This window comes from Salmo salar, chromosome 05 (assembly GCF_965601325.2).
Source record: "Salmo salar chromosome 05, fSalSal1, whole genome shotgun sequence".
In the NCBI taxonomy this organism is placed as follows: Eukaryota; Metazoa; Chordata; class Actinopteri; order Salmoniformes; family Salmonidae; genus Salmo; species Salmo salar.
The window spans coordinates 81,321,601-81,463,254 of record NC_138295.1 but is presented as its reverse complement, the minus strand read 5'-3'; the positions used below and the strand labels follow the sequence as shown (position 1 = coordinate 81,463,254).

The 141,654-nt window shown below is 46.0% G+C and overlaps 8 protein-coding genes across 14 annotated transcripts; 6 read left to right on the top strand and 2 right to left on the bottom strand.

Moving 5' to 3' along the window:
• Positions 1-23,472: 23,472 nt before the first annotated feature.
• LOC106593045 (retinol dehydrogenase 12) lies at positions 23,473-29,979 on the bottom strand. The gene is made up of 7 exons (XM_014184388.3): positions 29,682-29,979; positions 28,612-28,746; positions 28,173-28,364; positions 27,681-27,842; positions 27,473-27,592; positions 27,106-27,310; positions 23,473-26,967 (listed from the first exon to the last, which is right to left on the bottom strand). Exons 1-7 carry the CDS (start codon positions 29,746-29,748, stop codon positions 26,811-26,813), a joined length of 1,038 nt encoding a protein of 345 aa, XP_014039863.1. The 5' UTR covers positions 29,749-29,979; the 3' UTR covers positions 23,473-26,810.
• Positions 29,980-32,086: 2,107 nt separating this feature from the next.
• Positions 32,087-48,974, top strand: LOC106606069 (pogo transposable element with ZNF domain). Of its 2 annotated transcripts, XM_082975667.1 has the most exons (20): positions 32,087-32,179; positions 34,826-34,941; positions 36,980-37,129; positions 37,589-37,791; positions 37,905-38,004; positions 38,180-38,425; positions 38,527-38,640; positions 38,765-38,841; positions 38,959-39,200; positions 39,434-39,579; positions 39,718-39,818; positions 39,926-40,072; positions 40,606-40,740; positions 41,228-41,445; positions 41,909-42,049; positions 42,161-42,220; positions 42,318-42,430; positions 44,187-45,836; positions 46,151-46,187; positions 46,330-48,974. In XM_082975667.1, the coding sequence occupies exons 2-20, from the start codon at positions 34,830-34,832 to the stop codon at positions 48,065-48,067; spliced, it is 5,730 nt and encodes a 1,909-aa protein (XP_082831793.1). In that variant the 5' UTR covers positions 32,087-32,179; positions 34,826-34,829; the 3' UTR covers positions 48,068-48,974. The 2 variants fall into 2 exon arrangements, with proteins under 2 accessions (XP_082831793.1, XP_082831794.1); XM_082975668.1 differs by lacking the exons at positions 32,087-32,179; positions 34,826-34,941; positions 36,980-37,129; positions 37,589-37,791; positions 37,905-38,004 and having other exon boundaries at positions 38,272-38,425; positions 38,765-38,837.
• A 919-nt stretch (positions 48,975-49,893) lies between these two features.
• Positions 49,894-56,975, top strand: sbp1 (Selenium-binding protein 1). 2 transcript variants are annotated; one of them, XM_014202156.3, is made up of 12 exons: positions 49,894-50,043; positions 51,952-52,008; positions 52,490-52,602; positions 52,766-52,951; positions 53,290-53,410; positions 53,990-54,172; positions 54,252-54,433; positions 54,537-54,615; positions 54,806-54,927; positions 55,274-55,366; positions 55,507-55,625; positions 56,023-56,390. In XM_014202156.3, the coding sequence occupies exons 1-12, from the start codon at positions 50,040-50,042 to the stop codon at positions 56,183-56,185; spliced, it is 1,422 nt and encodes a 473-aa protein (XP_014057631.1). In that variant the 5' UTR covers positions 49,894-50,039; the 3' UTR covers positions 56,186-56,390.
• A 1,329-nt stretch (positions 56,976-58,304) lies between these two features.
• LOC106574548 (phosphatidylinositol 4-kinase beta) lies at positions 58,305-72,410 on the top strand. 3 transcript variants are annotated; one of them, XM_082975664.1, is made up of 13 exons: positions 58,305-58,438; positions 60,853-61,589; positions 61,699-62,067; positions 66,938-67,165; positions 67,274-67,501; positions 67,602-67,711; positions 67,834-67,938; positions 68,066-68,189; positions 68,342-68,455; positions 69,207-69,358; positions 69,496-69,628; positions 70,449-70,569; positions 70,784-72,410. In XM_082975664.1, the coding sequence occupies exons 2-13, from the start codon at positions 60,876-60,878 to the stop codon at positions 70,963-70,965; spliced, it is 2,580 nt and encodes an 859-aa protein (XP_082831790.1). In that variant the 5' UTR covers positions 58,305-58,438; positions 60,853-60,875; the 3' UTR covers positions 70,966-72,410. The 3 variants fall into 3 exon arrangements, with proteins under 3 accessions (XP_082831790.1, XP_082831792.1, XP_082831791.1); XM_082975665.1 differs by having other exon boundaries at positions 58,316-58,509; XM_082975666.1 differs by lacking the exons at positions 70,449-70,569; positions 70,784-72,410 and adding an exon at positions 69,779-69,832.
• A 145-nt stretch (positions 72,411-72,555) lies between these two features.
• LOC106593286 (unconventional myosin-Ie) lies at positions 72,556-92,225 on the top strand. Its single transcript, XM_045698257.2, has 27 exons — positions 72,556-72,816; positions 76,112-76,249; positions 76,649-76,738; positions 77,557-77,651; positions 77,801-77,888; positions 77,995-78,084; positions 78,319-78,450; positions 78,533-78,667; positions 78,754-78,886; positions 79,003-79,199; positions 79,614-79,694; positions 80,371-80,457; positions 80,558-80,644; positions 80,773-80,940; positions 81,157-81,242; positions 81,343-81,424; positions 81,975-82,180; positions 82,409-82,553; positions 82,666-82,780; positions 87,731-87,900; positions 88,131-88,276; positions 88,383-88,529; positions 89,751-89,908; positions 90,021-90,095; positions 90,182-90,398; positions 90,566-90,741; positions 91,022-92,225. The coding sequence occupies exons 1-27, from the start codon at positions 72,814-72,816 to the stop codon at positions 91,096-91,098; spliced, it is 3,324 nt and encodes a 1,107-aa protein (XP_045554213.2). The 5' UTR covers positions 72,556-72,813; the 3' UTR covers positions 91,099-92,225.
• A 746-nt stretch (positions 92,226-92,971) lies between these two features.
• Positions 92,972-101,825, top strand: LOC106574077 (exopolyphosphatase PRUNE1). The gene is made up of 8 exons (XM_045698280.2): positions 92,972-93,201; positions 95,499-95,603; positions 95,707-95,909; positions 96,081-96,265; positions 96,378-96,536; positions 96,696-96,790; positions 99,280-99,438; positions 99,602-101,825. Exons 1-8 carry the CDS (start codon positions 93,163-93,165, stop codon positions 99,986-99,988), a joined length of 1,332 nt encoding a protein of 443 aa, XP_045554236.2. The 5' UTR covers positions 92,972-93,162; the 3' UTR covers positions 99,989-101,825.
• A 643-nt stretch (positions 101,826-102,468) lies between these two features.
• Positions 102,469-118,367, top strand: LOC106606055 (BCL2/adenovirus E1B 19 kDa protein-interacting protein 2). Of its 3 annotated transcripts, none has more exons than XM_082975660.1 (10): positions 102,469-102,642; positions 110,545-110,625; positions 110,801-110,859; positions 110,952-111,209; positions 112,037-112,234; positions 113,011-113,113; positions 113,216-113,347; positions 116,065-116,151; positions 116,337-116,435; positions 116,546-118,367. In XM_082975660.1, exons 1-10 carry the CDS (start codon positions 102,599-102,601, stop codon positions 116,568-116,570), a joined length of 1,086 nt encoding a protein of 361 aa, XP_082831786.1. In that variant the 5' UTR covers positions 102,469-102,598; the 3' UTR covers positions 116,571-118,367. The 3 variants fall into 3 exon arrangements, with proteins under 3 accessions (XP_082831786.1, XP_082831787.1, XP_082831788.1); XM_082975661.1 differs by lacking the exon at positions 102,469-102,642 and adding an exon at positions 108,484-108,839; XM_082975662.1 differs by lacking the exon at positions 102,469-102,642 and adding an exon at positions 108,815-108,869.
• Positions 118,368-123,284: 4,917 nt separating this feature from the next.
• Positions 123,285-137,450, bottom strand: LOC106606047 (CDC42 small effector protein 1). Its single transcript, XM_045698324.2, has 5 exons — positions 137,284-137,450; positions 135,261-135,605; positions 128,647-128,751; positions 126,331-126,413; positions 123,285-126,206 (listed from the first exon to the last, which is right to left on the bottom strand). Exons 2-4 carry the CDS (start codon positions 135,312-135,314, stop codon positions 126,345-126,347), a joined length of 228 nt encoding a protein of 75 aa, XP_045554280.1. The 5' UTR covers positions 135,315-135,605; positions 137,284-137,450; the 3' UTR covers positions 123,285-126,206; positions 126,331-126,344.
• Between the last annotated feature and the right edge of the window lie 4,204 nt (positions 137,451-141,654).

Here is a 141,654-nt window from a genome sequence, read left to right as displayed (position 1 = left end):
TCAAATGCTATATCTAGGGGGTTTAGGGTTAAGGTTAGAATAAGTGTTAGGGGGGGGATCACGTGACCTTTGAACGAGAATGGCCGCATGAACTAAGAGCTCCGTACAAGTAGTTTCCAATTCCTAATCTTACCTCCACTTCAAGTTTAAACTCTTTTTCCCCACTGTATATGTAGGCTGGGCTATTGATTTTATTTTCTCCCTCTTTTAATGTGGTCTGGACGGGGGCTACGTTGTCATTTACTCAATGCGGGGCGGAGAGGAGCGGATGAGGCATTTATTTGGTGGGGAGGGGGAGACGTTCTGTGTTGCTAACTGTTCCCGTTTTTTTTTTTTTTTCGGAACACAGAATTGAGACTGAGCGGGGGGGTAATAGATCCAACGGGATATGTCCAGTTGTTTGGGAACCAGGCTGGGGTGTTCAGCGATTGTTATTTTATGTACACCATTTATTTTCCTTTTATGTGAACACAACTGTAACTATTATCCACCTTTACCCAGAGATGACTTGCACTAAAGTTCGATTACTGTTTGATGACGATGACTAGTACCTTAAATCTATTGACATGGAACTGCCATGGTCTAGGTCATGCTGCAATAAAATGGAAAAAGATACTATTTGCTCTAAAAAAGGAAAAAGCAGATATTGCGCTATTACAAGAGACACACCTCTATGATCCCGAACATGCCAAACTCCGCAGAGCTTGGGTGGGACAGGTGTATTTCTCATCTTTCAAATCAAACAGTAGAGGTACAACCATACTTATCCATAAGAATGTTCCATTCATAAATGACAAAAACATATCTGATCCGGAGGGGAGATTTACTTTGATAACTGGGTCACTGTATGGACAACCAATTACTATCTTAAACATATACGCCCCTAACACAGATACTCCTTCATGTTGATAATGATAACCCTGTTTAATGAGCATTGTGTTTCCTTTGGCGTGATGGCCGGAGATTTTAATTGTACCCTTAACCCAACCCTAGACAAATCATCTCAAGTCCCCACCACAAATCCTAGATCTGCAAAGATGTTGAACTCTCTTACTAAAGAGATGGGACTGATAGATATCTGGAGAGAGACTAATAGCTCATCTATGGACACTATACATACTACTCTAATGTTCATAACACCTACTCCCGTATAGATTACATTTTTATCCCAAAGAGTTTCATAAATTCAGCCACGTATACAATCGGACCCATAGCACTTTCAGATCACGCCTTTGTCCACCTCCGCTTTGACCTCTGCAAAAACATCCCGAGGTCAAAGAGCTGGAAATTCAACACCTCCATGTTATCAAACGAAGCGTTCCATACATTGGTAACTACATGGATAGACAACTACACACAAGACAACAAAGACTCTCCTGTTTCTCCGACCACAATGTGGGACACTGCCAAAGCCACACTAAGAGGTCATCTAATTGCATATTCTTCCTCTAAGAAAAAAGCAATGGAAGCACACAGGCTAGATCTTGAGAGGGAGCTGGAACGCTGTGAAAAAGTACATAAACAATCCCCAGACAGCACCTCCTGGAGTCAACTTAATGCAGCCAAAGCCAAACTGAATTTGGACTATACTTGGGAGATAAAAAAAAGTTTTCTTTACTAAACAGCAGAAATACCATGAGTATAGCAATAGGCCGAGTAGATTGCTTGCTTACCAATTAAAAAAGAGCAGTCAGAGCGTACAGTCATGGCTATCCGAACAGCAGAGGACCAGGTCACATATGACCCAAAAAATATCAATTTAACTTTTCATGACTTTTACTGCAAACTATATACCTCTGAGAGAAAACACATGGAGGCAGAACTCCACTCCTTCCTAGAGGGAATCTCGCTACCTAAATGATCAAAGACCGACCAAGAAGATCTCAACTCCCCCTTCACTCCTGAGGAGATCCTGGAGGCAATTACCTCCATGCCACCTAATAAGTCCCCAGGCCCAGATGGATTCCCCAGAGTTCTATAAAGCTTTTTGGCCCCAGCTTAGCCCTATTTTCATGCCAATGCTGGAGGATTTTTGCAAAAACTGAGTTCTCCCAGACTCAATGCACACAGCTCGCATTACAGAGTTGCTCAAAAAAGACAAGGACCCTCTATCTTGCTCGTCCTTCCAGCCCATAAGCTTGGTGGTGGATTTCGACTACAAAATAATTACCAAATTGCTCGCCAAAAGACTAAACACTCTTCTTCCCAAAATAATAAAAGCGGACCAAACTGGATTTATTAGAGACAGATACTCTTCTGATAACATTCGCCCTCTTTTTGATATTATTGATCAAGTAAACGCACAGAAAACCCCTGTCCTGTTGGCTTCACTGGATGCTGAGAAGGCGTTCGACAGGATGGAGTGGAGCTTTCTGTTCTCAGTCTTAGAGAAGTTCAATATGGGCCCAAACTTTATTAAATGGATCAAATCACTATACTCTCATCCAAATGCCATGGTGACTACTAACGGACTGAACTCTGACAGATTCCCTTTGGGATGGGGCACAAGACAAGGGTCCCCCCCTGCATTACTTGTTGGGGGCGGAGTTGATAAGGAGCAATCCAAGTATTATGGGTGTTTCTTCAGGCGGACTGCAGCACAAGATTTCGCTCTCCGCGGATGATGTCTTGCTCTACATATCCAACCCTGAGAAATCCCCCCTCCCTCCCATTTTAGACACAATTGCTCAGTATGGCAAGTTTTCAGGTTATAAGATAAATTTTAACAAATCCACTGTCTGCCCTCTCAATATTGCACTCACCAGCTCTATGAAGACACTATGTCCATTCCAATGGAAGACACAGGGGTTTCAATACCTTGGGATCTTCATAACACCAGATCTGAATAGCCTTTTCAAGGAAAATGATCTTCCACTCCTGGATCGAATCAAGAACGATCTCCAAACTTGGATCTCCCTCCCAATTAGCTTAGTAGGAAAAATTCATGTCATCTGTATGAACATCCTCCCTAGACTGAACTATTTATTTCAGATGCTCCCATGCTATCTCCAAGTTCTCCACTCTATCGAAACCTGAATCTAAGGGTGGTCTTGCCCTTCCCTCCCTTCAATTGTACTACTGGTCTGCCCAAATCCGCAACATGCTAACATGGATCACAAACAGACAAGAGTCAACGTAGATTCAGATAGAAGCCCAATCATTAATAACTTTAGTGAATGAAGTGGGCAACATAGCCAAAACCTTTGTGATTTACAGCACCCTACTAGCGTGGAGGGACTGTAAGAAATACCTGGGCATTTCCTCCCAAATATGTTCTCACTCACCTATAGTAGGCAACCCAGACTTGCCAAAAGCCCTGAGGGATGCCAACTTTAATCTTTGGCATACTCTAGGAATCAGGACCTTTTCAGACCTATTTCATCAGAAAACCAGTACACTGAAATCCTTTCAAGAGCTCTGCAGTGAATTCAATGTGCCAAGATCCCATTTTTTTTTTAAATATCTTCAAATTAGACATGTAATTTCCTAATTTACTTCCAAGAGGAGGTTTAGAACTCAGTTGAATGATGTTGAAACCCTTCTTGTCACAGCACAATCCATTAAAGGCAAAATCTCCTATATCTATAGACTCCTTTCTGAGAAAGGAGGCTCCTGCTTTACTCCTTTGAAAATAATCTGGGAAAAGGACCTTGATCTGACTATCAGTGATGAGTTATGGGCGGAGGTTTGCGAGACAGGGTATACTGCTCCTCTACTAATGTAAAAATTTAAAGAATCTAATTACACATTTTTGTACAAATTTTATTACACTAGTTTGAGACTCCATAGAATGAAAACAGACATTTCTCCTAACTGTAAAAGATGTACCTCTGAAAGTGGAACCTATATGCATGTATTTTGGAGCTGTAGAGAGATTACCAGATTTTGGCAATCTATACATACTGCTGCACAGAAAATACTAGATGTACAGTTTGATATGACCCCGTGTCTCTATCTTCTTAATGCCCAACAGGACTTTGTTCTTGATCCTGACAGAGAACATTTTCTTATGACTGTTACATATTTTGCTAAGAAATGTATTCTTCTATTGTGGGCCTCTAATACTTCTCCTACATTTAAAATGTGGATTGACCAGATTGTTGACTTTCTCCCTCTTGAAAAGCTCACTTATGACCTCAGCAAGAGACAGCCCAAGTTTGATAGACTCTGGTCTCCACTACTCAACTATATTTCAAATTGGACAGAGTGTGAATGGGGTGATTAGGGAAATGAGCAGATACATATTGTGTAAGGTGCTGTAAAATCTAAAAATTAATTATTTGCTCGTCGTCTCAGCTAAGGCTGGAAATACAGTGGATTTAAAAAGTCTACACACCCCTGTTAAAATGCCAGGTTTTTGTGATGTAAAATAATGAGACAAAGATAAATCATGTCAGAACTTTTTCCACCTTTAATGTGACCTATAACGTGAACAATTCAATTGAAAAACAAACTGAAATCTTTGAGGGGGAAACATTTTAATAAAAAACTCACAATAACCGGGGCACATAAGTGTGCACACCCTTAAACTAATACTTTGTAGAAGCACCTTTTGATTTTATTACAGCACTCAGTCTTTTTGGGTAGGAGTCTATTAGCATGGCACATCTTGATGTGGTAATATTTGCCCACTCTTCTTTACAAAAGCGCTCCAAATCTGTCAGATTGCGAGGACATCTCCTGTGCACAGCCCTCTTCAGATCATCCCAGAGATGTTCAATTGGATTCAGGTCTGGGCTCTGGCTGGGCCATTCCAAAACGTTAATCTTCTTCTGGTGAAGCCATGCTTTCGTGGATTTGGATGTGTGCTCTGGGTCGTTGTCGTGCTGAAAGGTGAACTTCCTCTTCATCTTCAGCTTTCTAACGGACGCCTGAAGGTTTTGTGCCAAAATTGCCTGGTATTTGGAACTGTTCATAATTCCCTCCACCCTGACTAAGACCCCGGTTCCAGCTGAAGAAAAACAGCCCCAAAGCATGATGCTGCCACCGCCATGCTTCACTGTGGGTATGGTGTTTTTGGGTGATGTGCAGTGTTGTTTTTGCACCAAACATACCTTTTGGAATTATGGCCAAAAAGTTCAACCTTGGTTTCATCAGACCATAACACATTTTCCCACGTGCTTTTGGGGGACTTGATGTTTGTTTTTGCAAACTTCAGCCGGGCTTGGATGTTTTTCATTGTAAGAAAAGGCTTCCGTCTTGCCACCCTACCCCATAGCCCATTCATATGAAGAATACGGGAGATTGTTGTCACATGTAGCACACAGCCAGTACTTGCCAGAAATTCCTGCAGTTCCTTTAATGTTGCTGTAGGCCTCTTGGAAGCCTCCCTAACTAGTTTTCTTCTCGTCTTTTCATACATTTTGGAGGGATGTCCAGTTCTTGGTAATGTCTCTGTGGTGCCATATTTTCTCCACTTGATGATGACTGTCTTCACTGTGTTCCATGGTGTATGTAATGCATGGGAAATTCTTTTGTACCCTTCTCCTGACTGATATCTTTCAACAATGAGATTCCTCTGATGCTTTGGAAGCTCTCTGCGGACCATGGCTTTTGCTCTGAGATGCAACTAAGAAAATGTCAGGAAAATCCTCCTAGAACAGCTGAACTTTATTTGTGATTAATCAGAGTCACTTTAAATGATGGCAGGTGTGTAATGACTTCTATTTAACATGAGTTTGAATGTAATTGGTTAATTCTGAACACAGCCACATCCCCAGTTATAAGAGGGTGTGCACACTTATGCAACCAAGGTTATTGTAAGGTTTTTATTTTTCATTTTTCCCCCTCAAAGATTTCAGTTTGTTTTTCAATTGAATTGTTCACATTATAGGTCACATTAACAGTAGAAAAAGTTCTGACATGATTTATCTTTGTCTCATTCTTTTACATCACAAAAACCTGGCATTTTAACAGGGGTGTGTAGACTTTTTATATCCACTGTAGCTAATAAGAACCTTGATAGTGCTGCTGCAAGTTTTATATATATATTTATTTTTTATTTTTTTATAATTATTCTTTGTGTGTATGTATATGTGTGTGTATATATATATATACATATATATATATGTGTGTATATATATTTATTTTAATTTTATTATTATAATTTTTATATATATATATATATATATATATATTATTTATTTATTTTTTAAGTCTGTCACATCTGTGAATGTGGAATGTGTTTTGTTGGTTGATTGAAAAACAAGAAAACTTAATAAAACTTTAAATTGAAAAAAAAGAATAAGTGTTAGGGTTAGAATCACGTTAAGGTTTAGGGTTAGGAGCTAGGGTTAGTTTTAGGGTTAAGAGCGTTAGGGTTAAGGGTAGGTTTTGGGGTTAGGGGTAAGGAGTAAGGTCTTTTCACAGTCCCCAAATCCAGAACAAATTCAAGAAAGCGTACAGTATTATATAGAGTCATTATTGCATGGAACTCTGTTCCATCTCATATTGCTCAAATAAACAGCAAACCTGGTTTCAAAAAACAGATAAAGCAACACCTCACGGCACAACGCCTCTCCCCTATTTGACCTAGACAGTTTGTGTGTATGTATTGATATGTAGGCTACGTGTGCCTTTTGTACTTCTGTCCTTGAGCTGTTCTTGTCTATTAATGTTCTGTATTATGTCATGTTTCATGTTCTGTGTGGACCCCAGGAAGAAGAGTTGCTGCTTTTGCAACAGCTAATAGGGATCCTAATAAAATACCAAATAGCAGAAGGTTAGGGTTAGGGTAAGAGTACGGGTTAGGGTAAGAGTACGGGTTAGGGTTAGGATTAGGTTTAGGCTTAGGGTTAGGGGTTAGGGTAAGAGTATGGGTTATGGTAAGAGTATGGGTTAGCGTTAGGATTCGGGTTAGGGTTAGGATTAGGTTTAGGGTTAGGGGTTAGGGGTTAGGGTAAGAGTACGGGTTAGGGTTAGGATTAGGGTTAGGGGTTAGGGTAAGAGTACGGGTTAGGATTAGGGGTTAGGGGTTAGGGTAAGAGTACGGGTTAGGGTTAGGATTGGGGTAAGAGTACGGGTTAAGTTTAGGGTTAGGGTTAGGGTTAGGGGTTAGGGAAAATAGGATTTTGAATGGGACTGAATTGTGTGTCCCCATAACATTAGCTGTACAAGACTGTGTGTGTGTGTGTGTGTGTGTGTGTGTGTGTGTGTGTGTGTGTGTGTGTGTGTGTGTGTGTGTGTGTGTGTGTGTGTGTGTGTGTGTGTGTGTGTGTGTGTGTGTGTGTGTGTGTGTGTGTGTTCTCCCCTGAATTAAACATTCAGTGTAACAGTATATTGTCTTCTAGGCCTAAAGCTACTTGACAGGAGCAGTGGTGAATATGGAGTAGTAGACAGTCAATCTGTTACATATAGGGAGTAGTAGACTGCAGACAGTCAATCTGTTACATATAGGGAGTAGTAGACTGCAGACAGTCAATCTGTTACATATAGGGAGTAGTAGACTGCAGACAGTCAATCTGTTACATATAGGGAGTAGTAGACTGTAGACAGTCAATCTGTTACATATAGGGAGTAGTAGACTGCAGACAGTCAATCTGTTACATATAGGGAGTAGTAGACTGTAGACAGTCAATCTGTTACATATAGGGAGTAGTAGACTGCAGACAGTCAATCTGTTACATATAGGGAGTAGTAGACTGTAGACAGTCAATCTGTTACATATAGGGAGTAGTAGACTGCAGACAGTCAATCTGTTACATATAGGGAGTAGTAGACTGTAGACAGTCAATCTGTTACATATAGGGAGTAGTAGACTGCAGACAGTCAATCTGTTACATATAGGGAGTAGTAGACTGCAGACAGTCAATCTGTTACATATAGGGAGTAGTAGACTGCAGACAGTCAATCTGTTACATATAGGGAGTAGTAGACTGCAGACAGTCAATCTGTTACATATAGGGAGTAGTAGACTGCAGACAGTCAATTCCCTGTCTCATCCCACAGCCCTGTGGAAATAAATTGGAGTGCTTCTTGGTCAATTTTAAGCGCACACTTGTTGTTTGTGTACATGGATTTTATAATGTCATATGTTTTCCCCCCAACACTGCTTTCCATCAATTTGTATAACATACCCTCATGTCAAATTGAGTCAAAAGTTTTTTTTAAATCAACAAAGCATGAGAAGACTGCCTTTGTTTTAGTTTGTTTCTTTGTCAATTAGGGTGTGTAGGGTGAATACGTTGTCTGTTGTACGGTAATTTGGTAAAAAGCCAATTTGACATTTGCTCAGTACATTGTTTTCACTGAGGAAATGTTAGAGTCTGCTGTTAATGATAATGCAGAGGATTTTTCCAAGGTTGCTGTTGACGCATATCCCACGGTAGTTATTGGGTTAAAATTTGTCTCCACTTTTGTGGATCGGGGTGATCAGTCCTTGGTTCCAAATATTGGGGAAAATGCCAGAGCTAAGGATAATGTTAAAGATTTTAAGCATAGCCAATTGGTATTTGTGGTCTGTATATTTTATCATTTCATTTAGGATACCATCAACACCACAGGCCTTTTTGGGTTGGAGGGTTTGTATGTTGTCCTGTAGTTCATTCAATGTAATTGGAGAATCCAGTGAGTTCTGGTAGTCTTTAATAGTTGATTCTAAGATTTGTATTTGATCATGTATATGTTTTTGCTGTTTGTTCTTTGTTATAGAGCCACAAAGATTGGAGAAGTGGTTTATCCATACATCTCCATTTTGGATGAATAACTCTTCGTGTTGTTGTTTGCTTAGTGTTCCAATTTTCCCAGAAGTGGTTAGATTCTATGGATTCTTCAATTACATTGAGCTGATTTCTGATGTGCTGTTCCTTCTTTTTCCATAGTGTATTTCTGTTTTGTATTAGTGATTCACCATAGTGAAGGCGTAGTCTCAGGTTTTCTAGGTCTCTATGTTTTTGGTTGGATAGGTTTCTCAATTTCTTTCTTAGGTTTTTTGCATTCTTCATCAAACTGTTTTTTATATTGTGGTTAATTTTCTTAGGTTGTCTGCTTGACATGTTTTTATTTGATAGGGAAGCTGAGAGGTCAAATATATTCTCTCTCTCTCGTCCATTCTCGCTCTTAATTTTTAAAAACAAAACAATGTTAATGTTGAGAGTTAGAATAGTAGAAACACAAGGCGCAATTTCGAAATATGGATGTGTATCAGCAGTTTTTCTCTTGTTATGTCATTGTATCAATTAGTCCATGTCAGCTAAACATTTCTAGATTGGTAAGTTAGTCGAGCCAGCTAATCATGGTCGAATTACAGACCGGGGGTCCCCCATTGATTTTGTAAGTCAGATATTATATTAACATGGTATGAGTCAGGGCAAAATGTGTAGAATTACAGGAAATTAGCTTAAAAATTTTGCTGCACCCTATGACAAAATGTGTAACATTGCAGGAAATTAGCTGTAAAACTACCAATCTTTCTCTCTGCCCCATGGCAAAATGAGTAGAATTGCATGAAATTTGGTAGACAATTTCACAAATTCTTTCTCTGCCCGTAGCAAAATGTGTACTATTGCTTTAAAACTGCAAAATGTTCTCTACACCACATGGAAACATTTGTAGAATTGCAAGAAATTAACTCAGATTTTTTTCTCTACACAGTCAAGAGGGGAGCTGCTAAAATCTTTTGCTCGTAAGGTGGGTGGGGCCCCAAAAAAGCTAGAGCTGGCTCTGACAGCATGTCTGGGTTTGGATGTGGGTATGCAGACCTGTGAGCCACTGCGGCCCCTCATGATGTATTCAGAATTTTTGTGGCCCCCACCCCAATCAAAGATGCCCATCCTTGGTGTATACTGATGTGTGTAATGTGTATTTATGTGTATATCCTCTGAAAAATAAACCTTGGTCTCACATGACTCCCTGTCAAAATAAATAAAATACACACTGATCAAATTATAAAAGTTGCCCTAAAGGGTCATCTATACTTTGACTATTGTTGCATAACACAAGAGTACATTGTTGTTGACCAGCCGCTCAAAAATAATTACATAACTTTCTACATTACTATCAACACACTATGCACAAAGAGCAAAAAGCTGCTTCCTGCTAGTCCAGACCATAGAGACATACAGTAGATGTTTCATCACCTGTTCCATCCCTGAGTGGCTGGGTAGCGCAATGTGTGTGTGTGTGTGTGTGTGTGTGGTGTGTGTGTGTGTGTGTGTGTGTGTGTGTGTGTGTGTGTGTGTGTGTGTGTGTCTGTGCATGCATGCGTGTGTGTGTGTGTGTCTGTGGTTGGACATGCGCCTGTGCCCTTTATCCGGGCACCAGACGGACACACTGATCTAGCATTGTTTCATCTAGGGAACATTGTTTGCCTCTGGAAATGTCTGCCAGGTTAGGTAACGTAATCACTGTCTGTTAAATCAATACAGTGGCCATGACTCTCCCTGTCTCCCTGTCTCTCCCTGACTCTCCCTGTCTCTCCCTGACTCTCCCTGTCTCTCTGTCTCTCCCTGACTCTCCCTGTCTCTCCCTGACTCTCCCTGCCTCTCTGTCTCTCCCTGACTCTGTCTCTCTGTCTCTCCCTGACTCTCCCTGTCTCTCCCTGACTCTCCCTGTCTCTCTGTCTCTCCCTGACTCTCCCTGTCTCTCTGTCTCTCCCTGACTCTGTCTCTCTGTCTCTCCCTGACTCTCCCTGTCTCTCCCTGACTCTCCCTGTCTCTCTGTCTCTCCCTGACTCTCCCTGTCTCTCCCTGTCTCTCTCTCTCTCTCTCTCTCTCTCTCTCTCTCTCTCTCTCTCTCTCTCTCTCTCTCTCTCTCTCTCTCTCTCCCTGTCTCTCACACGCTTTCTCTCTCTCTCTCTCTCTCTCTCTCTCTCTCTCTCTCTCACACGCTTTCTCTCGCTCTCTCAATTCAATTAAATTCAAGGGGCTTTATTGGCATGGGAAACATATGTTTACATTGCCAAAGCAAGTGAAAAAGGTAATATACAAAAGTGAAATAAACAATAAAAATGAACAGTTAACATTACACTCATTACAGAGGTTCCAAAAGAATAAAGACATTACACATGTCATATTATGTATATATACAGTGTTGTAACGATGTGCAAATGGTTAAGTACAAAAGGGAAAATAAATAAACATAAATATGGGTTGTATTTAAAATGGTGTTTGTTCTTCACTGGTTGCCCTTTTCTTGTGGCAACAGGTCACAAATCTTGCTGCTGTGATGGCACACTGTGGTATTTCACCCAGTAGATATGGGAGTTTATCAAAATCGGGTTTGTTTTCAAATTCTTTGTGGATCTGTGTAATCTGAGGGAAATATGTGTCTCTAATATGGTCATACATTTGGCAGTAGGTTAGGAAGTGCAGCTCAGTTTCCACCTCATTTTGTGGGCAGTGTGCACATAGCCTGTCTTCTCTTGAGAGCCAGGTCTGCCTACGGCGGCCTTTCTCTCTCACTCTCTTTCTCTCTCTTCTCTCTCTTTCTTCTGCCTTTCTGTGCTCCCTCTGTCATGGAACAATGGCAAACCGTCTTAACTTCTCTAATGCAAAAGCTTTTTAGATCCCTCCCTGAACACAATTAGGAACCCAGTTGGAGTTAGGAATAGGCTAACTAAAAACCTACTGCAATCATTCCTCCCCTTTAACTCCCAGGACACATAGAGAAAAGCTCCTGAAGAAATCCTTTCCTCCAAAGACCCCTGATAGATAGATAGATAGATAGATAGATAGATAGATAGATAGATAGATAGATAGATAGATAGATAGATAGATAGATAGATAGATAGATAGATAGATAGATAGATAGATAGATAGATAGATAGATAGATAGATAGATAGATAGATAGATAGATAGATAGATAGATAGATAGATAGATAGATAGATAGATAGATAGATAGATAGATAGATAGATAGATAGATAGATAGATAGATAGATGATAGATAGTTTATTTTTCATAACAACATAATGATGCCTAGCAGGTTCTTCTCATAATTAGGAAGTCACAGAGGCCCTGGCCTGGACATCGGTGCAGAGGAAGGCTCCTGCCATGGAGCATGACTGGACGCCGTATCTGGACTGAGCACCGGTGCAGAAGAAGACTCTGGCCATGGAGCACGACTGGACACCGTGTTTGGACTGGACACCGGTGCAGAGGATGGCTCCGGCCATGGAGCTGGACTGGACGATGTGCCTGGACTGGGCACTGGCGCTGAGGAAGGCTCCCACCATAGAGCGGGACTGGATGCCGTGTCTAGAAGCTCTGAACCGTCGACCGTCGCAGGAGGTACCGGACCGTGGACTGTTGTAGGAGGTTCCGGACCGTTGACCGTTGCTGGAGGTTCCGGACAGTTGACCGTCTCAGGAGGTTCCGGACTGTGGACCGTCTCAGGAGGTTCCGGACTGTGGACCGTCTCTGGAGGTTCCGGACTGTGGACCGTGGTTGGAGGTTCCGGCCTGTGGAACATCGCCGGAAGCTCTGGACTGGGAACTGTTGCCGGAAGCTCTGGACTGGGAACTGTCGCCGGAAGCTCTGGACTGGGAACTGTTGCCGGAAGCTCTGGACTGGAGACCTGGTGCGTAGAACCGGCATCAATGGTACCGGTTCGATGACACACCTCGCACGGCAAGTGCGAAGAGCTGGCACAAGACATACTGGGCTGTGGAGGCGCACTGGAGACCTTGTGCGTAGAGCCGGCACACATGGTACCGGACTGGTGACACACACTTCAGGGCGAGTGCGAGGTGCAGGCACAGGACGTACCGGATTGGGAACACGCACTTCAGGGAGAGTGTGAGGAGGGGACACAGGACGTACCGGACTGGGGAGGCGCACTGGAGGCCTGATGCGTGGGACCAGCACAAGTTGCACCGGACTGGTGACACGCTCCTCCAAACGCCTGCGTTGCTGCATACTCCTAACCAACTCCATTCTCCGGTATCCCTCCTCGCATTGTTCCATTGACTCCCAGGCGGGCTCTGGTACTCTCCTTGGGTCGACCGACCACCTCTCTATCTCCTCCCAGGTTGTCACTGACTCACTCCCCGGCTCCGCTGACCACCCGTGTGCCCCTCCCCCCAAAATACATTTGGGCTGTCTTTTGGGCTTTCTACGTGGCCGCGAACCCTGGCATCATCGCTGACCTCCCTTCTCTCCGGTCGTCTGCTTCCAAGGAAGGCTTTCGTCTCCAGCCATAATTTCCTCCCAAGTCCAGAACGTTTTCTCCTCCTTTGTCTCCTCCCAAGCCCAGGATACCTTCTCCTCCTGGGCATGCTGCTTGGTCCTGGTGTGGTGGGATATTCTTGGTTGATAATGATTATACAGGTTACAGGACAGTGATGGTTGATAATGACTATACAGGTTACAGGACAGTGATGGTTGATAATGATTGTACAGGTTACAGGACAGTGATGGTTGATAATGACTATACAGGTTACAGGACAGTGATGGTTGATAATGATTATACAGGTTACAGGACAGTGATGGTTGATAATGATTATACAGGTTACAGGACAGTGATGGTTGATAATGATTATACAGGTTACAGGACAGTGATGGTTGATAATGATTATACAGGTTACAGGACAGTGATGGTTGATAATGATTATACAGGTTACAGGACAGTGATGGTGGATAATGATTATACAGGTTACAGGACAGTGATGGTTGATGATGATTATACAGGTTACAGGACAGTGATGGTTGATAATGACTATACAGGTTACAGGACAGTGATGGTTGATAATGATTATACAGGTTACAGGACAGTGATGGTTGATATGACTATACAGGTTACAGGACAGTGATGGTTGATAATGATTATACAGGTTACAGGACAGTGATGGTTGATGATGATTATACAGGTTACAGGACAGTGATGGTTGATAATGATTATACAGGTTACAGGACAGTGATGGTTGATAATGACTATACAGGTTACAGGACAGTGATGGTTGATAATGATTATACAGGTTACAGGACAGTGATGGTTGATAATGATATACAGGTTACAGGACAGTGATGGTTGATAATGATTATACAGGTTACAGGACAGTGATGGTTGATATGATTATACAGGTTACAGGACAGTGATGGTTGATAATGATTATACAGGTTACAGGACAGTGATGGTTGATAATGATTATACAGGTTACAGGACAGTGATGGTTGATAATGACTATACAGGTTACAGGACAGTGATGGTTGATAATGATTATACAGGTTACAGGACAGTGATGGTTGATAATGATTATACAGGTTACAGGACAGTGATGGTTGATAATGATTATACAGGTTACAGGAATCGGGAGGGGAGGGGTAGACATGGAGAGGGGAGGGGTAGACATGGAGAGGGGAGGGGTAGACATCGGGAGGGGAGGGGTAGACATGGAGAGGGGAGGGGTAGACATCGGGAGGGGAGGGGTAGACATGGAGAGGGGAGGGGTAGACATCGGGAGGGGAGGGGTAGACATGGGGAGGGGTAGACATGGGGAGGGGTAGACATAGGGAGGGGAGGGGTAGACATGGGGAGGGGAGGGGTAGACATGGGGAGGGGTAGACATCGGGAGGGGAGGGATAGACATGGGGAGGGGTAGACATGGGGAGGGGTAGACATGGGGTGGGAGGGGTAGACATGGGGAGGGAGGGGTAGACATGGGGAGGGAGGGGTAGACATGGGGAGGGAGGGGTAGACATGGGGAGGGAGGGGTAGACATGGGGAGGGGAGGGGTAGACATGGGGAGGGGAGGGGTAGACATGGGGAGGGGAGAGGTTAGGCAGTAGTTAGAGAAAGAGAAGCAGGCTAATGTCTCAATTAAGGTGATCTGAGGAACAGAAAAGGGAGAGTGCGAGAGCGAAGTGGGAAGTGAGTGAGACAGACAGATGGGGAAGAGAAGAAGGACAGAAGGGGGATTCATTGGAGAACCAGAGAGGTCTCTGTGGGTCAGGGGGAATAGAAAGGGAGAAGGAGACAGTGGAGGAACCAGAGAGGTCTCTGTGGGTCAGGGGGAATAGAAAGGGAGAAGGAGACAGTGGAGGAACCAGAGAGGTCTCTGTGGGTCAGGGGGAATAGAAAGGGAGAAGGAGACAGTGGAGGAACGTGACAGATTTCTTGACTTATCTTAGATGAATTCTGACTATTTTGAGGAAGTGTATATTGCCTACGGCGTCTCAAAATGGACAAAACAGTACTATTGCCGCTTTTACCTCAATTTTCGATCGCACACTCATTCACCTTCAAGAGGTTGACCTGGTGACCTGCTCTAGGACTGAATAGCAGCGCTGCGACATCGATCAGTCACCTAAATCACACCTCTCTGGACACCATTTCAAACACAGACCCTGTTGTTCTTTCCCATTGCTGTCTTGAAACTCTCCACTGAGATGAAAGGATTTCCCCCTCTACCCAGGAGGCCCCACCCCTTTTTCTCTCCTGCTCTCCTGTTTTGCTTTCTTTTTCCTCCTCTTTCTTTCTTTCTTTCTTTCTTTCTTTCTTTCTTTCTTTCTTTCTTTTTTCTTTCTTTCTTTCTTTCTTTCTTTCCCTCTGCTTCAAATTCAAAGTGCTTTATTTGCATGACAAGTGCACTTGTGTTGTCAAAGCACCATACATACATAGACACACTGTTCCTCTTACCGTCTCTCTGTCCCCTGGCTAGTTTTACTAGCCTTCTAGCCCTCTGTTTTGCATGGCTTGGGGGTTAGAGGGGGTGGATGGGAGGGGAGCTTGTAAATGACTTAGCCAGAAAGATGACCACTTCAGTGGGTAGAGACTGCATATCAGCCAGCCCCTGCCTGGGGGATGAGCTATGGGGTAGTAGACAATGGTGCTTCCAGGCCATGCTACTTCAGAGACATGAAAGCCTCTGCCGTGTAGCACCATTGTTGAACATACCAGCATTCCAGCCATGAGTCAGTGTTGCCCAGATAGCCAGGCTATTTAGCACAGCCCAGGCCCCTCTGAGGGCCAGTGAAGACTGGGGTTGAATAAGACTCCCACGGCCAGGCCAACAGTGAAGACTGGGGTTGAATAAGACTCCCACGGCCAGGCCGACAGTGAAGACTGGGGTTGAATAAGACTCCCACGGCCAGGCCAACAGTGAAGACTGGGGTTGAATAAGACTCCCACGGCCAGGCGACAGTGAAGACTGGGGTTGAATAAGACTCCCACGGCCAGACCAACAGTGAAGACTGGGGTTGAATAAGACTGGCCCACGGCAGACCCACGGCCAGCCAACAGTGAAGACTGGGGTTGAATAAGACTCCCACGGCCAGGCCAACAGTGAAGACTGGGGTTGAATAAGACTCCCACGGCCAGGCCAACAGTGAAGACTGGGTTGAATAAGACTCCACGGCCAGGCCAACAGTGAAGACTGGGGTTGAATAAGACTCCCACGGCCAGACCAACAGTGAAGACTGGGGTTGAATAAGACTCCCACGGCCAGGCCGACAGTGAAGACTGGGGTTGAATAAGACTCCCACGGCCAGGCCAACAGTGAAGACTGGGGTTGAATAAGACTCCCACGGCCAGGCCAACAGTGAAGACTGGGGTTGAATAAGACTCCCACGGCCAGGTCAACAGTGAAGACTGGGGTTGAATAAGACTCCCACGGCCAGGCCAACAGTGAAGACTGGGGTTGAATAAGACTCCCACAGCCAGACCAACAGTGAAGACTGGGGTTGAATAAGACTCCCCCGGCCAGACCAACAGTGAAGACTGGGGTTGAATAAGACTCCCACGGCCAGGCCAACAGTGAAGACTGGGGTTGAATAAGACTCCCACGGCCAGGCCAACAGTGAAGACTGGGGTTGAATAAGACTCCCCCGGCCAGACCAACAGTGAAGACTGGGGTTGAATAAGACTCCCACGGCCAGGCCAACAGTGAAGACTGGGGTTGAATAAGACTCCCACGGCCAGGCCAACAGTGAAGACTGGGGTTGAATAAGACTCCCACGGCCAGACCAACAGTGAAGACTGGGGTTGAATAAGACTCCCACGGCCAGACCAACAGTGAAGACTGGGGTTGAATAAGACTCCCACGGCCAGGCCAACAGTGAAGACTGGGGTTGAATAAGACTCCCACGGCCAGGCCAACAGTGAAGACTGGGGTTGAATAAGACTCCCCCGGCCAGACCAACAGTGAAGACTGGCCCTTCCTAAAGTGCTACACACACCATTTCCCTGCGAGGAAAATGGTGTGTGTGTGTGTGTGTGTGTGTGTGTGTGTGTGTGTGTGTGTGTGTGTGTGTGTGTGTGTGTGTGTGTGTGTGTGTGTGTGTGTGTGTGTGTGTGTGTGTGGAGAACAACAGGGACCCCCGGGTCAGCATAACAAGGGACGTGTCCTATTCACTAGTCCCTGTCTGAGTAGCCCAGTGCTCCTTTCACCGTGCCGGGTAAAGTGCGTCACTAGCCATCATTAGCATCGAGTTCAGTCATAATCACACATTCCTCTGCCCATACCCTCTCTGGTGAAACACTCAGTCACTGTGTTTAGTAGTCACCCTTGCCCCCTCGTCTTTTCTCTTGACAAAGTGCACCACACTGATGCCTGTGGTTATCATCCATTCACTCAGCAATAGAGTTGAAAAGTCTCCTGAAATGTTTCACACATCGTGGAACATAACCACAGAGCATGTTTGACAACAGTTCTCGGCGTTTTTATCCCATACTGGTGGGAAAAGGCATTAACAGTAAATAAATAAACGTTGCTTTATTTTTGCCAAATTGATGACATGTGTCATTTCCATGTGGATATAGATATAATGTTATGAAGGGAATAACATGGTTTTAAACCAGTAGAACCATTTAAACCATTAAACCAAAAATATAGGCACAGTTTCACGAGAGGAGGCGCCCTGTGCTGTCAACCTTTGTCATCTTCAACACAGCTGTGCTAGCGCTGCTAATTAGACTAACACGTGTTTTACTGCCACAGCTGGTAGCCGGGCTCTGGGCTCCTCCTGATGTTGTTGGCTTCTCTCCCTGGAGAGATGGAACTGTTGAGGGGATGCCTGCAGACAGACAGACAGACAGACAGACAGACAGACAGACAGACAGACAGACAGACAGACAGACAGACAGACAGACAGACAGACAGACAGACAGACAGACAGACAGACAGACAGACAGACAGACAGACTGGGGCATACACCTTCTTGCCTGAATGAAAGGTGATTGTAGATGAGGGTAGAAAGTGCTCAACTATATTTTCTTCCAAGGACAATGGGGAAGCAAGCCTATATGAAAAACAAAAAAGGAGGCCATCACTCCGTTGACAGGGGGGAGACAGGAGTATGATAGGGGGGAGACAGGGGTATGATAGGGGGGAGACAGGGGTATGATAGGGGGGAGACAGGGGTATGATAGGGGGGAGACAGGAGTATGATAGGGGGGAGACGGGTATGATAGGGGGGAGACAGGGGTATGATGGGGGGAGACAGGAGTATGATAGGGGGGAGACAGGGGTATGATAGGGGGGAGACAGGAGTATGATAGGGGGGAGACAGGAGTATGATAGGGGGGAGACGGGTATGATAGGGGGGAGACGGGGGTATGATAGGGGGGAGACAGGAGTATGATGGGGGGAGACGGGTATGATAGGGGGGAGACGGGGGTATGATAGGGGGGAGACAGGAGTATGATAGGGGAGAGACGGGTATGATAGGGGGGAGACAGGGGTATGATAGGGGGGAGACAGGAGTATGATAGGGGGGAGACGGGTATGATAGGGGGGAGACAGGGGTATGATAGGGGGGAGACAGGGGTATGATAGGGGGGAGACAGGGGTATGATAGGGGGGAGACAGGGGTATGATAGGGGGGAGACAGGAGTATGATAGGGGGGAGACGGGTATGATAGGGGGGAGACGGGTATGATAGGGGGGAGACAGGGGTATGATAGGGGGGAGACAGGGGTATGATAGGGGGGAGACAGGGGTATGATAGGGGGGAGACAGGGGTATGATAGGGGGGAGACAGGAGTATGATAGGGGGGAGACGGGTATGATAGGGGGGAGACAGGGGTATGATAGGGGGGAGACAGGAGTATGATAGGGGGGAGACAGGGGTATGATAGGGGGGAGACAGGGGTATGATAGGGGGGAGACGGGTATGATAGGGGGGAGACAGGGGTATGATAGGGGGGAGACAGGGGTATGATAGGGGGGAGACAGGGGTATGATAGGGGGGAGACGGGTATGATAGGGGGGAGACAGGGGTATGATAGGGGGGAGACAGGGGTATGATAGGGGGGAGACAGGGGTATGATAGGGGGGAGACAGGGGTATGATAGGGGGGAGACAGGGGTATGATAGGGGGGAGACAGGGGTATGATAGGGGGGAGACAGGGGTATGATAGGGGGGAGACAGGGGTATGATAGGGGGGAGACAGGGGTATGATAGGGGGGAGACAGGGGTATGATAGGGGGGAGACAGGGGTATGATAGGGGGGAGACAGGGGTATGATAGGGGGGAGACAGGGGTATGATAGGGGGGAGACAGGGGTATGATAGGGGGAGACAGGGGTATGATAGGGGGGAGACAGGGGTATGATAGGGGGGAGACAGGGGTATGATAGGGGGGAGACAGGGGTATGATAGGGGGGAGACAGGGGTATGATAGGGGGGAGACAGGGGTATGATAGGGGGGAGACAGGGGTATGATAGGGGGGAGACAGGGGTATGATAGGGGGGAGACAGGGGTATGATAGGGGGGAGACAGGGGTATGATAGGGGGGAGACAGGGGTATGATAGGGGGGAGACAGGGGTATGATAGGGGGGAGACAGGGGTATGATAGGGGGGAGACAGGGGTATGATAGGGGGAGACAGGGGTATGATAGGGGGGAGACAGGGGTATGATAGGGGGGAGACAGGGGTATGATAGGGGGAGACAGGGGTATGATAGGGGGGAGACAGGGGTATGATAGGGGGGAGACAGGGGTATGATAGGGGGGGAGACGGGTATGATAGGGGGGAGACAGGGGTATGATAGGGGGGAGACAGGGGTATGATAGGGGGAGACAGGGGTATGATAGGGGGGAGACAGGGGTATGATAGGCGGGAGACAGGGGTATGATAGGGGGGAGACAGGAGTATGATAGGGGGGAGACAGGGGTATGATAGGGGGGAGACAGGGGTATGATAGGGGGGAGACAGGGGTATGATGGGGGAGACAGGAGTATGATAGGGGGGAGACAGGGGTATGATAGGGGGGAGACAGGGGTATGATAGGGGGGAGACAGGGGTATGATAGGGGGGAGACAGGGGTATGATAGGGGGAGACAGGGGTATGATAGGGGGGAGACAGGGGTATGATAGGGGGGAGACAGGGGTATGATAGGGGGGAGACAGGGGTATAATAGGGGGGAGACAGGGGTATGATAGGGGGGAGACAGGAGTATGATAGGGGGGAGACAGGGGTATGATAGGGGGGAGACAGGGGTATGATAGGGGGGAGACAGGGGTATGATGGGGGGAGACAGGGGTATGATGGGGGGAGACAGGGGTATGATAGGTGGGAGACAGGGGTATGATAGGGGGGAGACAGGGGTATGATAGGGGGGAGACAGGTGTATGATGGGGGGAGACAGGGGTATGATAGGGGGGAGACAGGGGTATGATAGGGGGGAGACAGGGGTATGATAGGGGGAGACAGGGGTATGATAGGGGGGAGACAGGGGTATGATAGGGGGGAGACAGGGGTATGATAGGGGGGAGACAGGGGTATGATAGGTGGGAGACAGGGGTATGATAGGGGGAGACAGGGGTATGATAGGGGGGAGACAGGGGTATGATAGGGGGGAGACAGGGGTATGATAGGGGGAGACAGGGGTATGATAGGGGGAGACAGGAGTATGATAGGGGGAGACAGGGGTATGATAGGGGGGAGACGGGTATGATAGGGGGGAGACAGGAGTATGATAGGGGGGAGACAGGGGTATGATAGGGGGGAGACAGGGGTATGATAGGGGGAGACAGGGGTATGATAGGGGGAGACAGGGGTATGATAGGGGGGAGACAGGGGTATGATAGGGGGGAGACAGGGGTATGATAGGGGGAGACAGGGGTATGATAGGGGGGAGACAGGGGTATGATAGGGGGGAGACAGGGGTATGATGGGGGGAGACAGGGGTATGATAGGGGGGAGACAGGGGTATGATAGGGGGGAGACAGGGGTATGATAGGGGGGAGACAGGGGTATGATAGGGGGGAGACAGGGATATGATAGGGGGGAGACAGGGGTATGACAGGGGGGAGACAGGGGTATGATAGGGGGGAGACAGGAGTTTGTAAAAATGACCGGTAAGTGAACCGGTAAAGAGGAAGGCTGGTGCCGTACCCATTACCCCCACTAATACCCAGACTGTCTGGCCTGATCAATGTTCCCACACCAACAGGATGCATTATCCCATTCCAGGCTTTTCAGTGTGTGTGTGTGTGTGTTGAGAGACTCCACCCTGGCACTCAGTCATTGATCCAGGTCATTAAGGTATGTGGGTCTTTCTGTCCAGGGTCCTGAATGAGGATGTTCGATATGTCTGAGAATAGTGACATTGGGAATGTAATGTCCAATGGATATAAAAGATAATAGCTTTTACAGTGTCTCCAGTGGCAGTCCAGATGAGTCGATATTCAACTGAGTATAGCTCGCAGACTCTACAGGACAGAGGTTGTCAAAGAGATAGCTGGTCTTTTCCGAACTAACATTTAGGGGAACTTGTATGTTCATTTTTAGATTTTCATCAATTTTAGCAACAAGATCAGTCTATGTGGAAACCTTAGCAATGTTTGTCCTACCACTGACCTGTGACATCCTGTAACATGTGACCTCTCTAAGTTGCTGTTTACTTACCAGCTGTGAGAGGTCACATGTTGCTGTCATAAGTCTCTGCTATAGCTTAATAAGATCAGCTCTTTAGTGGAAGACAGAGCTGTCATCTGCTTACTGACTCTCAGTTCAAGGGTCTTCACCATTAGGCCTATAAGGACAGCATGTCTACTGAACCATTAGGCCTATAAGGACAGCATGTCTACTGAACCATTAGGTATATAAGGACAGCATGTATACTGAACCATTAGGCCTATAAGGACAGCATGTATACTGAACCATTAGGCCTATAAGGACAGCATGTCTACTGAACCATTAGGTATATAAGGACAGCATGTCTACTGAACCATTAGGCCTATAAGGACAGCATGTATACTGAACCATTAGGCCTATAAGGACAGCATGTCTACTGAACCATCAGGTCTTTAAGGACAGCATGTCTACTGAACCATTAGGCCTATAAGGACAGCATGTTTACTGAACCATTAGGCCTATAAGGACAGCATGTCTACTGAACCATTAGGCCTATAAAGACAGCATGTATACTGAACCATTAGGTATATAAGGACAGCATGTCTACTGAACCATTAGGCCTATAAGGACAGCATGTATACTGAACCATTAGGCCAATAAGCACAGCATGTCTACTGAACCATCAGGTCTATAAGGACAGCATGTCTACTGAACCATTAGGTATATAAGGTAGGCATGTCTACTCAACCATTAGGCCTATAACCCCAGCATGTCTACTGAACCATTAGGTCTATAAGGACAGCATGTCTACTGAACCATTAGACCTATAACCACAGCATGTCTACTGAACCATTAGGTATATAAGGACAGCATGTCTACTGAACCATTAGACCTATAACCACAGCATGTCTACTGAACCATTAGGTATATAAGGACAGCATGTATACTGAACCATTAGGCCTATAAGGACAGCATGTCTACTGAACCATTAGGTATATAAGGACAGCATGTATACTGAACCATTAGGCCTATAAGGACAGCATGTCTACTGAACCATCAGGTCTTTAAGGACAGCATGTCTACTGAACCATTAGGCCTATAAGGACAGCATGTTTACTGAACCATTAGGCCTATAAGGACAGCATGTCTACTGAACCATTAGGCCTATAAAGACAGCATGTATACTGAACCATTAGGTATATAAGGACAGCATGTCTACTGAACCATTAGGCCTATAAGGACAGCATGTATACTGAACCATTAGGCCTATAAGGACAGCATGTCTACTGAACCATCAGGTCTATAAGGACAGCATGTCTACTGAACCATTAGGTATATAAGGTAGGCATGTCTACTGAACCATTAGGCCTATAACCCCAGCATGTCTACTGAACCATTAGGTCTATAAGGACAGCATGTCTACTGAACCATTAGACCTATAACCACAGCATGTCTACTGAACCATTAGGTATATAAGGACAGCATGTCTACTGAACCATTAGACCTATAACCACAGCATGTCTACTGAACCATTAGGTATATAAGGTAGGCATGTCTACTGAACCATTAGGTATATAAGGACAGCATGTTTACTGAACCATTAGACCTATAACCACAGCATGTCTACTGAACCATTAGGTCTATAAGGACAGCATGTTTACTGACTCCTAACATTATTGCAAACCCTTATAGTAGAGTCTATTAGACACTATGAATGTCATATACTTATGGTGGTATAGTGTGTGTCTCAGCTTCTTTATTTCAAAGCACTTGTTGTAAAATAATTTCTCTGACACTGATATTTTTAGACAATCATAGCTTATGAAATTAACCCCCTTTCCCACAATACAAAACAATTTCACACTTTTTATGGGTCTCTGGATGTGAACTGCTTGGAACAATATTGGATATTGAGAAATTATATTTGAGAGGTTGGTTGTCACCATTGTAAAAATATGATTCATTGGGAACATGACAGGACACCTGAGTAGTAAGTTTAAAACAATTCAGTTACTACTCAGTATCGGCAATCCTGGAAAGAGGCTGTAGGGTGCTGACTGCGTGGTAAGTGGACTACACTGCTCTCTGGTGGCTCAATTATAATGGACACATTACCCTCTGCTGGTTACTCCTACTCACTGCATGGCAGAAAACCTTTACAGATGGAATAAGAGAATCACATTTATACAGTTTGACCAAAACACATTTTTGTTATTCAAATTAAGGTAACAACAGAAACAAAGCTAACATTTTATTTGAGACTGTCCTTGTTGCTACGTTGCAAAATGACCTTGAAGATGATCCTTCCTTGAAAAGCAGAATGACCATCAGTAGTTTCCTGTTTCAGGAGTGAATTCTAAAAGACAACTACTCTTTACAGAGAACATTTAGGATAAACATGCTTTTACAGTGCCCTCAGGAAATAACCAGGTGAATACTTGGCAATAATTACCTGCAATCTCTAATGATCAAATATACTATTTACCTGCTTATTTCATAAACATGACACTCTGTGTTAAACTGCATTAAATGCATGATCACCAGTGTAATATTCACCCCAATGTACTAAGCTATCAAGTACAACACTCTCAACTGACATTCATATTATCAGGCAGAGGTATAATGCCCATAGGGGGCACAGGGGCACGTGCCCCTCAGATGAGTCCTGTTTTTATAAATAAAAAATAAATAGCCTCCTAGCAATTTTCTGAAGTTGGCTTTAGCTAGCCCAGATAGGTTCCCAATCTCCCAACCTCACAACTAGCTATAAAGAAGCCATTTCAGGCTATCAATCAAGTTAGAGTAGCTAGCTTGTCTAACTATCTTAGCTGGCATGTGTGCTGGCAAGGTTGGTAGACTTTAGAAAAGAGAGGAATTATTAAATGTACTGAATAAGACTCACATTCCTTTCAATCTTTTACCCAGATTTTTGGCAGAGATGTAGAGAATAATATTTAGTTTCTTTAAAAAAAGAACCACCAGTCAGGAGGATACAGACAGTTCAAAAAGTATGCTTAGATATGCAGAAAAATATACAGATTTTTAACATAAAATTAAGCATAATGATCATGGCTCTAGATTGTAGGAAAAAGCTGTTTCAGGTGTTTGAAAATTGCTAAATTATCCAACCACTCCCCCAGCCATCCTCACATACTTTGTGCCCTCTCAGATTTTTGGGGTACATGGGACCCCTGTTAAACCTTAGATTTATGGGGTATATGACGCCCCTGTTAAACCTCAGATTTTTGGGGTACATGATCCCCCTGTAAAACCTCAGATTTTGGGGGTACATGACGCCCCTGTTAACAGGGGCCAGAATTCTACAAGAATGACTAGCGATGGATGCTCCAAATAATTTATTGGATATCTGATCTCCAGCATAGTGAGGTGAAAGGACTTTTTGTCCTGAGTTGAGTTCCTACAGGTCTGTTAGTCTTTCAGTCTGCAATGTCCAAGGTAAGCATGGACGCCCCAACCTGGTAACTATACATCACCCATGCATGTCTTTTTGAAGACTCCTTACAGGTTTCTTTTATATTGAGAGGCTTGAGGATTCCTTGGTATCAGTCGTCCAATCTGTTGATGCTGTTTGTCAGAGAGGGTTGGGGCTGTCCTAAGTTCATGAGTTCCCAGTTTTCAGATGGAGGGGGTTGTTCAGTCTTTCTCTATAGTTTGAAGGTGGAGGGGGTTGTTCAGTCTTTCTCTATGGTTTTCAGGTGGAGGGGGTTGTTCAGTCTTTCTCTATAGTTTTCAGATTGAGGGGGTTGTTCAGTCTTTCTCTATAGTTTTCAGATTGAGGGGGTTGTTCAGTCTTTCTCTATAGTTTGAAGGTGGAGGGGGTGTTCAGTCTTTCTCTATAGTTTGAAGGTGGAGGGGGTTGTTCAGTCTTTCTCTATGGTTTTCAGATGGAGGGGGTTGTTCAGTCTTTCTCTATGGTTTTCAGATGGAGGGGGGTGTTCAGTCTTTCTCTATAGTTTTCAGGTGGAGGAGGTTGTTCAGTCTTTCTCTATAGTTTGAAGGTGGGGGGGTTGTTCAGTCTTTCTCTATGGTTTTCAGATGGAGGAGGTTGTTCAGTCTTTCTCTATGGTTTTCAGGTGGAGGGGGGTGTTCAGTTTTTCTCTATAGTTTTCAGGTGGAGGAGGTTGTTCAGTCTTTCTCTATAGTTTGAAGGTGGAGGGGGGTGTTCAGTCTTTCTCTATGGTTTTCAGGTGGAGGAGGTTGTTCAGTCTTTCTCTATGGTTTTCAGATGGAGGGGGTTGTTCAGTCTTTCTCTATGGTTTGAAGGTGGAGGAGGTTGTTCAGTCTTTCTCTATAGTTTGAAGGTGGAGGGGGTTGTTCAGTCTTTCTCTATAGTTTGAAGGTGGAGGGGGGTGTTCAGTCTTTCTCTATGGTTTTCAAATGGAGGGGGTTGTTCAGTCTTTCTCTATGGTTTGAAGGTGGAGGGGGTTGTTCAGTCTTTCTCTATGGTTTGAAGGTGGAGGGGGGTGTTCAGTCTTTCTCTATGGTTTTCAGATGGAGGGGGTTGTTCAGTCTTCCTCTATGGTTTTCAGGTGGAGGGGGTTGTTCAGTCTTTCTCTAAAGTTTTCAGATGGAGGGGGGTGTTCAGTCTTTCTCTATGGTTTTCAGATGGAGGGGGTTGTTCAGTCTTTCTCTATAGTTTTCAGATGGAGCGGGGTGTTCAGTCTTTCTCTATGGTTTTCAAATGGAGGGGGTGTTCAGTCTTTCTCTATGGTTTTCAGATGGAGGGGGTTGTACAGTCTTTCTCTATGGTTTTCAGATGGAGGGGGTTGTTCAGTCTTTCTCTATAGTTTGAAGGTGGAGGGGGTTGTTCAGTCTTTCTCTATAGTTTTCAGATGGAGGGGGTGTTCAGTCTTTCTCTATGGTTTTCAGATGGAGGGGGTTGTTCAGTCTTTCTCTGTAGTTTTCAGATGGAGGGGGTGTTCAGTCTTTCTCTATAGTTTTCAGATGGAGGGGGGTGTTCAGTCTTTCTCTATGGTTTTCAGATGGAGGGGGTTGTTCAGTCTTTCTCTATAGTTTTCAGATTGAGGGGGGTGTTCAGTCTTCTCTATAGTTTTCAAATGGAGGGGGTGTTCAGTCTTTCTCTATGGTTTTCAGGTGGAGGGGGTTGTTCAGTCTCTATGTAACCCACCAGACGGGCACTCTCCTTCCAAAGCCTCTTGGCCACCGCATCATCCCTCCCCTCTGGGGCGGTCTCCGTCATGGCACAGTCACTGAGACACACACAGACACACACACACACACAAATAACACGTTACAAGCCGGAGCTAAACAAACTTGACAACAATTGAAAACAATAAAATACTTGATGTCCATGTCCTATCCAGCACTACCTTCACCACAGAGCTTACCTGAAGTAGCTGCCAGACTTCTGCTCCAGTCCTGGGGTGACAGCACAGTAGATGGAGGTCTGGGCACCCTGGGTGGGGGTCTTCATGAGGAGCATGGAGGGGGCTGACAGGATGGCCCTCAGCATGGGGAACCAGGTCTCCACGTGGCGAGTCAGCTCTGTCCTGATCACCCCGGGATGCAGGCTGTAGGACGTCACCCCCGTACCTACCAGGGGACCAGATCCCAGTGTTTTACACCTCTACACTGTGTCTGGGAAAAGTCCTACCTGACAGTCAATTAAAACTCTTATTGGTGACAATATTGTTGTCGTAATGGTTGTAATAAATGTGCACAAGACCAAAGACAACCGAGGGTATTTCTGTTTACCTTTCAACCTTCTGGCCAGCTCTCTGGAGAATAGCATGTTGGCCAGCTTGCTCTGCCTGTAACTGACCAGGGAGTTGTACGGCCTCTTGGCAAAGAAAAGATCATCAAACTGGATCTTACCTAGATGTAGGGAAATAGACTTTGTTTTTTACATTGCATGGCACCTATATTATGGAAAGGCAGAAAAAAGTCCAATAGGCCGGTTTACCCCCTTTGTGTGCAATGCTAGACACATTGACCACACGGCTAGGGGCGGAGCTCTTGAGCTTCCCCAGAAGGAGATTGGTCAGTAGAAAGTGTCCGAGGTGATTGACAGCCAGTTGTGTCTCGAAGCCGTCCTCTGTTAGCCACTTAGGGCACATCATCACACCTGATGGAGACAACCATCATGATGAAGCGCTATATAACTGGAATCAACCATCCTTATCAGTCATAATGCCATAGAGCCAGCTTCTCATTCTAGGCCCGTATTAACAAAGCGTCTCAGAGTAAGAGTGTTAATCTAGGATCAGGTCGCCCCGGTCCATGTAATCTTATTTGTTATGATCTAAAAGGAAGAAAACAATATCCTAGATCAGCACTTTTCCCTCTGAGATGTTTTGTGAATCTGGGCCCAGACATGGCTGTTCCAGTGGTTGCTGAAGCCATAGAGCCAGCTTCCCATCCAGACATGGCTGTTCCAGTGGTTGCTGATGCTCACCGGCGTTGTTGATGAGTATATCTAGGCGATCCTCACTGGCAGTGAACTCTTTGGCCAACTCTCTGACAGAGTACATAGAGGCCAGGTCCAGGTGCCGCACAACGATGTTGCTGTTCCCCGTGGTCTGACGAATCTCGTCCGCCGCCCTCGCAGCCCGTGTCAGGTCCCGGCATGCCATCACCACCCGCGCCCCTACAGCACCCCAAAGTCAGTTAGAGAAGGCACAAATACACAACACACGCCATCCCCCCACATCGCACATCCTGTCCAAAGAGTAGGGTACCTTGCTCCCAGTATTGCAACCCTTTCCTGGGATGGGATGGTCGAAGGCAGCAATTTAACACCCTGCCTTAAAGTAGGTCAAACTGTGTCTTTACAGTATGACACACACACACTTGTGACATTGTGTACATAGCTACATAATGTGATTGTGCCATACCTCTACGTGCCATGTCACGGCACGTTTCCTTGCCAATGCCGGTGTTGGCACCGGTGACCAATACCGTCTTGCCACGTAATTGGACTGAAGATTGACACACACCCCCAGCAATCCATTTTCTCAACAGAACAACGCCTGGCAGTGCAACAAACATGGAAAGAATTGATTCCCTCCCACATTATCGCTTGAAAGCTGTACACTTAAATAGCACCTTTTTTTCTAAAAAAGGTTATTCGGTTCTTCTTCCAGGTAGTACCCTTTGGGTTCCATTTAGAACCCTTTCTACAGATGGTTTTATATGGAACCCAAAAGTGTTCTACCTAAAACCTAAAATGGTTCTAAATGGAACCAAAAATAGTTATTGTATGGGGACAGCCGAAGAACCCTTTTGGAACCCTTTTTTTCTAAGAGTGTAGTGGGTTAATTTGAGAGCAAAATAGGATGGCGACCAGAAATACGGACTAGATCTCTGACAGTGAAGCTCTGATGTCTGAGCTGATGATGTGTTTTTGGAGGAGGCAATGTATGTCTCTTAAAATCAAATTTTTCTGGGTGGACTGACAGAAACTCTGAGCATTTTAACATGCTCCTGGAATGTATGAATAGGAGTTAACTGTGCACTTGATATTAAGAGCTGGGATATTTTTGTGATAAAGAACTGTTAAAAAACATTGAATAACATCAAGATAACATCTTAATAACAGATTTCTGCAAAGAGAGCATAAATATACGCTGGCAAATTTAGTAAGTGTTCTTCACAAATTAGAATTAACACAACCAATTTTGTTATTGTCTGTTTAATATTCAAAATAACAACAAAGTTATCGCTCTCTCTAATAAAACAATAATAAGAGAGACAAAAAGACAAACCAAGTTGAATGATAATAGAGAATGAAAATTATTTTTAGAGCCTTTTCTTTAAACCGTTAAATCGATTTAATATTCTGAGTGATTTCCTTGCCCCGCCTTCACATTTCATTCAAAGTCTATTCTATATTTTTTTACTTGGTTATTTCATTGTAACAAACACGCTTAAAATAGTACAATGAAAAACAAAGGCCATGACTTACAGATCACTGTGACCGCTATGACAGCGCCATACTTAACCGGCGCAGACGGATCAACTTCATCCCACATTTTATCCGTAGTCTAGGCAAAAACCTGCCAGACCATAGGTGGACGGACCGAATACCGTCCGCCTTGGGAGACACCTCGTTCTAATCGAGGAATATTACGATGTTTGTCGGCTATGATGCTCTCATCTGAGAGCGAGGCTATTCATAGGTTTAAAGCAATTTAAATAGAAGGATTTAGCGTCTGTCTTCAGATTACGAAGAGATTACAATCGTATTCTCTAATGTATCATGGGCAATACGAGAGCAGCAGTGGTGTCGAAATACAAAGTGTTATGTTACATCTCTAGGTGTGAAAAGAGTGAGCCCAGTCCAGCGAATGAAAACGCTGCAAACAAATGTAAACATACCAATGCAAATGAATAGACAGAATTGTATAACAATGCATTTTACTAGAATACAATTCCTAGAACATGATCTGGCATAAAGTCTATATCCATGTCATGCCGTTTAGGCCAACCTGCTGCCTACAATGATAAACTTTGACATCACAATGACGGGCTAATATCCTTATGTTTATAGGCTGCTGTGATAGTTTGGTTAGGCTATTTGAGGTAAGACCTATTGCTGCATAACACATGTCCTTTATCAAATGTATAGGGACCAGAGGGAGATAGCATGCCTACTGTGCTGCACTGATGGGTTATGTTTGCTACCTCACAGCAATATTACTGGTCAATTCAGCGTTACAATAGCCTAAACCTATAACCTAAGAGAATAAAATTAAATATATATATATATATATATATATATATATATATATATATATATATATATATATATATATATATATATAATATATATATACACATTTCCAAATACAGCACCAGTCAAGAGTTTGGACACACCTACTCATTCCAGGGTTTTTTCTTTATTTTTACTATTTTCTACATTATAGAATTCTACATTGTAGAATAATGGTGAAGGCATCAAAACTATGAAATGACACATATGGAATCATGTAGTAACCAAAAAAGTTAAACAAATCAAAATATATTTTATATTTGAGATTCTTCAAAGTAGCCACCATTTGCCTTGATGACAGCCTAGGCCTATAGCCTAAAAAAATATATTTTTATAACATTGTTTTGTTGAGTGGACTACATGTACATGAATCCAATCATGGATGATGACCCCTTCTCTCTTTCACACACACACACACATTACATTGTTATGTCATTTTCTTGTGTTACTTTTAGATTATTATGATATTTTTTTTCAATTTAGTTTATTTAGAAAATATTTTCTTAACTCTATTTTTTGATCTGCATTGTTGGTAAGTAAGCATTTCACAGTAAGGTACCTGTTGTATTCGGCGCATGTGACAAATAAAAAATTATTTGATTTGACACACGCAAGCACACACACAGTTCACTCTGTAAAATTGCAATGTGAGTATGTAACATTAATCAGCACATCAATAGTTAGTTCTCGAGAACCCAGCCATTTAGTTCTCAATTGAAAGTATGGACCACAGCTGGGTCAATGAACTACAATCCTGTCACCGTTTTAAAGTTTAGAAACGTTAATAATCTTCACTTCCGATAGTTTTGGAATCCTTTGTAATTTAACTTTCACATCAGGGTGGAATAATCTTTCAAATACAAAATATACACTTACTGTATGCATTTTAGCAAAGTTGCATCATTGTTGCACACTGCAGAATTTTCAAAAACATAGCCCCCAGCCAAAGTACAAAACTTCCTCCCCAGTTCCGCGCTATTGGAAATTGGAGGGAAGTGTAGTCTCGGTTTGAGGCAATGTTCTTTCCTATACTGCACAGTAAATGTAGCTTTTGTATTTGAACAATTATTTCTTGCTTATATGAAAGTAAAATTCCAAATGTTTCCAAAATTGTATCGCGTGTGAGGTGTATTTGCATTTAGACAGCATTTTCTCAGGGTCTGAGCGTCTGGGCATTTTTCTCACAAGGCGAAAGAGGAAGTCCAATGGCTCAATGTAATGCAATGGAATTTGAGTCATTTATAAGGGCTAATCAATAGCATCATGAAAAACAAAATGGCTGCTTGCAGCTTCAATTAATTTGCCTTTAGTGAGTGAATGGATATTAGTATTGACACAAATTTGGTTGAAATTAATACTATTTAATGTATTTGAGTATTAATGACCGTGTTATAAATGAATTGAATTGAATTAATTACGTTTTTAATGTAATATATGAAAACAACGCAGTTTTAGGGCAACCCTATTTACTGAAATTTTGCTACGCCTCTCCTCTTTACATTGATGGCAGCCAATCACAGTGCAGATTTTAAAGCGGAAATGACGCAAAACTTTGTTTTGACCAATGTAATTTGCTGAAAGAGGTCTGACTCCTTCATGCGGATTAATACGCCTCCAATGGGGAACATGTAGCCCACGAAAAATTTCTGTGTGTTCTAGTTTATTAGCGTTCTGTCTTCGTATTGGAAAGGGTAAGTATTTAACTGTAATAGTTTATGGTTTACTTTTAGTTTGTGTGTCACAAATGATATATATTTTCGTGCCGTAAATATACCTAATATGCACGCTAAACGTTACAGTGCAAAGGCATCAATAGCGTAGCCTACACGTTGTGAGTCAGTAGTAACATTACGCCGACGCAGAATGTATTTTACCCAAAATGTGGGGGGGTCTTATCTCTTTGGAATGCGACTATTGCATTACGAGATCATGTCTTCTGCAATACATGTATATAACTTGTTAGACTCACGGAACGAACAGCTGTTTTATTTGAGTCATGCACCTCAAATCTGTCATGCATGTAGAGAACTATTTTTGTCCCCCGCCTATTTCGTAAATTTCCTAGTGGTTGCCAGGGACATTTAGCGAGAAATTCTATCACAATGAGCCAGAGAAGAATAATAGATTAACTAAATGTTATATATATATATATATATATTTTTAAATGGGCCCCAAAAAATTGTCAGAGAAGCAATGTTTTCATTCAATACTTTAATATATACTGCTCAAAAAAATAAAGGGAACACTTAAACAACACATCCTAGATCTGAATGAAAGAAATAATCTTATTAAATACTTTTTTCTTTACATAGTTGAATGTGCTGACAACAAAATCACACAAAAATAATCAATGGAAATCCAATTTATCAACCCATGGAGGTCTGGATTTGGAGTCACACTCAAAATTAAAGTGGAAAACCACACTACAGGCTGATCCAACTTTGATGTAATGTCCTTAAAACAAGTCAAAATGAGGCTCAGTAGTGTGTGTGGCCTCCACGTGCCTGTATGACCTCCCTACAACGCCTGGGCATGCTCCTGATGAGGTGGCGGATGGTCTCCTGAGGGATCTCCTCCCAGACCTGGACTAAAGCATCCGCCAACTCCTGGACAGTCTGTGGTGCAACGTGGCGTTGGTGGATGGAGCGAGACATGATGTCCCAGATGTGCTCAATTGGATTCAGGTCTGGGGAACGGGCGGGCCAGTCCATAGCATCAATGCCTTCCTCTTGCAGGAACTGCTGACACACTCCAGCCACATGAGGTCTAGCATTGTCTTGCATTAGGAGGAACCCAGGGCCAACCGCACCAGCATATGGTCTCACAAGGGGTCTGAGGATCTCATCTCGGTACCTAATGGCAGTCAGGCTACCTCTGGCGAGCACATGGAGGGCTGTTCGGCCCCCCAAAGAAATGCCACCCCACACCATGACTGACCCACCGCCAAACTGGTCATGCTGGAGGATGTTGCAGGCAGCAGAACGTTCTCCACGGCGTCTCCAGACTCTGTCACGTCTGTCACATGTGCTCAGTGTGAACCTGCTTTCATCTGTGAAGAGCACAGGGCGCCAGTGGCGAATTTGCCAATCTTGGTGTTCTCTGGCCAAACGTCCTGCCAAACGTCCTGCACGGTGTTGGGCTGTAAGCACAACCCCCACCTGTGGACGTCGGACCCTCATACCACCCTCGTGGAGTCTGTTTCTGACCGTTTGAGCAGACACATGCACATTTGTGGCCTGCTGGAGGTCATTTTGCAGGGCTCTGGCAGTGCTCCTCCTGCTCCTCCTTACACAAAGGCGGAGGTAGCGGTCCTGCTGCTGGGTTGTTGCCCTCCTACGGCCTCCTCCACGTCTCCTGATGTACTGGCCTGTCTCCTGGTAGCACCTCCATGCTCTGGACACTACGCTGACAGACACAGCAAACCTTCTTGCCACAGCTCGCATTGATGTGCCATCCTGGATGAGCTGCACTACCTGAGCCACTTGTGTGGGTTGTAGACTCCGTCTCATGCTACCGCTAGAGTGAAAGCACCGCCAGCATTCAAAAGTGACCAAAACATCAGCCAGGAAGCATAGGAACTGAGAAGTGGTCTGTGGTCCCCACCTGCCGAACCACTCCTTTATTGGGGGTGTCTTGCTTATTGCCTATAATTTCCACCTGTTGTCTATTCCATTTGCACAACAGCATGTGAAATTTATTGTCAATCAGTGTTGCTTCCTAAGTGGACAGTTTGATTTCACAGAAGTGTGATTGACTTGGAGTTACATTGTGTTGTTTAAGTGTTCCCTTTATTTTTTTGAGCAGTGTATATTTTTATATCTTTAGACATTCATTTTCACAAGATTATTTAAATCCTGGACAGATTTTCTATATTTCTGAACCCAAGTCTCTGAGTCACATTGTCATTCAATCAATAGGCTTTTTTTTTCTTCAATACTGTAGATTACGGCAGGTAGCCGGTAGGTAGCCTAGATCGAATCCCCGAGCTGACAAGGTAAAAATCTGTCATTCTGCCCCTGAACAAGGCAGTTAACCCACTGTTCGTTCCTAGGCCGTCATTGAAAATAAGAATTTGTTAAATAAAGGTAAAATATATATATTTTTTTAAAGTTACACAAACACGTGACAGTTATAAAATACTGATATTTACTCAAGCAACAATGGCCTTTAATGTACTGTATGGTGTTCTGACACTGTTCAATGGCCTTTAATGTACTGTATGGTGTTCTGACACTGTTCTCTAGCGATAGATCTACACTTATGAGTGTACACTTACTAGACATTTTAACCATTCAGTGTGTCTTAGTTGTTTATTAGACATGATTTGATCCGTTCAGCAATATGGACGGCGATTTATTCATGGAGTGTGAGGAGGAGGAGCTGGAGCCATGGCAACAGATGTATGACGACGTGGAGGAGGAGTTGGAATTCATAGAGGGCGACAACGACAACGGTGAGCATGCCCATTGGCCAACTATTGCCACAGAGACAGACTGGCACACCCTTTTGACTGTCATCTTGGTGACGGACTGATCACTGCGTCCCTTGTCATGGTCTGAACATGTATGAATGGTCAATGACTCAGTCTTATAGTCTGTTAGCATAAGACACGCGTCAAACTCATTCCACGGAGAGCCGAGTATCTGCGGGTTTTCGCTCTTCCCTTGTACTTGATTAATCAAATCAAATTTTATTTGTCACATGCGCCGAATACAACAGGTGTAGACCTTACAGTGAAATGCTTACTTACAAGCCCTTAACCAACGATGCAGTTTTTAAAGAAATACCTACAAAATACATTTTTTGAAAAAAGTAAGAGATAAGAAAAACAAGTAATTAAAGAGCTGCGGTGAAATAACAATAGTGAGACTATATACAGGGGGTACCGGTACAGAGTCAGTGTGTCAATGTGTGGGGGCACCGGTGTCGAGGTAATTGAGATAATTATGTACATGCAGGTAGGGTTGTTAAAGTGGCTATGCATAGATAATAACAGAGTAGTAATACCCAGTAGTCTGGGTAGCCATTTGATTAGCTGTTCAGCAGTCTTATGGTTTGGGGGTAGAAGCTGTTTAGAAGCCTCTTGGACCTAGACTTGGTGCTCTGGTACTGCTTGCTGTGCGGTAGCTGAGAGAACAGTCTATGACTAGGGTGGCTGGAGTCTTTGACGATTTTTAGGGCTTCCTCTGACACCGCCTGGTATAGAGATCCTGGATGGCAGGAAGCTTGACTGGGCCGTACGCACTACCCTCTGAAGTGCCTTGCGGTCGGAGGCCAAGCAGTTGCCATACCAGGCAGTGATGCAAAAATGTTGAGGAACAGCGTGGCGGATGTGTTGTACCCTTACCACCTGGGGGCGGCCCGTCAGGAAGTCTAGGATCCAGTTGCAGAGGGAGCTGTTTAGTCCCAGGGTCCTGAGCTTAGTGATGAGTTTTGAGGGCACTATGGTGTTGAACGCTGAATAACATTCTCACATAGGTGTTCCTTTTGTCCAGGTGGGAAAGGGCAGTGTGGAGTGCAATAGAGATTGCATTATCTGTGGATCTGTTGGTGCGGTATGCAAATTGGAGTAAGTCTAGGGTTTCTGGGATGATGGTGTTGATGTGAGCCATGACCAACTTTCAAAGCATTTCATGGCTACAGACGTGAGTGCTACGGGTCGGTAGTCATTTAGGCAGGTTACCTTAGTGTTCTTGGGCACAGGCACTATGGTGGTCTGCTTGAAATATGTTGGTATTACAGACTCAGACAGGGAGAGGTTGAAAATGTCAGTGTAGACACCTGCCAGTTGGTCAGATCATGCTCGGAGTACACGTCCTGGTAATCCGTCTGGCCCAGCGGCCTTGTGAATGTTGACCTGTTTAAAGATCTTACTCACATCGGCTGCGGAGAGCGTGATCACACAGTCATCCGGAACAGTTGATGCTCTCATGCATGTTTCAGTGTTACTTGCCTCGAAGCGAGCATAGAAGTTATTTAGCTCGTCTGGTAGGCTCTCGGCTGTGCTTACCTTTGTAGTCTGTAATAGTTTGCAAGCCCTGCCACATCCGACGAGTGTCGGAACAGCCGGTGTAGTACGATTCGATTGATGAATTAAGGTCAGTAATTAGTAAGGAACTCCCCTCACCTGGTTGTCTAGGTCTTAATTGAAAGGAAACACCAAAAACCAGCAGACACTAGGCCCTTCATGGAATGAGTTTGACACCCCTGGCATAGGACTATGCTGTGAATGTAAATAAAGTCAACGTTTATTTGGCCTGTGCACAGGATACAAGGGTAAATAGTACAGTGAAATGCTTACTTGCAAGCTTTTCTTCAACAATGGAATAGTCAATATCAATGGTAAAGAAGTAAGAAATACAGAATAGAAACTGAAAGAAAGAGCTCAGAATCAATACTAGGTGAGATCAAATAAAAACACGAGAATGGACGCTAATTCTCATGTAGTTCAACTGTACCTTGCTGTTTATGCCATTGTGTGTTTCCTGCAGTCTGTGAAGCCTCCTTTTTCTCCTCGACATCCCGAGAGACTCCAATTCCCAGCATACCCTCCCTCACTCCCTCAGCTGCACAGCGTGTCCTGGCAATGGTTTCCAACACAGTCCCGTCCTCCTCTGTCTTGCAGCGCCCCACTACAGCACGTGAGTTGATGTTTTGGGGGAAGCATGGTGTCTCAAACGCACACTGCCCAAAGGTTAAAACAGCTGTCATTCATTTCAGAAACACAGGAAAAGCTCAGGAATTGATTTTCATTATTTGATTGTACAGGAGTATTTATAAATGTGTTATACACCTCGGAGTCAGAAACTAAAGAGAATGCACAAGCTGCTCCTTTTTAAAGTGGCAACACTACTGATTATACTATACAGTAGGCCTACCCTTAGAACCAAGGGCTGAAGCAGTTGTAGCAGACATGAGTCATGGCCTCGTGATGAGGTAGCCCAGGCCTACGACTTCAAAATCAGTTTCATTCTCAGCAAAGGGGGAATGTCCTCTTGGTCTAACGGTCAAGACATTGGTTTCTCCCTTGGTAGACCGGAGTTCAGATCCCGCCCTGGACACTAACCACTAGGTTGTCCCCCTTCCTCTGTGTCCCTCAGCTCCTGTGTCGTCATCGGTGTTACCTCAATTTATGGTCCCCACGGGAGTCCCTGGTATGCCCTCTCTGGTGCCATCTGGCATGGTCCAGGGACAACAGCTGATCCAGATCCAAACCCCTACAGGTCTGAGCACCATGCTACTGCCCACAGCTGTTAACCCTGGTGCCGGCCCGGCCAATGCCCAGCAGATCTACTTCACCCAGGTACGGGCTGCATCACTGCTCACGGATCTTCTCTGGCCTGCTTTGGTTCAGCTCAGCAAGGTGGAATGCATTTAAGAATGTATTTAACTTCATCTCATTACTATATCTCACAGGGTTTCCCGGTCCGAAACGTCAGGCCTGGGCAGAACCCTATGGGGATAGTTCTGAATTTACAGCAAGGCCAGATGATTCGACCCATCACCCTACTCTCTGGTAATTTTATATCTTTAATTTCATCATCTTTATCCAATGCTGTTTTCACAGAGCTACGATAGACATACAGGGGTCTCAAAAGTCTCCAGGAAGCAAGTTATTGACAGCAGCCATTTTGGACAACATGGTGTATAGTAACACCATTTTGTTAACAGCCCCCTCTCTCCTATGGTAGGACCTGGAGGGCAGTTCTTTGCTCCGTCTATGGGGATGCCTCAGGTTGTGACCCAGCCTGCACAGATTAGGCCCACTGCTGGCCCCAGTGGTGTTTTACGGCAGGCGGCGCCCAGCACCTTTGCCACTATGCAAATCCCTGCCACCCTCACAATCCGCGGGGCCAGTCACGCCCCCCTCACCACCACGGCTAGCACCATGGGCACCCGGCCCACTCTACTCAACACTTCCTCACAGCCTCAGATTTGTAAGTTCTTATTTTATGGGTGGGTCCAGATTCAATGAAGTACAGCTTTTGTATCTATAGTGAAATCTGTTGAACATCCCCTGCTTTCCTTTGTGCTATAGTGAAATGGAACCAAGTCCCAGTCGCTCTCCAATCGCAGCTTCTGCAGATCGTCAAGAGCAACAGCCAGGCCCATGTACCCGTGGCCACGCCCCTGACACAGGACAACACCAAAGGTACAGTAATTACATCCATATCAGATCTATTGCTCATTATCATATGCCCTCGCTGGTTCTAAGTGTGAAAATGTCGCTGAACAGAACATCGGGCAAATGTTTCCCTGTTCTGTTTGTTTTACAGTTGATCAGGAGGTGAAGATATGCCCCCGATGTGGAGCCCAATTCAAAATGCAAGAAGCACTTCAAGGACATATGTGTGTAAGAAGCTTAATCATATGCACCATAGAACATTCCAGATATTAAACCATGAACATTCACCACTAATAATGATGAGCATGATGGCAATTTAAACCTCATTGAATTCCCCCCTCACAGTTCTGCTGTCCAGACCTGGTCAATACTGCTGGGCCTTCCAGCAGCAGTGGCACTCAGAACCCCCTGCCAGAACGGGCTCCCAGCTCCAACCCAGACCCTCCGCCTAAGGTGGTTATGCTAGTGGATGATTTCTACTATGGCCACTTCGCGGGCCAACAGTCCCTGGTCGACAGCCAGCCCACCAAGCTGAACTACTCCTTCAAATGTGTCATCTGCCCCAAGAGGTCCAATAGCAACATTAGGTGAGGATGGGGTCACCTGCTACACACACACACACACACACAGTATGTACACATACAGGCTGACCATAAATTGATTTGAAATGACAACATTTAGGGACAGAAGTATCAATCAATACGTATCTGGACCACTTATTCAAGTGTTAGAACTATGCAAATCTCAATTGATGGAAGGATGTTAAGTGTGTGTGTGTGTGTGTGTGTGGTGTGTGTGCGTGTGCGTGCATGCTCGGTAGGCTGATGGACCACATGAAGCAGCACCCAGAGATGACTAAATGGGTGGACCAGCTGACCTCCTGCCAGCACTGCTTCCGCCAGTTCTCTACCAGCGCCCAGCTCCAGTACCATGTGGAGAATGCCCACGGGCCTACTCAGTCTTCCAGTACGCCCTCACATATTACCAGACTTACATATTCACCTGTTGTTAATATGCATCCTGTGAGATATATATATTTTTTATGGTAAAACTAAGTTGCATTTGATGGACGATTTCTGATTGTTTTCTCTATTGACCGTGCAGCATGTTGTAAGATCTGTGAGTGGGCGTTTGAGAGTGAGCCTGTGTTCCTGCATCACATGAAGAACACCCACAAACCAGGAGAGATGCCCTATATTTGCCAGGTTGGTAACCTTTCACCTCCAGTTAAACAGGATAGAATAAATGCTGGCCTCTCCATTTACTCTCAGAACCACACCTTCCTGAAATCCCATCCCTTCTTCTTTTCAAGGTGTGTCGGTACCGGTCTTCTTTCTTTTCTGATGTGTACAATCACTTCTGTACCAATCATGCAAAGACATGCAACCAGCTGTGTGTCTACTGTCTGAAGGTCTTCAAGAGCCCCAACTCCTACCAGCAGCACTACATACGACACCAGGTAGAGGAACAACCCAGGCCACATTTTACGTAATTTAGCAGACACTCTTATCCAGAGCAATTTACAGTAGTGAGTGCATACATTTTCTCGTACTGGAACCCCGTGGGAATCAAACCCACAACCCTGGTGTTGCAAGTGACATGCTCTACCAACTGAACCACACAGGACCATAAAAAAGTGAGGATTGTTCCCATTTAAAACTGTTGTAAAGAATTTACTTAAAGGAAGGTATTTTCTTAAAGTGCAAAGAAGTATTTTTGGCCTGGTTTCCCACACTCATATTATACCTAGTCTTAGATTAAACACCAATCTCAACAGAGAATCTTCATTGTAAGTGTGTATTTAGTCCAGGACTAGGATTAATCTGGGTCTGGGAAACCGGTCCCATATGTTTTATAAAGGCAGTGATACTGCAAAGTAGGCAAGAAAAAGTGTTTTGTAAACTCTTGTACAAAGACAAAAAGAGATCACAGTTTCTTCTGCAGTTTATGTATAGCCCTGAAACGCTGAACGCAACTCTTGATTTTTTTCAGGCCAGTAGAGCGAGTCACTGCAACAAGTGCCGTTTGCAGTTCCTCTCTGCCACGGACAGGATGGAGCACAAAACCCACAGCCACAGGACCTTCCGCAAACCCAAGCAGCTGGAGGGGCTCCAACCTGGGACTAAAGTGAGTTGATGAACAGCTTAATTTCACTGATTAGACCTTCTCTTAATTGTGCCACAAAGTGGCGTCATCCACAGAGAAATGTCTTGCCACTTTATCTACACTCTTAGTAGAAAAGGTGCTTTCAAGAACCGAAAAGGATTCTTCTGCTGTTCCCATAGGAGAACCTTTGAAGAACATTTTTTGGTTCCAGGTAGAACCCTTTTTGGTTCCATGTAGAATCCTTACAGAGGGTTCAACATGGAACCCAAAATAAGGATTCTACATGGAACTCAAAAGGGTTCTCCTATGGGGATAGCCGAAAAACCCTTTTGGAACCCTTTTTTTCTAAGAGTGTAGAGATTCAGGCAATTGACTTGTTGGACAGAACAACGGTTAACCAAAAAGAAATGCATGTCCTAGATCAAGAAGGAGTTATATTAGTATAGGTATAGTATTCATTAGTAAAATGGGGTTAAACACTGTGTTGTATTCTTGTCTGTGTACTTAGGTGACCATCAGGGCATATTCCCACCACAAGGGACAGTTGCCCAAGAATGTACCGATGGACTATAAGACAACAGGCCCCACTCCTCAGGCAGGCCAGACCTACACCAACATACAACATCATCTACAACATCATACCAAACCACCTCCACAAACAACCAAAACCACCATGAGGAAATCCATCAAGCAGTTGGACCTGCTCACCAAGTTTCAGAAACGGAGGTGAATAATAGTCATATTGTTGTGCATGGAGTCTTCTATCATTCATCTCAGACTTAGTTTTTGATTGAGAAGTGTGACAGTAGCGCCAGCGCTGAGAGCAGGTATAAATGTAATCATCATTTGGTGGGTGTTTGTATTTGTTATATTTCACACATGTACAAGTGTGTATTAATACGTGTGTGTGTGTGTGTGTGTGTGTGTGTGTGTGTGTGTGTGTGTGTGTGTGTGTGTGTGTGTGTGTGTGTGTGTGTGTGTGTGTGTGTGTGTGTGTGTGTGTGTGTGTGTGTGTGTGTGTGTGTGTGTGTGTGTGTGTGTGTGTGTGTGTGTGTGAGTGTGAATTGGAAATACGTAGTTTTTTTTTGCATATCCCAACTCTCCCTGAGACACCCTTGGAGGGTTGGCTTATGGCCAGGGTGATGTATAAACACATATATTGTGTCTGACCTCTGTGTGACCTCTACAGTGTGTCTCTAGTCAAGCAGCGGTGCATGGAGTGCAGCTCAGACGTACCCAGCTTCCCCGACCACTACCCCACCTTCGTCCACTGTGCCGTGTGCCCCTACAGCACCTGCTGCTCGCGCTCCTACGCAGACCACATGATTACGTGAGTCAAGCTTCAATATAGATCATGTTTTATTAGTTAAAGAAACAATAGTTCATTCATTGATCATAGATGACTTGGACAGTTTGATAGCGTTCAATTCTCTTGTTGCAGAAATCATGCACCACGTATGAAAACCAACCGGGTCCCCCTGCACAAGCGGCCACCCCCTTGGTAATGGACACTTTTTCCGCTGTGTTGTTTTTTATATTTTTTGCCTTGCCAGTTTCTAGGGATACTTGCCAACCTTCTCTCCCTCTGTTCCACACAGCTATTTGAAGCTGTGGTGTGAGGTCTGTGACTTCAGCTCTCAGACAGGTGACCTTATGGCCAAGCACCTGGCCCAGGACCCAAGTCACGGCTCCAGCACCTGCACACCAAACGGTAGGTGTCTTCAAGCTCCTCACACAACTCCAAACAGATAGCATTTGCATGTCAGTTTTTCCATGGAAGGAGAGATGCTTTATGTGTGCAGTTTAGAAAATGTTTTGAAATTGCTAGCACAATTTATAAAGTGTATACTACTAAGTACAATGCATAAGCATTTAGATATTAACATTTATACACCATTAATCTTATTAGATGTACTATAACGTATAACCAGGATGGCAACACCCTAACAAAATGTATCTATTCATGGTGACATTTTGTGCAAAATGTGCCAGCAAAAGAGCCCCATGATTTGACAAAGATATCTAGTTGTGGTAGATTGCTGTCTTTATATTTTTCCATTTGCTTCGTTGTTTAACTTGGCCTGATGCCAAGTGTTTTGTTGCACAAGGTGTTGAGCTTATCTCCCCTTGTGAACACTGGAAGACATGGTAGGATTCACACCAGATATTGTACAGTGAGAGACATGGTACACACCAGATATTGTACAGTGAAAGACATGGTACACTCCAGATATTGTACAGTGAGAGACATGGTACACTCCAGATATTGTACAGTGAGAGACATGGTACACACCAGATATTGTACAGTGAGAGACATGGTACACACCAGATATTGTACAGTGAGACATGGTTCACACCAGATATTGTACAGTGAGAGACATGGTACACACCAGATATTGTACAGTGCCCGTAAAATCCCCTCATATAGGACACCAGAGGGGGTCTTCAAACATAAATATTTGTACTCTATATTGGTTAGAACAAGGCCTTATGTTCTGGTCATGTGGTTGCACTAAAGCTATTGGCCCTACCTAATGTAAAACTATTTTTACAAACTTGTAAACACAAAAATAAATATGAAATGGTGAGTGAGTATAGGCCGTGTGTGTGTGTGTGTGTGTGTGTGTGTGTGTGTGTGTGTGTGTGTGTGTGTGTGTGTGTGTGTGTGTGTCTACAGAAAGTAATGTGGCAGAAGATGAACCACACACTATTATTCACAACCACACACAACAGGTGTTTGTTACCACACATTCCCCTTCTCTTCATTAAGGAGGTAAAAGAACTCTACATGGCTGCATCCCATGTTGCTAGATCATCAACTAGATTCAGCCACGTGACGATTAGATTTTTTCTTGAGGGGATGGTCAGGGGGCCAAAACATAATTACAAATTGACCTCAAAGCCCAAACAGATATAATATTTGACTAAAACATCATTTCAATCCTTGCTTCCATTTGTATACGATCACATATCTCTCTATTATGCGTGGGAATACGTTGGAACAGAACATGTAAATCACTTGGCGCTGATTTGCTGGTGTGTTTTACAGTCTCATGTCCAACAAAGAGGCCTGCGGGCTGCCACTTGTGGAACCCTGCATTACAGGAACTGACAGATGTTGTACGTCAAGACACACTCCAAAGCATGTTTTGTGCCAAAGTGAATAGGAAAATGTGTGGAGTCTAAAAATGACCCAAGTGCAGAGGAGGAATGTCTTACCAAGGAGACAGTCTGCATACCAATCTGTTTTCCTCTGCCGTTTATGTTGTCTTCAGACTACTGGTCAGTTGAGAAGGTGTTATATTTTTCCCTGTTCTCTTTCTATCCACATGGTGTTGTAAAAGTGGACTTTCGCTGACATAAGAAATGGCCCAGTGTGTTTATAAAAGAAAAGTTGTCAACTTGGCTCTGTGGAGCAGAAGACTAACTGTTGTTCCTGTGATCCCCTCCCCTTCCCTCCCCCACAGAGTCTCTGGAGTCTGACATTGAGTTCTGCCAAGAGGAGGAGGAGGACAAATCCGGGGGGGATGTGGAAGTGGGGAGGTCTGAATGGGCGTTAATGGAGAACTGGAGAGAACCTCTGCTGAGAGGCACCGACTCCATAACCATCCTCGACTTCACAGAGAGCTGCGGTCCTCGCCAGTCCTTAAACAAAAACAGTGACGCTGTCGACTACTTCAACCTGCTCTTTCCGTACTCGCTCATGGAGCTCATCGCCAACGAGACCAACGCCAAGGCCAAGACCTGCCAGTTTCTTGGGCAGCGTGACCCGGACTGGGTCCCTGTCGCCGCTCATGAGATCAAGGGCTTCATAGGTCTCAGTATCCTCATGGGCCTTCAGAGCCTCCCAGAGCCTGCCAACTACTGGTCCTGGCAGCACTACGACAACTGCCACACCTTCTTCAGGGCCATGTCCATCAAGCGCTTCCAGCAGATCTCCAACAACATCTGGATGGGTAGTCTGCTCACCTCCATGGAGGAGGAGGAGGGGGAGGGCAGTGGCAGCGACAGGCTGCGTCTCTTCAGACCTATGCTGAGCATCCTTGGCGACTCCATGTGGGAAGCCTACCAACCCAACCGGTGCCTGGCCATCGACCGGGCCCTGCTGCCCAGCCTGGAGACGGAGGCCGGCCAAGCCAAAGGGAACCCTAAGGCCCAACCAGGGGTTTGGCTGCTGTGTGACTCCAAGTCGGGCTACTGCCACCGACTGCTCATCCACATGGGGAGGGAGAAGGAGAATGAGCTGGGGTTCAGTGTAGTTCCCCCCTTAGTGGAGGGACTCCAGCAGAAACACCACCAGCTCTTCCTGGGTAGCTCACTGGCCTCTGCCCCTCTCATGCAGATGCTCTTGGACAAGGGCATTTACGCCTCCAGCTCCTTTCCTCCACCAAGCCCCATCCTCCCCAGGGAGCTGTGGGAGCAGGGTCAGCTGGAGAAGCCTGGGGACTTCCTGCAGAGGCAGTTAGGTCCCCTGCTGGCCACCCGCTGGAAAGACACCAAGGAGATGGGCTGCCTGTCCACCAACGCCGAGCCGGGGCAGCCAGACACAGTGTGGAGGAAGTCTCAGACCAAAGTGGGCGAACTCAGCCCCATCGAGCGGCCCTTAGCCTTCCGACTTCTGCAGGAGAATATGCGAGGAGTGGACATCTGCAAACAGCTGCTTGCCTGCAACCCTCTAGGAGGGCTGCCACTAGACAAGCACTGGCGCAGTCTCTTCTGGTTCCTGGTCAACCTGAGCATAGTCAATGCCTTCATAGTGCTGCGGGAGAGCCGCAAAGAGAACCCACCGTCATGGGTGCAGGGCGGACTCTTTACCCAGGCAAACTTTCGCAAGCGCTTAGGGCACCAGCTAGCCAAGTGTGCAGAGAGACAAGCACGCATCCACTCTGAGAATAAGGAGGGACTAGCGAGTGTGCGAGAGGTTGCCCTGCAAGGCAATCCAAATAAACTAAGGCACAGATTGGTTAAACTCACCGCCAAGACCAAGAGATGCAAGAACTGCAATCTGAAGAACCTGCGCCATGAGAGCGTGTTTGGATGCATCGTTTGCAAAGCCAACCTGTGCAAGCAGCCCAGCTGCTTCTGGGAGTATCATGGCTTCTCACCCCACCACTCAGGTCAATCATTTATTTGATGCTTTGTAGATGCACACACAATATCATCTCGTGATACCAAAACACATACAGTATATAATCAATCCCAAGACTAGCTTCATCTCCATGAGTATACAAGCGTCAAAACATAGTCTGTGACTGCTTGACAGGGGAACTGTGAAGGTGAAGGATGATATTAATAATACATTATGATAGGGAAAACAAAGTCTACATAGTTCAACCTGAAACAGAAATGTTTGTTGTAACACTTACATTTAGCTGCGTGCTCTTTCTCTTCAAATCTAAATCTCTTATCCTCTCTTTTTGTTGTTGTACAGGCTCCCCTAATGTTGGATTCATCATGGAGGACATGAGGTACTTTACGAGACACACTCCAGCCGTTTCACCCTGGTTTCACACGATTTACTCCCCCCAAAATATTGTGATTAATTGAGATGTTTTATCAGTCATGCCTCAAATACCACTCATCTTTCTTTCCTGCTTTGTCTTTCTGCAGAAACACCACAGGAGCAGACCGCTTTGACGACAGCAGCGAGTGGGGTCCCTTAGGGCCAGAGAGTGACCTGGACGAGGCAATGGCCCCAGTGGAGGACATGGGCTCAGACACAGACAATGAAGAAATGGAGGTTGAAGGTCTTGGCAAGGACGTTGATGAAATTGTTCATGAAGGGGAGTCTAAACAGCAGCCTGCCGCATCTGATCCTCCCGTCACCCCTCCGACAGTACGCCCGGTGGTAAAAGAACGAGAGGACACCCTCTCTGTGCGTCTGCTGAGGATAGTGCTGTTTGCTCTGTGCTGCGGGGAACGTCAAGCCGCCAAGCAGCTATCCACCCAGTCCAATCTCATCCGGGCCTGGCTGAAGGATAAGGAGAAGCAGCTGGAGCGTGATGGCCGGGGACCCGGCAAGGGAGAGGCGGTGGAGCGCATGGTGGAGTGGGTCATGGCCCAGCGAGAGCAGCAGCTGCCGCTCAACGAGAAGAACCTTTTTCAGAGGGCTTCTGAGATCCACAGCCAGGACGGTCACAGCAGCGCCTTCCGTATCTCTTACGACTGGGCTGTGAGCTTCATGCTGCAGCATAGCCTTGGCTGGCAGGCTGTTGGGCGGACCGCCACGGTCAGCTGCCGCTTGCCACGCTCCATGGAGGACAATGCTAACTCCTTCACCAAGTTCACCCGCAAGCACATCCAGGCCCACGATCTGCCCCACACAGGCATAGCTGCCATGGACGAGCTGTCTGTCTTTGTAGACATTGAGGTGCTTGCAGATCCAGCCAAAGTGGACAAAGAAGATGCTCTCCAGCTGGTGGGAACCAGGGAACCTCTGGTCACCATCTATCTGTCAGCGCTGGCCGATGGCACCATGCTACGCACCCTGGTCCTAATCAAGGGGCAGCTCCCCAAGATGCAGGGCACAGGCCTCGCCAACTCTGTCCTGCTGGAGGCCAAGGTGGAGGGATTCACCAGGGACGAGGAGTTGGCGCTGTGGGAGTCTCTGGTGTGGCGCCAACACATGCTGGACCAGAACAGGAGTACCAAAGGTATGCTGATCCTGGACGGCCACCGTGGACACGTGTCTAAGGACTTCCTGACCACCCTTGGTGCCACTGGCACCCTGCCGGCCGTGGTCCCCGCTGGCTGCACCTGCCGCCTCCAGCCCCTGGAGATGTGCCTGAGGCCCGTGCTGCAGAGTTTCTTGCTGGCCCGCTGGGCCCGGCTGGCTGCCGAGGGTGGGGCAGCAGGGGTCACACACAAAGACCTAGTGCAGCTGCTAGTGGCCTGGCTAGTGGAGGCCTTGTCCTACCTAGAGGAACAGCCTGATCTGCTGCGACAGTCCTTCCACCTTACTGACTTGGTCCCTGGGCAGCGGGACCAGGAAATGACCAAGACTCTGGCAGAGACCCAGTCAGAGCTGATGAGTACTCTCAGAGAGGCCCTGCTAGGTCCTGAGGTTCTGGAGCCAGAGTCACCAGCAGAGCTCGAGCAGGAAGACAGCAGGGGTAAAGAGGACATGGAGGCTGGAGAAGAGAGGCTAGATGAGGAGCAAGAGGTTAAGGAAGGGAAGGTAGATGAAGAGCAGGAAAGTGGAGAAGGAACGTTAGATGAGAATTACAAGGCAGCTATAGAAATGGACACAACAAAGGATAACATCTTGGAAAAGGTAGAAGAAGAGATGGAGCCGCTGCCAGAGAGCCAGGAGACTGGAGGGTCCCATGAGGAGGTCTCCCCATCTTAGTCCTTCCCTTTCACAAACTCTGAGTTGAATACTGCTCTTCGGTCCTACTCAAGAACATCTGCCGTGTTGCCTTAGGCCACACAGCCTGTGGGTCTTCCCTGCAAATGGCCACAGAAGATTACAGTGCATACTGTTAAAGTACAATTGGTCAACCTTGTAACGTTTTTTATGTCATCAGTGTGGGGAAACTGAGTGGGGATCCCTTGTTGGACTTGACTGGTTCTACGTTTTGCTTTAATGAACACTGATGCACAACAGACTGGATCCAAACTCCATCAACTGTAAGGCATGTTCTTGTGGTGGAAGTTGTTTTAGTGGTAGAAATCAATTCTAAACAGATCATCAACTGAACACAAAACATTTTAAGGTGCTATACTGTACATTAATGCATTTTTAATTCAGTTTGAGAATATTTACTATGCCATGTTTAGCATTTTCTAAAAGTTCAATGCCTTTTTGACAGATTGGTGTTGGTTTACAAATTTGCCACCAACTTTTGCTTCCTTGTCCCTTATTGCACTCAAATGACTTTACATACATTCTTTCCTTACCTTGAAAGTAACCTAATCTATGGGCTATAGAGACTCAGCCATATTGCTAGAAGGCTAGTGATGACTAGGCCTACAGCTATATAGAGTATTCTATTTATCTTAAGGACTTATAAACAAATGTGATTTGGGTGAACTACCATGTTCTCCTGCCTGTGTCTGTCAATAGATTGTAGTACTGAGGAAGGCTTGACAAGCTTGAGAAATGGTGGGAATGTTGAATTCCTTATGGAGTTACATAATATCTAATGCATTTTGCAGATGTCCAATATGTTCTTTAACAATTATCTGAACTGTACCTCATTTGTCACAGTCATGGACACACAGAGATTAAATTAAATGAATCCTTTCTTTTCTGATTTGTCTTTGGTCTGCTCAATACTTCCAAAGGGACATGGGGGATATTGAAATCGTGACATGGTCAGTCCTGAAGATTCTGAATCTCTTGTAAGAAAAACATTTCCTAATCAAATGCAGGCGTGAGGCAAAATCTGGGATATTTCCTGCAGCTCAATGGTCATTTTCATGAATGACATAGCCTAGGTTTACAATTCTTGATAAAATAATACTTAAATGTTTTATGGGTTTGTAGTAGATAATTCTATCATATCATGCGGCCTAATTCAAAATATACGTTTGTAATACTCAACTGTTTATGTTTTTGATGTCATTTGAGTCTGTAATGTATATCTTAAAAATATGATTAAAAAAGCAAAGTCAATCTTATAGATTAAGTCCTTACATTCATAGCTGCGTCTCATTTGAAATAGGTTGTTTTTGTCTACGGACTGAAACACAATATTGTTAAACCTCCAGATTGTGGCTTTAACCTCACATTCCCCCATATCGAGTTACGCAAGAGATGACCCCTTGACACAGTCTAAGTAGGAAGGTAGCACGAGTTTAATAGACCGTATATCTAATCAGTATGGACCATAGGAAATAAACTGTAAAACAACACTGCATATGTATTTTATAGTGCACTGAACATGTTATTTTGCTTTGCGCCAGAAACGTGTCAGATAAATGTTATGTTGCCGTCAAAGCACTTGACGAAACCGGTTGTAGAAAGTTATGTCAAACTAGAACAGAGGACAGGACCATCGCGCTGGGGTATCTCTTCGTTCATATATTAATGGATAGTTCGTTTGGCATCGCCCTGTGCCCCGGTTGGGCTGGGTTTATGTCATTTTGATCAATCCATTGTCCATTGGTCGCAAAACGGAATAACCACCGAGGGCGAAATGCACTCAATACTTATTTCTACGTGCAACGTTATGTTGCCAAAAACACTCCCCTTTCCTCCCTCAATCCATTTACCCTATAAAACCCGCACCAAGCATTGCTCCACTCTCATACCAGCTGAAAGAACCCATAGAAAGCACGGATTCCTGTGGATACCTCGGACGAAGAAAGTCTGCAAGATGGGTTTGTCCAATCTTCTTGCTTTTTCACTCATTTTCGTCACTTTTAGGAAATCTGTCAAAGAACGTTGAAATGGGGAATGACAAAGTTAATGATTGAACGTGGACTAGAACATAATGCTAACCACTCCCATAGTGCCAGCTTTTCATTAACGTAATTTAACCTAGAGCTGAATGTGTTATTGCATTATATAAATGCATATTTGAGTAAGACAACCAATGAAATATGTCCAAAACGAAAATAAGTGTGAGTAATTGCGCACGTACGTGCGGCAGTTCTTGTTGAAAATATGTGAATCCAACATTGATGCAAGATACAAATCCACATTTCTTTGGACCTGCAACAGTCAAACCCATTAAATGAACGGAAGCTGAACTTGTGGGCTTGTATTTCTTAGAAGGAAATGTGTGGTGAAATGTTGGACTGGAGACTAGTTTCCTCGAAGATTGCTTGATATCTGACATCTGTTGTGGTTTCCATATGTTTATTTTTTTCTTCACTTTGTTTCTTAGCTGCAACAATGGTTTAGGCGGAAACCATTGTTTACCATGTGTAAGGAAAAAGGCACAGCTTCGATCATGACGAAGGCAATCATTTATTCCAAGTAAAGGCAGCACTAAATTATGGCAGGATTTGGTACAATAATACAAAAATAAAAACATGAGCTGGCGCACACCCAGAAAATAGTTAGTGTGGAGGTGCTGACTAACGGCGAATAAACTATCAAAATAAATAAAGTCGCACACTCCAAGTATAATCTCCCAGCAATTGAATGGGTATTTACCAACGTTTCGGAATCACTGTGCCTTCCTCATCTTTATTTTGATAGTTTATAGGATTTGGTACAATGCCAAAGACAACCAGCACTCTGGATCAGCAGAGTCCTTCTAAGTTCCACAGATATACATAGACATGTCATTATCTCACTTCGCTTTATCAACAGTAGCCTTACCATTCATGCTAATGAAGCTTATCTGAAATCTATACAGTCTCTGAACGATTGTTGTCTAGACCCAGTCACCATAGGAGTTTAGGACCCTGAGATGGGCTTTAACCATTGTTGTTCTGTAAATCAAGGTTACTGACCCAACCCTGTCAGTCTCTTGTGAATCGATGTCTGCACTGTTGAATTGCTATTATTCTGTAAATCAAGACATGCGTCCAAGTTGGCATAGCCTAAACCACTTTTTATTACCATTAATGTAGTGGCTGTGATTAGGGAGCAGGAACTCTGTGGGGTGTTGGCACCATAGTGGGAATGTCAATTTGTCAAATGTTTTTATTTTTGTCAAATCTTACACTTAATTGGCCTAAAAATAGTTAACACTGTTAATCTGTAAATATCTGTATGACCTTGATATAGAATGTTCTGATTCTGATGTATTAATTAACAGAATCTGCACACTGGTATACTCTCAACAGTGCTCCGTTTATTTATTTGGACCCTAGGGTCAAACATTGGCTGGGTAAATAATCGTTGCATTTTTGGGACCATGTTGTGCGGATTTGATTTGTTCTCTGACATTCACAATCATAACATTACAGATATAACATTGCATTACAGATTTGTACAGTAAAAGTGCATTTACCTACTATTCTGATGGCTGCCAGTAACGGCAACCTTGGGAAAGGAAGACAAAGTGGACAAGTGAATGTCTCCTTTCACACACTCATTCTGCAACAGTTTTACAACAAAAATGTCTCTCTACATGACTTACCTGTGATGAAACTACTAGGTCATTTTAAACATATGCCTAACAACTGTATGACGAATGCATATATGACTTGTAGGTGTGACAGTTTCTGTGGTTGTTACCTGCCATAGATGTCCAGCAGTAATAGTAAACACAGATTGCTGTGTGTGGCAGTGAAGTTATTTTGAGAACTTGCTGTTTGCTTGTGTTTTTCCAGCAACTAAATGCACAGGCTGTGGACCTGGCTACAAAAGCCCACTGGATGCCATGAAGGGTGAGTGTTGTTTTCTGGGAAACACAAGCTTAGCTCACCCCATGTGTTTTAGGAGGGATTGACATTAAGGTCTAATGGTCACTTGCCCATCGTACAAGTCGGGACAATTTTATTTATTTTATTTTTTTTGGTTGCTTGAGTTTGTCAGTTGCATGAAAATGTTGTTTACACACACAAATGCCATAAATTGTCTATATTTTACTGGAACTTTGAGGAACCAGACATATCAGTTTTAGGCTACTGGAATTGTTTGCGGTTTGATTCTTTGCGCTTTGTGTTTGGTTATATTCAGTAACCACCTCCCCGGATGGGAAAACCACAGCAGGCTCAACTTACCCCACTGGTCAGTTGACTAGGAAATAGTGCAACCCTTAATATCCATCCCTCTTTGGGATTTGCGGTTGTCATGGTCCTTGTTCTTGTGGTCAGGGAGGAGTGAATGACGGTAGTGCCTCCTGAAACGGGGATCTTGTTTTTGAAGGTCCACGTGAGGAGATTGTGTACCTGCCCTGCATTTATCGCAACACTGGCATCCAGAAACCAGACTACCTTGCCACTGTCGACGTGGACCCCAAGTCTCCTACTTATTGTCAGGTACTGCTGATCTATATCAAACAACCACTGCCTTGCTTTTGATTTTCACACCTGTCGTCATTAGTCAGTGGTCGGTAGTTTAAATACTGAAGAGATGACAGTATTATACATGACCTTTGACCTTGTGGATTAAAGAGTGACCTGGTAATGTCTGCGCGTACAGGTCATCCACAGACTGCCCATGCCCAACCTGAATGACGAGCTACACCACTCTGGTTGGAACGCCTGCAGCAGCTGTTTTGGCGACTCATCCAAGAAGCGCAACCGACTTATCCTGCCCTCGCTCATCTCCTCCCGGGTCTACATAGTGGACACTGGGACAGACCCCCGCGCTCCACAGATGCACAAGGTAAAGGGTCACCCTTCTACAGCAGGTGATGGGTTATAGTGATACTACAGAACTCGGTGACCATGTTGCACAGCTAAGGTTTTTTTTTTCTTCAGAACATCAACAAATGACACGCATCAAATCCAGTCAACGCCACACAATGTCATACAAGGAGCTCCAGCACACGACAAATCAAAAACAGACAATTGAATGTACAGATTTGGTCAAGCCTCGTACCCATCTCTCACCAACAGCCTGTAGCCATCTTCTCAAATATGCATCATTTGTTTTTTAAAGGAAAGTGTCCAAACCCATGCAGGTCGTAATCTGATCTAAACCAAAGGATTGCTTCCTCACAGATTGTGGAGCCCACAGATATCTTCTGGAAGACGGGCCTGGCCAACCCCCACACCACACACTGCCTGGGCAGTGGCCAGATTATGATCAGCAGCTTGGGAGATCCATCTGGCAATGGCAAAGGTAGGAGGAGACAACACGCTGCAGTAGGGGGACAGACGGTGTGTTCTGGGCAAAAGAAAGCAGACAACACCTGATGCTTCTCTCCTTGTCCTCAGCCTCATACAATGTATGCAACCTAGAAACACTTTACTCTGTATCATACAGATAAGAATAGGGATTAATAAAAAACATGCCTATATTTAAGCAATGAGGCCCGGGGGGTGTGGTATATGGCCAATATAGCACGGCTAAGGGCTTTTCGTAGTCATGACGCAACAGAGTGCCTGGATACAGCCCGTAGCCGTGGAATATTGGCCATATACCAAAAACCCCTGAGGTGCCAAATTGCTGTTATAAACTGGTTACATATGTAATTAGAACAATACAAATAAATGTTTTGTCATACCTGTGGTATATGGTCTGATACCACAGCTTTCAGCCAGTCAACATTTAGGGATGGAACCACCCAGTTTATAATAAGGGACTAAAGGCTCTACAATCCACAATGATAAAGAATACTGGGCGGGGCAAGGGAGTGTCATTTAGACAAGTTAATATTCATTTGGATTAGATGACTGATGCAGGATGTGTTTCTCTCAGGTGGCTTTATCTTGCTGGATGGTAAAACGTTTGAGGTGGTTGGTAACTGGGAGCTTCCTGGTGAGGCGGCACCTTTTGGTTATGACTTCTGGTACCAGCCCCGACACAACGTCATGATGAGCACCGAATGGGGAGCGCCCAAAGCCCTCGCCTACGGTTTCAACCCGGAACATGTCAAAGAAGGTGTGTAAATAGAGGTGATACGTGTGTTTGTATTACACTTGTTGAGAACAATGTTTCAATGCTGCTGTTCTGTCTGCAGGTCTCTATGGATCGAAGATCCACGTGTGGGACTGGACCACTCACAAGCGGCTACAGTCCCTGGACCTGGGGGAGGAGGGCGCCATTCCTCTGGAGATCCGCTTCCTCCATGATCCCGCCGCCACGGAGGGCTACGTCGGTTGTGCACTCCAAGGAACCGTCTTCCGTTTCTACAGGACCCCAGTGAGCAACACATTCATACATAGGAAAAAGTAGAATAACATGTATGATCTCTCTTGCTTTTGTTTTTGGCTGAGTGTCTTCTAAAATGGTACTGTCTCAACAGAAAGGAGACTGGGCTGCTGAGAAGGTTATCCACGTCCCCAGTAAGAAAGTGGAGGGATGGGCTTTGCCAGTGATGCCAAGTGAGTGTGTGTGTGTGGGGGGGAAAATGTTGATGGGAGAGTACTGCAGATTAGGGATACATTTAACACTTCCAGTACATATTGAACATTTGGAATTGGGTGTAACTACCCGTTCCATAATCAAATGGAAATACCAAATTAAATGGGTTTTCCTGAATTTGATGGATGCTGTGTGATCTGTTCATCTCAGGTCTGATCACAGATATTCTGATCTCCCTGGACGACCGCTTCCTATACTTCAGTAACTGGCTGCACGGAGACATACGACAGTATGACATCACAAACAGGAGGAACCCACGTCTGGCTGGCCAGGTGAGATCACAAGTTTACAAAATGGCGGATTTTTATTATTTTACACCCACCAAAAATGTTTCATCTTACAGGCAATGGACAGAGGTATTAAACATGACAAGTGCATATGTTTTTTTATTTTTTTATGTAGCTACTTAAATGAATCATCATCTTCATCAGTCTGCCTATGTGATGTGTACCTGTGTTTGGGTCAAGCAAGCGTCCTCCTACATTTACATGTTGGTCATCTAGCAGACGCTCTTATCCAGAGCGACTTAGTCAGTTCATTCAACTTAAGGTAGCTAGTTAGGACAGTCTCCTGAAATGGTTAGTTGTCCACTGACTGTCCATCTCCCTGTGTATTCAGCTCTTCTTGGGAGGGAGCATCCTAAATGATGGCCCTGTCAAAGTACTGGAGGACCCAGAGAATCAGAGCCAACCACCCCCACGCACAATCAAGGTGTGTAAGAATAACAATCTATGCCCAAACTCACGCTTCACATACACTGGCAGAATGTTTGCAGTAGGTCAAAAGTAGGTGTTTAGGTTGCATTTGTAAGGTGCAGACAACGACTTGTGTGTACATGTGCTCCACACCAGGGGAAGAGGATCCCAGGGAGCCCCCAGATGTTGCAGCTCAGTCTGGATGGGAAGAGACTGTACGTCACCACCTCTCTCTACAGCGGCTGGGACAAGCAGTTCTACCCGGAAATGATCAAGTGAGGACCTGTTCATCTGTCTTAGATTTTTCTATTACTCAGTGGTGTGTAGTACTTTAAAGTATTTTTAATTAAGTAGATAATAGTCTTTTGATACTTAAGTATATTTAAAACCAAATACTTTTAGACTTAAGTAGTATTTTTCTGGGTGACTTTTACTATGAAGGTATCTTTACTTTTACTCAAGTATTACAATTTCCCACCACTTTACTTGTGGTCAATGCACACAAAATGTCAGTAACAGGTTTCAGTTGTAAACTATTGCTCTTATAAGTGTTTTCAATATCATGGGCTGCTTCAATAAGATCTTTTGAACACCAATAGCTAGAAACACTATCAAATGGAATACTTGACTCTATTTCTTATTTTCCCTTGTCTGTTTCTCTCTTTGCCCTAGGGAGGGTTCTGTTATGATGCAGATTGATGTGAACACAGCCAATGGTGGCCTCAAGGTGAACGAGAACTTCCTGGTCGACTTTGGGAAAGAGCCCAATGGCCCGGCCTTGGCCCACGAGCTACGATACCCTGGGGGAGACTGCACCTCTGACATCTGGCTGTAAAGTTACGCAGGAGGCCCCAGTTTTCCCCCTCTCATTCCCACCATACTTTACATAGACTTCATGTAACTTATATTAGTTGGGAACGGGTGGGGAAGGAGGCATCCTCTCGAGCGTCATGCCCAATAATGCTGCCTAATCATTCCATGCTGCTTTGCTTTAAATGCGTAATTGTGCCTTAAGTCATTATCTCATCTATGGACCAAATGTTATCTGTTCTTTGTTACTTCTAATGCCAGTGGTGTTAAACTCAGGTTTTAAAAAATTCGAACATATGGAATTCATAGACTAACATCTGATGGCGATGTATAGCCTACTGTTTTAAGAATATGAAGACGTTCTAATTTTCATAATTCCTTAATGGCCCGAGTGTGTGTGTGTGTGTTCAGCAGGGTTGAATGAATCTGTATGTCTGGACTATTGATTACTCTTAATTTAATAGTAAAATGGGTGTAGTGAAACATGTTGTTTTACAGGGTTATCCATAGTAGTACAGTGCCCCTGTAGTAAATTAGGGTTCAGTGACTTGCTCAAATGCACATCAACAGATTTTTCACCTTGTTGGTGCAGGTATTCAAACCAGCAACCTTTCAGTTACTGGCCCAACGCTCTAACTACTAGGCTAACTACCTCTAACCACCAGGCTACCAATTCTGCTACATTAATAATGGTTTGCATAATTATTATACAGTTCATTTGATTTAAATACTCATTGCACTACATTGACTACATGTTCATTTGCAAGATATCAATGGTTTTAAATAATACATTGAATAAATATACTGCATATTCATACTGGTTTAGTCATTGAATGATAATAATAATTGATCACTGAGTCTCATAGCTATGGTTCATTATACTACACGTCTGGAATGACCTTGAAGCATGACCCTTAAGCAAATCTATCAAGTGATATCAAAAGCTTTCTCAAGCTTGGGTGAGTCATTTACACTTTAGACAATATTTGGGCCAGTGGGTATCACTGCAATGATTTATTTTAAAGGACTTAACATTTTGGCATTACTGGTTTGTATTGGAAAATGGCTCCAATTAACTTTTGATGGTGGCCAAGTTGTGTGAACTGGAGCAAAGATCCTTTGGCTGGCTGGATTTAGTAGCTAATGAGCCTTATAATTTATAATTGCTCAACAGCGCCTGCTACTGCCCACATCAAGTGCAGGTGACCTATAAACTTTCTCAATTTTACTCCAGGCATGATTTGGCCAGCTACTTTCCTACATCCCTAAACTGAATCAATCCATACTACTTTCAGATCCAATGATGTGGTTAATTAACATCAGAAGTGAGAAAATTAATATTGTCAGATAATGCAAATAGATCATTGCTATCAGCACAGCAATCCCATTTTCATGCCAGGCTTGGCCATACGCGTGTGACAGAGTGGAAATTCCAGAGGGGGGCAAACACTCCACTCTGCACAAACACACCCAAGAAGCACCATGGTCTGGGGCAACAGTACTTCTAGGTCTCAGGAGAGCAGTAGTGATGCATCGCTACTACATCCTCCTGCATCCCCAGTAGCCAGGCAGAGCACAACTGTGTGATCCAAGTCCAAGCACTGTGACAAAGTGGGGAAACCCCTCATACAACATACTGAACAAGCATACTATTGACCCATAAAAGGCATTTTTGTATCTGTGGCAACAGTACTTCTATATCTCTGGAAGCTTCAAGCGAGGCACTTAGCCATCCGCTATGACACAAACAAGTTTATAGTAATGAAAGGTATATTATCAATACATTGGTAAAGGATAGGCCTATGTCAGTGGAGGCTGCTGAGGGGAGGACTGGTCATAATAATGCCTGGAATGGAGCGAATGGAAACCATGTGTTTGATGTTGTTGATACCTTTCCACACATTATTTCCCACTCATTACCATATGCCTGTCCTCCCCAATGAAGGTGCCACCAACCTTCTGTGGCCTATGTCTAATACACTGGTAGCATAGTGTACCCTACTCTACCCTATTACGCACTTTTGGATTTAGCTAAGATTTTACACGTTCTTCATTCAGCAATTGTCCATGTTTTACAACAATATTAATAACACTCATTGTGGAGTAGTTTGTCATAATGCACAAATATATTTTACACAGGCACTGAGCAGACAGCCCTAGTCTGTCTACCTCTCCAATAAGTAGTTCAGAGAACTCGGCACTGAACGCATTCTAAATGGAGCAGAGAAATTGGAGCTCAAATAAACTTAAATAGCTAACCAGCCAATACAATCTTAAGGTAGGAGTTATGTTTCTACTTGTTTATATAACTCAAAGAGTGGCGTGGCCTTCAAGACAACGAGGAGTTTGGTACGCAAGTTAGCTGGTGTAGCTACTTATGTGCTAGCAATCAAACTTGCTAACGTTAATCCCTCAGGTTTAGGTTAGCAGCTAGTCGGCTATTAACTTGGTATCTAGCTATTAGATACAAAAACACCCGAGTAAAGAATGGCATACTGGTTAATTTAGCTACTATGATAAGACCGGTATTTCTTATCATCGTTTAAGGAAGATATGTAGCTAAATCTGACCAGGGATGAGGAGGCGGCTATAGCTACTAAGTTATAGCTAACTAAAATAAAACGTTTACTAATGTTAGCTACCTAGCAAATAACGTTACGCTCTGAGCTAGTCAGCAAGCTCGACAACTAGCTGGCTAGTGAACGGTTAACTACTATCAGTTAACTAGCTAGTGTTTGTCTACCTAACGTTACTCAGCTGAAGCGAGTTAGCCATCTCTATCTAACGTTAGCGTTCTAGTAAATGTTAGTATGCCAACGTTAGTTGCTAGCAAAGTTAATTGCAACTGCAGAATATTTATAACGTTAACCACACGTGTCAAATGTTTGTATACCTATCTCCATGACACACCCCCACCACTTGCCTAGACGGTGTTGGTTGGCTAGACACTTGTATGATTCTGTTTGGACGATTAGGATAACTATGCTAGCTATGCGTATTTCCCTGCCTTGTCCCTGCTTATTGAAACGGCTAATTCAACAACAACTTGCTGTAGCCAGCTAGCGAAGGGTTAATTCATATTCCATCTGCTGAACACTGTATACAAACCTGACACTTCTGTTCTACACCCACCAGCCCTTTCTGAGTTTACATTTTTCAGCATATTGGACAAAGAAAAAGACTGATGGATACTAGCCCAATGAGGAAGTACTTTGCTCCACCACCCGCACAAGTATTATACAGCAGGACCAGTGTTATACTGCACCCATTCTTCTCAATGATTGAGGCCCTTAGCGACATTGTTGATTCAACAATGTGAAAAATCTATTGGTTTAATCTTAGTAGTTCTGAAGTTTCTGGTAGATCCATGTTAACTGTGTTCCATGATGGATGGCTTGTGATGGGGTGCTATTAACCATGTTGAAGATTGTTATCCATCAGGTGTCAGAGGTTTCAGAGAGACAACCCTCCCTCTCCCTGCTTTGGGCCTGTAGTGCATGGCACTAGGTAGTGCTGCTGTGGTGCTAATCTGCTCAGTAGAATTAGCAGGTGTGTATGGCCATGTGCGTTACATGGCAGGGCCTGCCGGAACACAGTGACCGCAGTCAGACGAACACGTTCATAGACGGACAGACAGATGGACAGCGACTCATAGAAAAGGTCATTGGCCTACATTCACAGACAGTATGTTAGTTGACTGATGGGAAGACGGACACAGGTTGTCAGATCCATTTTACACACTGAGCACCTTGTTCCACTTAGTCCAAACCTGATTCCTGTTAGATGTAAATGCTATATGAAGAATCAAAGGAGCTATGGGCTGTGTTTTGCAGACTTGCGGCCTGTCTAGGGCTGTTGAGGTGACCATATTACCGCCACTCCGGCAGTCATGATTCATGACCGCAGTAGAATTCCATGTGACCGCTTAGTCGACTTTCTCAAATCATCCATAGCCTATAGTCTCATCTTGCAGCCCATATATGTTATGATTTCTAAGACATTCTAAGGTTTGTATCATTCACAGCTAAAGTTGCTAAATAACTCTAAATCTAGTGTATAGGACCTGTTTGAAATGTTCACTTTTATGCTCAACACAGCCACTTCATATGCACACTCGCTCCAGAATGGGAAAAATATAATTTATATTTTATTCAGCTAAGTTCAATTATATTCTTCATACTATAAAATCATATCAAATAATGTCACGGGACATATAAGAATATATTTTCTGCTAAATTAACAAGCCTACAGCCTATGGCACGGCGCATTGCCAGATAACATGTTCTTCTGAAATACATTTTCTTCATGTCATGTTTCTTAAGACCTGCCTAAAATACATAATGGATTCATTGTGATTGTGTATATTAAATAGATTTATTCAACTTTATTTATTTTTTATTGTAGATGTTCCAAAGGCTTTTATGCGGCTTGTATGCGTGGAGGCCTGGATATGCTAAACGTGTTTGTTAATTAACAGTCAATTACCGTGAGACCAGCAGTCTTTTGCATGACAATAACCTGCTGACAAAATGTCATGACCGCCACAAACATAGGCCTGTCACACGTTGACTGCCCCAAAAATGATGATGAAACCTCTTTCTGTTTCCTATTCTCTCTCACACTACCACCCCCACCCTTTCTCCCCCTCGTCATCATCCTCTCCTCCCCACTTCTCTCTCTCTGTGGCCCCAGTGGGAGTGCGGTGAGCGGCCGTGATGGGTGACACGGAGCTGGGTCTGTCTGCTGTACAGCCAGAGGAACTAGAACCGCAGAGCCCCTCCACAGCCTCCTCCTCTCTGTCCATCTCCTCCTCTCCCTCCCTCTCTCTGCCCTCCTCCCCTTCCTCTGGATCCTACCACCACCAGCAGACCACCAGTCCCAGCCCCAGTCACAGCGATGGTCCAGTCGCCTCCAGCCCACCCCTGGATGTCATCTCAGAGGGCGTGGGCGAGCTGACCCTGGTCATCGACCCCGAGGTGGCCAAGATGGCCTGCCAGGAGGTGCTGCAGAAGGTGAAGTTCCTCAAAGGTGAAAGTGAGGGGTCAGGTTCTGGGTCTGATGGTGGCAATAGCACAGACCAAACACTGGTCAACGGGACTGTACATACAGAGCCTATCAAGCCCCCAAAAATCCCCGGGGAGGAGGACTCTGAGGCACTGCCTCCAGGCTCGGTGAAAAGCGCGCGGCGGCGCCAGCGCCATAACCCCTCCAAGCAGTCGTGGCTGCTGCGGCTGTTTGAGTCCAAACTCTTCGACGTGTCAATGGCCATCTCCTATCTACACAACTCCAAGGAGCCGGGTGTGCAGGCCTACATCGGCAACCGTCTGTTCAGCTTCCGCCACGAGGAGGTGGACTTCTACCTGCCGCAGCTGCTGAACATGTACATCCACATGGACGAGGACGTGGGAGACGCCATCAAGCCCTACGTGGTGAGTATGTTACCTCCCTGAACTGCCTCCGTGGCTAGCTACTCATCAGAATTACAAATGTATCCTCTCTAAAGCTCCTTTCACATCAAATCATTTTTTCCCACCACAGGTACACCGCTGCCGTCAGAGTATCTCCTTCTCGCTGCAGTGCGCCTGGCTGCTGGGTGCCTACTCCTCCGACATGCACATCTCCACACAGCGACACTCGCGCGGCACCAAGCTACGCAAACTCATCTTCTCCGATGAACTCAAACCAGCCGCGGTCCGTGCCCGCCAGCCACTGATGTTGGCCCCCTTCTGCCCACTTCCGACCACTGCGCCATCCCTGCACGGGCACGGCTTGGGCGGAGAGCACGGTCTGTCGCCGACTAAGCGCACGCATCAGCGCTCCAAGTCAGACGCCACGGTCAGTATCAGCCTGAGCAGCAACCTGAAGAGGACAGCGAGCAATCCCAAGGTGGAGAGCAACCAGGACGAGGTGTGTACTGGGAGTATATACACGTTTTTGTTTTCCACTAAGTCAGTTTGTTTCTCTGTATCTTGGCAGGTATCTCACAAAGTGGGATAGCTAACTTTGGAAGCAACTGCTTGGGGTCCAACGGGGGGGCATTATACAAGAACAGAAAGAGGTTCACAGTCCAGCACTCTTCATCTGTAGCTGTTATCACCAGTTGTCTGAAAAATAGGCCCGAAGATGACATGCTATTGGGGTGAGGGGTCAATGGAATGCACATATTCCAGACAGAGCAGGGAATAATACTTCCTCTTCTGTCTCTGTATAGAAAGTGTCATGGTTACATATCCACAGAGACTCACACGTGGTCCCATGTAGCTCAGTTGGTGGAGCATGTCCAGGGTTATGGGTTCTGTTCCCACGTGGGACCATGTAGCTCAGTTGGTGGAGCATGTCCAGGGTTATGGGTTCTGTTCCCACGTGGTCCCATGTAGCTCAGTTGGTGGAGCAAGGCCAGGGTTATGGGTTCTGTTCCCACGTGGCACCATGTAGCTCAGTTGGTAGAGCATGGCCAGGGTTATGGGTTCTGTTCCCACGTGGCACCATGTAGCTCAGTTGGTAGAGCATGGCCAGGGTTATGGGTTCTGTTCCCACGTGGGACCATGTAGCTCAGTTGGTAGAGCATGGCCAAGGTTATGGGTTCTGTTCCCACGTGGGACCATGTAGCTCAGTTGGTAGAGCATGGCCAGGGTTATGGGTTCTGTTCCCACGTGGGACCATGTAGCTCAGTTGGTAGAGCATGGCCAGGGTTATGGGTTCTGTTCCCACGTGGGACCAATACGAAAAAAGTATAAAAATGTATGCACTCACTACTGTAAGTTGCTCTGGATAAGAGCGTCTGCTCAATGACTCAAATGTAAAAATGTTGAAGAGAGGACCTTTGACCAATTAAGCTCTGTATGTGTGTGTCCGTGCGTGCATGCATGTGTATACGTGACTACCACACCAAACTTAATCAGCAGTTCAGTTTCAAGCTCAGTGATTTCACTCTGGTCACTTCCTCCTTTCTCTCTTAGCTCCCTCTTCGGTTTACAGTGGCATCATGACACCCTGACAATGTTATACAAACATGGAGACAGTGTTACTGTAGGGTCACAGTGCTTCTATAAACACCATGCCCAGAGGTCTCTATTGAGGTTTGGTGATATCTTGGAGAAACTAGTTCGCTATGGCGACTGACCATGTGGCGACATCATCAGTACTCGGTTATTAACCTGGTTGCTATTGGATACTAAAACACCAGAGTAAAGAATTTGTCATAATGGTTCATTTAGTTACGCTGACAAGACCGGTAGTTCTTGTCATCATCGTTGAAGGAAGATGGGTAGCTAATGTTTACATCACACAATAGTACCATTATTGTAAATAATCAGATTAATATAGTAGTTCGATTTAAACATTTACATGCTTTGCAAGAAGAACGATTCCCCTAATAATCCAGTTTACATGGACACATCTGAAATCAGGCTACCTGACGGGACTGGTGCAGAAAATTACCAGTCAAAATAAATGTTTGTGAACCATATTTGAGTCTGAGTTTGGACATATAAAGTTTGAATGTGAAAACTATTTTTAAGATGCATACTTTCAGTTTTTCTGAACTCACTTCGCTGGTGCTAAAGGAGGAAGCTTGCGCTGTTCGTGTTAGCACATGTGCAGATCAGTAACACTGCTACAACTCTAAGGCCTTTACATGTCCTAGTCATTTGAAAGATTGCTCAGAAAACCAGCTATTTTAATTGGTGTATGCTTACTTTGATTATGACTGTACGCCGATTTGAGATAAGCAGAGTAATGTGTTTACATGACTGCTGCCGTGCTTGGCCTACTGCCATAATCAGTTTACTATCTAATTATTAGTGTGCATGTAAAGGTACTCAGTGATTCAGTCATCACCACTACAGGGTGCTCAGGGACTGTCCCTGAAACGGCAGAGCTGTCATTATGTAAAAGGAAGTGCCCTCTCCTGATATGGGCTATAATCTAGGATTAGGCAGTCTTCTCATGCATGAAAGGGTCTGTTATCAAACATTTGAACACTTTTTAGTTGCTTAGTTAGTTGTTGGATACACAATTGAACATTGGGGTGCAAATCTCTTCATGAGTCACTGATACACCAGTTCAGTTCCTTTAGTCATCAATGAGTCATTGACACAACTTCCTTATCACTGTTCTTCTAGAGGTACCCAAAACACAACCTCCCCACTCTTATTGAGACTCCACTATAGAGACATACTGCCCCATTATGGCGTGGATAATACAATGGTGCCAGGTCAGAATCAATTCCAGGCCAATTCAGGAAGGGAATTTAAATATACTGTTATGTGATGGGCCAACTTCATGTCATCATGCAGCAGAAAATGCTGTCTCAGTCTCACGTGATCTTCTGCAATGGCTGGTGAACACAAATGGTTTGAACGAAAACTGCTATTGTGCCATCAGTTGTTAAGCTGGGTGGAAAGTTCAAGGTGTCTAGTGATTGTGTGGAACCTTCAGAAAATATTCACACCCTTTGACTTTTTCCACATTTTGTTGTTACAAGAATTTACCCCAAACCTAATGCTTTGTATTCAGGACATGAAGTTAATTTCTTTGCAACATTTTCTTGTAGTTTTACTTTAGTGCCTTATTGCAAACAGGTTGCATGTTTTGGAATATATTTTTTTATTCTGTACAGGCTTCTTTTCACTCTGTTATTTAGGTTAGTATTGTGGAGTAACTATGTTTTTGATCCATCCTCAGTTCTCTTCTATGACAGCCATTAAACTCTCTAACTGTTTTAAAGTCACCATTGGCCTCATGGGGGAATCCCTGAGCGGTTTCCTTCCTTTCCGGCAACTGAGTTAGGAAGGACGCCTGTATCTTTGTAGTGACTGGGTGTATTGATACACCATCCAAATTGTAATTAATAACTTCACTCGGCTCAAAGGAATATTCAATGTCTGCTTTTCCAAAAAAAATTGTACCCATCTACCAATGGGTGCCTTTGTGAGGCATTGGAAAACCTCCCTGGTCTTTGTGGTTGAATCTGTGTTTGAAATGCACTGCTCGACTGAGTGACCTTACAGATAATTGTATGTGTGGGGTACAGAGATGAGGTAGTCATTCAAAAATCATGTTAAACACTATTATTGCACACAGAGCAATGTATTGTGTGACTTGTTCAACACATTTTTACTCCTGAATTGATTTAGGCTTGCCATAACAAAGGGATTGAATATTTGACCTATTGACTCAAGTAATTTCAGCTCTTAATTTTTCATTAATTTGTACACATTTCTAAAAACATAATTCCACTTTGACATTATGAGCTATTGTGTGTAGGGTAGTGACCCCAAATAATTTAAAATTCAGGCTGTAATACGACAAAATGTGGAAAAAGTCAAGGGGTGTGAATACTTTCTGAAGGCACTGTATTTAGTTTGGACTATTCCCACCATCATTCCTCCTCCCCCTGATGAATGTGTAGTGAGACACTGTCTGTTGGGAGTAACCATTCATAAACACTGGATGTCACTAGACTTTCATAAAGGAAGCTTTTCTCTGCTCATCTCTCTTAATGTTTTCCTTGTCCTTGCTTCCCCATGCTCTATAGACATAGCTCTCATGTCTCTATTTCCTCTATTCTATTCCCCATGCTCTGTGACCTTTAGTATCATGTGAGGGTGTTAGTAGTAGTTCACCCAGATAACTGGGATCATTGTAGAGCTGCAGATATGTTGTCACTCCTCATGACAAGACCCTGGAATACACAGGCACACAATGCAGCCTCTTCCCATTCACTGGGGGCATACAGTCTGATACTACCTAATTATGATTCTCGTTGCTGGTAAACAAAAATAATAATAAAGTAAATATTCTTATCTTTCCCTCCACCCCCCTTTCCTTTCCTTACTTTGTACTTTAACCTCTCACATTTCCCAGGATCTGAGCTCCAGCTCTGAAAGTCTTGATTGTTAGACTAAGACTGGTACAGTAAGTTAACGGCCTCCATCACCACAGACTTCTGTGGTGCATTCTGGGATGATGGCTGCCTGTCTCCATTGGCAGCCGGGTTGTAGACTACTCTCTGTATGTGAAGTGAGGAGTCGTAAGCATGTATCTCAATATGTAACTTTGGGCTCCAGAGCTAAATAGTCCTCAGGGTTCAGGTCAGGGGTCAGGTCAGGTCATTGGTGGCAGTAGTGGGATCCGTTTGTCATTGTTTTTTGGGGTCATATTTCAGTTGTGCATCTATGGTTGTTACGGGTGCAGATTGTGATACATGCTTATAAACCTCCACTCTATTGGTTTAATTATCTATTTTTCATGTTTTAGAATAAAATGTGTGTATGTGGTGTTTTGGGGCTTGTGTAAACTTGGACTTCTTTAAACCACTGCTGCAATAATTTAGCCTCAAATGAATGATTTGCTAATGGTTTCAAGTTGTGGTCTTTCTTGTTTCAACTAGTCTTCTGACATTTGTGTCAAGTTGGCTGCTGAAGTGTTTCGGCTTTTTAAAAGGCTATTTTGAGATTACAGGCGATTATACACATTTGCTCACTTGAATCAGCTGCAATAATGGGCCTTGACTTCTGAATCATTTCAAACGAACTTGACACAAATGGACCAGCGGCTCATGGCTGTACATCTAAGTTGCTGTTGTAATTTGACAAGGGAGTGGTGCTCTGATTTCCCTACTCTCTGGAGGTCAACACGAGAAGGTGTGTTGTTGTAGAGAGTATTTGGTGCCAACACAACACTGAACTATTCTAACAAAACACTATTCCTCCTAAGGTCATTATGTTCATACATCTTATTTACTCTTGCCATGTTTCCTCCTCCTCCTCTGTAGCCTGCGCGTCTGGCACCCCAGAGAGAGTTCATCAAGTCCCTGATGGGCATTGGGAAGCGGCTGGCCACGCTGCCCACTAAGGAGCAGAAGACGTCCCGGCTCATCTCGGAGCTGTCGCTGCTCAACCACAAGCTGCCCGCCCGCGTCTGGCTGCCCACCGCCGCCTTCGACCACCACGTGGTGCGCGTCCCTCACACACAGGCTGTGGTGCTCAACTCCAAAGACAAGGTGGGGGGGAGACACACACACACACACACACACACACACACACACACACAGTGTAGAATGGATGACGCACCAACACAAACATGTAAACAATCACCTCTACCTCGTCAGGCGCCGTACCTCATCTATGTGGAGGTTCTGGAGTGTGAGGACTTTGAGACGTCCAACGTTCCGGTACGGATCTCCGAGACGAGGATCCGCAGCACGCGCTCAGTGGAGAACCTTCCGGACTGCGGCATCATGGTGGATCAGCGAGCCGGGGGCTTCTCAACGGTTCACAACTACGATGAGGATAACGAAGCCTGGTCTGTGGACGACATCGGGGATCTGCAGGTGGAGGTAGGGGTCAGGAGCCCACCTACCCTTATCAGGTAGTGAAGGAGTATGGGCTGTGGACTCACCCTCTCCCCTGTTCTTTCCCTCTCCTCTGTTATCCCAGCTCCCAGAGTTCCACACCAACAGCTGTGACAACATCTCCCAGTTCTCAGTGGACAGCATCACCAGCCTGGACAGCAAGGAACCCATCTTCATCGCTGCTGGAGACATCAGGTACAGAGGAATAGCTGGGAGAGAGCTAGCTTTGGGTGGTATAATGTAGTCTTTCAAACTGCGATGTATATGATGCTTCTTAAGTAGTGATAGTGAATGTGTGCGTTTCCCCCACTACACAGGCGGCGTCTCTCAGAGCAGCTAGCTCACACACCAACCACATTCAAGCGGGACCCAGAGGACCCTTCAGCAGTGGCCCTCAAGGAGCCGTGGCAGGAGAAGGTTCAGTGCGTACTCAATCCCCACAGTGGACCGTGGAGGTGTTGCATGCCTTGATGGTAATCTCAAGGCTAGAGGAAAGGTTTTAGCTTTGCTAATTGTATGTGCCTGTACTTGTTGTGTTGTTCTGAACAGGCGGATAAGGGAGGGCTCCCCATATGGACACATCCCTACCTGGAGGTTGTTGTCAGTCATCGTCAAGTGTGGCGACGACCTTCGGCAAGAGCTCCTGGCCTCTCAAGTGCTGCAGCAGCTCCAGGTCATTCTGAATGGACTCTCTCTAGCTCCACATACACAGCAAAGATGAACCTCTACTTTCTACATATCCACACCCAGCATTTACACTACAGTATAATCTCCTGTATATACTTTATCTGGACTAATTATGTACTGCTCTCTTCCCTCTCCCAGATCATCTGGGAACAGGAGCGCGTGCCTATCTGGATCAAACCCTACAAGATCCTGGTGATCTCCTCTGACAGCGGCATGATTGAACCCATCGTCAACGCAGTGTCCATCCACCAGGTGAGTGGGCTCAGAAAGGCTCCAACAGAATCACACGCAAAAACAAACATTACTATTAGTAGTATTTAACATTAGTACCTTTCCCCCTCAGCCAGCTAGATCAGTACCTTTTCTCCCAGGGGCACACGGCAGGTAGCCTAGTGGCTAGGACCTTAGAGCGTTGGGCCAGTAACCGAAGGGTCACTAGTTCGAATCCCCAAGCCGAAAAATCTTTTGATGTGCCCTTAAGCAAGGCACTTAACCCTAATTGCTCCTGGGTCACCGTTGATAATGCCCTGACCGTGACCCCACTATCCGAGAGTGTCTAGCTTCCCTGTAGCTCAGTTGGTAGAGCATGTTGTTTGCAACGCCAGGGTTGTGGGTTCGATTCCCACGGGGGGCCAAGTACGAAGAAAAAAAAAAAAATGTATGAAATAAAAAAAATGAAATGTATGCATTCACTACTGTAAGTCGCTCTGGATAAGAGCGTCTGCTAAATGACTAAAATGTCTCAGGGGGAGTTGGGATATGTAAAAAAATAATCAATTTCACAGGTAAATAATACACACTTGTACATGTGTGAAATAGGGCAAATATAAGCACCCACCAAATGATTATTATTAAATACGTCCTGCAGACTTCAATGAGTTGGTCTGATGGGATCCGCCCCGTCATGACTGGACCACCTATTAAGATGTGCCTTTTTCTAGTAAAAAATATGAGACTGGAGTGGGACTTTAAATGTTAAAGTTCTCTGATATCCCTCCGCCAGGTGAAGAAACAGAGCCAGATGCCTCTGCTGGACTACTTCCTGCAGGAACACGGTACCCACACCACCGAGGCCTTCCTCACGGCCCAGCGCAACTTTGTCCAGAGCTGTGCAGGCTACTGTCTCATCTGCTACCTGCTGCAGGTCAAAGACAGGTCAGACACACCTACTACTTCCTCTCATTCACTCCTCTATCCTCTCTCTCATCACTTACATTTTGTTCTCATCTCTCCTCCCTGTCATCTCTCTCTCTCATCACTTACATTCTGTTCACTCTGTCATCTCTCTCCAGACACAATGGCAACATCCTGTTGGACGCTGAGGGCCACATCATCCACATAGACTTTGGCTTCATTCTGTCCAGCTCGCCCCGCAACCTTGGCTTCGAGACCTCTGCTTTCAAGCTCACCAACGAGTTTGTAGACGTGAGTTAATTGACAGGAACGCTAATGCGACGTTCTTATTCAGATTTGCACTCTGTTGAACCAGGAGTAAAGCACAGGTTTGAAACACTTTGCCATCTTCAACAAAGCTAATTGACTAAAACAGTGTTTCTTGTGACTGTCTCTCTCTAGGTGATGGGAGGTCTGGATGGAGACATGTTTAATGACTAGAAGATACTGTCTCTCTCTCTAGGTGATGGGAGGTCTGGATGGAGACATGTTTAATGACTAGAAGATACTGTCTCTCTCTCTAGGTGATGGGAGGTCTGGATGGAGACATGTTTAATGACTAGAAGATACTGTCTCTCTCTCTAGGTGATGGGAGGTCTGGATGGAGACATGTTTAATGACTAGAAGATACTGTCTCTCTCTCTAGGTGATGGGAGGTCTGGATGGAGACATGTTTAATGACTAGAAGATACTGTCTCTCTCTCTCTAGGTGATGGGAGGTCTGGATGGAGACATGTTTAATGACTAGAAGATACTGTCTCTCTCTCTCTAGGTGATGGGAGGTCTGGATGGAGACATGTTTAATGACTAGAAGATACTGTCTCTCTCTCTCTAGGTGATGGGAGGTCTGGATGGAGACATGTTTAATGACTAGAAGATACTGTCTCTCTCTCTAGGTGATGGGAGGTCTGGATGGAGACATGTTTAATGACTAGAAGATACTGTCTCTCTCTCTCTAGGTGATGGGAGGTCTGGATGGAGACATGTTTAATGACTAGAAGATACTCTGTCTCTCTCTCTAGGTGATGGAGACATGTTTAATGACTAGAAGATACTCTGTCTCTCTCTCTAGGTGATGGGAGGTCTGGATGGAGACATGTTTAATTACTATAAGATGCTCATGCTGCAGGGCCTGATAGCAGCACGTAAACACATGGACAAAGTCATCCAGATAGTGGAGATCATGCAGCAAGGTAATTACTCTTCATTCTTACATTGTCCTGACCCACAACTGTGTATCAGTCATGACATGTCTCTCTTGTCCTAGTCTGTATGGTAGTCATGTTAGCTTTAGTTAGTCCTGTAAAGTAGCTTTAACTTTAAGGAAAATGCTTTATCGATAAGTACACTTGGTCATTATAAGTACCAAACTGTACTTCATCTGTGTCCCTCTCTTCTCCCTACCAGGCTCCCAGCTGCCCTGCTTCCACGGCTCCAGCACCATCCGGACCCTGAAGGAGCGTTTCCACATGAGCCTGACGGAGGAACAGCTGCAGGTCCTGGTGGAGCAGATGGTGGACGGATCCATGCGCTCCATCACCACCAAGCTCTATGACGGCTTCCAGTACCTCACCAACGGCATCATGTGAACGTGTGTGTGTGTGCGCGCATGTGTACAGGACGTGTGTATGGAAAGGATACATGAGTGTGTGTGTTTCTAAATGTGCAGTGGACATACATGGACTGGACTGGAGAGGCCGCACCACGGGCAGAGACCACTCCCCCTACTAGTCCCCATACCTCTACAGACAGAATACATTCATAGTTTATAGTTGTTTCTAACACCACCTCAACCTTGGACTGATGTCCTTCCTCACAGGATTTAGACAGGAGATTGGAGAGGTTTCAGCTGTGGTTTTCCTCTTTTCCTGCATCTTTATTCACGTCTCTCTGTTTCTCTATCTGTTTTACCCCCATATCTTTCAATGTGCTTTGTTTTCTCCAAGAGGAATGTGTTCTGTTTCTCCCCCTCTCTGCAGTATGTAATGGTACAGTTTCCCTGTGCCTCAGATATACATAACACTCACCAGCCCTTTAAATCAATCTGTCACCCCAGTGTGATGGTGTTCAGTCTCCATAATTACCATCTCATTCCAAACTCTATTATAGTGGCTTTCTCTACACTTTCTCAGTCATGGAATGAACACTTAGTGAAATGCTTAGGAGCCAGCTCTGTTTCCATTGTCTTTGGACTGCCATACTCATGACTGTTCTTGGTTGTTGAGGAGTGACATTGTTTGCTAGATTCACATAGTTCCCTCAAAATATGATCCGACAATAGTGGGTTGGAATGAGGTAGCTCCACGCTACCGATGTATCTTCTATCAACCTCATTTCTTCTGTAAGCTTTTGTGCATCACTTTGTATGAAGGGACATGAGTCAACTGTGAAGACTTGTATTTTTGCCTGGTATCATTTTGGAGGAAGAAGAGCCTACTGCTGTCTGTATTGAGCCACAAGAAACGGGTACTTGTGGGAATGGTCTGAATAGACAAAAGGAGAGCAAAGCAGTTTTACAAGAACACCAGTGTGACTGAAGTACCTCAGAAGAACCAAGTATTTCACAAAAGCAGCAAAGGCTTTGAACATTGAGGAAAATAGTCAATTCACGAATGGTTGGCTTAAAGTGTTACTTAAATATTTCTAATTCAGAATACTTTTGGATCGAGGTTGATAAAGATTGGGTCTATGAACTGTATGGCTGATTTCCTGTGTTTTAGGGCAGGATAGAGATACAAAACCTGTTCTCTGTTTCATCATGACTGTTTTATGTCCATCCACCACTCTACATTCATCTCAATAGAAGCAGGATTTTCACCCCTGTTCCAGATGTCTGAATGTGTAAGGGCAAACCAATTACAAGCTAGAATCCTAATTAACTTTATTTCTCCCAATAGTTTTTCTACTACCTTAGTGTTTTTGTCAAACCTTTTTATTTCTTTATGAACTGTTATTTAATGGACCAGCTGCTATGATCACGTGACCTCCCTTAACTTGTACATTTTTCTTTGTAATAAATTGAATTTGTCTGTCAGGCTGTTGAAAATGATATTTCAATACGTTACTATCTACTACTACTTTACACCATTGTACTTGGGTGATAGGCTTTAAAAGACACCATAATACCATCTGCAGAGGTATTCCCTTACCTGTCCACACTTGCCGCTATTAAGCAAATGTTTAAATGACTTACAAACTGACCACACCTCCTTAGAAGAAGTCAGGCTAGGCTACTCAATCAACGTTGAAGCACCGGGTGAAAGTTTTTACATTGATAGAAAACAGCATATAATACCGACAATTAAATTAACCCTCTTTAGATTTATAAGTATGATATTACGTTTGAGTTTCACCTGAGCTCGTGACACTCCTTGCTTAGCTCCTCAAGCTTTCCGTGTAAGGTGGATTTCTCAATCAGGAAGTAATATCAAGTTAAAATGGTAAGTAACCTATACTTTTTCTCAATCACCAACTACACACCGAAATGAATTTAAACATAAATCGAATGTTTAGCCTACTCGTGATGTTCTCCCGACTGGAGAATATTTCCTTGAGCCAACAAGTCATATTGCCTAGTGTTTGATACAGAAACCTGGTGGATGACGAGGATTGTAGACAGATATCCTTGGATGCCTGACCGGAGCTTGAAAAGGCGCGGTCCGTTCTTTGATTCATAAATCACTAACTTTAAACAACTGGTGTAACAGTATAGCTCATTGTTGGATCCACACGATGCAAATATTAGTAAGTCTGCGCAGTTTTTTGCACAGACTTCCTTGTCGTGAACAGGTAGACTGTCTACATTTGATTCAATCAGTAGACTATTGCCTCAAATGTCCCAGTACTCCTTGAACTCCTTTCCAATAACTGAAAAGTGTGGACAGGTTTTCACCTTAGTGCTGCTTCCACCTTTCAAGTCATGATCAGTGGTGCTAGGTTATAGGAAAGGTGACAAGGAAAGGGGGCTATAGTATTTAATAACATTGGAATAGGCACAAAGTTTAGGCCTACCCACAGATGGAAACACGACTAGCCTGGGCATACACTTTTCCCAGGGGTTATTGCATGCACACCTAAATCACAGCCTAGGCATACCTGTAGTCTACTACACATAGCCATGGGGTGCTGCAGCACCCACTGAAAAATCAGAATACAAAATGGTTTCTTAATTTTTTTTCTCTCACAAAAGTAGTGCACTGGGCCTTTAATAATCCTGTATTAGTGGACCAATTAGAGCACGCAAAACATTGTTTTCTCTGCTGCCACCCTGCCCACCTCCACAAACAATACCCCCAACTACTTCCCGTGGCTATGCTACTATAGTAAATGTTTTGCCTCTAAACGTTACAGCACTCAGCTAGCAAAATAGTTTCCCTGTCAAACTGCAGGTGAAGCTGATTCAAATGAATCAACCTGGAACAACGTGTCTGGGCAGGGTTATCCCCAATGAACAGGCCCTAGGAGGGAAATGGAATGTAGACAAATCAGGATAGGAAGATTTGAGGTCCACGGGGGACAGACCCCTCTGTGATGTCATGCATACAACATTATACCTGGTCATAACTTTGGGACTCAACATCGGGACTCTGTGTTGGTTGGACACATTCAGGAGGATAACGTGACAGAATATTCTTCCTTTCCTGATCTCATTTTTATCCGTACTGATCAAGTTAGAGAAAAGGAGAACAAACCACTGCTGGTATTCACCCTGTGACCTGTTTGGTTCCTTGTTAAGAATGCCACAGACGTGTGACTGTTCTACGAGAACTGGACTGTCTGTTGCAATACCCAAACCATCTGTCTGTCATGGTGATTCATGACTGATAAATCACAAGGTATTTCCCTCGTGGCATTGCTTCTTCTTGCCCATCTGACCATCACTGAATGAATGAAGGAACAACACAGCCTACACACTATATTGCTGCTTAGCCTTTCTGTTTCTTTTATATGCAGAGTTTCTCATTCAGCACCTTGTATACCGTATTTTCCGGACTATTAAGTGCACCTGAATATAAGCCGCACCCACTGAATTAAAAAAAATATATATATTATTTTAAACATAAATAACCTGCACATGTCTATAAGCTGCAGGTGCCTACCGGTACATTGAAACAAATGAACTTTACACAGGCTTTAACGAAACACGGCTTGTAACAAAAATAAATAGGCTTTAACTAAACACGGCTTGTAACAAAAATAAATAGGCTTTAACGAAACACGGCTTGTAACAAAAATAAATAGGCTTTAACGAAACACGACTTGTAACAAAAATAAATAGGCTTTAACGAAACACGGCTTGTAACAAAAATAAATAGGCTTTAACGAAACACGGCTTGTAACAAAAAATAAAAAATTAGGAGTAAGCTTTAGTTGTCTTTTTGCACTGAGTCAATTCCTCACGCTGCTGTTTCCAACGTCTTATCATCGACTCATTAAGACCAAGCTCCCGTGCAGCAGCTCTATTTCCTTTTCCAACAGCCAGATCAATCGCCTTCAACTTGATAGCTGAATCATATGCATTTCTCCGTGTCTTTGCCATGATGAGGGTGACAAAATGACTACCGTAATCAGAATGATGAAGTTTGAGAGCGCTCGATTTAATCTAAACAGTAAACAAAAAAAGTTGTTTGACCTTAACCCGTTCGGCAATTTCATTGGTCTAATGAAAGCTTCATGCCGCCAAAAAACTGAGCACGTCACAGAATGTGTTTTTTTGGAGGAGAAAAAATTGAAAGCGGGAAAAATCCATATTAGCCGCGTCATTGTTTAAGCCGCGAGGTTCAAAGCCTGGGAAAGTTGCGGCTTATAGTCCGGAATTTACGGTAATGTGATGTGTGTTTAACAATTACTTTACACCACTGAATTGACGAGGGTATTTCAATCATAAACGTTTCTCTTGGTAGGCCGTCATTGTAATTAAGAATTTGTTATTGTTTGTTATTTGTTAAGTGACTTGCCTAGTTAAATAAAGTTTAAATAATCAATAAAATGATACTGTTCTGATTCATCCTGGCAGGCACACAGGCACACAGCTGTATTATGACAGTTATTACCTCACTATCTTGTGGTCAATATGGCAATATTCAAGGTTATTTTGGTAAGAGTGTAGATTAACGCCAACGGTTGAGCCATTTCTATAGCTGTTTGAGTATGACCACAGTTGTCATCCTCTTTTGAAACCGAGGCTGCTGTAATTGTGTAATACGTGTGTTATGGGCTTTTGTGTTGGGAACATCTTTATGGTCGTATGGCGCGGTGAGTATGAAGACTGTGTTTCTTTACTTTACGGACATAACACTTATATTCAGCTTATTTGTGTCAGGCACAGTCTAACAAGCACAGTCTAAAAAGTGTATTGGAAAGCTACTTTTATGTAATTTATTGTGTACAAGGTTGGTGACCACTGGTGTACACTGTGCGGCCATTACTATTTCCACCACACAAACCATTGTACATTTCCAGAATTCCACAATGCGATTTTTGAAGAGCTCACAGCCTCGTGTAAAGTAGTTGGTATGTCAGATTCCGGCATATTCAGTTTTCCCTGCTACCAGCCCATCACTGATCTTTCCCACTCCTCAGTCAGTTAATGAGGACATATGAGTGTTCATTAATGGACGAGGAGAGGAGTTGAAACGGAAAGAGAGAATTTGCAGTGACTGGTTGCAATAAGTCTCTCTCTGTCTGTCTGTCTGTCTGTCTGTCTGTCTGTCTGTCTGTGTCTGTCTGTCTCAGGGGAGTAAGGAGCGCTACCACTGGCAGACCCAGAATGTTAAGATCAGCGGGGTGGACGACATGGTCCTGCTGTCCAAGATCAACGAGGATGCCATCACTGACAACCTCAAGAAGAGATACATGGACGACTACATCTTCGTATCCTTCAGCTTCAACTTAGTAGTAGAACAAGGACACACACTGCTATATGTGGCAAATACACTGAGGCTTTGCTGTGCTTTGTAGATGTACATACACCGTAGTCTCTCTGTCTCACACACACACACACACACACACCCTATGGACCTACACACCTGTGTGATCACTTCACCCACATTAGCCTGTTATGAGATTAGCGTTAATAACATGCCTTAAAAAGTGTAGAACAACATGGAAGGATAATATGTTTGTGTCTCAACCACCATATTTCCAGTACACCACATGTAGCGTTAGGGACTAACACTGTGATCACAACTACACACGTCAACGTTGTTGTGGTCCCTGGCGGTGGTGTATTCCAGATGGATATTCTAGTTGTTCTTAACGTGTCTTCCTCAGACCTACATAGGGTCGGTGCTGATCTCTGTCAACCCCTTTAAACAGCTGCCCTACTTCACCGACAGAGAGGTGGAGCTCTACCAGGGAGCTGTGAGTAATATACACACTACTAAAGCCGCTGGGCTTTCTGCTGGCTGGCTGCACCTACCTACCAGTTTCAGGATTTGTTTGCATCCCTCGATCTAGACAGAGAAACTGTAGTGTATAAAATGCTGCTTATCAATAGGTGATGCAAAGTATGCCCTCCCACATTCCCACTATCATGTAAATGATCTGTTCAATGCCATTAAGTTGTCCATTGTTTACCTCACCTCATAATCACAGAGTTAATGAATAACCCCAAGGCTTCCTGTTTCTCAGTTACCTCCTTCATTTCTTTAGTTTCACTCGGGTCTGAGGGACCAGTAGACACTCCATTAACCACTTCTGTTACAAATATGTGAGAATGTATTCTACTGCAGAAGTTTTTGTAAATGCCTTTTTTTCTATCACTATTTGTCTAAAGTCCTGTAAGTAAGAAGCTTCATCTATTGTGAATGCTGTTTACCGAGCTGGACAAAAACACATCTAATAAAAATACATGTTGAAAATAAACTGCTGGATGTTTGATAGCAAGTCACCTAGGGCTTGTAGAAAACACTCATATATAAGAAAGGCCACAACATATGTTATTATTATTAAAACATTTTTTATTTTCTTTGAATTAGTCATTTAGCCGGCACTCTTATCCAGAGTGACTTACAGGAGTAATTAGGGTTAAGTGCCTTGGTCAAGGGCACATCGACAGATTGTTCAGCTAGTCGGCATGGGGATTCGAACCAGCGACCTTTTGATTATTGGCCCAATGCTCTTAACCGCTAGGCTACCTGCCGTGGACACTGGAGCAATGTTTTCTCCTCCATTTCCAGGCCCAGTATGAGAACCCCCCTCACATCTACGCCCTGGCTGACAACATGTACCGTAACATGATGATCGACTGTGAGAACCAGTGTGTCATCATCAGGTCTGACCAATCATCTCACTCCTACAGATCAAACTTCATACTTCCTGTAACCTGAACTGTCACATAAACCATGCATTCTGTCAATGGGATACCATCACAATGAGTTCGGGTGTTGCCCTGTTTCCCAAAGCTTTCCGTTGTCTTTGCAGTGGGGAGAGTGGAGCAGGAAAGACCGTAGCAGCAAAATACATAATGGGTTACATCTCCAAGGTGTCGGGCGGAGGTCCCAAAGTCCAGGTATAGGGGATACATTTGACTAATTCTCCCTTCCATTCTCTCATTTCTTCTTCTCAGACACATATTAGTGGGTTCATCTGTTCTCCTTTATTCTTCTTCTTCACAGCACGTAAAAGACATCATCCTCCAATCCAACCCTCTCCTGGAGGCCTTTGGGAATGCCAAGACTGTGCGCAACAATAACTCTAGTCGCTTTGTGAGTAGAACCGGGAATCTGGGAATACCGATAGAGTGGATAAGGAATTAGGGGTGCATTTCATTCCAAAATGTTGTGGCCTTTCTTCTGCCATTCACTCCCATTGGCAGAGCTGATGGGACCAGATAGGTGAAAGCAATAGGAAGGATTCTAGGTGGAGCTTTGTTGATGCATTCCTGTTATAGGCCTTATCTGGACAAGGAACCTTAATCACTGTGTCTGTTTTTACCACAGGGGAAGTACTTTGAGATCCAGTTCAGCCGTGGAGGAGAGCCAGACGGAGGGAAGATCTCCAACTTCCTGTTGGAGAAGTCCAGGGTGGTGTCACAGAACCAGGGAGAGAGGAACTTCCACATCTACTACCAGGTGGGACAGAATAACAATAACTAATTATGGAGAGAATTCCATCACTTAATTAACCTTTGACCTAACGACCTCTGACCCTTAGCTCCTGGGGGGCGCCACTAAAGAGATGAGGGAGAACCTTGGTGTCACCACACCTGACTACTACCTCTACCTGAACCAGTCTGGCACCTACACCGTGGAGGATGTCAACGATAAGAAGGAATTCTCTGACACCATGGTGAGCTCTCTCTCTCTCGCTCACTCTCTCTTTTCACATGTATAGAGAGGCAGTTTGTCTTCATTGTGTGTGTGTGTGTGTTTTAGGAGGCCATGTTAGTGGTGGGCCTGTCTGTAGATGATCAGGACATGGTGCTGCAGATTGTAGCAGGCATCCTGCATCTGGGTAACATCGCCTTCAGAGAGGAGGGAAACTATGCTGTGGTGGAGAGTGAGGACTGTGAGTTACACACACACACACACACCATCCCAAACCAACCCCTATCCTGTGCCCTCTTTGTACTTGTGATCTCTCTCGCTGTCCTATATCACTTCCCCTCCTCCATGTTCCGGCAGTCCTGGCGTTCCCGGCCTACCTGTTGGGAATCTCCCAGGAGGGTCTGAAAAACAAGCTGACCAGCCGGATCATGGACAGCAAGTGGGGAGGCAAGACGGAGAGCATCGCTGTCACCCTGAACACAGAGCAGGCCTCCTTCACACGGGACGCCCTCTCCAAAGCCCTCTACTCACGCCTGTTTGACTTTCTTGTGGATGTAAGTGTCCATATAATTTCAATTTCCTTTTATCCTCATCAATTTGCTCACCTATGTTAATTAGTCAAAATTAGTAGAGGGAACATGTAACAGCAAAGCATGGCCAAACATGTTCACAATTACTACAAAGAGTCATCCCTCTTATCGGAACATGTGTTGGACTTGCTGTCTGGGTTCTTGTCCAGTTGTTTGTCTTTTGACTGCTGGTGTGGGAGCCACACAAGACAGAACACGTCTAGAGATGGGAGCAGTAGGGAGGCAGCGTAGCGTACACATGTTCTGTCCTGTTGTCTCACAAGAGGTTTACTGTTGCTACGACCATGACACTTCCTTTTATTGTAGTACTGTATCATGAAAATATAGACTAGCAATTCAACTTCTTCATAGATTTCTTTCTTCTCTCCACTCCCCCAGTCTATCAACAAAGCCATACAGAAAGACCATGAGGAATTCAACATCGGAGTGCTGGACATCTATGGCTTTGAAATCTTCCAGGTGGATATTTCTGTGCTGCCTCATACAGGAGTTGTTCCACTTCTACTGTTGGACTAGCCTTCATTTCGTTTAACACTGCATACATAGTCATTTCCACCTATAGGCTGTTAGACCACATATCATTTTGTTTAAGATTGCACACGTATGTCCTGCACACCTAATTTCCACCTCCAGTTACGTTGAATTGTTACTGCTTTTTATTCATACAAAATCGTTAATACTACATATGCGCTCTGTTGTGGAAATTACCACCAGGGACTCCTGAAGTCAATCTGAAATGAATGATTCTTTATTATCATCAAGCTGGAGAGGTTCCAACAAACAAATGCACCAAGTATTAGCTCTGCCATGGTAGTCCTGTTAGTTATCTTATATACTGCTTCCACAGACAAGTTATATTTGCATGGTTTAGCTTATTCATCATTAACTTTTGGTTCATGCTTGTGACCGACCAATACCTCACAAGGCTTCTTCTCTCCAAGCTGACACCTTGAAACTGAGATTTCCTTTCCTTTCTCAAAACAAGGTTCTGGGCGTACTGCCAAATTGCTTATACTGATAGTGAGGATTCCTCCCAGGCATGATCAATCAGTAACTTGCATCAACTCAGTCGAATTGGTTATTAGAAAAGCACAAACATAACATTTTCCTTCACATCTGTATTTAACACGAATAGAAAAACGGCTTTGAGCAGTTCTGCATCAACTTTGTGAATGAGAAACTGCAGCAGATTTTCATTGAGCTCACGTTAAAAGCTGAGCAGGTAAGTGATAACTCTACATTACTTGTTTCACTCTTTCGTCTTATGATACGTCTACATTACTTTGGCCTGTTTTCCCAGATACTGACGTTGTTTCTTGTAGGAGGAGTATGTGCAGGAAGGGATCAAGTGGACACCAATCGAGTACTTTAACAACAAAATCGTGTGTGACCTCATTGAGTCCAAACTGGTGAGTGATCATATTCGGCCAGTGCTGAAGTTGACCGGCCATTTTGTCTAATTCAGGTGAACTAGTTACAGTACCAGTAGATGGTGTGTGTGGTACAGTTCTTGATATGCCCTGTTCTTATTACCCAGAACCCCCCAGGCATCATGAGTATCTTGGACGATGTGTGTGCCACCATGCATGCTAAGGGGGAGGGTGCAGACCAGACCCTGATCCAGAAGCTACAAGCGGGAATCAGCTCCCATGAGCACTTCAACAGCTGGAATAAAGGCTTCATAGTGCACCACTACGCTGGCAAGGCACGAACATCATACAGTACAACACTATGGGCTTTTAGAATGCATCCTCATTACAACCTGATTCAACATTCCAAAGATTACAGCTCTTTGATTTAATTTGGTACATTGCCCCCTGGTGGGGGTTTGGAGTACATGGAGCCCACATGTCCTAAATGTCAGAATGTGTTAGAGGGAAAATGCTGAAATGAAAGACTGATAGCTTGTTCTCTCTCTCAGGTGTCCTATGACGTCAGTGGCTTCTGTGAGAGGAACAGAGATGTGCTCTTCAACGACATCATTGAGCTGATGCAGAGCAGTGAATTGTAAGTGTAGTGAGACGTGTTATAATAGGTATACTATATGATAATTACATAGACCGCCACTGACCAGCCTCTCTCTCTCTGTCTGTCTGTGTTTGGGCAGTGCCTTCATAAAAACCCTTTTCCCAGAAAACCTAGAGGCAGAGAAAAAGGGCCGTCCTACCACCGCCAGTAGCAAGATCAAGGTAAGGATCTGACGCGGTTGTGTGCTACTATAATCTCTGTAGAACCAGAACCAAGTCTCACGTAATTGGTCAGCTGCTTGATTAAGTTCTGGGTCCATACGTGTGAAGAGAAGAGACGCTAGAACGAGGTGTGGAACCGGAACGTGGAGCGGAACCCTCTCTACGGGCCGACTGTCCCCTCCCCTCCCGAAATTCGAAAGATGCTAACACCTACGAAATCGTGATTTGTCCAAATAACCAGTGAGGAAAGACCCACACTGTAACCACTGCTGCTCATTATCCCACCCATCCCATCCCTTCCCCACAGATTCTACGATGCCAGTTATGCTTACGTAGATCTGTCCACTAAATATTATTGTTGCTATGGAAACAGACATGCCAGTCCAATCTCAGATGAGTGACTCCCCCACCCCCGTCTTCCATAACATCCAGGCCACGGGTCACTGAATGTGTTATTGTACAGGGATGTATTTTCTTCCATCAGTCTGTTTACTGCTCTGAGCGCCTGGTCGGTGCTACCAAGCTGTGATTGAACCTCCATGTCCTTCAGAAACAAGCCAACAACCTGGTCCAGACCCTGATGAAGTGCACCCCCCACTACATCCGCTGTATCAAGCCCAACGAGACCAAGAAGCCTCGGGACTGGGAGGACACTCGGGCCAAACACCAGGTGGAGTACCTGGGCCTGCGGGAGAACATTCGTGTGCGCCGCGCCGGGTACGCATTCCGCCGAGCCTTTGCCAAGTTCCTGCAGAGGTGAGCCCTAAGGTCATAGGGGTCAGGGGTGCAAGAGATGGATTTCCATGCTGGCTTTACAGATTTCAAACGTCAGTACAAATGTATTTGTTCATGTTTTTTTCATCAGCGTTTGGCTTGATCGGAATAAATTCCACCCAATATTTTGTTTCTATTTATTTAAAAAATGTATGAGGGACTTGAGGACATTCTACCAGTCCAGTAAAATGGCTGTGTGTGGTCCTACAGGTACGCCATCCTGACCAGGGAGACATGGCCCCGGTGGACAGGGGAGGAGAGGAAGGGGGTTCTCCACCTCCTCCGCTCTGTCAACATGGACCAGGACCAGTACCAGCTGGGAAAGACTAAGATCTTCATCAAGGCCCCAGAATCAGTACATCTTTCTCTCCTTCCCTAGAAAACCTCTTTACTGACACATAACAGTCTGGTTATTCTGAGTGTAAAGGTGATGATTTCTAGAAGTATTGTGAAATGTGTGTCTGTAGTTGTTCTTGCTGGAGGAGATGAGGGAAAGGAAATATAACGGATATGCTCGGGCCATCCAGAAGGCCTGGCGCAAACACATCGCCGTCCGCAAGTACGTCAAGATGAGAGAGGAAGGTAAGTCATTGGTTTCTCTCTGTGGGAATGAGCTTTTTACCATATATGGTCAGTACTGCATCACAGTGGGTTATATCTACTGTATATGTTAAGCCCTGTATCACAGTGGGTCGTGTCCTGGCAGTTCAGTACTGTATCAGTGGGTCGTGTCCTGGCAGTTCAGTACTGTATCACAGTGGATCCTGGCAGTTCATGTCCTGGCAGTTCAGTACTGTATCACAGTGGGTCGTGTCCTGGCAGTTCAGTACTGTATCACAGTGGATCCTGGCAGTTCATGTCCTGGCAGTTCAGTACTGTATCACAGTGGGTCGTGTCCTGGCAGTTCAGTACTGTATCACAGTGGGTCGTGTCCTGGCAGTTCAGTACTGTATCACAGTGGGTCGTGTCCTGGCAGTTCAGTACTGTATCAGTGGGTCGTGTCCTGGCAGTTCAGTACTGTATCACAGTGGATCCTGGCAGTTCATGTCCTGGCAGTTCAGTACTGTATCACAGTGGGTCGTGTCCTGGCAGTTCAGTACTGTATCACAGTGGGTCGTGTCCTGGCAGTTCAGTACTGTATCACAGTGGGTCGTGTCCTGGCAGTTCAGTACTGTATCACAGTGGGTCGTGTCCTGGCAGTTCAGTACTGTATCACACTGGGTCGTGTCAGTTCAGTACTGTATCACACTGTGTCCTGGCAGTTCAGTACTGTATCACAGTGGGTCGTGTCCTGGCAGTTCAGTACTGTATCACAGTGGGTCGTGTCCTGGCAGTTCAGTACTGTATCACAGTGGGTCGTGTCCTGGCAGTTCAGTACTGTATCACAGTGGGTCGTGTCCTGGCAGTTCAGTACTGTATCACACTGTGTCCTGGCAGTTCAGTACTGTATCACACTGTGTCCTGGCAGTTCAGTACTGTATCACACTGTGTCCTGGCAGTTCAGTACTGTATCACACTGTGTCGTGGCAGTTCAGTACTGTATCACAGTGGGTCGTGTCCTGGCAGTTCAGTACTGTATCACACTGTGTCGTGTCAGTTCAGTACTGTATCACACTGTGTCGTGTCCTGTAGCCTCAGACATCCTACTGAATAAGAAGGAGAGGAGGAGGAACAGTTCAGTACTGTATCACACTGTGTCGTGTCCTGTAGCCTCAGACATCCTACTGAATAAGAAGGAGAGGAGGAGGAACAGTTCAGTACTGTATCACACTGTGTCGTGTCCTGTAGCCTCAGACATCCTACTGAATAAGAAGGAGAGGAGGAGGAACAGTTCAGTACTGTATCACACTGTGTCGTGTCCTGTAGCCTCAGACATCCTACTGAATAAGAAGGAGAGGAGGAGGAACAGTTCAGTACTGTATCACACTGTGTCGTGTCCTGTAGCCTCAGACATCCTACTGAATAAGAAGGAGAGGAGGAGGAACAGTTCAGTACTGTATCACACTGTGTCGTGTCCTGTAGCCTCAGACATCCTACTGAATAAGAAGGAGAGGAGGAGGAACAGTTCAGTACTGTATCACACTGTGTCGTGTCCTGTAGCCTCAGACATCCTACTGAATAAGAAGGAGAGGAGGAGGAACAGTTCAGTACTGTATCACACTGTGTCGTGTCCTGTAGCCTCAGACATCCTACTGAATAAGAAGGAGAGGAGGAGGAACAGTTCAGTACTGTATCACACTGTGTCGTGTCCTGTAGCCTCAGACATCCTACTGAATAAGAAGGAGAGGAGGAGGAACAGTTCAGTACTGTATCACACTGTGTCGTGTCCTGTAGCCTCAGACATCCTACTGAATAAGAAGGAGAGGAGGAGGAACAGTTCAGTACTGTATCACACTGTGTCGTGTCCTGTAGCCTCAGACATCCTACTGAATAAGAAGGAGAGGAGGAGGAACAGTTCAGTACTGTATCACACTGTGTCGTGTCCTGTAGCCTCAGACATCCTACTGAATAAGAAGGAGAGGAGGAGGAACAGTTCAGTACTGTATCACACTGTGTCGTGTCCTGTAGCCTCAGACATCCTACTGAATAAGAAGGAGAGGAGGAGGAACAGTTCAGTACTGTATCACACTGTGTCGTGTCCTGTAGCCTCAGACATCCTACTGAATAAGAAGGAGAGGAGGAGGAACAGTTCAGTACTGTATCACACTGTGTCGTGTCCTGTAGCCTCAGACATCCTACTGAATAAGAAGGAGAGGAGGAGGAACAGTTCAGTACTGTATCACACTGTGTCGTGTCCTGTAGCCTCAGACATCCTACTGAATAAGAAGGAGAGGAGGAGGAACAGTTCAGTACTGTATCACACTGTGTCGTGTCCTGTAGCCTCAGACATCCTACTGAATAAGAAGGAGAGGAGGAGGAACAGTTCAGTACTGTATCACACTGTGTCGTGTCCTGTAGCCTCAGACATCCTACTGAATAAGAAGGAGAGGAGGAGGAACAGTTCAGTACTGTATCACACTGTGTCGTGTCCTGTAGCCTCAGACATCCTACTGAATAAGAAGGAGAGGAGGAGGAACAGTTCAGTACTGTATCACACTGTGTCGTGTCCTGTAGCCTCAGACATCCTACTGAATAAGAAGGAGAGGAGGAGGAACAGTTCAGTACTGTATCACACTGTGTCGTGTCCTGTAGCCTCAGACATCCTACTGAATAAGAAGGAGAGGAGGAGGAACAGTTCAGTACTGTATCACACTGTGTCGTGTCCTGTAGCCTCAGACATCCTACTGAATAAGAAGGAGAGGAGGAGGAACAGTTCAGTACTGTATCACACTGTGTCGTGTCCTGTAGCCTCAGACATCCTACTGAATAAGAAGGAGAGGAGGAGGAACAGTTCAGTACTGTATCACACTGTGTCGTGTCCTGTAGCCTCAGACATCCTACTGAATAAGAAGGAGAGGAGGAGGAACAGTTCAGTACTGTATCACACTGTGTCGTGTCCTGTAGCCTCAGACATCCTACTGAATAAGAAGGAGAGGAGGAGGAACAGTTCAGTACTGTATCACACTGTGTCGTGTCCTGTAGCCTCAGACATCCTACTGAATAAGAAGGAGAGGAGGAGGAACAGTTCAGTACTGTATCACACTGTGTCGTGTCCTGTAGCCTCAGACATCCTACTGAATAAGAAGGAGAGGAGGAGGAACAGTTCAGTACTGTATCACACTGTGTCGTGTCCTGTAGCCTCAGACATCCTACTGAATAAGAAGGAGAGGAGGAGGAACAGTTCAGTACTGTATCACACTGTGTCGTGTCCTGTAGCCTCAGACATCCTACTGAATAAGAAGGAGAGGAGGAGGAACAGTTCAGTACTGTATCACACTGTGTCGTGTCCTGTAGCCTCAGACATCCTACTGAATAAGAAGGAGAGGAGGAGGAACAGTTCAGTACTGTATCACACTGTGTCGTGTCCTGTAGCCTCAGACATCCTACTGAATAAGAAGGAGAGGAGGAGGAACAGTTCAGTACTGTATCACACTGTGTCGTGTCCTGTAGCCTCAGACATCCTACTGAATAAGAAGGAGAGGAGGAGGAACAGTTCAGTACTGTATCACACTGTGTCGTGTCCTGTAGCCTCAGACATCCTACTGAATAAGAAGGAGAGGAGGAGGAACAGTTCAGTACTGTATCACACTGTGTCGTGTCCTGTAGCCTCAGACATCCTACTGAATAAGAAGGAGAGGAGGAGGAACAGTTCAGTACTGTATCACACTGTGTCGTGTCCTGTAGCCTCAGACATCCTACTGAATAAGAAGGAGAGGAGGAGGAACAGTTCAGTACTGTATCACACTGTGTCGTGTCCTGTAGCCTCAGACATCCTACTGAATAAGAAGGAGAGGAGGAGGAACAGTTCAGTACTGTATCACACTGTGTCGTGTCCTGTAGCCTCAGACATCCTACTGAATAAGAAGGAGAGGAGGAGGAACAGTTCAGTACTGTATCACACTGTGTCGTGTCCTGTAGCCTCAGACATCCTACTGAATAAGAAGGAGAGGAGGAGGAACAGTTCAGTACTGTATCACACTGTGTCGTGTCCTGTAGCCTCAGACATCCTACTGAATAAGAAGGAGAGGAGGAGGAACAGTTCAGTACTGTATCACACTGTGTCGTGTCCTGTAGCCTCAGACATCCTACTGAATAAGAAGGAGAGGAGGAGGAACAGTTCAGTACTGTATCACACTGTGTCGTGTCCTGTAGCCTCAGACATCCTACTGAATAAGAAGGAGAGGAGGAGGAACAGTTCAGTACTGTATCACACTGTGTCGTGTCCTGTAGCCTCAGACATCCTACTGAATAAGAAGGAGAGGAGGAGGAACAGTTCAGTACTGTATCACACTGTGTCGTGTCCTGTAGCCTCAGACATCCTACTGAATAAGAAGGAGAGGAGGAGGAACAGTTCAGTACTGTATCACACTGTGTCGTGTCCTGTAGCCTCAGACATCCTACTGAATAAGAAGGAGAGGAGGAGGAACAGTTCAGTACTGTATCACACTGTGTCGTGTCCTGTAGCCTCAGACATCCTACTGAATAAGAAGGAGAGGAGGAGGAACAGTTCAGTACTGTATCACACTGTGTCGTGTCCTGTAGCCTCAGACATCCTACTGAATAAGAAGGAGAGGAGGAGGAACAGTTCAGTACTGTATCACACTGTGTCGTGTCCTGTAGCCTCAGACATCCTACTGAATAAGAAGGAGAGGAGGAGGAACAGTTCAGTACTGTATCACACTGTGTCGTGTCCTGTAGCCTCAGACATCCTACTGAATAAGAAGGAGAGGAGGAGGAACAGTTCAGTACTGTATCACACTGTGTCGTGTCCTGTAGCCTCAGACATCCTACTGAATAAGAAGGAGAGGAGGAGGAACAGTTCAGTACTGTATCACACTGTGTCGTGTCCTGTAGCCTCAGACATCCTACTGAATAAGAAGGAGAGGAGGAGGAACAGTTCAGTACTGTATCACACTGTGTCGTGTCCTGTAGCCTCAGACATCCTACTGAATAAGAAGGAGAGGAGGAGGAACAGTCTCAACAGGAACTTTGTGGGCGACTACATCGGCACCGACAACCACCCCGAGATCCGGCAGTTCGTGGGCCGCCGGGAGAAGATCGATTTTGCAGATGTGGTTGCCAAATATGACCGCAGGTTTAGGGTAAGAGTCAAGTATGACCACAGTAACAAACCAACATTGATATTGTCACAGAACGCATAATGCTATTGTTATTCATGTTAGATAGACGAGACAGTGTTAATACTCCACCAATGGTTTGGTGGATACTGCCAATGCTTGTCTGCTCATTGAACCCCCTATATATTGTGGTTCCTGGTCAGTAAGCCTATAATAGCAACAAGTTATATAATATGCCTCTCTCCTTCTTACAGACTGTGAAGCGTGACCTCATCCTGACCCCTAAGTTCCTGTATCTGATTGGTCGGGAGAAGGTGAAGCAGGGACCAGATAAGGGGCAGATCCACGAGGTTCTGAAGAGACAGATAGAAGTGGAGAAGATTCAGTCAGTCTCTCTCAGGTGCAGGTTTAGATACTCTGGAAGTGTTATACCAGTTGATGGTCATGATGCACAGTAGTAGAAATGGGGTTTTCATTGAAAAGATGTGTATCTTTTCCTCCCTCAGCACCCTGCAGGATGACTTCTTCATCATCCACGAGGAGCATTACGACAGTGTCCTTCAGTGCATCTTCAAGACGGAGTTCCTCAGTCTGCTCTACAAACGTTATGATGAGAAGACCCAGAGGAAGCTACCGCTCAAGTTCAACAACCTGTCAGTCAGTCTTTACTCTGAGCTTAGCCTTAGACCAATCAGTGGGGTCTTACTGTTAAACTAAAAGCCCACACTACCACTAATCTAAAAGGGGCCTTACTGTTAAACTAAAAGGGGTCTTACTGTTAAACTAAAAGGGGCCTTACTGTTAAACTAAAAGGGGCCTTACTGTTAAACTAAAAGGGGCCTTACTGTTAAACTAAAAGGGGCCTTACTGTTAACCTAAAAGGGGCCTTACTGTTAAACTAAAAGGGGCCTTACTGTTAAACTAAAAGGGGCCTTACTGTTAAACTAAAAGGGGCCTTACTGTTAAACTAAAAGGGGCCTTACTGTTAAACTAAAAGGGGCCTTACTGTTAACCTAAAAGGGGCCTTACTGTTAACCTAAAAGGGGCCTTACTGTTAACCTAAAAGGGGCCTTACTGTTAAACTAAAAGGGGCCTTACTGTTAAACTAAAAGGGGCCTTACTGTTAAACTAAAAGGGGCCTTACTGTTAAACTAAAAGGGCCAATCTGCAGTTGAAACCATATCAGCAACTTAAATGACTAAAACTACATATAAAGTATGTATAAAAGACGATGGAGCTATATATTTATAAGATCATGTACAACCACCAAAATGAAAACTAGACAGTCAGGGAGAATCTAAAATTCAAAAAATGTCATGGCATGGGTCCCGATGTGATTTTGTTATACTGTTTGAGTCACTCAGATAGCATAAGAACATGGCATAAGCCCTGGCTAAATGTGGAGAATTGTAGGAAATTAGCTTTTAAAACAAAACAATTCTCCCCACCCCATATTGAAATGTGTAGAATGGCAGGAAATTTGCTTTAAAACAGCAAAACCTGCAGCCAAGAGGGCCTTTAAACATTTTGGCGGGAGACCCTCCCCACGCTAACTTTGCAACCGCTTCTGAAAAAAATCCTAGGGGAAACACTGGACTGGGTGTGAAAGTTGAACTAAACTCATGAGGCATTTCTAAAGTGTTTTATGCTTTGAGAATCAATGGGTACATATCATTAATTTATATGTCCAAAAATGGATTTTGCAACTGCAGATTTCCCTTAAAACATACTAGTGTCATGCTTTACGACAAAGATCATGAATAATCTCAAAGATGCATAATACAAAAGTTATCCAGTTTGAGTCTTTTAAGCCATATCTTAACCCATTGCTCTTCTCTCTCTCTCTCTCTCTCCCCTCTCCGTTCCTCGTTTAGACTGGAGTTTAAGGTGAAGAAGGGAGGTTGGGGGCCGTTCTCAGCGGCTGGCTCCAGGCAGATCCAGTTCCAGCCGGGCCAAGGAGAAGAGGCGGTTGTGAAGCCCAGCAGCAAGGTCCTCATAGTCACCATCGGACCTGGGCTCCCCAAGAACTCCAGTGAGTCCATGCACTTTGAAAGGAGACTTCTATTAGTAGGCTTAATCTGGGTCTGTGCAACCATCCCATAGCATTTCAGACACATCACACCTTTTTGTCATGTGTTCCCCAGGACCGACCCGCAGGGACAACAGGAAAAGTCGCTACATGGGAAACCAGACTCCAGGCTCAGGACAGCAGTCACAAGGTGAGAGAACTAGATATCTGAGCCTCTCCAATGATGCCACTCATTTCACTTTTGACCTGACTCAACATCTCCCTCATCTGTCTCAGGCGCCCCCAGGGGCAGAGGCCGAGGTGGGGGTGGTGGTCAGCGGGGTGGGCCGCCCTCGTCCAGGGCGTCCAGGGTCTCTCTGCTCCGCCGACAGTCCAGTATGGAGCAGCCCACACTACCACGACAACAGGGGTCCCGGCAGACCAACAACCGCTCCAACAACCAGAGCCAGGCAGACACCGCTTTCATGAACGTGCCTGACCAGGGAGTGGCTGGGTGAGTTCTCAGGCCCTGTTTGGATACTTGTGAGGTTGTTCAAATTGATATTTTTCCTGTTGTTGCTGGTGTTTGTTTTTTTAAAATACTCAAATGGTATTATATACTGTAAACCAAGAAAGGCACTTTTTCTAGATCTCTCTTTCTCTCCTCCCAATTTTGCTCAGTCTTCATCGTAGACGCTCGAAGGAGGTCAAGCCTTCCCCAGGAGCGGGCCGCCCCAAGCCTGCCCCCAAGCCCAAGCCTCGCTCCCCAGAATGCCGAGCGCTGTATGCTTACGATGCCCAGGACACTGATGAGCTGAGCTTCAATGCGGAGGATGTCATTGAAATCCTCACTGAAGGTACTAAACCCTTAAAGCAGATCATCTCTGAAGTTATATTTATATAAACTGAGTATATTAATTACAGTAGTATAAAACTGCTATTAGTCATACACTATAAGTACTGCTACATATTATATACTGCTGGTATTATAGCATTATTAAAGGCATACTATAACCACATTTTCAACTGTGATGCAGTCTTCCTGTTCTTCACCTGTAATTCCCTCTGAGGATAGAAAAGGACTATATAATCTATAATGGCTAGATTGACTGGTTTCCTCACCTGTCCTCCCTCCAGATCCATCAGGCTGGTGGTACGGTCGTCTTCGCGGGAGGGAAGGCATGTTTCCTGGGAATTATGTGAAGAAGATTTAGGCTGGAGCGATGAGGGACTTGTCTAAAGGTAGAATATCTTGACTGGATCAAGGGACATAAGATCTAGAATGAAGGGATGAGGGACATGTCCAATGAGAGAAGATATAGAATGAAGCGATGAGGGACATGTCCAATGAGAGAAGATCTAGAATGAAGCGATGAGGGACATGTCCAATGAGAGAAGATCTAGAATGAAGCGATGAGGGACATGTCCAATGAGAGAAGATCTAGAATGAAGCGATGAGGGACATGTTCAATGAGAGCGAGGAGTCAGGTGGCAACAGTAGAATTACAACCATACCAAGTGCATTACTACAGAGACAAAACAAAAAGCATAATTAAAGCATTTCTCCATGCCATCTCTCTTTGGAGTCAGAGACAAGGGAATGTGATGATTTTTCCCAAGATGGTTTGAAGTGCAAATACTAACTTTTATCAATGGATTTTATCGTTTTAGCTTTTTTTTTTTAAGGCTGAACGAATAGACTTTTTGTTTTATCCAGCATCTTTTTATAGACATTTACCTGAAGTGTTCAAATAAATATTAGTTTTATTTGCTCCTTCACATTTGTTTAATACATAGGACCAAATGGCCATAATAATCTCAGTTCAGGTGGAGTTGGGATAGAATGGGTAATTACAAAATATTTTTGACAAGATATATATTGTAAAATATATTAGTTGTGTATTTTGTGACTCTCAATGTCTTAGGTAGATATTTCACAATTCTATATCAGTGAAGATTTGTAAGGCAGGGTTTACACAGGCAGCCCAATTCTGATGTTTTACCCAATTATCGGCAAAAGAGCTGATTTGATTGGTCAAAAGACCAATTCATGGGAAAATAATCAGAATTGGGCTGCCTGTGTAAACCCAGCCTTACCGATCTTCACTGATATAGAATTGTGAAATATCTACCTAAGATGATGATGAACCATATAAGATTTTAACAGAGCCTACCATTCCCCATGTTTTATAATAGGCTGCATGGTACATGTTATTACCCAGAGATGGGCTACAGTTGTCTGTTAAAATAGAAAGAAAAGACAGTTGATTGTTTGTCAACAGTTGACGTGTAAGGTCATAATGAACAAGGAAAAAAAAAATAAAGAATGTAAACCATCATATACTGAGGGGTTGTTTATTTTGGGGGGAGGGGTCCCATGACACTTTTACAGCCTATGGACACTGGTGTCAGTGACTATTGAGTTGCGTCAGGATCATTTTAGCTCACCCTAACCCTTTTCATAACCTTAACCTATTCTCCTAAACTGCTACGTTAATTATACTAACCTGCTGCGTAAGTTATCCTAACCTGGTACTAAAAGTCACTTCTGACATTAGCGGCATCCCATCACAAACCTCTCGACACTACTTACCACAGATGGAACAACGAGACAGATATTTCACTGGATGTTTAAATGTGAAGCATCCGCTTGGCGTTTCCAATCACTACCGATGAAACATTTGATCTCAATAAAGTTTTCTGTTCCCAAAACTGGAATATGTTATGAACAGAGTGGACTAAGGTTTGTAGACTTTACCCTTTGCAAAAGTTTTCAAAACTCGCGTTGTTTAGAAGGAATGCAAATTAAGTTATTGCACACGCGAACTTCAGAGTAGGCGTTCCCTAACGGAAATATGACGATTACGCTAGAACGCGCCAATAGGATCTCGCTAGCTCGTATTTGGCTCTGCCCCCCTTGCTTGTTCTGCCCAGAATGGCTCATTTGTTCCCATTGGAAGCGAGAGCCTGTGGTCTATCTTGGTTTAGTTATAAAAATCTTAGCTATACAACCGGTCTCTTTCAAACGACCAGTTTGTAAACCATATTTGATACTACACTACCCATAATACCACGTCACGTCTTTGAACGTCACGTCTTTAAAAGTCACTTCAGCCCAAGACGACTCACGCGCCACTCTTGGACATTAACATTTCAAACTTACAGTGCAGTCTTTTTATTCCTGAGACGTGCAGATACAGCTATTGTTAGCTATATGCAACAAAGACAACTAGCAAACTGTAATTTCAGACTGTCTTTACGTAGTGCATCCGTTAACCATGGATATATTTTTAAAAAGCTGTCGCAATGTGCTGAAGGTAGGAACATCGAATGTTTCTGGTGGTCGCGCCGTTTGCTTGCTTTATCCAATTTCAATGTTTGTCTTAACGGCTAACGTCAGCTAGATATGTAGTCTTCTAAATAACTTCGACATGTACATTTGATGGACAAATTCAATTAGTGGGGTTTTCAGAGATATCAGGAGAAAGCCAGCTAGACATTAAATTCCGAGTAGATCAAGTCGAAAGACTTGTCATTTAAAAACAGTAGGGCAGTGTGACAGCAGCCCGCCGCATGGTCACGGTGTTGCTTCAGGGCTCGTGCATGCGCAACATATTTCAGTAATATTGAAACAAATATAATTTTTCAATTGCAATGGACCATGAAAGTACATTTCTTGTAGGGTCAGCTGCCTCTCAGGTGTCAATATGCTCACGTGCATTGTTTTGCGTTGCATGTCTGCCACAATTACATTTATACGATGGCTTTAATTTCAGGGTCTTGATGTCGTGCTCTTGACCCTAAGGAAAAGAGCACTGTTTGGGTTCAAAACAAGCCCTATCAAGATGAGTGAGATCAGATGGTGTTTATAGCGCCTCAGAGCGTCACACCTTATTTACTCAGTGTTCAGTGAGGGGGAAGAGAAGTCAGCACCAGCACACACAGAGGGCTCTTATTGCAGATGTGCTATCCAGTGTGTACATGGGGAGGCTGGGTTGAGAGAGAAGTCTAATGGCAAATGAAAGACGGGTGCGGTGCATTTCAATAGTTAACAGTGGCTTCCTCTCCTTCTGCATCAATCTGAAAACATCGTGGATAGATGAGACTGGGTCGTATGGTGCATAGATGAGACTGGGTCGTATGGTGCATAGATGAGACTGGGTCGTATGGTGCATAGATGAGACTGGGTCGTATGGTGCATAGATGAGACTGGGTCGTATGGTGCATAGATGAGACTGGGTTGTATGGTGCATAGATGAGACTGGGTCGTATGGTGCATAGATGAGACTGGGTCGTATGGTGCATAGATGAGACTGGGTCGTATGGTGCATAGATGAGACTGGGTCGTATGGTGCATAGATGAGACTGGGTCGTATGGTGCATAGATGAGACTGGGTCGTATGGTGGATAGATGAGACTGGGTCGTATGGTGGATAGATGAGACTGGGTCGTATGGTGCATAGATGAGACTGGGTCGTATGGTGCATAGATGAGACTGGGTCGTATGGTGGATAGATGAGACTGGGTCGTATGGTGGATAGATGAGACTGGGTCGTATGGTGGATAGATGAGACTGGGTCGTATGGTGGATAGATGAGACTGGGTCATATCGTGGATGCTTCCTGAGAATTTTCTTTCACCTGTCTAGTTGAGTTACTTCAGTACTCTGTTTACTCTTAATCTGCAACAGATGGCTGATGTCCCTTCCCTATACCTCCATGCTGACCTACTGAGTGTTCAGGGGAGAGGAGCATGTTAATAATCCCCTCACTGACTGGGAACATTTTAGCAGACACTCTTATCCAGGGTGATTTACAGGACCAATTGGGATTAAGTGCCTTGCTCTAAGGGCACATCGATTTTATTTTTTCACCTAGTCGGCTCGGGGATTTGAACCAGCAACATTTCGATTACTGGCCCAACGCTCTTAACTGCTAGGCTACCTGCTGCTAGGCTTCAGGCTGTAGACTGGCTAATTGTCACATGACCGGCTTTTGTTATCGCAACAAGCTGTCTCTGTTAGGCCCTAGCTCTGGCACCCATGACTCGTACCGCTGTCACAGACGGCCATGCTCTGGGAAAATGAAACACCCTACTTGTTTCTCAACTCCACATTAAAACATTCAACAAGAACATGTAGTGGAGTTAGCAGGCCGTCATGTAGCTTAGCCATTACATCACAGTCTGCTCTACTGAGGTCATTGATGGAATTAGCCTAAGGCTAATTGACAAAGAGCTAGCCAGAGCCTTCAGGCAGGGGAATGAAGTCAGCCCTTAGCTCATCCACTTTAGGCTGCACTGGGATCTGCCATTGACCCTTCAGAAGGCTATTCAAACAGTGTCCAGGGTTTTACTCTAGGATGGGGGACATTGTGCAGAACCGAGAGTACCTAATCTCCAGTGAACAGCATCATCGTGACGTGCATTGACATTACAACACACACACACACAGCCTGTCCACATAGCACTGTCCACTCACTAAGACACATCTGATTGCCTTTGAAGGCCCATTACAAGAGTAATGGATAGACTGCCCTGTATTTTCTCATGGTAAATCCCCTCATAGGAGTTGGATATTCTTGTGACTGTCTTCATCTCACTCTACCCTCCTCAGGGGAACGCAGATGGCAGCCCAGGGTTCCATGTGGTCCTGGGGAACGAGGCCTGTGACCTGGACTCCATGGTGTCAGCTCTGGCCTACGCATACTTCCTGTCCAAGGTGAGAGTAACCCACCCCATCATTTGGACCCGACCCATGTGTTGAGAATGGTTCAACAGAGCAAGTGTCAGGTGTTATAACACCTCTCTCTCCCCCCTCCCAGACACTTGATTCTGGGAAAATTCCTCTTCCCGTTCTGAACATTCCCCGGCAAGAGTTCCCGCTGCGCACGGACAATACCTTCCTGCTGAGAGAGAGTGGCCTCTCCCAGGATGACCTGGTGTTCCGGGACGAGGTGGACCTGTGGAGTCTACACCGGGCCGGCCGGCTGGACCTCACACTGGTGGACCACAACGTGCTGCCCAGGTCAGGGTCAACCATGACACCTTAACCCCTGTCCACTGACTGTCATCCAGGACGTAAACACTTCCCCATGTGATCATCACCTGTATCTCTACAAAAGCTACACTGACCTAGAGACTCCTTCAAATAGACTGGCTGTCTGACTGACTGACTGACTGTGGCTGTCTGTTGCAGCTCTGACCGTGATCTAGAGGAAGCGGTGTTGGAGGTGATTGACCATCACCTCCTGGAGAGGAAGCCCTCTCCCTCCTGTGCCGTTACCGTGGAGACGGTGGGCTCCTGCACCACCCTGGTGACAGAACGGATCATCCAGAAAGCCCCTGAAGTCCTCGACCAACAGGTGGCCCAGCTCTTATATGGTAACCAGAAATATAACTGATGTATGTGGAAATCATGTCAGTATTTAGTGAACTATACCTTTAACTGTGTCACTGTGTGAAGAAACTGACATCCTGTTCTTTGTGATCACAGGCACCATAGTGTTAGACTGTGTGAACATGGCCCCAGAGGCAGGGAAAGTCACCCCTAAAGACAGCCAGTACGCTGTCCTCCTGGAGACGCACTTCCCCAACCTGCCACCAAGGGGCGTCCTCTTCCAGTCCTTGCAGAATGCTAAATTTGACGTGTCAGGTAAACACCCCAGGATGAATACCTGAAGCTCAGCCTTGTGGATGTGATTTTTGCCTCTCAGATTAGAACGATAATCATCCCATGATATCAATGCCATGTTTACGTATGAAGGAGAGGGAGACCTACAATGTTTTTTTGCTCGTATTCCCTTGTTCCCAGGTCTCACCACAGAACAGATGCTACTGAAAGACATGAAGGTGGCATCGGAAGGAGATTTAAAACTGGCTGTCAGTGTGATATATATGACACTGGAGGTGGGTGTGCTTCTTAACTATTCACTATGTGATACATCACAAGGTTATACCTACTACTGGTGGATAATAACATGGTTCAAATACTATCATGTACCCAGTTCTACTGCAGTATGCCATCTCACAATGCACATGTTTCACCTATGAATTATTTACAGTCTCACTTCAGATCTAAACTGAACACAGTCCTCAAGTTATCAGTCTTTCCCTGTCTTACTGCCAGACACACCCTTCAGACACTTCCCCGTGTTACTGCCTGACACACCCTTCAGACACTTCCCCGTGTTACTGCCTGACACACCCTTCAGACACTTCCCCGTGTTACTGCCTGACACACCCTTCAGACACTTCCCCGTGTTACTGCCTGACGCACCCTTCAGACACTTCCCCGTGTTACTGCCTGACGCACCCTTCAGACACTTCCCCGTGTTACTGCCTGACGCACCCTTCAGACACTTCCCCGTGTTACTGCCTGACGCACCCTTCAGACACTTCCCCGTGTTACTGCCTGACGCACCCTTCAGACACTTCCCCGTGTTACTGCCTGACGCACCCTTCAGACACTTCCCCGTGTTACTGCCTGACGCACCCTTCAGACACTTCCCCGTGTTACTGCCTGACGCACCCTTCAGACACTTCCCCGTGTTACTGCCTGACGCACCCTTCAGACACTTCCCCGTGTTACTGCCTGACGCACCCTTCAGACACTTCCCCGTGTTACTGCCTGACGCACCCTTCAGACACTTCCCCGTGTTACTGCCTGACGCACCCTTCAGACACTTCCCCGTGTTACTGCCTGACGCACCCTTCAGACACTTCCCCGTGTTACTGCCTGACGCACCCTTCAGACACTTCCCCGTGTTACTGCCTGACGCACCCTTCAGACACTTCCCCGTGTTACTGCCTGACGCACCCTTCAGACACTTCCCCGTGTTACTGCCTGACGCACCCTTCAGACACTTCCCCGTGTTACTGCCTGACGCACCCTTCAGACACTTCCCCGTGTTACTGCCTGACGCACCCTTCAGACACTTCCCCGTGTTACTGCCTGACGCACCCTTCAGACACTTCCCCGTGTTACTGCCTGACGCACCCTTCAGACACTTCCCCGTGTTACTGCCTGACGCACCCTTCAGACACTTCCCCGTGTTACTGCCTGACGCACCCTTCAGACACTTCCCCGTGTTACTGCCTGACGCACCCTTCAGACACTTCCCCGTGTTACTGCCTGACGCACCCTTCAGACACTTCCCCGTGTTACTGCCTGACGCACCCTTCAGACACTTCCCCGTGTTACTGCCTGACTCACCCTTCAGACACTTCCCCGTGTTACTGCCTGACACACCCTTCAGACACTTCCCCGTGTTACTGCCTGACACACCCTTCAGACACTTCCCCGTGTTACTGCCTGACACACCCTTCAGACACTTCCCCGTGTTACTGCCTGACACACCCTTCAGACACTTCCCCGTGTTACTGCCTGACACACCCTTCAGACACTTCCCCGTGTTACTGCCTGACACACCCTTCAGACACTTCCCCGTGTTACTGCCTGACTCACCCTTCAGACACTTCCCCGTGTTACTGCCAGACGCACCCTTCAGACACTTCCCCGTGTTACTGCCTGACGCACCCTTCAGACACTTCCCCGTGTTACTGCCTGACACACCCTTCAGACACTTCCCCGTGTTACTGCCTGACACACCCTTCAGACACTTCCCCGTGTTACTGCCTGACTCACCCTTCAGACACTTCCCCGTGTTACTGCCTGACTCACCCTTCAGACACTTCCCCGTGTTACTGCCAGACTCACCCTTCAGACACTTCCCCGTGTTACTGCCAGACGCACCCTTCAGACACTTCCCCGTGTTACTGCCAGACGCACCCTTCAGACACTTCCCCGTGTTACTGCCTGACACACCCTTCAGACACTTCCCCGTGTTACTGCCTGACACACCCTTCAGACACTTCCCCGTGTTACTGCCTGACACACCCTTCAGACACTTCCCCTTGTTACTGCCTGACACACCCTTCAGACACTTCCCCGTGTTACTGCCTGACACACCCTTCAGACACTTCCCCGTGTTACTGCCTGACACACCCTTCAGACACTTCCCCGTGTTACTGCCTGACACACCCTTCAGACACTTCCCCGTGTTACTGCCTGACACACCCTTCAGACACTTCCCCGTGTTACTGCCTGACACACCCTTCAGACACTTCCCCGTGTTACTGCCTGACACACCCTTCAGACACTTCCCCGTGTTACTGCCTGACACACCCTTCAGACACTCAAAACGTAAAGGTGGGATGTTGCACCTAGTTCATGAAGATCACCCCCCCACATGTCCAATCAGGTGGAACCACAAGTAAAAAGGCACAAACCCTGTGCCGTCTCTTCATGTGAACTTATAAAGGGACTCAACAGGTGCACTTGAGTTTATACTGAGATTCACAAACAAACTGTAATATCTATAAATGTTGTCCTTCAGGCTTTTCTACAGAGACAAAGCTTACAGCAAGAGCTCTGTGAGTTCTGCCACAAGCACAGCTACAACCTGGTGGTGGCCATGACGATCTCCTTCAACAATAACAAGGAGCCCTTCAGGCAGCTGGCCGTCTACAGCTCCAGCACCCTCTACAGGGGGGAGGTAAGAACTACACCATCCCAATCAGACATGATCCCATAGAGTTGACTATCTAGAGTTAAAGTAAGTCATTATGAAGAGTTGATAGTAAGCTTTGGGTTGCCAGTGTTGTTTTTTACAATGTCTATTTTATATGATCAACTGAATGGTCTTTGTTGTCCTGCAGATGAGCCAAGCCTTGGAGCAAGCCCGGAGCCCCAGTCTGAGCCTGAGTCCAATGAGCAGCCCTTACTCGGACATCAGGGCTTATCTCCAGGGAAACACGTTGGCCTCCAGGAAGAAGGTGCTGCCCATCATCAAGGACTTCCTGAGGGACAGGGAGCGAAGAGAGGTGCATTGTGGGAACCTAGAAGAGAGCTACGAGGCACCATGGCAACGAGCATGCACTGAGGACGCTGGGATAGAGGAGGACTCCTACTTCCCCCCCACCCCTATGAACAGTCTGTTGGAAGGCTGTCCCCTTGACAACGGGCTGCCCAAGATCAGCGCTGAAGCTCTGACGGAGAAGTTCAGCAAGATGGCCAGCGAAGAGGAGAACGCAGGGGGACTCTGATGTCACTCACACTCCTGTGGTCAGCGGAGCATCCAAGCTCACTAACCTGTATAACAGCTGGATGGTCAGAGAGCTCTCGCAACAGGATTCAGACCAGTCAGTACAGATTGTTTGTGACTGTGCAGGGTGTTAAGGTAGGCACAACATTGATCCGCTGGGACAAGGACTGGGAGGCACACTGTTCCCAATCCAGAGGAGTAAACAATCCACTGGCAATCATATTGGAGATGATGGAAATGTATTGAAAATATTAGTGACACCCGTGCTTTACGTTAGTGACACCCGTGCTTTACGTTAGTGACACCCGTGCTTTACGTTAGTGACACCCGTGCTTTACGTTAGTGACACCCGTGTTTTACGTTAGTGACACCCCGTGCTTTACGTTAGTGACACCCGTGCTTTATATGGGGGGGGGCTCCCGAGTGGCGCAGTGGTCCAAGGCACTGCATCTCAGTACTAGAGGCATCACTACAGACCCTGGTTCGATTCCAGGCTGTATCACAACCGGCCATGATTGGGAGTCCCATAGGGCGACGCACAATTGGCCCAGCGTCGTCCGGGTTAAGGTTTGGCCGGGGTAGGCCGTCATTTTAAATAAGTATTTGTTCTTAACTGACTTGTCTCGTTAAATAAAGGTTAAATAATCAAATATTAGTGACACCGATGCTTTCATCCTTAAATGGGAATAAGACATTTACGTGGGAACTCTGTTAATGGAAAAATGTTTCCGGGAAATACATTTTGCTGTAGATTTGAGAAAATATATCCACTCTCTCTTCTCCCCAAGAGTGTGTGTGTGTGTGCAGCCTAGACTAATGTGTATATGAACATTTTTGTGATAGATGCCTAAACCAATATGTGGTCTGTGTACAAAGGCAACAGGGATCTTAATCCAGGAGGGCATTGAATGTCTCTACTGTAACCAAGAAGCCTGATCTTGACATCTAGGCACTGTGCCCTATACTAATGTGTATAGAAAGATTTTTATGATAGATGCCTAAACCAATATGCGGCCCCACTTTATTTGGATAGTCCAGCTGTAGATGCTCTACAGATGGTCAAACTATCTGTTGATAAGCAGCTGCTTACTAAGCTTAGGGTAAGGGTTAAGTCTAGGGTTAGGTTAAGGTTGGCGTTTAGTACATAGTTAGTCTGTAGAGCATCTACATATGGACTGTCCAAATAGTGTCACTCTGCATGATTATGCAGTGTTGATTTTACATAATTGATAAGCAGTTTGACGTTGAAGTAAAGTGTTTGTGTTGAATAGTTATTGCTAGAGATAGCTAGACATTATTCCTTGACTGACTGTTTTATTGATAATAAATCAGTTTTGAATGTTCTTCTGACTCAACACAATTATAATACTGTATCTTCTCCAAATGAAAGATTTTGTATACTGCAAATGTATGTAAACATAATGAAAAAAAATATTTAAGAATTCTGATTATATGCAATTGTATCGCAAGAAGATACAGTAACTTCCGCTTTGTGTTAAAGCACTTGGTACCAATGATATTACTTTGATCTCTTTTATCTGAGACTAGGACTCCCCAGAACCACTCAAGGTACTTCCAGGCCTGATGTAGTCTAATTAAATGACTGTTTATTTCATAAAATGCTCCAAACTGATGAGAACAGTGTTGAGATCTAGCTATAATCTGCACCAAAAGGTAGAGTAGATTTCAGTCAAGGTTAGACCATTAGCAGATGTTATGAAGGACAATCAGTTTTTAATCATTTGGAAACCAGCGGACTAAAGTTTTACAGTTAGAAATGTAATGGTTTCACCTGAAATGTTGAAAAGGGTTAAATAGTATTAAAGTTTCTTATCCTGTTTTGTCTGTTATTTCAACTCAGTATGTGTGATGTGGAGGATGTTGGGACCATGGAGGTCTTCCCAGTGTGGTATCTACTGTCTACCTTCCTCTAGTCATACCGTTTCTGTACCATACCGGGGTATACGTATTACCGGAAGTGCACACTTCTTTTTTACGCACAAAACAAATTAGGGATCTTGATCCAAGAGGGCATTGAATGTCTCTACTGTAACCCAACCCAAATAATGGTATTGAAAATCATACCGTTGGTATTTTTCTAAATACCCTGGTATAAACGGTATATCGCCCAAGCCTACCTCCCTCCTATCCTTAACTCCTCCCTGACTGTCGGAGAACTGAGGCACATTCAATGGGATGCAATGTTTAGAACACTGCAGATAGAAATGTAATGTATAGAATGGACAAGCCTCCATTATGCAGAGTACAAATGTTTGTTTATTCTATGCAGTGCATTTCTATCTGCGAGGCTCTAGCTAAACATGTTTCAATCTGACGACTAAGCACCATAGCTGCCCAGGTGAGCTTAGCCTTAGGCAATAGGGAAGCAACCACAACAGGTCCTGCTGAAATGCAGAAAAACCTGTAGGGACAGGAAGAGGGTGAATTCACTGACACATCCACACAAACACACCCACCCACATCAACAGACTTCCTCATGAGAAAGGCAGATGAGCCAGCAGGCTGTCTTGTTTTGCCAGAAACACTAGTTCCTGGAGGTACCCATTCAGTGCTGTAATAATCATCTGATCTCACTCACAGGGTGGACGATATGGGGACCTATACAGACCAGGGGGACCAGTACATGCTAAATGGGTAAGTGATTAAACTGAATGTATCTACCACTGTGCTAGTTTATTCTGTGGAAACCCATAGTTTCACAACCAGTGTGTGTAACAAATGTGAAGTGACGCTCATAGCGGTGTGGGTTTCCTGAAACAAAAACTAAGTGGTATCAGTGTTTCAGCTCATTTCAATTGTTAGAGGGAAATGTGGAGTAGTGAATTTCAATTGCTAGATGGAGTATTGAAAGATGGAGTACAGAAGTGTGAGTGTTGTATCTATCTCCTTTACACCCTCTAGACTCCATGTCATATGACCTGCTCTCTGGACAATGGACAGGGGTTAATAACAAAAGGAGAAATGGGAAATCACAAGCCACTGACACTAACCAGGCCAGTAGTGACGATAAAGATGGCATCCGTCCTGGGAGTCTCTGCTCTAATGACTTCCTCAGTGCTGAATCGCTGGCGTTGCAAAGCTGACAAAGCTTTGATTCATGCATGGGCTTAGTAATTGCCAATGTTTGTTTTATAACTAAGATGTACATGGACTAAAGGGAAACTTCCACCACTGTATTTTGTGAGCTGTTGACAGGATTCACGAACAGTGTCTGGGGTGAAGTAATAATGCCACTAGATAGACATTTGATTTAGGCCTATAATTAATATACCGGTAATTGGAATGAAACATACTGATCTTAGTCTCTGTCTGATACTTGTACTGCGAGGTACAGAAATACTGCTACTGTATCTCTGATGTCATCATTAGTTGCCTCCGAATTCCTTCCATATATTGTCATCAGTCTATCTGCCGGAGGTGGATAGATTGGAGTTGGAGGTATAGCTAGATTAGAGGTATTGGAGTTGAAGAGGCATTTTTTCCGTTGCTTTTTGGAAGTAGGCTACATACCGGCTGTAACGGGAGTAAATGAGTTGCTCAGCGAAACTCCATATTTGGTGAAGGAACATATTTTGACATTATAATGCTGTCGGAAATGTTACGAACCGGCTCAGAGTTCGCAACAAAAGGGAGACAACGTGGAGACAAGGAATAACAAAATATATATTTATTAACTAAAGTAACCTATATACAAATAAACCATAGTGTGTCTGCATGGAGAGAGTCTCCCCAATGAATGTGGAAGAGGTGCCTTTATCCTGGGACACACCCGGGCCCAGGTGTTTCCCATGTAGCTGACGACCCTTCCAACTCCGCCCACCGGCATCCTAATAAGGAACAAGAGCAAAGAGAGAATACGGCAGACAGAGTGGGAGGGTCGTCACCCCCCATAAAACAACGTACCAGCCTCTGCGTCCCAAATTGATGAGAATTTACATGTTCACCTTCCACCCCAGTCAACCTCCTTCTCCCCAGACCTCAGCAACCTTTGCGCACAGGAAGCAATGTTTAAGAGGAAAGAAGAACACAAGACCAGGAGGGAACAGACAAAGTTTGAACATGACAAAACAATGGTCAGTCACATAACACTCAGGAACAGGGCACACGAGAGACCGTATCAGCTACAAACAACATCTCCCAACGGTTCATAGTCACTCCAACGATTCATAGTCACGAAACTCATAACCGAATACGAGTACAGACCAGAGGGTGTAATAAAGGCAAAGATTTCATGTGCCCTACTCGTCAGTGGCACCTGCCAATAGCACTTTAACAGGTCAAATTTGCTCACAAACTTAGCTGCGCCGACCTGATCAACGCAGTCCTCCATCCGAGGAAGAGGAAATGAATCTGGCTTAGTGACTCCGTTTACCTTACGGTAGTCCGTACAAAATCTGTTTGTTCCATCCGGTTTACTGACCAAGATACAGGGAGAAGCCCAACTGGAGAAAGAAGGCTCTGCTATCTTACTCTCCAACATGTACCTGACCTCAGCATCCAGACAACGCAGTTTCTCTACAGAAACTCTATAGAACCGCTGACGAATGGGGTCAGCATCTCCAATGTCAATATCATGTTCTATTAAGTTTGTACGTGTAGGTGTATCAGAAAACAAACCTGGAATTTTCCGAATCAGACCAACCATCTCTTTCCGCCCATCAACAGGTAGCTGAGTAAGAGGGCTATCCAAAATATCCAGTGTCTCTGAATTTTTCAATCTACCCTGCAGTATGCAATCATCGGGACCAGGAACATTTTCGTCCTCATGCACAGACCTAGCATTACAAGAACCAAGGGAAGTAACGGTATCAGCCAAACGAACAGGTTTAACGTCCTCTGTAGACTCCCACTTTCTCATCAGGACATCCTCTTGGAGAAAATAACCATGGGCGACATCTCCCAACTGTTCCACAGGCACAATTTGGTCACGCAACTCTTCTAATGTGCGGTCAGTCGAGTGGCGCATCGATTAGATCGGAGCGGGATACAGATAACGGGATAACAGGGAAAACAGTGACAGACGTCTTTGTGGTATTCTCATTTACCGGAGCAGGGACCAGGTCACCATGACTCATAGACCGCGTCACTGCACCCGCAGAGAACACCTCTGGGAAACTCTGCGCACTCCTCAGGAATCCCTACAATTGATGGTTTAGTGGAAACCACTAGAGATGGAAACACGACAGGCCACACACGCTCACCAGCCAAGTTATTCCCAAGGATAACGTCGATACCCTCAATAGGCAATAAAGGACGCACCCTCACAACAACCTCACCTTTCACCAGTCCACAATCCAATATCAGTTTATGCAATGGAACTGACAGATTGTTCAAACCTATTCCCCTAATTAGAACACTATTCCCCGAATCAGTCTCAGCAGAGAAGGGTAACACAGATTCCAGCACAAACGAGTCAGAGGCACCTGTGTCTCTTAGGATCTTCACTGGCACTAGGTTCTTACTTCCTAACATAGAAACAAAACCCTCCGTAATGAAAGGTAAATAGTCTGGATCAATATGGACTTTCACATGTGGTGACACATCAGTGACCTGATGTGGAACAGGCGCAGCTAACGCCGTAGGCCTAAATTTAACGTTAGCACACGTACTGAATTTAACCCTAGCCCTGAGAACCGGACATTCGTTTTTCCAATGACCTGAGCCTTGACAGTAGTGACACTCTTGATCAAAGTCAGTTTTACCACGGGAGTCAGGCTCAACCCTAGTTGAATGAAACTCTGCCCGTGAACCAGAGTATCTCGGTGAGCGAGGTCCAAATCTCTCCGAACGCCCCCACTCACTCCGAATACGGGGTTCTGCAAAAACACTTGAGTCAAAACATATTCGTCCGCCAAAACCGCAGCTTCAGCGACAGTCTTTACTTTTCGTTAATGTACGTCGCTATACGATCAGGGATTGTGTCCTTAAATTGCTCTAACATAATCAGCTCACACAGCCCTTGGAAAGTCATAACTGCAGAGGCGGAACACCAGCGATTAAACTGAAGATAATTTTCGCGCAAACTCAACATGAGTCTGCTTATCATCCCTTTTTAAAGTTCTAAATCGTTGGCGGTAAGCCTCAGGAACCAATTCGTAAATCTGTAACAGCCGTTTTAACCTTATTATAACTGACACTGTCGGCCACACTAAGAGCTGAATATGCTTCCTGCGCTTTACCAGTCAGCACACACTGCAACATTAAAGTGCGGTCAGAATCAGGCCAACTCCTAGCGTTAGCAACACGCTCAAACAACGAAAATAATGTCTCAGGGTCCTTTTCATTAAACTGAGGCAACAACTGTAAATTCCCAACAATGTCAAATGTGTCCGGGGCACGACAAAAAGAGGAACGACTCCTAAGTAAATCTGCGTCACCTTCCCAGAGCAAACTCTCCACTGAGAGCTTTCCTTCTCTAACCAACTCTAGTCGCTCTTGTTGCAGCTTGATTTTAGCACGCTCCATATCCTGTTTAAATTCCAAATCCTTTTCATATTTTAACCGATCAGCATGCTCCATATCCTGTTTAAATTCCAATTCCTTCTCATATTTTACACGATCGTGCTCTAGCTTCTCACGATCGTGCTCTAGCTGTAACAGAAGCAGCTCTTTCTGCTGTTCAAAAAGAAGACCACTAGGACTAACCGATGGAGCGGTAATTGTGACATATCGGGGAGACGGCGAGTCCTCAGCAGAGGCTGCCCCAGTGGTAACGTCAAGAATACCACTCTCCATCAGATTGGCCTTCAATATTAACCTAATAGAATTTTAGACGTTCATCACTAATTTCAACCTTGTAGTGTTCAGCAACCGTCAACAGCTGTTCTTTAGTACATAAGTCTAACAGTTCCTCTGATGGAAAGCGAATGAACTCGTCTACATTAGACGCCATAGTCAGAGAAAAAAAAATTCTCACTCAACCCCTCTACTGAGCACACCAGACCACAACAAGAGAAAATACAATCACACCGGGCACCACAGAAAAGAGATGAGATATGGAGCTTCCCCAAAACCTACAATAACTCAACCCTAGTCTTCATGCAGATTTGCGGTGGGTAATTATGCACTGTAGCAAGGAAGTAACCCCCCCAGCACGCTGGTAGATTCCACCAAGCCACGGATATTCCCCCGAGACAACTGCTCAGTCCACAGACACCACACAAAAATAACCAACATTAACAATGCCCAACATATTACAAAATGAAACACGTCGCTAAGCCTATCAGGGGAAAAAGGCTATAGCTCCGGGTAGTAAGTTTCACTACCCTATCCAAATCTCCCACCGAGGTACACAAATGATTGTACTCACCTCAGACCAATGTCCCAACAGCGAGTAGAGCAAGAGTTTCCAGGCTAGGCAGGGCCTGGAAACTAACCAATGTACTCTCTCCAACACAGCACACTAACCAAACAAACAAAAGCAACCAGTACTGAGCACCAAACTCAAACTAATAAAATATACAAACAAAGCACCTACAGAATTTAACATACCTCCACGTTTTCTCCCAAACACAATCCGTTCAAAATCCCGGACGTGCTCCCACTTGTTACGAACCGGCTCAGAGTTCGCGACAACGTGGAGACAAGGAGTATCAAAAGAGTTTGAATCGGAGCTTTCTTTGCGTTTGGTTAATCCCCGCTATCTACTCCTGTCCTCTTATAGGCAGAGGCTTCAATAACCGCCTCGACAGGCCGTGGCCATCACAAGATCAGGTTTCCTTAACATAGAGTACAATGGAAGATAGAGTATACACCATAGGCATGCTTCATCGGGAACAATGCAAGAACACAGAGGTTGTCTTCCCTTCCCACCACGCGCAGCTATTAACAGCTTTTTTACACGCGTCTACAGGTAACTGCCAAAATACACCAAACGTGTCTTAATGTTGCGTTGGGCACCACGAGCCAGAACAGCTTCAATGCGCCTTGGCATAGATTCTACAAGTATCTGGAACTCAATTGGAGGGATGCGACACAATTATTCAACGAGACATTGCATCATTTGGTGTTTTGTAGATGGTGGTGGGAAACGCTGTCTCATGAGCGCTCAGAATCTCCCGTAAGTGTTCAATTGAGTTGAGATCTGTTCACTGGTTGGTTGCAACACAGAGACACACACAAACGCATACACACACACCCTGTAAACCCCCTATGTTCCAATCTCACAAGATGTTCAGGTATTCAGTGCCACAACGATCACGTCATAACGGAACGGCCACATTTTATATAATTAAATATATAATGAGTTTATACTCCGACCACATCTCACAAACCAACGAAGCTAAACCTTACTGTCACGAGTTCAGCTGGGTTGACTCATCAAACCATACACATACAGGCTCTCGAGATGGATATATTGATGTGTCATTCTCGTAAAAAAAACAAATCAGGAGAAGGCAATACCATTTTTTTATGATAGTTGAGTAAACAGGAACTGTTATTGTTGCCGAAATGTGTTTCCTTTCAGTGTGGTAAGAGATTGAGACTCTGCTGCATTGAGATACTCAACTATTTCTCTACGGATCTGCTCATTTTGATGTGTTTACCAGTTGCGATGAGTGATAGATCACAAAGTTCTCAGTCACTCAGGTGTGGTGAAAGTGTCACCAGCTGAGCACGTACAAAGCCCTCTGATTGGCTAAGCTAATGTATTGTTTGCTGTGTGGTTGGGTCGTCAGAACACTGTACTTGTGCGAACGTCGGAGTGTTTACAATTGACGACTTTGAAATGAATTATCTTCGTGATCAACATTTTTTAAACGTTTTTTTTAGTCATCTTTTAATCATGATGTCTGCATGAGTGCGCGTTTATACAGAGGAAAGGGTGAAAGGTAGGCTATGCTCAGTTGCTTTGTGTATCGGTGAGTATCTTTCTTTACAAAGGTATTGTGTAACTACTGTAGAACTAGGTTGGAGACGGGAAGCTGATGTGGAAGCAATGTATAATCCAGTTGACGGCTTGAATACAGTTGTGTAAAGTTAGTTTACTACATGTTAATACTGTGTAATGACACTAAAAGTGCTTAAACTATATGGATAAACTTACTGTAGTTTCACGATTCTTCATTTCTTTCTATATAGGGCCTACAGTTGGACATATTATAATTATTTTATCATTGCCAATTTATTGGTGCATCTAGCATTTGCTTATCACTCAGTTTTAATTTTTAAGTGACAGCTGGTGGTCTTCTAAACCAAGACTATCCCCTTTATGACAGTTTAGAAATGAGTCTTTATCTGTATGTCTTTACAGTGTGATGCTATATGAACGTCATTACTTTAAAAGCCCAATTTCCTTTTACGGTCCGTAAAGTCTAATTCATATGACTAATGAAACGTAAATGCAATATAGGGAAGTGATCAGCAGACATACTGTACATATGTGCCAAGGGTGCATGCATTATGCATGCAGCTGGTGGGTCTAAGGGTGTGTTGGCCACTTTGTGAACCACTCTTCCATGGAGTACTGGAGGCACAGTCACAGAGGGTGCTGTTTGACTCTTGCAGTGGTCCTGAAACCTTGTCAAGTGTGTCCACTGGCAGAGGCAGTCTAGACCAATGACAGCCAGAGGACACACATGGAGTAAGACAAGTTGCAAGCTTCTACATTGTTAGTTTTTCTCTCTCACTCTTCTGCACTTGGACGTGATTGTGTCTGTGTACTCACTGAGCACTGGAGTGAGCTGAGGGAGAACTTGAGGACTCTTCTCTCTGTTTGTTTGTGTGTGTGTGTGTGTGTGTGTGTGTGTGTGTGTGTGTGTGTGTGTGTGTGTGTGTGTGTGTGTGTGTGTGTGTGTGTGTGTGTGTGTGTGTGTGTGTGTGTGTGTGTGTGTGTGTGGTGTGGGGCGGGTGCTTGCTTGCAAGGTGTGTCTTGACTGTGATAAGGGCTCGGGAAGTAAGAGTGGCTTGTCTGTTTAATGAACAAAACAATGCTATGCCATTGCACAGCCATAGGCTTCTATGCAAGTGCCACTGCTGATGTTACTGCCTTTTTGAAGATTGTGTTCCACCATATAATATAACCAGTTGATTTTACAGTTTCAATAAATTCATCTTATATAGCACTAATGGTTATGATAAATTAGGTATTGTTTCACACTGGTGGCATATAGATAAATGCACATTATGCGAGTACTAGAACAATAAAAAAATGTCAAATGCCCATCCCTATAATCCTGTTTTCTGCTAACAATGCCTGCAGTACCACAGTCGGCCTTGAACTTCCTTGGTTTCAATGAGAGGGGGCAGTCGTTCTCCCCTGGTGACCAATGAACATATGGCAATGGTTCGACCTTGTGATTCGTGCGTAATGTTGGACAGGCACTTTACAAATAAGACTTTATTAATTTGGCATCATCACATTAAAAACATGGTACATGCGTTTGGGCAGTGGCCTTCATCAGTGTCTGTCAGACTTTGTCTTATTTGAGCTCTTAAGGACTATAGACTGTTGTTGAATCTTTTGATTATTACAGCATGTACAGCAAAGCATTTGAAGACTATTGAATGTACTGTGATATGCTGTCTGTTCTGTAGGAGTCCAGAGGGGGCGAAGGCTGCTTCCTACATCCAGGACATGGAGCTGAGGGAGGAATGGCAGGATGAGGAGTTCCCCAGGTCAGAGACAAACCTAACCCTGACCTTTAACCTGACCACATGAACTGGAAACCCCAGCCTGTTCACCATGACAATCTTAAACAATATTTGAGGTCCCTGCAAAGAATGCTTTTTGGTTATGACCGGGTAAGAAAGCAGTACTAAGCTTTTTCAAGTATTTTGTAATCCCCCCTAGACCTCTTCCTGAAGATGCCCATAGTCCTGAGACCCCAGGAGAAAATGCAGAGAGACCAGGTAAATCCCTAATACCCATATGTCTGCAAAGGCCTAATTCCAAAAGCACTGCACCATATCCCACAATACCTGTGTGTATGCTACTCCCCCAGCTCCACCCACCAGCCTGGCCCTGTCAGAAAACCCCATAAGGAAGAAGCGTCTGGTGGCGCCCACCCTCAGCCTGACCCTGTCCCGCACCGACTCAGCGGACCGCAGCGTGAAGTCGGGGGACACCGGGTACTCTGCCGCCGCCCTCTCACCCGACGAAGATGACACAGAGCTGGACATCAACCTGGAGGCCCTGGAGACGCCCTCAGACAGCGAGTCCTGCAACTTCCCTGACAGCATGCACGAACTGGAGTGGGAGGGTGAGAGAAGAAACAAGAACTGGAGTGGGAGGGTGAGAGAGGAGACAAGAACTGGAGTGGGAGGGTGAGAGAGGGGGAGACAAGAACTGGAGTGGGAGGGTGAGAGAAGAAACAAGAACTGGAGTGGGAGGGTGAGAGAGGAGACAAGAACTGGAGTGGGAGGGTGAGAGAGGAGACAAGAACTGGAGTGGGAGGGTGAGAGAGGAGACAAGAACTGGAGTGGGAGGGTGAGAGAGGAGACAAGAACTGGAGTGGGAGGGTGAGAGAGGAGACAAGAACTGGAGTGGGAGGGTGAGAGAGGAGACAAGAACTGGAGTGGGAGGGTGAGAGAGGGGAGACAAGAACTGGAGTGGGAGGGTGAGAGAGGGGAGACAAGAACTGGAGTGGGAGGGTGAGAGAGGGGAGACAAGAACTGGAGTGGGAGGGTGAGAGAGGAGACAAGAACTGGAGTGGGAGGGTGAGAGAAGAAACAAGAACTGGAGTGGGAGGGTGAGAGAGAACTGGAGTGGAAGAATGACAGAGAAAGACAGTTTGCACGAACTGGAGTGGGAAGGTGAAAGCGAGAGTGGCAGGTATGAGGGTGGGGAGAGAGACTGAGGGGGTGTGGGGGTAGAATGAACTGTAGTGGGAGGTCAGAAAACAGAGAGAGTAGGAAAGAAAGTGTGAGAGAGAGAGAGAGAGAGAGAAATTCCAATTTGGAACATAGTATTCTTCTATTCCATACCATTTTATAATTCTGAATTCCATTCTGAAATGGAATGGTATGATGTTTGCACAATCTAATCCCACTATTCTTGACCTTCATCTGACCTCTGATGACCCTCCAGATGACCTGCCGCGGCTGGGCCGGGGGGAGGATGGTGTCTCAGGCACCACGGTGATGGAGCAGGCAGAGATGGGCTCCATGGAGCTCGACCAGGTGGACAACAGGGGGCGCCGCTGGAGAAGGTTCTGCGTCGCAGGACAGGAGTACCACGTCAACATGAGTGTCCTGGAGCCATACCTCCAGGTGCTCTCCCACGGAGGTGAGACACAGCTGAAGCTGACTGTCAAGTAGCTACTTCACCAGCCTGTAAAGTCAAAGCTTCCATAACTGAGTCCAGCTGACTCGGCATCTGTTGTGTAGCTCCCACTATATGCATTTGCTGAAAATGACAGGCCTCAGTGAAAGGGAATGATTTTCAGTTGCACTATGTAATTCTATCTGATATACAAAACATTAAGAACTGCTCTTCCCATGACATAGACTGACCAGGTGAATCCAGGTGAAAGCTATGATCCCTTATTGATGTCACTTGTTAAATCCACTTCAATCAGTGTAGATGAAGGGGAGGAGCCAGGTTAAAGTAGGATTTTTCAGCCTTGAGACAATTGAGACATGGATTGTGTATGTGTGCCATTCAGAAGGTGAATGGGAAAGACAAAAGCTTTAAGTGCCTTTGAACGGGGTATGGTTGCTCCTGAGTGGCGCAGCGATCTAACGCACGGCATCTCAGTGCAAGTGGTGTCACTGCAGTCCCTGGTTCGAATCCAGGCTGCATCACATCTGGCCGTGATTGGGATTCCCATAGGGCGGCGCGCAATTGACCCAGCGTCGTCTGGGTTTGGCCGGGGTAGGCTGTCGTTGTAAATAAGAATTTATTCTTAACTGACTTGCCTAGTTAAATAAAGGTAAATAAAAACTTAACACAGTAGCCGTTCAACATGTACTCCCACAGTTGGAACTTGTCATTCTTCGCTATGTAATTCTATGTGATATACATGTGCTGTATCTCATGAGGTATGCCTCTGTGTTTCCTAGGTTATTACGGGGAGGCTATGAACGCCATCATCACGTTCTCCTCCTGTTACCTACCAGAGAACACGGTGGAGAACTATGAGTACGTCATGGACAATCTCTTCAGGTCAGTGTAGACGGACAAACACCCTCTGGTGTTGAGGTCTCAATTAAAGATGACAATCAAAGTACTTTTTGTTTCTTATTTGGGTGTGTGTGTACGGTGCAGGTACATAGTGGGGACGCTGGACCTGATGGTGTCAGAAGGCTATGTCATGGTGTACCTGTGCAGCATGGCTCCCAGGAATAAGATGCCTGCCATCAAATGGCTGCGACAGTGTTACACCTCCATTGACAGAAGGTACAGTACGTTCTTCTTGCGCTTTCTCTCACAAGGTTCCCTCTGCTGTTGTACTGAAAGAGTCCAGAGGAGGGGGCAAGTGGCCCTATGGTTCTCTGTATAGCACTGCTGTGGTCCAGGTATTGGACAGAATGGGAGGACGTAATGGGAGGGCTCTTATTCCTGTCCTATCTCTGCTTCTCCTCCCCTCGTGTGGAATATCACAGGAATGCTATACTGATTCAGGGCTGTGAGGAGCTCTACCACAGGGTAGTGTAATGATTCAGGGCTGTGAGGATCTCTACCACAGGGTAGTGTAATGATTCAGGGCTGTGAGGATCTCTACCACAGGGTAGTGTAATGATTCAGGGCTGTGAGGATCTCTACCACAGGGAAGTGTAATGACTCAGGGCTGTGAGGTTCTCTACCACAGGGAAGTGTAATGATTCAGGGCTGTGAGGATCTCTACCACAGGGTAGTGTAATGATTCAGGGCTGTGAGGATCTCTACCACAGGGTAGTGTAATGATTCAGGGCTGTGAGGATCTCTACCACAGGGTAGTGTAATGATTCAGGGCTGTGAGGATCTCTACCACAGGGTAGTGTAATGATTCAGGGCTGTGAGGATCTCTACCACAGGGTAGTGTAATGATTCAGGGCTGTGAGGATCTCTACCACAGGGTAGTGTAATGACTCAGGGCTGTGAGGATCTCTACCACAGGGAAGTGTAATGATTCAGGGCTGTGAGGATCTCTACCACAGGGAAGTGTAATGATTCAGGGCTGTGAGGATCTCTACCACAGGGAAGTGTAATGATTCAGGGCTGTGAGGATCTCTACCACAGGGAAGTGTAATGATTCAGGGCTGTGAGGATCTCTACCACAGGGTAGTATAATGATTCAGGGCTGTGAGGATCTCTACCACAGGGAAGTGTAATGATTCAGGGCTGTGAGGATCTCTACCACAGGGTAGTGTAATGATTCAGGGCTGTGAGGATCCCTACCACAGGGTAGTGTAATGATTCAGGGCTGTGAGGATCTCTACCACAGGGAAGTGTAATGATTCAGGGCTGTGAGGATCTCTACCACAGGGAAGTGTAATGATTCAGGGCTGTGAGGATCTCTACCACAGGGTAGTGTAATGACTCAGGGCTGTGAGGATCTCTACCACAGGGAAGTGTAATGACTCAGGGCTGTGAGGATCTTTACCACAGGGAAGTGTAATGACTCAGGGCTGTGAGGATCTCTACCACAGGGGAGTGCCCCCTCCGGACATTCCTCAGATAACCCTCTGACCCCTGACTGTGTGCGTGTGCAAAATCAAATTGTATTCATCACGTACACCGTTTCCAGCAGGTATAAAAGGTGCAGTGAAATGCTTGTGTGCTGGCTCTCTCAACATCGCAGTACAATAATCAATATCAATAATACAAATCCAATCAAAAATAAATGTATTAAAGTATATCCACGTGTCGGTATATTTGCCAGTTGTCTCATACTGTATCTGTGCTGTTGGTTCTACTGTAATGTAGTCCTCCTTATCACTGAGATGTTTCCATAGTCCATATAAAGGCAGCTCAGTGCTCAGTCTCTGCATGCCTGGCCACTGGCCACACTCCACAACATAACATTCCCATACATAAACCACCACATTCACTGTGCATACCACAGTGGCCTCCCAATTGAAGACAATATTCATGAAAAACGTCAGGTTGACCATCTTGCTCCTAATATACCTTAGGGTGGGGTTTCCCAAACTCGGTGCACGTTTTGGTTTTTGCCCAGGCACTACACAGCTGATTCAAAGAACCAACTCATCAAGCTTGGATTATTTAAATCAGCTGTGTAGTGTTAGGGCAAAAAACAAAACTTGCTCCCAGGGGGCCCCCAGGATCGAGTTTGGGAAACCCTGCCTTAGGGAATTATAGTGCCAAAGGTACAGATGTAGGATCTTAATTTGAGCCAGTTTGCTACAACAGGAAAATAATCTTCAAGCAACCGGAAATGTGAATTATTATGTGGATTATAATTAATAGACATTTGTGTAAGGGTTGATATATTTTTCATGAGGGAAAATCAAGTCAAAATGTCAGAAGCCTTTTTAAACCTCAAATACACTACATAAAAAATGTCCTGCATTGCAGGGACGTTATCCTGCAAATGGGTGATCCAATTTAGATCCTCCATCTGTAGCATGTCTTCTGGTGAACTTGGACGAGACCAGACCTACTTCCAGACACTGGTGTCTTTGAGAAAACCAGCCCTCAGACGTTACCTCACGCGCTCAATTTGGAGGGAGGCAAATGCAGTTGCTATGCAACCGTGAGCTTTTGAGTCATATCATCAGAGTCAGGTCTCAAAGCCGAGTCAGGTCTCAGAGTCAGGTCTCACGGCACTCTTCCCAGGGCATTAAGAGGAGAACTACACATAGGATGAACATTCTTATTGTATTCACATAAGGCTGGTGTTTACTGAGGCGTCTAAGTAAATGATTTTCTTCATGTGACTCAGAGAAACAGACATTGACGTCAGGTTTCTGCCCATGCCTAGGGGATCGTTTACGAAATCACAGACATTCGCTGTGTTCCATCCAGAGATTCTGCCTCAGCCACTATGTTACTCAAATCATGTGGTTGTTTCCACCTACGTATTTGACACGTATTGTAACTCGCCCTGAATAATGTGGATGAGTCATGTAAATGTAATGTCTGTGGAGTCATGGTGATGGTTCTCCTGGCAGGTTGAGGAAGGACCTGAAGGGGCTCTTTGTGGTCCACCCTGCCTGGTACATCAAAGCACTCATCACTGTCGTCAAGCCTTTCATCAGGTGAGCAGAACCATTAAAGTCATATTTCAGTTGAACCACATCAGTCCTCAGAAGATGATTCAACGAGTCACACTGCTTCAGTGAGTCCCACTCCATCTGTTGTGAAGATCCAGCTACAGCATATGCCTATGCCTTGACCATGCTGATGTTCACTCTAACCTCTGACCTCTCTGTGCCCTCCACAGTGAGAAGTTCAGCCGGAAGATCCGCTTCATTCACAGCCTGCAGGAGCTGTCCGAGTACATCCCAATGGAACACCTACAGATCCCCGACAGCATCCGAGAGTGAGTGACTGGCTTCTCTTCAGAGCTATATTAGCCTCGAAGTTATTACACTTTTACTTTTACTTTGTAGGATTATTATTCCCGTATTAAAAGTGCGTTGTTTTCTCTAGGTATGATGTGAGGATGAACGGGTGAGGTGAGGGACATATCGTGGGAAGCCAAAGAGCGGACATTTTGAGTGGCTAGGAGAAGGAGGGGAAGACAGCAGACGACCAGGAACTATGGGCTGAATTACCATGCAAGTTCAAAAGTTAACTAGTCCAAATGTCACCCTGCAGGTATGCTTGGACGTGCAGCACTTTTGTTGTACAGAAAATGAAAGACTTTTAGTGTGTACAGACACACCTTTTATTTATTCATCGTTGAACGTAACGTCACTAAAGAAGTTCACTTCCCCAAGCCACTGGCTTTGCAACAGTTTCATAACTGCCCCTATTTTGTGGTTCTTGAATGCAACCCTATCATATGTATTGATGCCAGAGTGATTTGTGAGACCTGTCGTCAAGGAGCAACCTACAGTCAGTTTGAACACAACATTTAACACTAGAGTTAAATGAAAGGTCCAGATGGGTTTCTGTTACAGTTACCTTCACTGGAACTCACATTGACATTTACTGCTACTTTATCTGTAAGGGCTTACTGCACTCTAGTGCCAAGTACAACACTTTTGACTGTCAGGTTGTTAGGATGTCACCTTTTAATGTTTACTAAAATGTGATTGATGCGCAACAAATACTTTAGGTTAAGATGGAGACAAAGTGTATTTAATAAAATAAATCAGAATTTACATCATGACATAAATTGATGTATTTTACTGTATTATTCTGACCTTGTAAACCTAAGCCTTTTTATAGCCTACCCTCAGAGCAAATATTTATGTAAGAGAACTCTTGAACAACCTGTACTTTTGTAATTGTAATTTTCTAACCATACTTTCTATAGCTGAATGAGCTTCTCACTTTAAGATATTTGTTTTAGAGCACTGCTTACCACATGTGTAAGGGCTTTTACACTATTTTAAAGGAAGGGGTGTCACCATGGAAATGCTGCAGGCATTCAGGAAATGGGCTTTGACAGCCACAGGAAGTGAGGTAGCCATGGAAGAATACTACTGCCTGCATTTACTGTAACTCGTACACAGGAACAGTGACTTGTCCATTAATTAGGGATGAAGAATATTCATCTGAAAATGAAAAACATTTTTCTGAAAAAGGGAGCTATTGAATGTATTGTATTATGTTAGTCCTTTGTGCTGATTAAAAAACATGAGCTGGCGCACACCCAGAAAAAAATTGTTTGTGTGGAGGTGCTGACTAACAATGAATAAACTATAAGCTATGAAAATAAAGTCTCACACTCCATATATAAACTCCCAGGAATTTATTGGGAATTGACCAACGTTTCGGCATCACTACCTTCTTCAGGGTGATGTCATGAGTACTTGAAACAGGTTATGTAGACAAACAGTGCAATTAGTGTAACCAATGACAATGCTACCACTGGAAATGTGTTTTTTTTCAATGTTACTGCTACTGAATTATAACACCACATTGGGGATGTTTTTAAATCTACACAAGTCCTCAAAAGACTCCTTTAAAAAAAACTGGTGGTAGTTAACATTTATGGACAACAGATCTTAAATACATGAGACGATGATGCATTCAGTATTAAATCAGATTAGTATTCAGTAAGATTATATGGTGGTTGGTATCGCTCATGTCAGCTGGGTGTTCTGAAATACTCAGAATTGTGTTGCATTGTGGAGGAGGAAACTGAATGGCCTCTGAGATAGATATGGTGTCCTTCGTTAACGACTGGAATCTGGCTGCTTGTTTTTCAGGGATTATTTTGTACTCCTCTGCATTCACATCTTTGTCCCGGTGGTCTGTCTGCTCGTCAGTTGTTCATGTAAATAAAGCTGTTATCACGGGACTCGTCTTTGGGCTGTTTGTTTTTTTTTGTTGTTGAAGAAGCTTACGTAAATAAGTGAAGATGAAATAATGGAATAATAATCTTCAGGTGTGAAATAAAGACTGCTGGTTATTCTGAGCAGAGTAGGACTGGAGTTAAAGGTGGTAATATAAAGTACATCCAGTGAATATTACTGTTCAAAAACACTAGACACCCCGTAGCCTTCACCCGTCCTCGACTAGACACCCCGTAGCCTTCACAACGTCCTCGACTAGACACAGTCTACGGGGTGTAGCCTTCACCCGTCCTCTACTAGACACCCCGTAGCCTTCACCCGTCCTCTACTAGACACCCCGTAGACTACACAACGTCCTCGACTAGACACCCCGTAGCCTTCACCCGTCCTCTACTGGACACCCCGTAGACTTCACAACGTCCTCGACTAGACACCCCGTAGCCTTCACCCGTCCTCGACTGGACACCCCGTAGCCTTCACCCGTCCTCTACTGGACACCCCGTAGACTTCACAACGTCCTCGACTGGACACCCCGTAGCCTTCACCACGTCCTCTACTAGACACCCCGTAGACTTCACAACGTCCTCGACTAGACACCCCGTAGCCTTCACCACGTCCTCTACTAGACACCCCGTAGCCTTCACCACGTCCTCTACTAGACACCCCGTAGACTTCACCCGTCCTCTACTGGACACCCCGTAGACTTCACAACGTCCTCGACTAGACACCCCGTAGCCTTCACCCGTCCTCGACTGGACACCCCGTAGCCTTCACCACGTCCTCTACTAGACACCCCGTAGACTTCACCCGTCCTCTACTGGACACCCCGTAGACTTCACAACGTCCTCGACTAGACACCCCGTAGCCTTCACCCGTCCTCGACTAGACACCCCGTAGCCTTCACCCGTCCTCTACTAGACACCCCGTAGCCTTCACAACGTCCTCTACTAGACACCCCGTAGCCTTCACCACGTCCTCTACTAGACACCCCGTAGCCTTCACCCGTCCTCGACTAGACACCCCGTAGCCTTCACCCGTCCTCTACTAGACACCCCGTAGCCTTCACCCGTCCTCGACTGGACACCCCGTAGCCTTCACAACGTCCTCGACTAGACACCCCGTAGCCTTCACCCGTCCTCGACTAGACACCCCGTAGACTTCACAACGTCCTCTACTAGACACCCCGTAGCCTTCACCCGTCCTCGACTAGACACCCCGTAGCCTTCACCCGTCCTCTACTGGACACCCCGTAGACTTCACCCGTCCTCTACTAGACACCCCGTAGATTTCACCCGTCCTCGACTAGACACCCCGTAGCCTTCACCCGTCCCTACTAGACACCCCGTAGCCTTCACCCGTCCTCTACTAGACACCCTGTAGCCTCACACGTCCTCGACTAGACCCCCGTAGCCTTCACCACGTCCTCTACTAGACACCCCGTAGCCTTCACCCGTCCTCGACTAGACACCCCGTAGCCTTCACCCGTCCTCGACTAGACACCCCGTAGCCTTCACCCGTCCTCGACTAGACACCCTTTAGACTTCACCCGTCCTCGACTAGACACCCCGTAGACTTCACCCGTCCTCGACTAGACACCCCGTAGACTTCACCCGTCCTCGACTAGACACCCTGTAGCCTTCACCCGTCCTCGACTAGACACCCCGTAGCCTTCACCACGTCCTCTACTAGACACCCCGTAGCCTTCACCCGTCCTCGACTAGACACCCCGTAGCCTTCACCCGTCCTCGACTAGACACCCCGTAGCCTTCACCCGTCCTCGACTAGACACCCCGTAGCCTTCACCACGTCCTCTACTGGACACCCCGTAGACTTCACCCGTCCTCGACTAGACACCCCGTAGCCTTCACCCGTCCTCGACTAGACACCCCGTAGCCTTCACCCGTCCTCTACTAGACACCCCGTAGCCTTCACCCGTCCTCGACTAGACACCCCGTAGCCTTCACCCGTCCTCGACTAGACACCCCGTAGCCTTCACCCGTCCTCGACTAGACACCCCGTAGCCTTCACCACGTCCTCTACTGGACACCCCGTAGACTTCACCCGTCCTCGACTAGACACCCCGTAGCCTTCACCCGTCCTCGACTAGACACCCCGTAGCCTTCACCACGTCCTCTACTAGACACCCCGTAGCCTTCACCCGTCCTCGACTAGACACCCCGTAGCCTTCACCCGTCCTCTACTAGACACCCCGTAGCCTTCACCCGTCCTCGACTGGACACCCCGTAGCCTTCACCCGTCCTCTACTGGACACCCCGTAGACTTCACCCGTCCTCGACTAGACACCCTTTAGACTTCACCCGTCCTCGACTAGACACCCTTTAGACTTCACCCGTCCTCGACTAGACACCCCGTAGCCTTCACCACGTCCTCTACTAGACACCCCGTAGCCTTCACCCGTCCTCGACTAGACACCCCGTAGCCTTCACCCGTCCTCGACTAGACACCCCGTAGCCTTCACCACGTCCTCTACTAGACACCCCGTAGCCTTCACCACGTCCTCTACTAGACACCCCGTAGCCTTCACCCGTCCTCGACTAGACACCCCGTAGCCTTCACCCGTCCTCTACTGGACACCCCGTAGCCTTCACCCGTCCTCGACTGGACACCCCGTAGCCTTCACCCGTCCTCTACTGGACACCCCGTAGACTTCACCCGTCCTCGACTAGACACCCTTTATACTTCACCCGTCCTCGACTAGACACCCTTTAGACTTCACCCGTCCTCGACTAGACACCCCGTAGCCTTCACCCGTCCTCTACTAGACACCCCGTAGCCTTCACCCGTCCTCGACTAGACACCCCGTAGCCTTCACCACGTCCTCTACTAGACACCCCGTAGCCTTCACCCGTCCTCTACTAGACACCCCGTAGCCTTCACCCGTCCTCGACTAGACACCCCGTAGCCTTCACCCGTCCTCGACTAGACACCCCGTAGCCTTCACCACGTCCTCTACTAGACACCCCGTAGCCTTCACCCGTCCTCGACTAGACACCCCGTAGCCTTCACCCGTCCTCGACTAGACACCCCGTAGCCTTCACCCGTCCTCGACTAGACACCCCGTAGCCTTCACCCGTCCTCGACTAGACACCCCGTAGCCTTCACCACGTCCTCTACTAGACACCCCGTAGCCTTCACCCGTCCTCGACTAGACACCCCGTAGCCTTCACCCGTCCTCTACTGGACACCCCGTAGCCTTCACCCGTCCTCGACTGGACACCCCGTAGCCTTCACCCGTCCTCTACTGGACACCCCGTAGACTTCACCCGTCCTCGACTAGACACCCTTTATACTTCACCCGTCCTCGACTAGACACCCTTTAGACTTCACCCGTCCTCGACTAGACACCCCGTAGCCTTCACCCGTCCTCTACTAGACACCCCGTAGCCTTCACACGTCCTCGACTAGACACCCCGTAGCCTTCACCACGTCCTCTACTAGACACCCCGTAGCCTTCACCCGTCCTCTACTAGACACCCCGTAGCCTTCACCCGTCCTCTACTAGACACCCCGTAGCCTTCACCCGTCCTCGACTAGACACCCCGTAGCCTTCACCCGTCCTCGACTAGACACCCCGTAGCCTTCACCCGTCCTCGACTAGACACCCCGTAGCCTTCACCCGTCCTCGACTAGACACCCCGTAGCCTTCACCCGTCCTCTACTAGACACCCCGTAGCCTTCACCCGTCCTCGACTAGACACCCCGTAGCCTTCACCCGTCCTCGACTAGACACCCCGTAGACTTCACCCGTCCTCGACTAGACACCCTTTAGACTTCACCCGTCCTCGACTAGACACCCCGTAGCCTTCACCCGTCCTCGACTAGACACCCTTTAGACTTCACCCGTCCTCGACTAGACACCCTTTAGACTTCACCCGTCCTCGACTAGACACCCTTTAGACTTCACCCGTCCTCTACTAGACACCCTTTAGACTTCACCCGTCCTCGACTAGACACCCCGTAGCCTTCACCCGTCCTCGACTAGACACCCTTTAGACTTCACCCGTCCTCGACTAGACACCCCGTAGCCTTCACCCGTCCTCGACTAGACACCCCGTAGCCTTCACCCGTCCTCTACTAGACACCCTTTAGACTTCACCCGTCCTCGACTAGACACCCTTTAGACTTCACCCGTCCTCTACTAGACACCCCGTAGCCTTCACCCGTCCTCGACTAGACACCCCGTAGCCTTCACCCGTCCTCGACTAGACACCCTTTAGACTTCACCCGTCCTCGACTAGACACCCTTTAGACTTCACCCGTCCTCGACTAGACACCCCGTAGACTTCACCCGTCCTCTACTAGACACCCTTTAGACTTCACCCGTCCTCTACTAGACACCCTTTAGACTTCACCCGTCCTCGACTAGACACCCTTTAGACTTCACCCGTCCTCGACTAGACACCCTTTAGACTTCACCCGTCCTCTACTAGACACCCCGTAGCCTTCACCCGTCCTCGACTAGACACCCTTTAGACTTCACCCGTCCTCGACTAGACACCCTTTAGACTTCACCCGTCCTCGACTAGACACCCCGTAGCCTTCACCCGTCCTCGACTAGACACCCTTTAGACTTCACCCGTCCTCTACTAGACACCCTTTAGACTTCACCCGTCCTCGACTAGACACCCTTTAGACTTCACCCGTCCTCGACTAGACACCCTTTAGACTTCACCCGTCCTCTACTTAGGACTGTATTTCACATGGTTAGACAGTTCATGGAGTCTACTCCCATTAAATTGTAATCTTCTGTTCCAGTGGGTTTTGCTGCTGGAACATGATCCTTGCACCCATCTATTCACTCAACCCTGGGCTGCTCTTAGAACAAGATTTCCATACCAACTATTTGCATTGTTAGTTGCATCTTTGTTATGCATGTTTTTAAAAGAGAGACGTACACAGACTATAGCATACATTCCATTTATTTTAGGGCATTTGTTTAGATTGCAATATTTGTGCTATACCAGATGGATTCAGTGAGATGTGTTTGTTGAAGTAGTTTGAGATTAAAGCTAGAATCCTTAATTGAAACAATGACAAAGCAGTCACCCTGCCTGTGTTTTGGTAAAATGCTGAAGAATGGGCCTGGAGAAATGTAACCGCTCTCAAACTCATAGAGCTACTAATGCAAGGACTGAACATCCATGATATCAACAATATAGTTGAACTAAGGCATTTATGAGATATTCAAGAATCAATGGGTATATATAATTTATAAATCCCAAAATGGATGTAGCAACTATAGATTCCCACTTTAACTTCAATGAAAATGATACAATCTCCCAGAAATGTTCACAGCAGAGCCCATAGGGGCCACTGAAACCAGTTGGTTGAAATTCTATTATTTCTGTACCAGGCAGTGAAAATTGAGTAACACATTTGGTGATAACATTCAACATCAGAAGAGATTACTCCCCCAGAATTCTATTCAGAATGTGAACTGTATTTCCAGGAAGAATCAAGAGGTTGCACAAATCATTTCTAATGAACTCAAGCTTTGGTCTAACAACAATCATGATAAAGATGGGATAGAAACTTAAAATGCCAACAGACTCAAATGACTGACGTTCCCAATGTACACTGTTCAAGAAACTTCAAGGCAGCAGTCATTCTGTTAGGCTGAGAATTTACCCAGGATTACATGCTCTAACAAAGATAGGAAAGCCACCAAGCAATATGCAAAGTCACCCTTCAGCATTAAGTAAACATTAGGCCCAGTGTATAAAACACATACGGTATTAGTGAAAGGGACAACATACTGTACATGTTCTACACCATCCATACGCCATATGTTCTGGTATAGGATACTGGCCTAGCTAAATCACATAGGATAATGGCCTAGCTAAATCACATAGGATACTGGCCTAGCTAAATCAAATAAGATACAATATTAAAAAAACATTCCAATTCAAACGGTGAATTTTCCCCCGTATGGACACACTTAGCAAAAAAACTACAGAGAGTGACGAGTTATTCACAGATTGTGTATACTAAGCACGTCAGAAATACAGTTGTGTACAGGAAACAAACTTTCATTTCTACTGTATGATTTAAATCAGATGTTTAAAACTGCCACCTGGTTTCAGAATGTATGTCACTATCGTGTGGATGTCATGTGGGTCACAAGCCAGCTTGGAGGGCACGTCACCTACAACAAGCTCAAGTGGGAGGCCATATAGAAATTACAAGGGGAATGCACAGTGAAATGGTTGGAATTTTCCATTCTGATCAATGGGGTGGACATCCCCCTCCCCCCCGACAAGAGAACAAACTACCTTCTGGAATGTTCCTTCGATGCAGTTGATTTAATGAGTGGCATAATTCCAGGATAGATCACTGGAAAGCCCCGTAATGGTCAGGGTGTTTCGAATTTCAACAACAACCCGTGTTACTAACAGACTCTTCCCGCTGACTAATAGTTTGGGTTTTTCAGAGTAGGTGCTAGTAAATTGTGTATCACAGTGACCAGCTACAGGGAACTGCTAAAATAAAAGGAAACACTTGAGTAAATGAGGGTACTTATTGGCAGCTCTGTTATGGTGTGGAGGTGCATTTTCCTGGCATGGTTTAGGTCCACTCAACCCCATGGAGGACAAGGTAAACTCCAATAAATACACAGCCATTCTGAGTGATCACCTTCTACCTACTGTAGGGTGAAACAGATCTACCCCGATGGGAGTGGTCTCTTCCAGGATTACAATGACCCATCCACTGGGCACAAGTGGCCACAATGGTTTGATGAGCATGAAAAGGATGTAAACCATATGCCATGGCCGTCTCAGTCACCAGATCTCAACCCAATTGAACACTTATAGGAGATTCTGGAGCGGAGCCTGAGACAGCGTTTTCCACCACCATCAACAAAACACCAGATTATTTAATTTCTCATGGAGGGATGGTGTCGCATCCCTCCAATTGAGTTCCAGACACTTGTAGAATCTATGCCAAGGTGCATTAAAGCTGTTCTGGCTCGTGGTGCCCAATACCTTATTAAGACACTATATTGGGGTTTCCTTTATTTTGGCAGTTATCTGTATGCTTGCAACTGGGTAGCAGTCCAAATGGGGTTCTATGGCAACTGGGTAGCAGTCCAAATGGGGTTCTATGGCAACTGGGTAGCAGTCCAAATGGGGTTCTATGGCAACTGGGTAGCAGTCCAAATGGGGTTCTATGGCAACTGGGTAGCAGTCCAAATGGGGCTCTATGGCAACTGGTACAATCAAAATAACACTACTCAGTACTGGCATCTAAACAGCAACAAAATCACATAGCATTTTGCACTTATAAACACACACAAAGACACCTTTAACTATGCACTGTGGGAAAATAAAAGTGCATCCTCATTCATTAGACAGATACGCAAGATATTTTGGATACTATTTGTTTGGCAGTAGGTCAATGGTTTACAACATTCAGGTGATCCTTGAGAACAATCTTCACTTCCTGAAATGGAATCAGCCATGTTAGTCAACAAATTTTGCTAAACACTCTCACACACGCTTGCTGGCCATGACACAGAAACGTTGTTGGCTGAAATACAGTGGAAGTCCAAAGTCCATCAGAAAGACAAATACTTTTCTTTAAAAAGCATCAAAAACATCAGTCCATCCTCCTCTGAGCAGGGCGATTCTTGTGGTGACCACAGAAAGGGCATCGTCCTGTTTGGCTAAATGGATCCTGCAGACGTCAGGAAGAGCCTCTCTGCTCTCTATTAGGGTCCGCTCTCAGGTTTGCCAAGTGCTCCATTAGAAACAGGTTACGCTGCAGTGACTGCTTTTGATTTGGGATGAGAGGGGCGCATAGAGGATGGAAATGGTTCTCCATGCCTACAGAGAGAAGTGAAGGTGGTTAGTTCCAGAGAAGTGAAGGTCAGTTCCAGAAGTGAAGGTCAGTTCCAGAGAAGCTATTGCATTGCAGATATGGCGATAGCTTCATTAACTGGGTACTTACTTGGTAGGCAGCAGCTATAACATGCTCCTGCGGCCGTTGGCACTGGGTCCTTTCGACCTCATCTTATCCTGGACCGGCCCTGACTGCAGGACAGGAAGATAACGACTGTTAGAGTTTCTACAGATACTTAGTCATTTTCATATCAAAAGGCAGGTCATAACCTCTTCATGATAACATATGGATGGAGAGGCAGGATCCGAAGCCAGAATTAGAACTATGATTTCATGTGTTGTTTCTATACTGTATCATTTTATGTAACATATTTAACAGTCCGTTTCTGTGGTGTTCATATGAAACATGATCCCATTTGGACTGACAACATTTGATCCATTTGGCCAGCAGCATTACTCATAACCTACGTCTTTACATAATGATGAGTGACCATATGATGGGGATGGAGTGAGGAGGAATGGGACTTGCTTTAGGCTGTGGGTTTTTTTCTCCTTTACTTTTTAACGGCGCAGTTCAGAGTTGGATGAATGCACAGGTGTGGATCAATCATTCTGACGTCAGGCGTTGCAGAAACGGCATGTGCTTGACGAACACTACAATAACTACAGTCTGACAGCTATGGGTCATAACAGAACAATGGACATTAGAGGGTTACGCAATAGCAGCTGAGGAAATGGAATTATGTAACACGTTTCAGTAACATACTCCTCACCTGACTGTTCTCAGCCCACCTCCTGATACAATGTGGAAATGTGTCATTTCATTCAAAAGATCTGGTGACTTTCACAACTGGAGGTCATGATCACGATGGAACAGTCATTTAGCAGAGCGACACAGTAGTCCATACATTTCAGTCATTTAGCAGAGCGACACAGTAGTCCACACATTTCAGTCATTTAGCAGAGCGACAGTAGTCCATACATTTCAGTCATTTAGCAGAGTGACAGTAGTCCATACATTTCAGTCATTTAGCAGAGCGACAGTAGTCCATACATTTCAGTCATTTAGCAGAGTGACAGTAGTCCATACATTTCAGTCATTTAGCAGAGTGACAGTAGTCCATACATTTCAGTCATTTAGCAGAGCGACACAGTAGTCCATACATTTCAGTCATTTAGCAGAGCGACACAGTAGTCCACACATTTCAGTCATTTAGCAGAGCGACACAGTAGTCCACACATTTCAGTCATTTAGCAGAGCGACAGTAGTCCATACATTTCAGTCATTTAGCAGAGTGACAGTAGTCCATACATTTCAGTCATTTAGCAGAGCAACAGTAGTCCATACATTTCAGTCATTTAGCAGAGCGACAGTAGTCCATACATTTCAGTCATTTAGCAGAGCGACAGTAGTCCATACATTTCAGTCATTTAGCAGAGCGACAGTAGTCCATACATTTCAGTCATTTAGCAGAGCGACACAGTAGTCCATACATTTCAGTCATTTAGCAGAGCGACACAGTAGTCCATACATTTCAGTCATTTAGCAGAGCGACAGTAGTCCATACATTTCAGTCATTTAGCAGAGTGACAGTAGTCCATACATTTCAGTCATTTAGCAGAGTGACAGTAGTCCATACATTTCAGTCATTTAGCAGAGTGACACAGTAGTCCATACATTTTAGTACTGATATCAACATCATGTAATGCATTGAGAAATGGACTATCACTCAATTTAACCTACTTTCCATACAGTGGAACCTACTTTCCATACAGCTGTATACAGTGATTTAAACAGTGACCAGACTAGTGATTGGCTAGTCTTCTGATAGTACTGTATACACTTTATCCATCATAGCGTAACAGGTTTCAAACTAAAGTTAATATCCATATCCTACTAATAGGTGAACGAATTGAGAAACATTTCCTCCTCTCATTCCCTGTCCAATGTGACTGTATTCCATGGGAATACCAGGCCAACATTTCCCAGCGTTTCTACATTTCCTCCTCTCATTCCCTGTCCAATGTGACTGTATTCCATGGGAATACCAGGCCAACATTTCCCAGCGTTTCTACATTTCCTCCTCTCATTCCCTGTCCAATGTGACTGTATTCCATGGGAAACCAGGCCAACATTCCTAGCGGCAGGTTGGAAGCTGCAAAGCCCAGCCCATGTACTGAGGAGTAACACACACACACACACACACACACACACACACACACACACACACACACACACACACACACACACAACCTTCACACACCACCTTCACACACCACCTTCACACACCACCTTCACACACCACCTTCACACACCACCTTCACACACCACCTTCACACACCACCTTCACACACCACCTTCACAATATCTCGACACATTTTAAGACACACCAGCCCCAGTCAGTCTAGGTATTATCTCTCTTACCGGGGCCCGGCCCTCTGCCATCTCCCCAGAGCCAATGTGTGTCAAGTGGACAAAGTTTGTGGGCTCGCCGATCATGCTGCGGTCGATTTTCCTGCGCCTCTTTCTCTGGAAATAATAGAAAATATATAGAAATAGAAAATGGGGACAGACAGATATTATGCAATCAAGCCCAATGGAAGAAAATAACTTACAGACTTTACAGTACACACACACAATGCATTTTGTAACCTGAATGGGATGATCTTCGATAAGAGTTTTGATCTTCTACTTGTTATTTCGTACTCAATGGCTGCAGGTCAGGTCGCCTAGCTGCAGGTCAGGTCGCCTAGCGGCAGGTCAGGTCAGGCCGCCTAGCGGCAGGTCAGGTCAGGTCGCCTAGCTGCAGGTCAGGTCGCCTAGCTGCAGGTCAGGTCGCCTAGCGGCAGGTCAGGTCAGGCCGCCTAGCGGCAGGTCAGGTCAGGTCGCCTAGCTGCAGGTCAGGTCGCCTAGCGGCAGGTCAGGTCGCCTAGCGGCAGGTCAGGTCAGGTCGCCTAGCTGCAGGTCAGGTCAGGCCGCCTAGCTGCAGGTCAGGTCGCCTAGCGGCAGGTCAGGTCAGGCCGCCTAGCGGCAGGTCAGGTCAGGTCGCCTAGCTGCAGGTCAGGTCGCCTAGCTGCAGGTCAGGTCGGCGCCTAGCGGCAGGTCAGGTCAGGCCGCCTAGCGGCAGGTCAGGTCAGGTCGCCTAGCTGCAGGTCAGGTCGCCTAGCGGCAGGTCAGGTCGCCTAGCGGCAGGTCAGGTCAGGTCGCCTAGCTGCAGGTCAGGTCAGGCCGCCTAGCTGCAGGTCAGGTCGCCTAGCGGCAGGTCAGGTCAGGCCGCCTAGCGGCAGGTCAGGTCAGGTCGCCTAGCTGCAGGTCAGGTCGCCTAGCTGCAGGTCAGGTCGCCTAGCGGCAGGTCAGGTCAGGCCGCCTAGCGGCAGGTCAGGTCAGGTCGCCTAGCTGCAGGTCAGGTCGCCTAGCGGCAGGTCAGGTCAGGTCGCCTAGCTGCAGGTCAGGTCAGGCCGCCTAGCTGCAGGTCAGGTCGCCTAGAGGCAGGTCAGGTCGCCTAGCGGCAGGTCAGGTCAAGTCGCCTAGCTGCAGGTCAGGTCAAGTCGCCTAGCTGCAGGTCAGGTCAAGTCGCCTAGCTGCAGGTCAGGTCAGGTCGCCTAGCTGCAGGTCAGGTCAGGTCGACTAGCGGCAGGTCAGGTCGCCTAGCGGCAGGTCAGGTCAGGTCGCCTAGCGGCAGGTCAGGTCAGGTCGCCTAGCGGCAGGTCAGGTCAGGTCGCCTAGCTGCAGGTCAGGTCGCCTAGCGGCAGGTCAGGTCGCCTAGCGGCAGGTCAGGTCGCCTAGCGGCAGGTCAGGTCAGGTCGCCTAGCGGCAGGTCAGGTCAGGTCGCCTAGCTGCAGGTCAGGTCGCCTAGCGGCAGGTCAGGTCGCCTAGCGGCAGGTCAGGTCAGGTCGCCTAGCTGCAGGTCAGGTCAGGTCGCCTAGCTGCAGGTCAGGTCAGGTCGCCTAGCTGCAGGTCAGGTCGCCTAGCTGCAGGTCAGGTCAGGTCGCCTAGCGGCAGGTCAGGTCAGGTCGCCTAGCTGCAGGTCAGGTCAGGCCGCCTAGCGGCAGGTCAGGTCAGGCCGCCTAGCGGCAGGTCAGGTCAGGTCCGCTAGCGGCAGGTCAGGTCAGGTCGCCTAGCTGCAGGTCAGGTCAGGTCGCCTAGCGGCAGGTCAGGTCAGGCCGCCTAGCTGCAGGTCAGGTCAGGTCGCCTAGCGGCAGGTCAGGTCAGGTCGCCTAGCGGCAGGTCAGGTCAGGCCGCCTAGCTGCAGGTCAGGTCGCCTAGCGGCAGGTCAGGTCGCCTAGCGGCAGGTCAGGTCAGGCCGCCTAGCTGCAGGTCAGGTCAGGTCGCCTAGCTGCAGGTCAGGTCGCCTAGCTGCAGGTCAGGTCAGGTCGCCTAGCGGCAGGTCAGGTCAGGTCGCGCCTAGCGGCAGGTGCAGGTCAGGTCGCCTAGCTGCAGGTCAGGTCAGGTCCGCCTAGCGGCAGGTCAGGTCAGGTCGCCTAGCTGGCAGGTCAGGTCAGGTCCGCCTAGCGGCAGGTCAGGTCAGGCCGCCTAGCGGCAGGTCAGGTCAGGTCCGCCTAGCGGCAGGTCAGGTCAGGCCGCCTAGCGGCAGGTCAGGTCAGGCCGCCTAGCTGGCAGGTCAGGTCAGGCCGCCTAGCGGCAGGTCAGGTCAGGTCGCCTAGCGGCAGGTCAGGTCAGGTCCGCCTAGCGGCAGGTCAGGTCAGGTCGCCTAGCGGCAGGTCAGGTCAGGCTCGCCTAGCGTGCAGGTCAGGTCAGGCCGCCTAGCTGCAGGTCAGGCGGCGCCTAGCGGCAGGTCAGGTCAGGTCGCCTAGCGGCAGGTCAGGTCAGGCCGCCTAGCTGGCAGGTCAGGTCAGGTCCGCCTAGCGGCAGGTCAGGTCAGGTCGCCTAGCGGCAGGTCAGGTCAGGCCGCCTAGCTGCAGGTCAGGTCGCCTAGCGGCAGGTCAGGTCAGGTCGCCTAGCGGCAGGTCAGGTCAGGTCGCCTAGCTGCAGGTCAGGTCAGGTCGCCTAGCTGCAGGTCAGGTCAGGTCGCCTAGCTGCAGGTCAGGTCAGGCCGCCTAGCTGCAGGTCAGGTCGCCTAGCGGCAGGTCAGGTCAGGTCGCCTAGCGGCAGGTCAGGTCAGGCCGCCTAGCGGCAGGTCAGGTCAGGCCGCCTAGCTGCAGGTCAGGTCGCCTAGCGGCAGGTCAGGTCAGGTCGCCTAGCTGCAGGTCAGGTCAGGTCCGCTAGCGGCAGGTCAGGTCAGGTCGCCTAGCGGCAGGTCAGGTCAGGCCGCCTAGCGGCAGGTCAGGTCAGGTCGCCTAGCTGCAGGTCAGGTCGCCTAGCTGCAGGTCAGGTCGCCTAGCTGCAGGTCAGGTCAGGTCGCCTAGCGGCAGGTCAGGTCAGGCCGCCTAGCTGCAGGTCAGGTCGCCTAGCGGCAGGTCAGGTCAGGTCGCCTAGCTGCAGGTCAGGTCAGGTCCGCTAGCGGCAGGTCAGGTCAGGTCGCCTAGCGGCAGGTCAGGTCAGGCCGCCTAGCGGCAGGTCAGGTCAGGTCGCCTAGCGGCAGGTCAGGTCAGGTCGCCTAGCTGCAGGTCAGGTCGCCTAGCTGCAGGTCAGGTCGCCTAGCGGCAGGTCAGGTCAGGTCGCCTAGCTGCAGGTCAGGTCGCCTAGCTGCAGGTCAGGTCGCCTAGCGGCAGGTCAGGTCAGGCCGCCTAGCTGCAGGTCAGGTCGCCTAGCTGCAGGTCAGGTCAGGCCGCCTAGCTGCAGGTCAGGTCAGGCCGCCTAGCGGCAGGTCAGGTCAGGCCGCCTAGCTGCAGGTCAGGTCGCCTAGCTGCAGGTCAGGTCAGGTCCGCTAGCGGCAGGTCAGGTCAGGTCCGCTAGCGGCAGGTCAGGTCAGGCCGCCTAGCTGCAGGTCAGGTCAGGTCCGCTAGCGGCAGGTCAGGTCAGGTCGCCTAGCGGCAGGTCAGGTCAGGTCCGCTAGCGGCAGGTCAGGTCAGGCCGCCTAGCTGCAGGTCAGGTCAGGTCCGCTAGCTGCAGGTCAGGTCAGGCCGCCTAGCGGCAGGTCAGGTCAGGCCGCCTAGCGGCAGGTCAGGTCAGGCCGCCTAGCTGCAGGTCAGGTCAGGTCGCCTAGCGGCAGGTCAGGTCAGGCCGCCTAGCTGCAGGTCAGGTCAGGTCGCCTAGCGGCAGGTCAGGTCAGGCCGCCTAGCTGCAGGTCAGGTCAGGTCGCCTAGCTGCAGGTCAGGTCGCCTAGCGGCAGGTCAGGTCAGGTCGCCTAGCTGCAGGTCAGGTCAGGCCGCCTAGCGGCAGGTCAGGTCAGGCCGCCTAGCTGCAGGTCAGGTCGCCTAGCTGCAGGTCAGGTCAGGTCGCCTAGCTGCAGGTCAGGTCGCCTAGCTGCAGGTCAGGTCAGGCCGCCTAGCTGCAGGTCAGGTCGCCTAGCTGCAGGTCAGGTCAGGCCGCCTAGCTGCAGGTCAGGCCGCCTAGCTGCAGGTCAGGTCAGGCCGCCTAGCTGCAGGTCAGGTCGCCTAGCTGCAGGTCAGGTCAGGCCGCCTAGCTGCAGGTCAGGTCGGTCGCGTAGCCGCAGGTCAGGTCAGGCCGCCTAGCTGCAGGTCAGGTCACCTGGTCAGGCCGCCTAGCTGCAGGTCAGGTCGCCTAGCTGCAGGTCAGGTCAGGCCGCCTAGCTGCAGGTCAGGTCGCCTAGCTGCAGGTCAGGTCGCCTAGCGGCAGGTCAGGTCAGGTCGCCTAGCTGCAGGTCAGGTCAGGCCGCCTAGCTGCAGGTCAGGTCAGGTCGCCTAGCGGCAGGTCAGGTCGCCTAGCTGCAGGTCAGGTCAGGTCGCCTAGCGGCAGGTCAGGTCAGGTCGCCTAGCTGCAGGTCAGGTCGCCTAGCGGCAGGTCAGGTCAGGTCGCCTAGCTGCAGGTCAGGTCGCCTAGCTGCAGGTCAGGTCAGGTCGCCTAGCTGCAGGTCAGGTCAGGTCGCCTAGCGGCAGGTCAGGTCAGGCCGCCTAGCTGCAGGTCAGGTCGCCTAGCGGCAGGTCAGGTCAGGTCGCCTAGCTGCAGGTCAGGTCGCCTAGCGGCAGGTCAGGTCAGGTCGCCTAGCTGCAGGTCAGGTCAGGCCGCCTAGCTGCAGGTCAGGTCGCCTAGCGGCAGGTCAGGTCAGGTCGCCTAGCTGCAGGTCAGGTCGCCTAGCTGCAGGTCAGGTCAGGTCGCCTAGCGGCAGGTCAGGTCAGGTCCGCTAGCGGCAGGTCAGGTCAGGTCGCCTAGCGGCAGGTCAGGTCGCCTAGCGGCAGGTCAGGTCAGGCCGCCTAGCTGCAGGTCAGGTCAGGCCGCCTAGCTGCAGGTCAGGTCGCCTAGCTGCAGGTCAGGTCAGGTCCGCTAGCGGCAGGTCAGGTCAGGTCCGCTAGCGGCAGGTCAGGTCAGGTCGCCTAGCTGCAGGTCAGGTCAGGTCGCCTAGCGGCAGGTCAGGTCAGGCCGCCTAGCTGCAGGTCAGGTCAGGTCGCCTAGCGGCAGGTCAGGTCAGGTCGCCTAGCTGCAGGTCAGGTCAGGCCGCCTAGCGGCAGGTCAGGTCGCCTAGCGGCGGTTAAGAGATTTGGGCTAGTAACTGAAAGGTCGCTGGTTCGAATCCCCCAAACCAGGTGAAAAATCTGCCCGATGTGCCCTTGAGCAAGGCACTTAACATGAATTGCTCCTGTAAGTCGTTTTGGATAAGAGCGTCTGCTAAATGACATGAATGTAAGTGGAATGTTGAACATCCCCTTCTCTAATACCTGTTTTATTAGAGCATGTTCAGTTCTGTCAGTGTAAAGGCATGTCATCACCTGTCAGCAGTGCTGTGAATAAGCCCCACTTGTTACAACAGGCTACGCTGGGTGCAGACAGAGATGACCCAGAACTGACAGGAATTAATTAGCCATTTCACATTATGGATCATGACCACACTGACTGTATCAATATTCTGACTGTATAGTGCAAATGCCACATAGCAATTATTAATTTGAATAATTAGGGATTTATAAAACTAAAAAGAATGTTAATTACATTATACACAGGTCCAACGACATGTAGTCATTGCACTGTTATCAGAAATACACAATTTACAAAGCAAGCCTTTCTGGGAAGTAACACTTGTTAGTATGCCACCACACGCTATACACACATTCTAGTCCGGCCTTCTCTCGTCCCAACAATAGAATAAACAAGGACCTAAAAATAAAGGAGAGGGAGGAGGAAGGAGGGAAAAGAATGAGCTCAATAGCAGCACATGCCAGAAGCCCACTTCCCCTCAGAGACCCCATTAATTGTTAGGGAGGGTTCTGGAGTTACCATAGAGACATGCTGTGGAGGGATACAATCTCCTTATTTGACTTAATGCCAAGTCTACGACGACAACGTGACGACTACTACTACAACAATAGTTTCACAGTACCCTTAAGGTGAAAGTGCTTGGGACAGCCTTGATATTTTCTGATCTGGTAATAACGGAGGGTTTCTTGTTTTGCTTTTCTTTTTATGAAGTTACACATGTCTATGAGCTAGACTAAGGTTGAACCCGGCCTAACCTACGTCTTCTTAATCCTGATTCAAGAGGTAACGTCTAATGACAGAGCAGTCTTTGTCTGGACTGAAGTCTAGCCCTCCAAATAGGCAGACCTTCGGGACTATGTGGGTCACCCACTTCAAAACAACAGAAAAGGCCAGAGTCCTTCCTTCTTCCACTCCCTCACCATCTACCTGACCTATTTCTCAGGCGACTGACAGTAGCAGAGGGTTCTCTTCTCACTAGTGTTGTTGACTGGCTGAAGCATCAGCTAATGATACCCATGTCATCCCATGCCATGCATCTTGAGGATCCACAGCTGGCATGGCTGAACTAACTTCAACAAGTGAAGTTGTAGATATGGTGGTGTGGTCAATCTAATATCCAAACTCCTGGGAGGCAGGTAAACATCTTAAAATCAGACAAAATCTTCATCTCGACCCATTGACCTTGAAGCTGTAAAAGCAGGGCTAGCATGGCAGCTAAAAAGTTACTGTGTGTTCCAGTAATTTCTCAGAAGGGACAAACTCACCGGTGGAGGTTTGGCCACCACGCAGCAGCCAATCTTGTGCCAGAACTCGCTCATCCCTGCTGTGCTGCTGCTTTGCTCTGAGTGGGTCCGGAGGCCCTGGTTCTCTCTGGACGCCCTGCAGGCAGCGGAGGACGTGGTGGAGAACAAGAACGCCGCTTAGGGTGGAATGGTGAGAGCGTTGCAACCAGTCCAATCCCAAAAAAAGATGGGTGTCCCCCAAGGCTCAGTGCCAAGTCCGGTTCTATTCCTTTCTCTTAACGTTTAGAATGTCACCTCTTCCCTCTCACTGAATCTCCTGTGGATGCTCGTCTCCCCAGATTTCCACTGCCTCAGGTACTGTAGGGCCTGTCGAGTCAAAACCAGATTCCATTAGTTGAAGGCTGACAAGGTATAGGAAGTGAAACAATCTTCACCTGCTAGAATAGCACAATCAATTCAGATACAGTACTATAGGCATGTTAATTTCTACATGTCAGCATCCCCATGCTAAATAGGCCTACATCTCCACAGGCCTATTTGCTGTCAGTCAACATGCGTCCCCCACACACTTGCTTATCACTCTTCCTGTCTGTGACACTCATGCAAGACAAGGGATTCACGCTGCAGTGGCAAGGGACTTCCTGTCTGTGACACTCATGCAAGAGAAGGGATTCACACTGCAGTGGCAAGGGACTTCCTGTCTGTGACACACATGCAAGACAAGGGATTCACGCTGCAGTGGCAAGGGGTTTCCTGTCTGTGACACTCATGCAAGAGAAGGGATTCACGCTGCAGTGGCAAGGGACTTCCTGTCATAACAGCAACACCCACTGAAGGTTTCAGGACCCGGGTCAACTGTCCCTCAGAAAAGAGCTGCAGGCATACTACGGGGATTCTCTCCTCCATCTAGTCACAGTAAACACTATTTAACTGTCACCAAATCATTATCTAATGTAAGCTACATTGACCAGTAAGTCTTACAAATGGATTTGATTCAGGATTGAAAGACAGACATTTAGGACTGTGACATACAAGACCTAAGAGCCCTGTGCAACATGGTGGTTTCAATAGGAGATTGATTAATAATTAAACCTTTATTTTGATTAAAGTCACCAGTATTAGCACTGAATTCAACTAAGTTGAGTAAGATCTCAACTATGCTTTGATCTTTGATGTACTGGTAATCATATTAGTTCACAGTCTTATAAAATACTGGTAAATAACCAGACAAGGACATTCTTTCCCCAAACAAGTACCTACCCCCTTGCATCTTTGTAAAAGCCCCAAAAATTAGAGGTCAAAGAAAGAGGTTTGGGTATACTGTATCTCTTTACAAACTGAACTCGACTTTGAACCAGGAGATCAAGGTAAAGGTAGTGTGAGTGAGTGAGTGAGTGAGTGAGTGAGTGAGTGAGTGTGTGTGTGTGTGAGTGAGTGAGTGTGTGTGTGAAGGGTGAGTGAGTGAGTGAGTGAGTGAGTGAGTGAGTGAGTGAGTGAGTGTGTGAGTGTGTGTGAAGGGTGAGTGAGTGAGTGAGTGTGAAGGGTGAAAATGTGTAGCATATGTAGATCTCCAGCTGGCCTGAGAACAACACCGGCCATTGATTTACAGTGTTCTGTTGTAGCCTCAATTCAACAGGGCAACAGGCATGTTAAATAAAACTGAGTGACTATCCAATTGAATATCCTGAAAAGAGATGGTCATTGAATGTGTATTAATGTGTCCAATATCCAATCTTGATCAATGTGATTTTTAAAGCGTAGGGACATTGAATGTAGCCTAATTCTCAAATGAACATTAGAAAATATTTTCTATTGAGGCATTATTTTTGTCTTCCAGTACGCCACCGTCTAGACGGAAACATCTGTAAGGCAACAATGTAAGTAACATCTGCATTTAACATTTTACTAACGACAAACACTGACGTGAGTTGTCAACCCAAAAACCGTTCGTTCAATCCAGTCACTCTGAAATTAGCATAGCAATACATTTACATCTAGATCCCTGCCACAATTAAACAACCAATTTCAACCAATTTGCCATTACCGTAACATCAGTGTGGAATCCGCTTTCTCCCTCAAACGAACATGATATCTTTAAAACGGTCAGCTCACGAGTCGAGGTGTGGTAAAGTAAAACGTCTCCTGTGCTGCGGTAGGCTACACTCCTCCTTCTCAGGCTTTTACGGTGGCAGAACTACAGCGCCACAACAGGAAAATCAACAGGCTAATGAAAGAATGGCACAATCTGGGATATTTTCTGCTGTGCTGCATGCAACCTGGTCTCAGAGCATTCAGATCATTTCGTATTACTCTGTACATAAATCTGAGTCTAGATTAGAGATTAGTATGATATGTTATGTTTCGTATGGTATGTATTAATTTGTGGATGTCCATCACCCATTTCGTATGATATGTTACGAATTACAATTAGCATTATATGTTACGAATTTACAAAACAAACTATATGTTCCGAATTAGTAAAACGTATGCTATGTTACAAATTCTAGCCAGGTGGCGAGCTGGCTAGCTGGCTAACGTTAGCTAGGCTAGGAGTTAGGGGTTGGGGTTAAGTTTAGGAGTTAGGGTTAGGTTAGCTACGGTTAAGGTTAGGGTAAGGGTTAGCTAACATGCTAAGTACATTACATTACCAAAATTATGTGGACACCTGCTTGTAGAACATCTCATTCCAAAATCATGGACATTAATATGGAGTCGGTACCCACTTTGCTGCTATAACAGCCTCCACTCTTGTTGGAACATTGCTGCGTGGACTTGCTTCCATTCATCCACAAGAGCATTAGTGAGGTCAGGCACTGATGTTGGGCAATTAGGCCTGGCTCGCAATTGGCATCCAATTCATCCCAAAGGTGTTCGATGGGGTTGAGGTCAGGGCTCTGTGCAGGCCAGTCAAGTTCTTCCACACCGATCTCGACAAACCATTTCTGTATGGACCTCACTTTGTACATGGGGGCATTGTCATGTTGAACAGCAAAGGGCCTTCCCCAAACTGTTGCCACAAAATTGGAAGCACAGAATCGTCTAGAATGTCATTGTATAATGTAGCATTAAGATTTCCCTTCACTGGAACTAAGAGGTCTAGCCTGAACCATGAAAAACAGCCCCAGGCCATTATTCCTCCTCCACCAAACTTTACAGTTGTCACTATGCATTGGGGAAGGTAGCGTTCTCCAGGCATACGCCAAACCCAGATTTGTCTGTCGGACTGCCAGGTGATGAAGCGTGATTTATCACTCCAGAGAAGGCATTTCTACTGCTCCAGAGTCCAATGGCGCTGAGCGTTACATTACTCCAGCTGACGCTTGGCATTGCGGATGGAAATCTCAGGCTTGTGTGCGGCTGTTCAGCCATGGAAACCCATTTAGTGAAGCTTCCGACGAACAATTCTTGTGCTGACGTTTCTTCCAGAGGCAGTTTGGAACTCGGTAGTGAGTGTTGCAACTGAGGACAGACAATTTTTAAGCTTACGCGCTTCAGCTCTCAGCGGTCCCATTCTGTGAGCTTGTGTGGCCTACCACTTCGTGGCTGAGCCGTTGTTGCTCCTAGACGTTTTCGCTTCACAATAACAACACTTACAGATGACCGGGGCAGCTCTGGTGTGGCAGAAATTTAACAAACTGACTTGTTGGAAAGGTGGCATCCTATGACGGTGCCACATTGAAAGTCACTGAGCTCTTCAGCACTTTTATTGTACTGCAAATGTTTGTCTATGGAGATTGCATGGCGGTGTGCTCGATTTGATACACCTGTCAGCAACGGATGTGGCATAAATAGCCAAATCCATTCATTTGAAGGGGTGTCCACATACGTTCATATATATATATATATATATATATATATATATATATATATATATATATATATATATATATATATACAGTGTAGTTGCTAGTAGTTTAAAATTAGCTAATTAGCTAAAATGCTAAAGTTCTCCGTGATGAGATTCAAACTCGCAACCTTTGGGTTGCTAGACGTTCACGTTATACACCCACCCATCCATCCAGCCCTACCAACCATCCTACTTTAAATAACCATATGTCTTATGTAACCATACCAAACATAATATATCATACTAATCTGAGCGTCCCAGATTTACTTTTACAATGTTATGTCTAGTCTATGAGACCAGACTGCAATGCAAGGCTCATTTCAATAATAGTAGTTCTATCTACAGTGCATTCGGAAAGTAGTCAGACCCCTTGACCTTTTCCACATTCTAAAATGGGTTAAATGAAAGGTTCACCTTCCAACAGGACAACGACCCTAAGCACGCAGCCAAGACAACACAGGAGAGCTTCAGGACAAGTCTCTGAATGTCCTTGAGTGGCCCAGCCAGAACCCGGACTTGAACCCGATCGCACATCTCTGGAGAGACCTGAAAATAGTTGTGCAGCGACGCTCCCCATCCAACCTGGCAGAGCTTGAGAGGATTTGCAGAGAAGAATGGGAGAAACTCCCCAAATACAGGTGTGCCAAGCTTGTAGCGTCATACTCAAGAAGACTCGAGGCTGTAATTGCTGCCAAAGGTGCTTCAACAAAGTGCTGAGAAAAGGGTCTGAATACTTATGTAAATGTGATATTTACGTTTTTTATTTGTAATAAATTTGCTAACAATTCTAAGCCTGTTTTTGCTTTGTTATGATGGAGTATTGTGTGCAGATTGAGGGGGGAAAAACAATTTAATACATGTTAGAATAAGGCTGTAACATAACAAAATGTGGAAAAAGTAATTGACTATATTCTTGAAGAATATGACTTAGGTTAGGTAGCCAGCCTACAGATGTCTCATACAACTCGGTTCCACGTTAGAAGAGAATATAGTATATGTGTAGTCTTCTGGTCAAATGCATTGCGATGAGAATTGAGACTAAAACTCCCTATCCCAAACAGGCCTTCACATCAGAAGGCTCTTCACTGACACCTGGTGAAATAAAAGGGTGTAATGAAAGGGAGACAAGAGGTTTCCTATTACCATAGGAACAAGAGTAAACACGGAAGTTAATACAGTAGGCTATGGATGTTTTAAACTGGTGGAAATAGCCAACACCTATCTGCAAACAGGTGAGTTTGTTTGACAAAGTGGCAATAGTGAAATGGAATAAGCTAGCCAGGACTCTGCTTTCAGTAATCCTACACTGTAACAAGTGCGATGAGCTGCTATCGGACTCTGTCTCCCCTGTAAAATATGTATTTATTTTCATCTGAATTGGGCAAACGTGAATAAAATAAGGAAAAGCAACATGTTTGTGTTTTGCTGAATTTTGCAGTTAATTCTCCTGCAAGAATCCCGCAACAAGATGCCCAAGTTTGAGGAGCTGGAAGCCCATTCATCCTGCCATGTCCACTCCCTCTCCACTCCTATAACTCCTGTCCCCAGCAACCTGATTGCCAAAAGATACAGCATCCTACAGAGATTGGGCAGAGGGAGTTTTGGCACTGTTTACCTCGTACAAGACACTAGAGCAAGGGATGGGGAGAAACTGTGAGTATGCCTCCTGCTGTTGTCCTGCGCTGCTCTTCACATGTCAACTGCCCAGTGCCCACCTTGCCCTCTATTAGAAATGGGTCAAATCTTTCATATTGCTTACACCTCTCCAATCCTTCTAGATAAGTGTGTTGGGGGTCGAGACCGATGACTAGGAGTGTAGGGGTGGTTCCTCTACCGTTGGTGCTCAATTAAAACAGCAGTTCATCCTCTTGGTGGCAGCATTAGCCTGGGTATACCGATGCCTGAGAGCACCTCACATCTCTTCTCTTCCCCTCTCTCTTCCCCTCTCTCTTCTCTCTCTTCTCTCTGTCTCCCTCATCATATCCCCATGTATGGGGGAGAGAATGTTTGCTCTGAGCAGCTGGCTCTGTGCTAATCAAACACATTTGAGATTTTATTAGGATCCCCATTAGCTGACACCAATGGTGACAGCTAGTCTTCCTGGGGTCTGACATATAATGAAAAAGACATTACGGACAAAAATACTTCACAATTTACATACATTTAAAAACATAAACGTAGACATGACAGACTTATAAAATGTAACTGCATTACATTGAACTACATTGCAGAAGCCAAGGCATTATCTGGATGTACTTGAGACTCAACATGAAGAGAGCTGGCTCTCTGGACTGAGTTTAATTGAATCCACTATAATGACTATATTCATTCACTGTCTGGAACATATACTGTAGAGTTACAACATCAGCGTATGTCTATTAATCCAATAGGCTTTGATGGACTGCTATTCCAAAAACGGGTCTGTACATACATGTAGCAGTGAGAATAGATTTCCCAGGAGGGATAGAGGAGGGAGGAGAGTATGTGTGTGTGTGTGTGTGTGTGTGTGTGTGTGTGTGTGTGTGTGTGTGTGTGTGTGTGTGTGTGTGTGTGTGTGTGTGTGTGTGT

What these genes read in the sequence shown, in the direction of transcription:
- LOC106593045 (XM_014184388.3), bottom strand. Translation starts at nt 29,748, where the DNA reads ATGTGGGATGAAGTTGATCCGTCTGCGCCGGTTAAGTATGGCGCTGTC. An exon ending in TATACTCATCAACAACGCCG is followed by an intron (nt 27,843 to 28,172) that starts GTGAGCATCAGC and finishes TGTCTCCATCAG; the next exon opens with GTGTGATGATGTGCCCTAAG. An exon ending in TAGCATTGCACACAAAGGGG is followed by an intron (nt 27,593 to 27,680) that starts GTAAACCGGCCT and finishes CCCTACATCTAG; the next exon opens with GTAAGATCCAGTTTGATGAT.
- LOC106606069 (XM_082975667.1), top strand. Translation starts at nt 34,830, where the DNA reads ATGGACGGCGATTTATTCATGGAGTGTGAGGAGGAGGAGCTGGAGCCA. An exon ending in AGCACTACATACGACACCAG is followed by an intron (nt 40,073 to 40,605) that starts GTAGAGGAACAA and finishes GATTTTTTTCAG; the next exon opens with GCCAGTAGAGCGAGTCACTG. An exon ending in TTCATCATGGAGGACATGAG is followed by an intron (nt 46,188 to 46,329) that starts GTACTTTACGAG and finishes GTCTTTCTGCAG; the next exon opens with AAACACCACAGGAGCAGACC.
- sbp1 (XM_014202156.3), top strand. An exon ending in CCCGGAACATGTCAAAGAAG is followed by an intron (nt 54,173 to 54,251) that starts GTGTGTAAATAG and finishes TTCTGTCTGCAG; the next exon opens with GTCTCTATGGATCGAAGATC. An exon ending in CACCCCCACGCACAATCAAG is followed by an intron (nt 55,367 to 55,506) that starts GTGTGTAAGAAT and finishes GCTCCACACCAG; the next exon opens with GGGAAGAGGATCCCAGGGAG.
- LOC106574548 (XM_082975664.1), top strand. Translation starts at nt 60,876, where the DNA reads ATGGGTGACACGGAGCTGGGTCTGTCTGCTGTACAGCCAGAGGAACTA. An exon ending in CCGTGGCAGGAGAAGGTTCA is followed by an intron (nt 67,939 to 68,065) that starts GTGCGTACTCAA and finishes TGTTCTGAACAG; the next exon opens with GCGGATAAGGGAGGGCTCCC. An exon ending in AGTGGAGATCATGCAGCAAG is followed by an intron (nt 70,570 to 70,783) that starts GTAATTACTCTT and finishes TCTCCCTACCAG; the next exon opens with GCTCCCAGCTGCCCTGCTTC.
- LOC106593286 (XM_045698257.2), top strand. An exon ending in AGGAATTCTCTGACACCATG is followed by an intron (nt 78,668 to 78,753) that starts GTGAGCTCTCTC and finishes TGTGTGTTTTAG; the next exon opens with GAGGCCATGTTAGTGGTGGG. An exon ending in TTTGCCAAGTTCCTGCAGAG is followed by an intron (nt 82,181 to 82,408) that starts GTGAGCCCTAAG and finishes GTGGTCCTACAG; the next exon opens with GTACGCCATCCTGACCAGGG.
- LOC106574077 (XM_045698280.2), top strand. Translation starts at nt 93,163, where the DNA reads ATGGATATATTTTTAAAAAGCTGTCGCAATGTGCTGAAG. An exon ending in ACGCATACTTCCTGTCCAAG is followed by an intron (nt 95,604 to 95,706) that starts GTGAGAGTAACC and finishes CCCCCCTCCCAG; the next exon opens with ACACTTGATTCTGGGAAAAT. An exon ending in GACCACAACGTGCTGCCCAG is followed by an intron (nt 95,910 to 96,080) that starts GTCAGGGTCAAC and finishes TGTCTGTTGCAG; the next exon opens with CTCTGACCGTGATCTAGAGG.
- LOC106606055 (XM_082975660.1), top strand. Translation starts at nt 102,599, where the DNA reads ATGGGGACCTATACAGACCAGGGGGACCAGTACATGCTAAATGG. An exon ending in AGAAAATGCAGAGAGACCAG is followed by an intron (nt 110,860 to 110,951) that starts GTAAATCCCTAA and finishes CTACTCCCCCAG; the next exon opens with CTCCACCCACCAGCCTGGCC. An exon ending in CCAGGTGCTCTCCCACGGAG is followed by an intron (nt 112,235 to 113,010) that starts GTGAGACACAGC and finishes TGTGTTTCCTAG; the next exon opens with GTTATTACGGGGAGGCTATG.
- LOC106606047 (XM_045698324.2), bottom strand. Translation starts at nt 135,314, where the DNA reads ATGAGCGAGTTCTGGCACAAGATTGGCTGCTGCGTGGTGGCCAAACCT. An exon ending in TGGTGGCCAAACCTCCACCG is followed by an intron (nt 128,752 to 135,260) that starts GTGAGTTTGTCC and finishes TATTATTTCCAG; the next exon opens with AGAAAGAGGCGCAGGAAAAT. An exon ending in TGGCAGAGGGCCGGGCCCCG is followed by an intron (nt 126,414 to 128,646) that starts GTAAGAGAGATA and finishes CCTGTCCTGCAG; the next exon opens with TCAGGGCCGGTCCAGGATAA.